The sequence below is a fragment of the Ovis aries genome, chromosome 11 (assembly GCF_016772045.2).
Source record: "Ovis aries strain OAR_USU_Benz2616 breed Rambouillet chromosome 11, ARS-UI_Ramb_v3.0, whole genome shotgun sequence".
In the NCBI taxonomy this organism is placed as follows: domain Eukaryota; kingdom Metazoa; phylum Chordata; class Mammalia; order Artiodactyla; family Bovidae; genus Ovis; species Ovis aries.
The window spans coordinates 20367331-20507610 of record NC_056064.1 but is presented as its reverse complement, the minus strand read 5'-3'; the positions used below and the strand labels follow the sequence as shown (position 1 = coordinate 20507610).

Sequence of the window (140280 nt, the reverse complement as noted above, 5' to 3'; positions counted from 1 at the left end):
AGAATCATGGCACGAAGTGCTGGAAGGGAGAGAGAAGTCAGAAGTGATCCTCTCATTTTTACAACAAAGCAGAAAAATATGTGCCAGAAAGAAAGAAACCCTTGCTTAAGACGACACATCACAGGTTGTAGTGGAGACGGGCACGTGGGTCTGCCAACTTCCATCCCAGGGCTCTGCCCTGGACCCGGCTTCCTCCGACACTTTTAATGAATAATGCATGGACACAAGTGGGAACGTTTCAGAATGTGTGCTCATGTCTTCACCGGTCTTCTTGTCTGTCCAGCTATGTGTTTACCTGCCTCCTGCGTTACTTCCCTTGGGTGGCCCCCCAGGCATTTAAAATGCAGATAGCCCAAACTGAGCTCACGACCTTCTTCCCAAGTCTTCTACTTCTCTTTTCTGTTTTCTCTCTCAACAAATGATGCCACTGTTTATTATTCTATTACTCAGAATAGAAACCTGGGTACCACTATTTTTTTCAGCTGCGCTGTGCAACTTGTCAGATCTCATTTCCTCAACCAGGAGTTGAACCTGGGCCCTCAGCAGTGAAAGCTTGGAATTTTAACCACTAGGTAGTTAGAATTCCTGTGGGTACACGCTTGACTCCTGCTTCTCCCTCACCCATCATCACCAAGGCCTGGCAGTCCTACCTCTTGCTCGCTTCATTTCATCCCCCTGAAGCTGCTGGGGACTTTTTCAGGGACCCTGCAGAGTCCTAACCACTGTCACTTCTCTCCACTCACTCTCCAGATCCCAGCAGTCTGAAGCATCAGTTGCTGTCTGGTTGTAAAATATGAACCTGTGAAAATATTTATTGAGGTTCTGTGCTAGGTGATAAGTGAATGATGATGAATAAGACAGGGATGGTCCATGAGATAAGCAGAGCAAGGATGATATGGACAAGCAAATGGGTAATTACAGTGGATCATGGTAAGTGTTATGATGGGGGAAGTGTGGAGTGAGATAAGAGCTTTGGGGAGAGGCAGCTACTGAGCTTGGTTTGTTGAATGAGTAAATGAGAGTAGATGAATAGTTCTAATCCTGTGAGATTTTACTATCTGCTCACCCTCCCCAACCCCCATGTCTTGTGAGCTGTATGTGCACTGCATTTTGTGAGTACGTCTGGTTTAAACAAGATAGAAGTTTCTTTGTTCTCTGACTTCAAGTCCAGACTTAGTGGTCTAGGGCTGGTGTGCTTTTAGAATAAGGATGCAAATTCTTTGACACTCCTCCCATTGAGAAGTACAGGTTTGTGACCCGTCTCCTCGACTCTGGGTGAGCTTGTGACTGCTTTAACCAATAGCATAAGCAGAAATGATGTCAAGTGATTTCCAAGGCTCAGTTGTAAAAGGCCATGGAGTGACTGTCTGGATCCTTGGAAGCCTTGCTCTTGGAGCCCTGAGCTGCCATGTAAGAAGTCCAGCTCTCCCGAGGTTATCACGCTGGTCACGCATGGGTGCTCCAAAAGATTGTACACAGGAAGCTTTCCCTAAAAGCGGCCCCTGCCAAGATGCTGGATGTGTGCGTGACGCTGACTTGGACATTCCAAGCCAACTCATGCACCAACTGAATACCGCCAGGTGACTTCAGTCAGTGGTACAAAACCACCTACCTGAGCTCTACCTGGAAGTTGCACTTGCATTTCCATGTACATCCATAGAGCATAGTCATATGGCCACCCTCTCTGAAAAGAATACCGGGAAATGAGGTCTTTAGTTTGGGTGGATATTGCCTAGCTATTAATAAAAAATTCTACCCACAGAGATGTTATGGGGAGGGGAGGTGGGAGGGGGTTCATTTTTGGGAACGCATGTAAGAATTAAAGATTTTAAAATTAAAAAAATAAAAAACTAAAAAAAAAAAATTCTATCACTGTAGAAGATAGTAAGTAAGTAAAGTCACTCAGTCGTGTCCGGCTCTTGGTGACCCCGAGGACTGCAGCCCACCAGGCTCCTCAGTCCATGGGATTCTCCAGGCAAGAATACTGGAGTGGGTTGCCATTTCCTTCTCTAGGGGATCTTCCCGACCCAGGGATCGAACCCGGGTCTCCCGCATTGGAGGCAGACGCTTTAACCTCTGAGCCACCAGGGAAGCAAGGAATCTCATATTAGGGGAAGATTAACAATCTCTGTCACTCTGTGTGTAAGTGTGTGTGTGTGTGTGTGTGTGTGTGTGTGTGTGTGTGTGTACATCCAGGCAGCAGCCGGACCTGGAATGTACAGATTTGGTTGAGGTTGACCCCTCACTTCCCAGGACCAGACTGCTCACACTTGCTTCATCTGACACCACTTTCCGGTACCCGTATTCCAGATTGATGAAGAGATTCTGAATTAGGGCAGTGATTTCCAGCATTCTGCAGAAAAGAGAGAAGACAGGCTGGTGGTGGGTGCAGCCTGGAATCCAGCAATGCTTCTGAGCCCGGCCTGGGACCCCAGTGCCAGGTGGGCCAAGGACCTACGGTCTGGTCTTTCGGTCCTTGGGAATAACCTCCCTCCTAGCCAACTTCCTGCTTCTGCAGGTGAACCAAGTTCTCATCAACATTCCATTACACCCTCGCCTGGGAAGGTGCCTGACTTGCTCGTATACAATATTTCTTGATGCTAGTGAGTGAGCAGCCTGAATGATACTGGCCAGCTAACTCCTGAGGCTTTATGGTGTATCTGGACAGTGGCCCAGTGGCTGCTGCACAATCTCTGGAGTCAGAAAACTGAGAGCCAGACTCCTCACCTACATGTTGTAAGATCTAGGGGCACAGCTTTCTGAGGGTCAATTTCCTCTTATGTAAAATGGGGATAATAAGAACTGTCTCATAGGATTTTTATGAGAATTCAATGGAATAATACAAATATGGCACTTATCATAGTGCACCTCAACATATATTAAGCCATTGTTATCATTAGTGTTATTCCTGCTACTGCTAGTACTAAGCCCTGCAAGGCTATATCTCTGCCTCTAAGAATTGGAAGAAGAATAGTAAGTTTTATAAGATTGTTGATGTAATTTTTTTTGAGATCTTACACATTTCCCCCCTTACTGTTGATGTTTTTAACAGCTCACCCACCACTGCCCACCTTTCAAGGAGCTGGGTTGTCTTGTGCTCCTTGGCTCAGAGGATGATGCCTCGGATATAAAGTTGCTGTTTGGCCTTGCTGGCTCAGACAGTATAGAATCTGCCTGCAACGCAGGGAACGCAGGTTCTATGCCAGGGTTGGGAAGATCCCCTGGAGAAGGAAGTGGCAACACACTCCAATATTCTTGCCTGGGAAGTCCCATGGACAGAGCAGCCTGGCGGGGTACAGTCCATGGGGTCACAAGAGTCAGACACGACTTAGGACTACACCACCACCACCACATACAGATATAAAGTTCACATCTATTTCCCATACTCTGCAGTAGAGGACAGAGTTATTCTTGCTATGATGTGTCAAGTACTACAGCTTTTAAAATATATTTTAAAATATTTATTTATTTGGCTGTACCAGGTCTTAGTTGTGGCACGTGAAGTCTTTTAGTTGCAGCATCTGGGATCTAGTTCCTTGGCCAGGGATCGAACCCACATCCCTGCACTGGCAGCATGGAGTCTTAGCCAGTGGAAACAAGGGAAGTCCCTCCAGTACTTTATAGTCATAAAGGGAATCTGTGGAGTTGGAGTCACCTAGATCTGGGTTGAATTCCAGATGAGTGATCCCAGCTAGGTTACTTAACCTCTCTGGTCTTCTGTCCACCTTGCTACAATGTACAGATACTAATGTCAACCCCACAGGATTGCAGAGAGGATGTGAGAGAGTCAAGGAATGTAAAGCTCCGGAGTCTGGCCCTGGGAAGGCATATAGTATTTGCTTTGCTTCTGTTACATAAATGAGGATCAGAGAGGTGGAGCGAATTGCCTCATGCCACACAGGAAGTGATAGAGCCTGATTTCAGAATCAGATGCTGGAGACCTCAGGACAGTCAGACGCACTGGGAAGTCTTTCTGAAGAAGAGGGCTTTCTCCCAGGGAGACGCTTCTAAACGTCATCCCCAAACTTCCCCAGGCCCCTCTACCAAGTAGGGAGAAAGGATTTTCACTAGTAAGAACTTCCGCTTTGGGAATGGAACAGCCCCAGCTTCTGACTCATTCCTGGTCTTGGCGGCCAAGCTCTCCTGGGGGCCAGGCTGTTTCCAAGCCAGGCCTCACCGATGCCTTGGCATGGGTAACTTGTCAGGGTGTCTGTACCTGGAAATTGCTCGGAGGGAACTTCCCAAAACTGGTAGGCCCTGGCCTCAGCTTGGTCCTGAACAGTGGAGGGTGGAGGTATACCTGTAGTTTCTGTTGTGATGAGTGTGTAGGAGTCTAAACACGAACAGTGCCCATTGTGTGTCTCAGCTTTTTTTTTTTTTTTTTTTAAATCTTCATTTTATTTATTTGTCTGAACTGGGTCTTAGTTGCAGTGCTTGGGCTTCTCTTGTTTCCGTTCAGGGCTCTAGAGTGTGTGGGCTCAGTAGTTGTGGTGCTTGGGCTTAGTTACCCTGTGGTACGTGGGATCTTTGTTCCCCCACCAGGGATTGAACCCATGTCCTCTGCACTGGAAATCACACTCTTAACGACTGGACCACCAGGGAGGTCCTGTCTCAGTTTTGGCTCCACCCTTTTCTGAGTTTCCCTCCTTCAGGACCCCCACATCTTGGGGATAAAGAGCCCATGTTCTACATGTTTTCAGTTCTGCAGCATCCCAGAGCAGGCAGCAGATTTATTTCAGCCTCCAGTTCTCAGCGACAACTACTCCCTCTCAGGGAGGAAAGTGGTGGGCCTGACTCTGGGGGTCTCCAGAATCCAGAGCCAACATAAAACGTATTTAGAATAGACTGAAAGATTACCTTGCTGCTGGGAAGGAGGAGAAGGAAGGCTCCAGAGAAGTCCTTGTCTATGGCTCAGGTTCAATGACATTTTTTAAAAACTGGGATCAGAGAGACATCTAGGTATTTCTTCCATACCTTATGGGCTCTAGATCGTGTTTGTCTCTTGTTTGGCAGGCTGCGTCATAGAAAGAGCACAAGCTTTGGAGGCAGCGGACCTAGACAAATCCTGGCTCTGCTACTCAGTTTTCTTATCTGTGAAGTGGGGATAATCACATCCATCTCAACTAGCTGTTGGGAAAACTTCAAATAGTGTACATGTGAATATCCTGGGATGAGGTAGGTGGTTTCTGCAAAGAAAGCAAATTCAGAGAAATTTTCTGTTGGCAAAGGGGCTCCGATGTTGCCCACCTGGGATCATGTGAAACAAGGAATTGGGAAGAAAATGAAAGAGCAAGTAACTACCTTCTTAACCAAGAAAATTTGGAGTAAAAATGGCAAAGAGATGCCAACAGGAGTGTGCTGGTAAATGTTTAAAAATTGGCTCCCTGGAAAGATGTGTACAAACTCATAAGTTATTAAAATGTTTTATTTGTATAAAGAACATGTAGCACACAATTTAGAAATAATAACAAAATATACCACACTCTTGTCAATTCCATTTAGCCAATTCATTCCCACAAAATGCTCTCATTGATTTCTGAGAGCCGCTTGTATCAGTAATCAACCTTAAGTTATACATGATAAATAGGTGTTTTTGTTTTTAATTTTCTTGCTGCAGTGCATGGCATGTGGGATCTTTGTTCCCCAACCAGGAATCTAACCCACTCCACTTGCATTGGAAGTGCTGAGTTTCAACCACTGAACCACCAGGGAAGTTCCAAATAGGTGTAGTTTTGACATGAATGTCGGTTGATATTTTTGTTTAAGACGTAAGATGAAAGGGCGACGATCATGATTTTTTTTTGTCTGAATTTGACTTGTTGGTTAACAACTGAGTAACTTCCTGCTGAATTGCATAGCAGTTTTCAAATACTGGAAGGCTAGTTCCTCACATTTTTGTGCTATTCACAATACAATGGCTATAGATGTGACGCACCAAGTTTTCTCTACATTGTTAATATTTCTCCACCAATACCTTACGCCTAGGGAATTTCCTGGTGGTCCAGTGGTTAGAGCTCAGTGATTTCACTCTTGGGGATCCACAGTTTGATCCCTAATCCAAGACTAAGATCTGCAAGCTGCATGCATGGCACAGCCAAAAAAAAAAAAAAAAAAAACAATTTAAGCCTAGACAATCAGCTACACAATGAACAAGCCCTGTTTTGTGGTGTTTGCCAATTTCCATGCTGTAACTACTCCTACTGTGGCCAATTTCGTACCCTCAACATGACAAAATTGAACACAGTGTTGGGAAGAGATGCAGTAATACACTAATATATAATATTGATACCATACAGGAGTAATAGGCATAAATAACCTCAAGAGCATAGATAATATGGTAGAATAATAGTTATAGTAAAAACTTGGAGGACTGATGCTGAACCTGAACCTCCAATGCTCTGACCACCTGATGAGGAGAGCCGACTCCTTGGAAAAGACCCTGATATTGGGAAAGAGTGAAGGCAGGAGGAGAAGGAGGCGACAGAAGATGAGATGGTTGGAGGGCATCACCAACTCAATGGACATGAGTTTGAGCAAACTCCGGGAGCCAGTGAAGGACAGGGAAGCCTGGTGTACTGCAGTCCAAAGGGTCGCAAAGAATTGGACATGACTGAGCAACTGAACAGCAATAGTAAAATAGTAAAAGTAGTAATTAGGAAGTTGAGTTTTGTTTTCACTTTAACTTACTTAATTGTAAGTTTATATAATTTAATTTAAAAACTGATTTTATTGAAGTATATTTGATTTGCAGTGTTGTGCCATGTAGTTTCTTAATATTTATTTATTTTTATTTATTTATTTGGCTGTGCCAGGTCTTAGTTGCTGCATGAGGGATTTTTAGTTGAGGCATGTGAATTTTTAGCTGCGGCACATGGGATCTATTTCCCTGACCAGGGATCAAACCCGGGGCCCCTGCATTGGGAGCAGGACGTCTTAGCCATGGGCCACCAGGGAGGTCCCCTAATTTAATTTTTTTACGATGAGTGTGCTCAACAGCTGACTCTAGAAATTTGACCATTGGCTCTTGTAAGCAGGCATAAACCAGCTCCGGCGCAGAAAATCAGATGGGTCTTGTAAGTGGGAGAAGCTGGGGGAGTATGTCTGAGGGAAGTTGGACAGAACCTCCTACCTTAAGATTCCCTGGTAACTCAGCTGGTAAAGAATCTGCCTGCAATACAGGAGACCCCAGTTCAATTCTTGGGTCAGGAAGATCCGTTGGAGAAGAGATAGGTTACCGAACCTACACCAGTATTCTTGGGCTTCCCTGGTGGCTCAGCTGGCAAAGAAACCACCTTCAGTGTGGGAGACCTGAGTTTGATCCCTGAGTTGGAAAAAGCCCCTGGGGAAGGCAGAGGCTTCCCACTCCAGTATTCTGGCCTGGAGAATTACATGGACTGTATAGTCCATGGGGTTGTGAAGAGTCGGACACGACCTAGTGACTTTCACTTTCACTTTTTTTCCTACCCTGAGCCAAAAACCGCTAACCAGGTCCCGCCAGCCATTGTCTAAGGTATGTAGTGTATCTAGATCACCCAACGTTTCAAAAGAAGCCAGAAATGTGGATTTTTATGTGATTCTCTTGACTTTAGAAAGATTGGCAACAAATCAAGACATTTTTGAAAACACAGTGCTAGCCAGTCAAAACACATTTATGTGCAGAATTCAGCCCATGGGTTTCCATTTGTGACCTCAGCATTCACTTGCGCCTTTCAGGCTGACCTATTGGGGAACCAGTGAGCCGGGCTGGGATGAGAGTGAGGTGAGGGAGGCAGTAGCCGTAGGCACAAAATTGAAGGAATGCCAACAACTCACTAATCAAGATAAAAACATATTTTCAAAAATTTAAACGAACGCAAAAAAAAATTTCATGTTGAACACAATAATGTTCTCTATTCAGACAGGATCAGTGACAGTATTGTGCCAGGCCACATTAGGGCCTGAGGCAAAAAGAAAAATCTGTACTACTGGTCTGGAACTAGAGGAGCTTGAGAACATTTCCAAGCACTGCCTCTCTCTGGTCCTGTACCCTAGGGTTTGGGAGAAGGGCAGGGATCCTCTAAGAAATGGCCTGGAAGTCTTCCCAGGCCTCGTTTCTTCTTATTAGCCCCTATGATCGTGGCTCCAAGGAAAGCCCAGAGAAGTCTGTCCAGCAGCCTCCCCAACCCCGGAAGGTCTGAGTTCAGAGGAGGCACTGGACCCACCAGAGGTGAGACAGAAAACCTGGGGACTCACCGCTCCTGATTGCAGGGTCCTTGCTGTGTGACCTTGGCCAGTTGATTGGAGATTCAGTTTTCTGTGGTGTGGGGTTTTGCTCTGCTCCCTGACTTCTAGCCAGTCACAGCATCTGTTTACCTCTTTTGCAGTTTTTCATTTTGGATCTTAGAATCTGCAGGTCAGCTCTATCATCTCCTGCTCCAAGCAAGAAAACAGTTTGCTTAGCCTAGACCAGCGGTTCTCAATTTTGTTCCCCAGAGGCTATTTGGCAATGAAGACTTAAAATATACATATTTATTTATTTGTTTGTATCAGGTCTTAGTTGCAGGATTCGAACTCTTAGTTGTGGTGTGTGGGATCTAGCTCCCTGACCAGGGATTGAACCCGGGCCCCTCACATTGGGAGCATGGAGTCTTAGTTACTGAACCACCAGGGATATCCCAGTGGGAATGCTTTTGATTGCCACGACTGGAGATGGCTGCTGCTGCTGCTGCTGCTGCTAAGTCATGTCAGTCTTGTCCGACTCCATGTGACCCCATAGATGGCAGCCCACCAGGCTCCCCCATCCCTGGGATTCTCCAGGGAAGAACACTGGAGTGGGTTGCCATTTCCTTCTCCAGTGCATGGAAGTGAAAAGTGAAAGTGAAGTTGCTCAGTCGTGCCTGACTCCTCGTGACCCCTGGACTGCAGCCCACCAGGCTCCTCCATCCATGGGATTCTCCAGGCAAGAGTACCAGACTGGGTTGCCATTGCCTTCAACTGGAGATGAAATCAGGTGCTATTGGGATCTAGTGAATAGAAGCCAGAGATGCTGCTGAACCTCCTTCAATGCAGAGGACAGTCCCCTATAAAGGAGAATGATCAGGTCCAAAATGTCAATGTGCTAAGGTTGAAGCTGGGGTTGAGAAACCCAGGCTGGGCACAGATAGATCTCTGCCCCGTTTTCAAAGTTCTCCTGAGAGATTGTGTTCTCATCCATTGCCTTGAAGCCCTGGTAACCAGAAACATCAACACTTGTTCACTCATTTTGAGGACTTGACTTTTTGAAAGTTAAGGAGAGGGACTTCCTTAATGGCCCAGAGGCTAAGACTCCATCCCCAAGGCAGGGGGCCGGGGTTTGAACTAGATCGTGCATGCTGCAGCTAGCAGTTTCCGTGTCAAGCCTAGAGGATCTGGAGGGCCGCAACTAAGATCTGGCATGATCAAATAAATAAATAAAAATAAATAAATATTTTTTTAAAGAAAGAAAGTGAAGAGGGATAGAAAGGTTCTAGGGACGGCTCCAGGATCCTGTTTAGGAGAAAAGGGGAGGGAAGGCAATGAAGTCAGTGGTGAAGGCTGGAGTCCTATCTAGCCCCTGAGTTTGCACAATAAGCCAAGCTGCTGGTCTATTTAGATTGTGCATTTGGGAGCCTGAAAGATGGGGTTGATGGTGATAACGGGTGTCGATGTTATGTTTAGTCGCTAAGTCACGTTGATTCTTTTGCAGTTCCGTGGACTGTAGCCCGCCAGGCTCCTCTGTCCATGGGATTTCCCAGGAATTAATACTGGGTTGAGTTGCAGTTTCCTTCTCCAGGGAAATCTTCCTGACGCAGGGATTGACCCTGCGTCTCCTGCATTGGCAAGCAGTTTCTTTACCACTGAGCCACCAGGGAAGCCAAGGGATGTCAATGCCCACCCCACAAACTATTCTTGGAAATATTTTAAGTAATTCTCAGGATGAGAAGCTATAGACATGTAAAGTCAGATAAGATTTTTACAATGCGAGGCCTTAAAGAGGGTCCAGGTGGCAAGAATTGGGGCTGTCACACCTATCTCTTCAAGATTGTGCCGTGGGGACTAAAGTTATATGTCACCCTGGAACCTGGAGGAAAAAATGCTTAAGCTGTGGATAGTCTGCTGTGGCCTCTTCGGAAAAACATGCCTGGTGCTATGTTCAGTTCAGTTGAGTCGCTCAGTCGTATCCGACTCTTTGCGACCCCATGAATCGCAGCACACCAGGCCTCCCTGTCCTTCATCATCTCCCTGTCCTTCATCATCTCAGACTCACGTCGATCGAGTCCGTGATGCCATCCAGCCATCTCATCCTCGGTCGTCCCCTTCTCCACCTGCTCCCAATCCCTCCCAGCATCAGAGTCTTTTCCAATGAGTCAACTCTTTGCATCAGGTGGCCAAAGTACTAGAGCTTTAGCTTTAGTATCATTCCTTCCGAAGAAAACCCAGGGTTGATCTCCTTCAGAATGGACTGGTTGGATCTCCTTGCAGTCCAAGGGACTCTCAAGAGTCTTCTCCAACACCACAGTTCAAAAGCATCAATTCTTCGGCGCTCAGCCTTCTTCACAGTCCAACTCTCACATCCATACATGACTACTTGAAAAACCATAGCCTTGACTAGCTGGACCTTTGTTGGCAAAGTAATGTCTCTGCTTTTCAATATGCTATCTAGGTTGTTCATAACTTTTCTTCCAAGGAGTAAGTGTCTTTTAATTTCATGGCTGCAGTCACCATCTACAGTGATTTTGGAACCCCAAAAAAATAAAGTCTGACACTGTTTCCACTGTTTCCCCATCTATTTCCCATGAAGTGATGGGACCGGATCCCATGATCTTCGTTTTCTGAATGTTGAGATTTAAGCCAACTTTTTCGCTCTCCTCTTTCACTTTCATCAAGAGGCTTTTTAGTTCCTCTTCACTTTCTGCCATAAGGGTGGTGTCATCTGCATATCTGAGGTTATTGACATTTCTCCTGGCAATCTTGATTCCAGCTTGTGCTTCTTCCAGCCCAGCGTTTCTCATGATGTACTCTGCATAGAAGTTAAATAAGCAGGGTGACAATATACAGCCTTGATGTACTCCTTTTCCTATTTGGAACCAGTCCGTTGTTCCATGTCCAGTTCTAACTGTTGCTTCCTGACCTGCATACAGATTTCTCAAGAGGCAGGTCATATGGTCTGGTATTCCCATCTCTTTCAGAATTTTCACAGTTTCTTGTGATCCACACAGTCAAAGGCTTTGGCATAGTCAATAAAGCAGAAATAGATGTTTTTCTGGAACTTTCTTGCTTTTTTGATGATCCAGCAGATATTGGCAATTTGATCTCTGGTTCCTCTGCCTTTTCTAAAACCAGCTTGAACATCAGGGAGTTCATGGTTTACGTATTGCTGAAGCCTGGCTTGGAGAATTTTGAGCATTACTTTACTAGCATGAGAGACGAGTGCAATTGTGCAGTAGTTTGAGCATTCTTTGGTATTGCCTTTCTTTGGAATTGGAGTGGAAACTGACCTTTTCCAGTCCTGTGGCCACTGCTGACTTTTCCAAATTTGCTGGCATATTGAGTGCAGCACTTTCACAGCATCATCTTTCAGGATTTGAAATAGCTCAACTGGAATGCCATCACCTCCACTAGCTTTGTTCGTAGTGATGCTTTCTAAGGCCCACTTGACTTCACATTCCAAGATGTCTGGCTCTAGATGAGTGATCACATCATCATGATTATCTGGGTCGTGAACATCTTTTTTGTACAGTTCTTCCATGTATTCTTGCCACCTCTTCTTAATATCTTCTGCTTCTGTTAGGTCCATACCATTTCTGTCCTTTATTGAGCCCATCTTTGCATGAAATGTTCCCTTGGTATCTCTAATTTTCTTGAAGAGATCCCTAGTCTTTCCCATTCTGTTGTTTTCCTCAATTTCTTTGCATTGATCACTGAAGAAGGCTTTCTTATCTCTTCTTGCTATTCTTTGGGACTCTGCATTCAGATGCTTTTATCTTTCCTTTCTCCTTTGCTTTTCGCCTCTCTTCTTTTCACAGCTATTTGTAGGGCCTCCCCAGACACCCATTTTGCTTTTTCGCATTTCTTTTCCATGGGGATGGTCTTGATCCCTGTCTCCTGTACAATGTCATGAACCTCATTCCGTAGTTCATCAGGCACTGTATCTATCAGATCTAGGCCCTTAAATCTATTTCTCACTTCTACTGTATAATCATAAGGGATTTGATTTAGGTCATACCTGAATAGTCTAGCGGTTTTCCCTATTTTCTTCAATTTGAGTCTGAATTTGGTAATAAGGAGTTCATGATCTGAGCCACAGTCAGCTACTGGTCTTGTTTTTATTGATTGTATAGAGCTTCTCCATCTTTGGCTGCAAAGAATATAATCAATCTGATTTCGGTGTTGACCATCTGGTGATGTCCATGTGTAGAGTCTTCTCTTGTGTTGTTGGAAGAGGGTGTTTGCTATGACCAGTGCATTTTCTTGGCAAAACTCTATTAGTCTTTGCCCTGCTTCATTCCACATTCCAAGGCCAAATTTGCCTGTTACTCCAGGTGTTTCTTGACTTCCTACTTTTGCATTCCAGTCCCCTATAATGAAAAGGACATCTTTTGGGGGTGTTAGTTCTAAAAGGTCTTGTAGTTCTTCATAAAACCGTTCAACTTCAGTTTCTTCAGCGTTACTGGTTGGGGCATAGACTTGGATAACTGTGATATTGAATGGTTTGCCTTGGAGACGAACAGAGATCATCTGTCATTTTTGAGATTGCATCCAAGTACTGCATTTCAGACTCTTGTTGACGGTGATGGCTACTCCATTTCTTCTGAGGGACTCCTGCCTGCAGTAGTAGATATAATGGTCATCTGAATTAAATTCACCCATTCCAGTCCATTTTAGTTCGCTGATTCCTAGAATGTCGACGTTCACTCTTGCCATCTCTTGTTTGACCACTTCCAATTTGCCTTGATTCATGGACCTGACATTCCAGGTTCTTATGCAATACTGCTCTTTACAGCATCGGATCTTGCTTCTATCACCAGTCACATCCACAGCTGGGTATTGTTTTTGCTTTGGCTCCATCCCTTCATTCTTTCTGGAGTTATTTCTCCACTGATCTCCAGCAGCATATTGGGCACCTACTGACCTGGGGAGTTCCTCTTTTGGTATCCTATCATTTTGCCTTTTCATACTGTTCATGGGGTTCTCAAGGCAAGAATACTGAAGTGGCTTGCCATTCCCTTCTCCAGTGGACCACATTCTGTCTGTAAGAGAAACCCAAGTAAGATGGTAGGTGTTGCAAGAGGGCGTCAGAGGGCAGACACACTGAAACCATACTCACAGAAAACTGGTGCCATGTAAGTCTGAAAAAAGAAAGTGCCCAGGACAGCTGGAAGTTTCAAAATCTCATCAGTCAGGAACATTTCTGCCGAAGCCCAATTGTAACATTTAAGCGTGCAGACTGTCTTGGTTAATTCACGGCTGTGTTGGAGAGAAACTTGGAGAGTTGCTGCGTCCATCCTTTCCTCCTCAGTGTCCTTTTCTCTGCCAGTTTTTTCTTCTTGTCCTTGTCAGGCAGCAAGTGGCGCGTCTGGGCGTCAGGCACAGATGGAACTGGGGCTCTCGCTGAGGGCCAGAAGTAGTTATGCAAATATCTGTCTGCTGGGGCTTTATATTCTCCCCTTTCCCTTCCTTTTCCTCCCCCTTACTTCAATTCCTTCCTTAAAGCTTGTGATTTCAGGGAGCCAGACTGGAGCTCCTGGGGTCTTCTCACTTCCTAGAGGCGCACTCCTGGTGGGAGAGAGAATTCTCCCCTAGTGCCTGGAGGCTGCAGCCCAGGACCCCAATCTGAGGTCACACAGGCCCTTGGCCATCTACCTCACCCACATGGTGCTGGGGGCCTTTACGGGGTTGGTCCTCCTGCTGGGGCAATCCCCTCTGTTTGGGTGGATGTTCCATGCTTGTTTCACGGCTGCTCCTACCCCGCCCTCTTGTACTAAAAAAGATGATCCTTCTGAATTGGGGGTGAGAATGGGCTGCTTCCTCCGGAACCTGGTGGAGCTGCAGTTCTTCCCCTGTGAGCAGAGTCTTTCCCTGCCAGCACCTCGTTGCGGCCTGCATCGGGTGCTCCCACTCCTGGGCTGGCCTGCTCATCCTCCCCTGCTCCCTTCTAACAAGACAGCCCTGGGTTCCAGGAGCCCTCCTGCGTGGAGGTATAGTAGCTGGCGAAGTGCAGACCCCAGCATGGCATGCTTCAGGCTCACTGGGCAAAAAACCCTGCACTGGCCATCGCTTCCCTGCCTGATCGTTGAAGTTGGGGAATGTGGCATGGGAGTGGGGAACCCTACTTCCTCCCGAAAGCGTTACCTCAACAGATGTAAGATAGCAAAGTGATTAAGAGCAAGGTTTCTGGATCCGGACTGCCTGATTTCAAATCCCAGCTCTGCCAGGTACCAGCTGGATAGCTTTGGACAAGTTGTTTAACCTCTCTGTGCCTCAGTTCTTTCACCTGAAAAATAAAAGGGGGAGATAAAAATGAACCCTATCTCCTAAGAAGACTGTGAAGATGAGTTTATAAATGTAAAGTACTTGTCAATAGTAGCTAATTGCAATAAACATTAGCCACTGTATTTTTTTTTCTTTTAATATTTATTTATTTAGCTGCACCAGGTCTTAGTTGCAGCTTGCAGGATCTCTGATTTTCACTGTGGCATGTGAGATCTAGTTCCTTGACCAGGGATTGAACCCGGGCCCCCTGTTTTGGGAGCTCGGAGTGTTAGCCACTGGACCAGCAGGGCAGCCCCTATCCATTGTGTTAAACTTAGCACTCTGGAGAGTTACTTTTGCCTTGCTGTCTCATGCACCCAGAACTACGAAATCAACTACTAATTCCTCCCTCACTTCTCCTATGGCTATTGTTAGCTGAGTCCCCACACAGATCCTCCTTCCCAATCTCTCCTATTCTGTCCCCCTCCTTCCAGTCCCCCCATCACCTCCCTGGCTCAGACCTGCCTTCACTGCCATTGCTGAACCTGCCGAGCACCTTCCTGCCTGAACAGTCCCCTCCCTCCCTTCCAACCAGCACTTGCCTCCTGGTCAGCGCTCCAGCTGAATTAACCACTTGAAGCTCCTCAACCTGGCATCCAGCATCTCCTATGAGTCAGCCCCAACCTCACTCGCTATCTACTCTTTCCCATTCCAGCCACGCGAGGGGCCGTGCCTGGACTTTCTTCCCACCCTTTGCTCCAGTCCCTCCTGGGGAGCTCTGCCCTGGTCAGCTTCAGGATGAACTAACTGGGTTCCAGCTCTGTTTTGCTACTCACTGGCTGTGTGATCTAGGATAAGCAGCTAGAGGTTTGGGGGCTCAGTTTCCATCTGTATAAAAAGAGACTGACAGGGACTTCCCCGGTGGCCCAGTGGTTAAGGCTTCACCTCCCAATGCAGGGGGTGTGGGTTCGATCCCTTGTCGAGGAGCTAAGATCCTACATGCCTCGTGGCTAAAAAAACAAAGCATAAAACAGAAACAATAGTGTAACAAATTCAATAAAGACTTTAAAAAGAGGTCCACATCAAAAAAAAAAAATCTTAAAAGAAAGAGAGACTAATAATACCCACTTCACAGAGCTGTTGTGAGGATTAAACAAGGTACTGTAAATAAAGTGCCAGGTGCACAATGCTCCTTAGCAAGTAGTGCTCTTACCATCTAAATCCTATTATAGGCTTGGATACTAGCCTCTGTCTGTGAAGCCTTCCTTGACTCCTCCTCTGCTCTGCTCCTCCTCTGAGCCTCCATGACGATTCCATTCGGCAATTAGTTACACACTGCTGTGACTCCCCTTGACTGTGGCCTTCAATGGTTATTTCCATCGATCCTGCTGTGTGACTTTGCGCGTATCTCTGATGTTTTTGCATCTCAGTCGCAGGAGGGGGAGAGGTGCCTCTTTCCACAGGAAAGAGGACACACAGTCCTGCTCTTAACAGTGCTCTGCATGAAATAGCGGCTTGATGCATCTATCCTGATTTATCCTGATATTGTTAGGCCAGAATTAGGAGTGGCCAAACAGGGCTTCGTCTGGAGCATGTCAGAAAACCACAGGAGATGGTATTCCTGTCTCCTTCCACAACTTGGGGCAATTTTTAACAATCATTTAACAGCTACGAAAGTTCTTTCCAAGGTCTAATTAGAGTGCTGCTTGCTGCAGTGGAAGCTATTCTCCTTGGGCCTCAGGCAGTTGGTGTCTAGGTCCTGAGTAGCAGTGAGCTAGGGCTTTGTGTTGTTGTTCAGTCACTCAGTTGTGTTCGACTCTTTGTGACCCCCATGGACTGCAGCATGCCAGGCTTCCCTGTCCTTCACTATCTTCTGGAGTTTGCTCAAACTCGTGTCCGTTGAGTTGATGATGCCATCCAACCATCTCATCCTCTGTTGCCCCCTTCTCCTCCTGCCTTCAATCTGTCCCAGCATCAGGGTCTTTTCCAACAAATCTGTTCTTTGCATCAGGTGGCCAAAGTATTGGAGCTTCAGCTTCAGCATCAGTCCTTCCAGTGAATATTCAGGGTTGATTTCCTTTTGGATTTACTGATTTGATCTCCTTGCTGACTAAGGGATTCTCAAGAGTCTTCTCCAGCACCAAAATTCAAAAGCATCAATTCTTCAGCACTCAGCCTTCTTCATGGTCCAACTCTCATACCGGCACATGACTGCTGGAAAAACCATAGCTTTGGCTAGGTGGACTTTTGTCAGCAAAGTGAGGTCTCTGATTTTTGGACCTCCACGAACAACAATGGAAGGCAAAGAGTGCCTTTGGGTTATGTTAGTAAGCTTGGACACTATTCCTTGGGCCACGGGTTAGCAAAGTGTAGTCCTTGGGCTCACATCTTTTTCTTTGGCTGCACTGGGTCTTCATTGCTGCGCTCAGGTTTTCTCTAGCTGTGCAAGCAGGGGCTGCTCTCTAGTTGTGGTGCACAGGCTTCCGATTGCAGTGGCTTCTCTTGTCAAGGAGCATGGGCTCTAGGGCAGGCAGACTTCAGTAGCTGCGCCTCACAGGCTCTAAAGTTTGGGCTCAGTAATTGTGGTACAAGGACTTAGTTGCCCAAGGTATGTGGAATTTTCCCAGACCAGGGATCGAACCAATGTCCCCTGCATTAGCAGAAGGATTCTTAACCATTGGACCACCAGGGAAGTCCCCACCATCTGTTTTTATAAATAAACTGTTTTGGGGACACAACCATGATCATTGGTTTCTATATTGTCTATGGCTGCTTTTGTGCTGCAGTCATAGACATGACTAGTTGAGACATGTGAAAAGCCTAAAATATTTACTATCAGACAATTTACAAACAAGTTTGCTGATCCCCGTACTAGGCCATCAGAAGCCTTTGAAGAATTCCAAGCCGGGGAGTGACATGATCGAGTTGGTATTTTAGGAACATCACTGGAAGATGTGTCAGAGGGGATGAGGAGGGAGCAGGTGGCTGCGAGATGATGAGGCCTGAACTGAGGCAGTGCAGTGGGGATGGATAAACAATGCAGGCTGGAGAGATGCTTGAGGAGAAGAACCAATAGGACATGGGGTCTGAGAAGGAGGGGATGGAGAGAGAGGGAGGAGGCAGGGAGAGTGGATTTCTGGCTTTACTGACTGAGGGTTAGAGTCATCAACCAAAAGGAAGAAGTCAGCGAGGAAGGCTTGCACACTTGGCTTTGGATACAGTTTACTTGGGGTATTTTCAAGAGATGGGGAAAGTACCGAGCCCTCTAGTGTTATGTCTGCCATGGAGATTTGCGAGTTATTCATGGCTTGGGAGGTATTTGGGGGTCCTGGGAATGAACAAGATCTCCTAAGGAGGGGGTGCAAGATCCAAAGAACAGAACACAAGGAAGAAATCCTAGGAAGCACCGACACTGAGAGGCAAACAGAAGTGTGTCCAGCAAAGAGATTCAGAAGAAGAGATTCTAGAGGCCAAGTTGAGAAGAAAAGGCAGGTCAAACAGGCAGTAGTGAGCAAGCCTGAGAGGCAGTCCCTAGATTAGCAACTGGTAGGTCATGGTTTGGGTGACTAACTTGTCCCGTTTTGCCTGGAACTTTCTGTTTTGACATTGAAAAATCCCATATCTCCAAGGAACCCTCAGTGTTGGCATTAACAGTTTGTTGCTCTACTACTGACATCACCAAGAATGATGTCAAGAAAAGTTTAGCTTGCAAAGTACCCCACCAGGACTTTCTTGGTGGTTCATGGTTAAGACTCCCCGCTCCCAATGTAGGTGGTCTGGGTTCGATCCCTGGTCAGGGAACTAGATCCCACATGCTGAAACTGAAAGGTCCTGCCTGCTACAATGAAGATCGACAATCTCACATGCTGCAGCTAACACCTGGTACAGCCAAATGAATACATTTTAAAAATATTTTAAAAAAGTAACTAACTTCCGGAGATATTTTCCCATTGAGCTGATAAACCTATATCCTAGTTGGATCCTCTTTGAGTCACTGCTAGCATGATAAAAACATGAAGCCCTCTCTTGGTACAGCACTTGACCATTACACAATTTTATTCCATCCTTACAACAACCCTGTGAGGTAGGAGTTCATAGCCCTAATTTTATTGGAATGGAAGCTGAGTGGTTAAGCTCTCATGGCAAAATGGGCTCAGTTTCAAGCCTCATAACTCCAGAAGCCCATGTCCTGGCTGCCTCCATGACTCTGCTTGTAGATGTCTATAATCTAGGACACTGGGCTGGAGGCTGGTGGGACTGTGGATCCCATGAAATTATTGGGAGCATGGAATGAACCCTATAACTATGTGCAGATCAGTACAGAAGGAGTAAGGCTGCAGGTTCAAACAAAAGTAGACATATAAACTGAGGCCATCAAAGTTGTTTAAGAGGGCCCATATTCTATGCAATAGCTGGGTTCTTTTTTTTTTTTTTTTTTTTTTTACTGCACTTGAGTGGCTTGTAGGGTCTTAGTTCGACCACCAGGGTTTGAACCCAGGCCCCAGTAGTGAAAGCTCCAAGGCCTAACCATTGGACTGCCCAGGGAACTCCCAATAGCTAGGCTCTTTTAAATATTGTTTTATTGTAGTAAAATATGCATAACATAGGGCTTTTGAAATCACTGCAGATGGTGATTGCCGCCATGAAATTAAAAGACGCTTACTCTTTGGAAGGTTATGACCAACCTAGATAGCATATTGAAAAGCAGAGACATTACTTTGCCAACAAAGGTCTGTCTAGTCAAGGCTATGGTTTTTCCAGTGGTCACATATGGATGCGAGAGTTGGAGTGTGAAGAAAGATGAGCGTCGAAGAATTGATGCTTTTGAACTGTGGTGTTGGAGAAGGCTCTTGAGAGTCCCTTGGACTGAAGATCCAACCAGTCCATTCTGAAGGAGATCAGCCCTGGGATTTCTTTGGAAGGAATGATGCTAAACCTGAAGCTCCAGTACTTTGGCCACCTCATGCGAAGAGTTGACTCATTGGAAAAGACTGTGATGCTGGAAGGGATTGGGGGAAGGAGGAGAAGGGGACGACAGAGGATGAGATGGCTGGATGGTGTCACCGACTTGATGAACGTGAATTTGAGTGAATTCCGGGAGATGGTGAAGGACAGGGAGGCCTGGTGTGCTGCCATTCATGGGGTCGCAAAGAGTCAGACACAACTGAGCGACTGAACTGAACTGAACTGAGGGCTTTTCTGATAGCTTACTTCATAAAGAATCCACCTGCAATATGGGAGACCTCGGTTCAGTCCCTGGTCTTGGGATGATTGGTCAGGGTTGGGATGATTGGTCAGGGTTGGGATGATCCCCTGGAAAAGGGAAAGGCTACCCACTCCAGTATTCTAGCCTAGAGGATTCCGTGGACTGTATAGTCCATGGGGTCATAAAGAGTTGGACTCGACTGAGCAACTTTCACTCACTCATGCATAACATAACATTTACTATTTTTACCATTAAGTGTATAATTCAGCATCATCAGTTACTTTCACAGTGTTGTACAACCAGCGCTGCTATTCATTTCCATTACTTTTTGATCATCCCCAACAGAAACTCTGTTCCCATTAAACAATGACTCCCCATTTCCTCCTCACCTAGACTCTGGTAACCTCTATTCTACTTTCTGCCTCTATTAATTTGCATATTCTAGGTACCTTATGTGAGTGGACTCATATAGCATTTGTACTTCTGTATATGGCTTCTTTTGTTTAGCATAATATCCTTAAGGCTCAATCATGTTGCAGCCTGTGTCAGAATTTTTCCTTCTTTTTTATGGCTGAGTGATATTCCATTGTATAAACGCCACATTTTGTTTATCCATACATCTGTTGAGGGATGAGCTTTTTTCATATTCTTATACTTCTAATAAAGTTAATCATATATTTCTAATGTTTTTAAGTGTCATTTGAGAGACAAGGATACTATATGCCTCCTAAAAAAAGAAGACCATGCCACCTATGAAGTATTTGTCCCCTCAAAATAAAACTCAAATCTGCTCAAGCCTTTAGATTTGCCAATATACAGGAATACAGAGGCCTGAGTATCATATTTCACTACCCTATGGGGATGCCATCAACAAAATCCAGACAGGAAAATCTGTAGGATAAATGACTTAGTTTCTTCTACAGATAAGTTGCAAAGGGAAAAAAATATAGAGATAGAAGAGATAAAAAAGATATAAAAGATACTTAACAGTCTTGTCCTGCGAATATGCTTGCTCCTCTAATTTTGTAATAATTTGGGCAGGCTAAACATGTGCTACACTGAGACCATGTTTGTGTCTCCAGTCCTAGTTCTTGCCTTAGGTCTGGTTTTATAAATGCTGGTAGTAAATCAAGCCTGACTTATATAATGCATCTTATGTGGGAAATGTCTGTGACTCTAGGTATCTGACCAAAGGTGAGAAATTACAGTATAACTAGTATAATAATGGCCTTTCCAGGTGGCTTAGTAGTAAAGAATCCGCCTGCCAATGCAGGAGACGCAGGAGATGTGGGTTTGATCCTTGGGTTGGAAGATCCCCTGGAGGAGGAAAGGGCAATCCATTTCAGTATTCTTGCCAAAATAATCCCATGGACAGAAAAGCCTGGTTGCAAAGAGTCAGACACGACTGAGCAACTGAGCATGCATGCAGCGTAACATTTGAAGATAACCATTGCTAATTTGATGATTACCTGTTGCTGTTAAATGAATTGGGCTTCCCTGATGGCTCAGACAGTAAAGAATCTGCCTGCAATGTGGGAGATCTGGGTTCAGTCCCTGGGTTGGGAAGATCCCCTAGAGGAGTGCATGGCAACCCGCTCCACTATTCTTGCCTGGAGAATCCCATGGTAAGAGGAGCCTGGCAGGCCCCAGCCCATGGGGTATCAAAGAGTCAGATACGATTGAGAGCGACTAACATTTTCACTTCTTCACTTTCATTAAGTGAATTATATTTTCTTTAAAAAGTCAGTTAACTGAAACATGTGAATCTTGATTCAAACAAGTAGTTTTTTTTTTTTTTAAAGTTATGGAGATAATTGGAAATTTGAACATTGACTATGATGATATTAGCAAATTATTAAATTTTAAGTTTGACAATAGTATGTGGTTTTGTTTTTTAAAAAGTCCTTATCTTTCAGACACATACACTAAAATGTTTTCAGATGAAGTGGTATGATACCTGGAATTTGTTTTAAGGTTATGGGAGGGAGTAGAGTTGAAATAAGATTTCCATGAGTTCATAACTATTGAAATTTTGTGATGGATAATCAGGGGTTTGTTGTCTTATTTTGTTTGCTTCTGTCTGTGTTTGAACTTTCTCAAAATAAAACTTTTTTTCCTTTTCTCTACACAGGCTCTTCGTTGCAGTGCACAGGCTTAGTTGTCCCAGGGAATGGGGGATCTTAGTTCCACAACAGGGACTGAACCCACATCCCCTGCATTGGAATGTGAGAGCACCAGGGAAGTCCTCCCAAATAAAACTTTAATGTCATTTCAGAGATACACTCCTTTATTTTGGGCTGACCTTCGGCAGGTGCTCTTTTCCAAGGATTTAGCTTCAAGTTCCCTAAAGAGCATTCTCCACCCACATTCCAAGTGTCTATGCAAAAGAATAAAGGATCTTATGCCAATAAATGCATTTTAAGGAACAGTATTCAATATGTGTTCTTGTCTTTGGAACGTCACTTGTTATCAGGCAGCTATGCAATGCTGTGGGCTTGAAAAAAATGGCTTGCCTAGGGATTTTCCTGGCGGTCCAGGGCTTAAAACTTCACCTTCCAGTGCAGAGGGTGCAGGTTCGATCCCTGGCTGGGGATCTAAGACCCCACAAGTCTCACGGCCAAAAAGCCAAAACAAAACAGAAGCAATATTGTAACAAATTCAGTAAAGACTTAGAAAAAAAATTGTCCACAATAAATATATATATATATATATATATATATGTATATAGTTTTTTAAAATGACTTTCCTACCTGCAGTCCTTTCTGGAGGGTCATGTTGTGGTAGCTTACTATGTGACAAGTATTACCTACATGCTCGACATTTGGCGTTTTTCCTAAGCCTCACAGTACCTCTATGACTTACACATTATTATCAGCCTCCATTTACAGATGGGAAGAGTCAGAGAGATTAACAAGGGCTGACATCTGTTAACCATTTACGATCTGTCAAGTACTGGGCTAATTGCTTTACATGAATTTGCTTGTTTTATCTTTACATGCTTATAAGGTAGGCACTGTTATTATCCCCATTTTATAGATGAGGCAATTGAGGCTTAGAGAGGCAAAGGAACTTGACAACAGCTGCTAGACCAAGTGTTCCACTCTGCCCTGGACACAGCCCAGCCGCGTGATTCAGAGCAAGTATTCCAGGCTCCGCTACTTAGCTGTGTGACCTTGGGTAAATTATTTCATCTTCCTCAGCCTGGTTTCTAATGTGCAAGATGGGGATAAGAACATCACCTCCCTGGTGGGATGGTGGGGTAGGGTGTGAGGGGGCGTGATGGGAGGGAGGCTTAAGAGGAAGGGAATATATGTATGCATACAGCGATTCATGTTGTTGTAGAGCAGAAACTAACAGCACTGTGAAGCAATTATACTCCAAAGAAAAAAATAATTTTAAAAAATATAAAAAAGAACATCACCTCTGTAACAGGGTGAGATTGAGCACTAAATGAGACAATTCTGGCCAAGGGGTTAGCATAATGTTGACCTACAGTGAGGGTTCAATTGTTGCAATCAATTTTTATTATCACCAGGCTTCTTGCTCAGGGCTCTTTTCCACTCAAGTCAGATTGCTTTGGGAGCTTAGGAATTTCCTGGAAAAACCAGCCTTTCTGTGGTCATCTGAGCTATTTTATGTGGACACTGCTGTGCCATTTTTCTATGAGGGGTGGATGGGGCTCCACTTTTACTTAGAGCCAGTACAGGGATTATTCTGACCTATGAGAAGTGAAAGATGAAAAACAAGTGAGCTTGAGGCACAGTCGTGTGTGTTGCCCTGGTGTTTCATTCTTGCCGGGTCTCTGAAATCAGTTCCTGGTTCAGGCTAGACGAGCTCTTAGGAACATCGTGTAATGCTCCAAGTGCCCTGATGTGGACACACATAAATAAAACAGATGTTAATATCTCTGTTTATTCACTGCCATGATATAGGGAAAAAACAGGGGCTCTGAGCCTTGAGGACCTCAATCTGAATCCCGATGCTGCCACTTGCCGGCTGTTTCCTTAGCTGAGAGTTGGGAAGGTTAGAACAATAAAGCTAAATGTTACAGAATGCTTCCTATATGCTGGGCCCTTTTTACTCACTAACTCGCTGAATTATTTTAAAAGTTGGTAAAGTATTTTCTAAAGCCATTTTATGTTTTATTTTTTTGGCTGTGCCACACAGCATGTAGGATCTTAGTTCCCCTACCAGGGATCAAACCTATGCTCCCTGCAGTGGAAGTGTGATGTCCTAGCCACTAGGCTGCCAGGGAATTCCCTTTAAAGCAATAGCAGAACTGAGCTCAAAGTACAGTGTTCCTATAATACCCTCTTCACCTCCCCACGCACAGCCTCCCCACTGTCAACACCCTGCACCAGCGTGGGACAGTTGTTACACCTGATAAACGTACACAGCACATCATCACTTAGTCTATAGTGACCTTAGGGTTCACTCGGTGTTGTACATTCTGTGGGTTTGGATAAATGTATCAGGTCATGCATCCATCATTGTAGTATCAAATAGAGTAGTTTCACTGCCCTAAAAATCCTCCGTGCCCTGCCTATTCATCCCTCCCTTATCACAACCCTGACAACACCTGATCTTTTTATTGTCTCCACAGTTTTACCACAGAGTTGGAATCATATAGCCTTGTCACATTGATTTCTCTTGCTTAATAATATGCATGTTCCACCATGTCTTTTCACGGCTTAATAGTTTATTTCTGAATAAGAATACATTGTCTGGATGTATCTCTGTTTAACCATTCAGCTACTGAAGGATATCTCAGTTGCTTGTTAAGTGTTGGCAATTATATATAAAGCTGTTGTAAACATCTGTGTGCAGGTGTCTGTGTGGATATGTTCTCAACCCCATTATGTAAAGAACAAGGAGGACAATTGCTGGGTCATATGGGAAGAGTGTGTTTAGCTTTATAAGAAACTGCCACACTGTCTTCCAAAGAAGCTGTACCATTTTGCATTCCCGTCAGCAATGAATGAGAGTTCCTGTTGCCCCACAACCCCTCTAGATTGGGCATTGTCTGTGTTCCAGTTATTGGCCTTTCTAACAGAGGTGTAATGGTATCTTGTTGTTTTAATTTGCAGTTCTCTATAACACGTGTACCTTGGACAGCAAGGAGATCAAACCAGACAATCCTAAAGGAAATCAGCCCTGAGTATTCATTGGAAGGACTGATGCTGAAGCTGAAGCTCCAACACTTCGGCCACCTGACGCGAAGAGCTGACTCACTGGAAAAGTGCTTGAGCTGTGAAAGATTGAGGGCAGGTGGAGAAGGGGGTGGCAGAGGATGAGGTAGTTAGATTCCATCACCGACTCAATGAACATGAATTTGAGCAAACTCCCAGAGATAGTGAAGGACAGGGAAGCCTAGTGTGCTGCAGTCCATGGGGTCACCAAGAATCAGACACGACTTAGCGAATGAACAACATGACATGTGATGAAGAACGTCTTTTCAAATGCTTATTTGCCATCTGTATATCTTCTTTGGTGAAGTGTATATTCAGGTTTGGGGTCCATTTTTAAATTGGATCATTTGTTTTCTTATTGAATTTTAAGAGTTCTTTGTATATTTTGGATAACAGTTCTTTATCAGATGTCTTTTGCAAGTATTTTCTCCCAGTCTGTGGTTTGGCTTCTCATTCTCGTGACATTGTCTTTTATGAAGCAGAGGTTTTTAATTTTAATTTTAATGAAGTCTAGCTTCTTATTCTTTCTTCTTCTCATCAATTCTTCATTTCATAAATTGTGCCTCTGATACTATATATGAAAAATCACCACCATATTCAAAATCAGCTAGGTTTCCTCCTGCGTTACTTTCTACAGCTTTGTGGATATGTTTAGGTCTATGACTCATTTTAATTTTTGTGAAGGATGTAAGGTATGTGTCTAGACTCTTGTTGTTGTTGTTGTGCCTGTGGAGGAAGTCGAATTGTTTCAGCACCATTTGTTGAGAAGACTAAATTCATTTGATTTTCAAACTAAACTTTGTGGTGGGTATTTTTAGCCCGTTTTTTTTTTTCAGATAAAAAAACAGGCACAGAGAGGTTTTGTAAGTCACTCAGAGTAATACAGGTAGGCATGACAGAGCTGAGATTTGATCCCAGGCAACCTGACTCTTGAGTCCATGCATTCAATCCCTATCACTAAAAATAATGTCTCCTTAATAGGTCTGTTGTGAGGAATAGAGATAGTGTTTAGCACATAGTACGTGCTCAGAAAGTAATCGTGATAGTCATTTTGCTACCTAGCTTCCCAGGTTTCACTGAAGCGTCGTGTCCTCAGAGCAGCTTTCTTTCATTCCTTAAGCCAAATGAGCCATCCATCACAGCATCATCTCATCATCCAAGGGATGACAGTGTGGTGAATCCGTGGGCATGCTAAGTCGCTTTAGTCATGTCTGAGTCTTTGCCACCCATGGACGGAGCCTGCCAGTCTCCTCTGTCCTTGGGATTCTCCAGGCAAGAATACTGAAGTGGGTTGCCATGCCCTCCTCCATGGGATCTTCCTGACCAAGGGATCGAACCCGCATCCCCTGCATTGACAGGCAGGTTCTTTACCATCAGGGCCACCTGGGAAGCCCGTGGTAATCCTACTGTGGTCAAAGTTCACCCCTCGCCCTCACCATGTGAGTTTCCTAGGGAGAGGGTCCAAATCTGATATCTCTGTGTCCCTCAGAGTGCCAGGTGCTGCCCTTGGCACTTGGCAGGGTCTCAGCAAAAGTGTGTTGAATTAAGTTTGGATTGCGTGCAATTCCTTTATTCAAGATTCACATTCTGGGTGTGGTCTATTCCTCAGGATCACCCAGCTAATACTCAGCTCTTAGCTCCTGAATCCCCTCGCTTAAACCTTCCCTGGTCTGTCAGGTTGAGCCACCTCTGCCTGGAGAAGTTCTGGGTTGGGCTGTTTATGGAGGCAGCTGCCCTTGTCTGCTACACCCTTCTTCCTGCACCACCCGGCTCAGTTTCTTCCACATTCTGGGGTACCTCCCTTCAGTATGGACACCACCTGTAGAAGCGCCCACCTCTCTCTCAGCTCAAGACATAAGCCCTTTCTTGGAAACCTGGTCTCTAAATGCCTCTGGCCTCTTTGGGAGAGTCTAACACTCCTTCTCAAAGGGTAGAGCAGCTCACCTGATATTGACTGGACATGAGGACCCAGGGGCAGACCTCATTCCTAAGAGCTTCTGAAGCTGTTAATTTTGGTATTGTTGGGCTCCTTTAGGGAGTGCGTGCCACTTATGGCTATCACCGGTGGGTCTTGGTTCACCCCTATAGACAGCTCCACCTGAAGCATGCCTCTCTCAAACCAGCCCACCAAGAATCTGGGGGGTACATCCTGCCAGTGCCCCCTTGGCAGCCCCTGCTTTGGACTGGGCCATAGGGCCCTCCAGCATCATCCTGCGTCTGCCTCTGCAGAGCTGCTCTGGGGAGATGTGACCCGCAAGACTCAACTGGACAGCACTGGCCCGGGGAAGGCACCCTCTTGGACACAGCCAGCAGAGTCCACTGGCGCCCGCCTAGGACAGGGCCTGTTTTATACCCTCAGCGTGACTCCAGTGCCCGCCCTGGGCGCGCCCAGCAGCCTCGGATGCAGGGTGTAGAGCAACCTCCAGGCAGGGCCTCTGGGACCCTCACAGAGGTCTCTAGGGCAGCGCCCGGTGCCCGCCTGGCCCGCTCTGGAGGCGCGCCCAGGTGCCGCCAGGAAGGCCGGCTGTTTATCCCCGGAGCCGCCAGCAGGGAGCTCCCTTTCGGTTCGGCTCGCGCTGCCGCGGGGGGCGGCGCTGCGCTGCGCCGCGCTGCGCTCCTGCCCGGACCGGGCCGGGGCCGCTGGATGCCGCGTCTCCGCTCCTGCTCTCTGCCGGGCGGGCTCCGGTGGCCGGTGAGTGCGGGGCGGCGGGGGCGACCGCTCGGTGACCGGCCGGGCCCGGGGTGGGGGTGGAGGGGCGGCGGGGCGGGCTCGGGCCGGGAAGGCGGGCGGGCGGCGGGGCCCGCCGGCTCCTCCTCCTCCTCTCCTGTCCCCTGGAAGCGGCGGCCCGGACTCCCGGCTCCGGTCCCTGGCCGCGCCGCGCAGCTCGGCGCCGGGGACGCGGGGCCGATCCGGAGCGGGGCGGGAGGGCGAGCTCCCGCCCCTTTGCCTGCTCGAGCGGCGCGGGGAGGCCGGACAGGGTGGCCTTCAGTTTGGGGGGGTTTGGGGCTGGGGGGAGCCCAGGTGGCCCCGAGCTGCTGGGTGCAGGCTGCAGGCTGGGGGTGTAAGGAGGATTCTTGAGGCCAGTCCCAGGCACCCCCCTCGACAGACCGATGGACCGAGGTTCGGAGGAAGAACCCTTTATCCCTCCCAGCGGCCTTCAACCCTTTCACTGCCAGGCCGACACTGGGCTCCTCTCAAAGGAGCAGCTGCCAGACAGCTGGCAAAACAATGGAGACCCTGCTTGCCTGGGCCCCCTCTCCTTGGGACAGAAGATGAGGGGGGCGGGTGAACCGTAGGCTGCGGGGATTAGGGCGTGCAGGCTGCCCCCTGTAACTGGCGGCTCACCTCGTCTCTCCCTGCCAAGGGGTGGGGTACGTGTGGGAAGGTCGGCCCGCATGCCCCAGGCCTCTGGGAGAGACTGACCCGACGCTCCGCCCTGCGAACCTGTCATGCCAGTTGCTTCACCAATGGGAAGGGGAGGTGGTAAGGTTCGCGATCCCCCCCTCTCTCCCCGCCGCACCGCCCTGCTGGGGGTGCTGTTGGTACCCAGCCTGGTAAAGAGTGGGTGCTGTTCCTGGCTGAGATAAGGCCTGCAGGGACAAGGCCTGCAGGGACACACTGCATATTGGGGCTTTGCTGGGGGTGGGGTGGAGTGGGGGGTGGGGGTGTCACCCTGCTGCAAGGCACATGTGTCCTGCTGATTAGTTGGAGAGGCTGCCAGTAGGGAGGGGGAGGATGGGGGAGGCTGCCAGCTGGGTTTTGAAGCAGTGCTCCTTTTGCCTGGTCACTTGGCCAATGGGGCATGTGTTTGGCAGTGTCCATGGTTTGTATTTGTGCAGGGAGGCATGGGAGGATGCTTCCTAGGAGGAGCTCTCCTGCCTAAGGTCTTCCTGCCCTTAGATGGTTCCCCCAAATTATGGAATTGCATTTGGTCCACTCTTCGCCGTGGCAATGATTTATGTGGGTTCATTTTGTCTTTTGGAGTGCCTGGTATGCTGGTGGCTGAGGAGGCCTAGTAAAACCCCCATATAAAGAGTTAAATGAGCTGAGCGTGTATGCTCTGCAGTCAGGCTGGTCAGGACAGAAGGTCGTCCAGGTGATTAAGAGCAAGATCACTATAGCAAGACATTGAATCTAGATGGTCAAGCTGCCTTTCCAGGTGCTTGCCAGGTCTGGAGCCCTTTTCTTGGGCAGGTTGGTATCCTGTTGTCATGGCAATGGGCTCCGCCTTGCCTCCTGTTCTCCACCCTCTTAGCTCAGAAGTTGCTTTCTATTTGGGGATATTGAAAGTTACTCTCCTGAAGTCTCTGGCTTCCGGACAGACCTCACTGGCTCTTTGTCAGTGGCCTGCCACCTCCCCAGCTTCCCCTCTGTCCTTTTGTGATGAAGACTTTCCAGGAAATATCCTCCTGGTTGCTGGACATGACTGGTTATATATAGCCTCGGGTGGAGGTGTGCTTGTCCATTTGGGGTTAGGAACATTGAAGCTGGGGCTCAATTCCAGGAAGATGGTGGGGAAAACTATTGTGTTGGGGGTTTAGGGGAATGAGAAGGGTCACAGGTGAGAGTGCAGGGTGGGTGAGGGAGGGGGGAATGTTGATGGTCACTTCCTGTGGGAGCTTTGAGCTTTGAACAATCGATGACCTGGCGCCTGGCAGCTCTGAATATCTGGTTTGTTTATAATATCTTGGCCTGGCTCAGGTGCCAGGGTGTGTGCCCGAGGGTTTCCTCTCATGCTCCAGGCTGTCCTCAGAAGCCTTCAGGTGGATATGCCCTTCCCGAATCCTGCCTGCTCCCTCAACCTCACTGCCTGGCAGTTGGGGCAGCCCCCTTCATTGGCTGAATTTGCGGCTGCTCATTGAGGGGTGTGTGTGTTTTCAGAAAGCTGAATCTGAAAACTCCAGTGTCCCCCCAGAGGCAGACACCTGAAGGTGGATGGGAGGGGCAGAACTGGGGCTTGAGTGAAAGGGAGAATCCACCCTGCTTGGGTGGAGCAGAGAGTTGTTGGGACTCAGGAAGGCTTGATCCAGGCTTGCTGTGTCACAGGTCTCCAGGGCAGCAGGGCTGTGCTGACTCTTTCTCAACCAGAGGTCAGTCCCCTGCCAGACCTCCCTCACCTGGAGTGAACACCACAGACTGGAGCCAGAGCATCCGAGTGAGCAGGGTCGTGTGGGTGGCCCCGGGGCCCAGGCCTTGTCCTAGGCCTCTCCTGGATGTGGCGGGTAAAGCCGAGGGGCTCTGGCCCCATGTAGTTTAAACATTTGAGGGACAGGAGGGCTGAACCCACCCTGTGCTATGATTAACAGGCTTCCCCGGGACTTGGGTTGGAGGCTTGATGGAGCTTTTAAGTTCTGCTTTGCATCAGGCCCTGGGGTTCTTTATGGTCTGCACTTCCCCGCCCACCCCCTTCACCATTTTTTGAGGCAGCCTAAATTAGAGGGTGAGGTGGTGCAGTGGTGGGAGCTGGATTGGGAAGGGTGGGGAGCAGACCTGAAAACCCCACCCCCCACCCCCACTTTCCTGTCTTTTCTCTTGAGGTAGGAATTGTGTGGCTTGTAAATTATACACATTCCCTTGACATTTCAAATAGTTTACAGTCAGGCAGCAGTTTAACTTGTGGACTGACGATTTTATAGGGCCCAGGGCCCTTTCTCTCAGCCGAGTACTTTAGAGTCACTCACAAGGAATTGTTTTTGTTATTCTCTAGTATTCAGAGATGTTGGATAACTGGGCTGTTGGTCAGGCAGCCAGTCAGCGGGAGAGCGGGATTCAAACCTGCCTTTTGTGGTTGAACGGAATACCTCTTCGGCAAAGGCCACGTCTGAAGTCTCAGGTCCCTGGAGATTTTGGAGTTGGACTAGCTGATGTCTAGAGAGAGGACGGGACTAGTTCAAGGTCACCCCGGAGGTGGGGTGTGGGGATGTCAGCTGAGGTTAGTGCCCTGCGGGCTGCGGCAGGCCCCACGTGGGGCCGAGGCGCACCAGGAAGAGCCGCGGGGGACCTGGCTGGGCTGCTGGCATCGCTCCTGCACTCGTTTCTCCCGGGACCTGCGGGATGGTTGCGTTCCAGGGGAGACGGTATCGCTGCGGAGGCGCCGCTGGGCCGCAGCTGCCCCGGACCGGGCCGCCTGGAGGTGCCAGGGCCGAGGTTCCCCGCGCGGTGTCGGGCTGGGCGGGGAGTGGGCGGGCGGGCCGGCTGATGTCATGTGAGAAGCGTGCAGACGGACTGAGCGAGCACACCTGGAGCCAGATAAGCTCCGTGTGACCCGGCCGTGAGTCACGGGGCGCAGCGGGGCTCGGCAGCACCGCCGGCAAGAGGCTCCGCGGCGGCGACAGGCGTCACCCTGCGCTGTCCCGGGGCCCGGCTAGGTGCCGGAGGAGCCCCCCACCCCGGGCCACTCGTGCGATTGCTCGGGCGGGCGGGTGAGCCGGGTCAGCTACCCATCAAGGCCTCGGGGCCTTAGGAAAACGGCCGCTCAGGGAGGTCAGAGGCCGGGCGAGAGAGGACGGCTCTCTTGGGAAAGTATTTCCTTTGTATTTATTTATGAGTGCGGTCGGGGGGTGAGAATGGGGGGACTGACCGTTTTAAGTATCCACCCACAGCAGCCAAGTCTGGGCGCCCTGTCTTGGGATTCTAACGTTATAGTTTCCATTTCCTGGGGTTTCTGGTTTGCCAGCTGCAGGGTGACCCATTTAAATCTGTCCCCGACTTAAAGCCACAAGACACCAATGAGATCTATTTTAACCAAGTCCCTCAAGTCACTTTTTTCAAAGCATGAGAAAGCAAGCTTTGAACTTGCCCTTGCAAACCCGTTTACAGCGGTAACGCTAAATGGATTGCTTACTACTTTGTCAAACCTTCCTTTTTTTCTCTTTTGAACTTTAAAATCACAAAAGTAACATGCTAAAAAAAGGTTCCATCTGTAGCAAGTCTACAAGTGTTAACCCTCTTTGCCACTACTCCACAGAGAAAATCACGGATATATTTGTGTAATGGATCTTTCCAGGCTATTTTTTTTAAAGCTTGTCATGAATATTTTATATATTATGTATTTATAGTTTAATACTTATATTTTATATAAATAGAATTTTATATAAATTTTCTTTCTGTGGGAAATAAAGGGCATGAAAAAGAAAAATTATACATAATCCCACTATCTAAAGGCCCTAGGCTTAATTGAACACATGCAGGCGTGCACACACACATACCCCTACCAGCTAAATATTCTCACTGTCAATAATTAAAACAATATAGACAAAACACAGAAGTCTCCTTTGATTTTTCCAAAATCTTTGTCTCTTTCCCAGAGTATACATTTTTCTATCCATGTGGAAATACTATACATAATACACATGTATATATATGTACACATAACATAGCTTAAAAGTTCTTAGTAAAAATTATATACTATCTGGCAGCTTTCTTTTTTCATTAAACAAGAGAGTATAGAATCTTTCCAGGTTAGTATACACAAATATACATCATTCTTTTAAATAACTGTCTAGTTCTATAATTATAGCTATTACCCTAGTGATGAATATTTAGAGTGACAGAATTTTGCGATTACAAACAATGCTGCAAAGATTAACCCCATTTATTGTGTGAATATATCTATAGATGTCCTATAAATGGAACTGCCCTGTCAAAGAATATATATCTTTAAATATTTTCATAGATACCACAAACCTGACCTTCTTATATCAATTTATATTTTCATCAACATGTATGAGACACCCTGCTTCTCATCCTCTGATTGATGTTATTAATCTTGGTACTTTTTACTAAATTGCTAAGTGAACACAGTATATCTCTGTTTTATTTCATACATCTGTGATTATTATTGAGGCTGAATACCTTTTCACGTTTGTTGGCCATTTATATTTCTGAAACTATAAATTGCTTGTCCTTATCTTGGCAATAGTTTTATGGGGCCTCTGGACTTGAGCCAGTGTGATCCAGCTTGGCCCTGTTCTTACTGGATTGCCTTCACTTCTTTAGGCTTTACTTTCCATACGCAAAGGTCCTGTCCAGCATTAAGATTGTTTGTCTAGGGATTTCCCTGGTTAAGACTCTGAGCTTCCAATGTAGGGGGCATAGGTTTGATCCTTGGTTGGAGAACTATGATCCTGTGTGCCTCACATCACCTGTAAAAAAAAAAAAAGATTCTATGTCTAGACTTACTCTGTCATACTGGTGCTGATAGTCATTTGTGTATTTCATCACCCTCTCTACCATCCCATTTAGATGGCAAGACTGTGCCCTGCTACTATTGGGTACCATTTTTGAGGGCTTAGTCTGGCCTAGGCATTTTATGAAAGGTATGTATATATGTACATCCACTGGATCATGGAAAAGCAAGAGAGTTCCAGGAAAACATCTATTTCTGCTTTATTGACTATGCCAAAGCCTTTGACTGTGTGGATCACAAGAAACTGTGGAAAATTCTGAAAGAGATGGGAATACCAGACCACCTGACCTGCCTCTTGAGAAACCTATATGCAGGTCAGGAAGCAACAGTTAGAACTGGACATGGAACAACGGACTGGTTCCAAATAGGAAAAGGAGTATGTCAAGGCTGTATATTGTCACCCTGCTTATTTAACTTCTATGCAGAGTACATCATGAGAAACGCTGGGCTGGAAGAAGCACAAGCTGGAATCAAGATTGCCAGGAGAAATGTCAATAACCTCAGATATGCAGATGACACCACCCTTACGGCAGAAAGTGAAGAGGAACTAAAAAGCCTCTTGATGAAAGTGAAAGAGGAGAGTGAAAAAGTTGGCTTAAATCTCAACATTCAGAAAACGAAGATCATGGCATCTGGTCCCATCACTTCATGGGAAATAGATGGGGAAACAGTAGAAACAGTGTCAGACTTTATTTTGGGGGGCTCCAAAATCACTGCAGATGGTGACTGCAGCCATGAAATTAAAAGACGCTTACTCCTTGGAAGAAAAGTTATGACCAACCTAGATAGCATATTGAAAAGCAGACATTACTTTGCCGACTAAGGCCCGTCTAATCAAGGCTATGGTTTTTCCAGTGGTCATGTACGGATGTGAGAGTTGGACTGCGAAGAAAGCTGAGCGCCGAAGAATTGATGCTTTTGAACTGTGGTGTTGGAGAAGACTCTTGAGAGTCCCTTGGACTGCAGGGAGATCCAACCAGTCCAATCTGAAGGAGATCAGCCCTGAGATTTCTTTGGAAGGAATGATGCTAAACCTGAAACTCCAGTACTTTGGCCACCTCATGCGAAGAGTTGACTCATTGGAAAAGACTCTGACGCTGGGAGGGATTAGGGGCAGGAGGAGAAGGGGACGACTGAGGATGAGATGGCTGGATGGCATCACTGACTCAATGGACGTGAGTCTGAGTGAACTCCGGGAGTTGGTGATGGACAGGGAGGCCTGGTGTGCTGCGATTCATGGGGTCGCAAAGAGTCGGACACGACTGAGCGACTGAACTGAGCTAAACTGATATATATGTATTTCATTTAATTCCCGTGGCTTAAATGGCAGGTACTATTATATCCATTTAAAAAAAAAATGACTTAAGTCATTGCCTTAAGTGACTTGCCCAATATTGCATTGATACTAACTCATATTTGTTCTCAGCTGTATTACCTGATAGCTGAAGCCTAAACTCCTTCATGAATTTTATTTATCTTTATATTCCCTGCATTTGGTAAGGTGCTTGATAAATATATATATTTCCCCAACATTTTATCACAAAGCTCTGCAAACATTTTTAAAAGTTAGAGTTTTACAGTACCTTCTAGATTCTACAATGAACACTGTGTGTGTGTGTGTGCTTAGTCATGCGTGACTCTTTGCAACCCCATGGACTGTAGCCCACCAGGCTCCTCTGTTCATGGGATTCTCCAGGCAGGAATACTGGAATGGGTTGCCATGCCTCCTCCAGGGGATCTTCCTGACCCAGGGAGTGAACCCGAGTTTCCTTTGTCTCCTGCATTGGCAGGTGGATTCTTTACCACCAAGCCACCTGGGAAGCTACAATGAACACTTTACTCTCCTGTTTACCACATCTTTATCCCTTGATACGACCCTAAGCCATCTTACTTTATTATTATTATTATTTTTTTTTTTGCCACACTGTGTGGCTTGTGGGATCGTAGTTCCCTGACCAGGAATTGAACCTGGGTCATTGCAGTAAAAGTGCTGAGTCCTAGCTACTGGATCACCAGGGAATTCCTCCATCTTACATTTTTGATGAATCTCAAAGTAAATAACAGACACTAAATATACCTTGCCCCCGAACGTTAGCATACGTATCATAAACTAGAGTTCAGTATTTTTTTATAATTCTTTTTGTCTTTTGAGTATTTCATCCAATGAAATGCACCAGTCTTTCTTGATAACTGTTACATCTGTTAGTTCAGTTCAGTCCCTCAGTCGTGTCCGACTCTTTGAGACCCCATGAACCACAGCATGCCAGGCCTCCCTGTCCATCACCAACTCCTGGAGTTCACCCAAACCCATGTCTATTGAGTCGGTGATGCCATCCAACCATCTCATCCTCTGTCGTCCCCTTCTCCTCCTGCCCTCAATCTTTCCCAGTATCGGGGTCTTTTCAAATGAGTCAGCTCTTCACATTAGGTGGCCAATGTATTGGAGTTTCAGCTTCAACATCAGTCCTGCCAATGAACACCCAGGACTGATCTCCTTTAGGATGGACTGGTTGGATCTCCTTGCAGTCCCAGGGACTCTCAAGAATCTTCTCCAACACCACAGTTCAAAAGCATCAATTCTTTGGCGCTCAGCTTTCTTCACAGCCCAAATCTCACATCCACACATGACCACTGGAAAAACCATAGCCTTGACTAGACGGACCTTTGTTGACAAAGTAATGTCTCTGCTTTTCAATATGCTGTCTAGGTTGGTCGTGACTTTCCTAACCCTAGTTCTTATCAAGATATGAAACATGAACATCACCCCCAAAAGTCCCCTCATGCCCTTTTTCAGGCAATTCCCATTCCCAACCGACCCCTGCTTCCCAGAGGTAACCACTGTTCTGATTTTTTTCCCCATAGGTTACTTTGACTATACCAGAAGTTCATATAAATAGTACCAAATAGTAGTTCAAGGCTTCTTTTACGGTCACTTAAGAGATGGAGAATCCCAGGGACAGAGGAGCCTGGTGGGCTGCCATCTATGGGGTCGCACAGGGTCGGACACAACTGTAGTGACTTAGCAGCAGCAGCAGCAAGAGATGTTTTTGAGATTCATCCTTGTTGTGTATATCTGTAGTTGTTTCCTTTTTATTGCTGAATAGTATTCCGTCATATGACCGTGTAAATTGAATTGATGCATATTCGTTTTTTAAGTTTCATTTATGTATGTATTTTTGACTGTGTGGGGTCTTTATTGGTGCGCTTGGGCTTCCCCTAGTTGTGGCAAGCAGGAACTACTCTCTGGTTGCGGGGCCCAGGCTTCTCATTGAGATGGCTTCTCTTGTTGTGGAGCACGGGCTTTAGGGGGCATGGCTTCAGTAGTCGTGGTACTTGGGCTCAGTAGTGGTGGCTCTTTGGCTCTGGAGCACGGGCTTAGTTGCTCCACGGCATGTGGGATCTTCCCAGATCAAAGATCAAACCGGTGTCTCCTCCACTGCCAGGTGGATTCTTTACCACCGGACCACCAGGGAAGCCCGATACATGCATATTTGAATTGAATGGTCCTTGTCTTCAAAATGCTTTATGTCTTAATGTGATAAAGCAGCTGAGTTGATTGAGTCAATGGTATTCTGCTTAGATTTAGGGGATAGTAGGGTCGACATGGGGAACTTTCCAGATGGTGCGGTGGTAAAGAACCTGCCTGCCAATGCAGGAGATGTGGGTTTGATCCCTAGGCTGGGAAGACTCCCTGAGGAGGAAATGGTAACCCACTCCAGTATTCTTGCCTGAGAAATCTCATGGATAGAGGAGCCTGGTGGGCTACAGTCTGTGGGGTCACAAACAGGCAGACATGGCTGAACGACTGAGCAAACACACACACACACACACACACACACACACACACACAGGGTCAAGATGATTCAGGCACATATCCTAATTTGCATACATACCTTTCCTCCACTTAAAATTAGGAAAGACCTCCTGGAGTAGGGTGACGGGTGAAAGGCAGAGAAGTGGATCAAAAATAGTTATCTTCACTGGAGGGCTTGAGAGATGAAGGGGAGGTAGGTAGAAACTGCAGCCTGAAAGGAGTCGTGAGGTAATGATATCACTGCTACTAGAGACTATGAACTTGAGGACAGGAGGTGTGCCAAAGTCCAAGGTCTATAGGAAGTTGACAGAACCCAGGTCTCTGGCGAACTAGGCTCTGAGACAGGAATCCGCTGCAGCTGTACTGCAGGTCTGACCCGGGAGGGGGACGCTGCCAGCAGCTCTAACCGTGGGGCACAGGAGAGAACCCAGGCCGCAGCCAGGCCTGGCAATTGGTGGGACAACAGTGAGGAGGGGGGATCTTGTGAGCTGTGCAGATAACAGTGGCAGGATAGGGGGTGATGAGGGAAGGGCTGAAATGGATCTAGTCTCCAGAGGCCCCAAGGACTGGGATGAGAGAAGGGTGACTTTGGCAGAAAGTTAATAAATAACCTGTGTCCACAGGAGACTTAGATATTTGGAATTTTAGAGCTAGAAGAGACCTAGATCATGTCGTCCAACCTTGAGCAAAGTGACAGGTTCAAGGTCCCCCAGTGATTTGTTGGCAGATCCAGGCCTAGATACCAGATCTAACATTTCCTGCCAGCACCACCCCCTGTGCTGCTGCTGTGACCGTCTGCGGTTTCTGCCAGCTGCAATGACAGTGAGGGACAAGCTTGTGCCGAGACAGCCCAAAGATTCTAGAATTCGCAGGGCTGTTTTCCGTTGATACCACTCAGATACTGAGCCCCCAGCTAAGAGCCAGGATTGGGTAAGGACTGCAGATTGAGAACTGGAGGCTATAAAAGGTGTCTTGGTGGGACAGCATTGGAGGCAGTTGGGTTCTCTGTGGTTGAACTGGGGCTCAGATACTGGTTTGTTCCCTTCAAGTCCCCAAGGTGGGTTTCTTTCCCCATTTCCCCCACAGGTCCCTCTGGAACCATCTTCTAAGCTAGCCTTTTCAGAATGTGCAGGTAGTGATGGATGAGAGGTAAGATGGGCAGTGATCAGCCAGAGATCCTTCATCCTAAGATATGGTAGGTCTGTCCACACCCCCATCAGCATTCAGGAGTAGAGAGAAAGACTCCCTCTGTTGAAATAGAGCCCTGAAGAGACAATACCTGATCCAGGCACTCTGCCACCCTGTATCAGTCCAGGCGCAGCTGCTGGCCAAGGCTGTTCCTGGATTTGGACTTCTTGGGCCCTTAGATTTCCTGGCTTCCCACTCCCAGGTACTATGCATGGAGCAGTAAGAACTAAACAATTCAAAGGGAACTTTGTTTTATCAGGTAGAAACTGAGGTCACAGTGGGAGAAGGGTACCTGCTAGTTCCACAGAGAGCTGATGGCCAGATTTCCCATCTCTTTGAATATGCCCTACAACACAAGAATTTTCTAGGCTTGTGCTGCCCAATCTGATAGCCACAAACCACACAGGGCTGTCAAATACAGTAAGTCCCTTACTTAAGAACCTTCACATTGTGAACTTTCAAAGATACAAATGTGTGTTCCAGCCCCTATATGCCAGCTGTTGGTTGTATTGTACTACTATACTTTTCAAGGTGCAGTACTGTAAGAGTAAACATGTTTTCTTTATTTTTTGTGTTTTTATCTATATATTATTTATGTGGAAAGTATTATAAACCTATTACAGTACAGTACTATATAGCCGATTGTGTTAGTTGGATACCTAGGCTAACTTTGTTGGACCTGTGAACAAATTGGACTTACAAACATGCTCTTGAAACAGAATTTGTTCATATGTAGGGGACTTACTGTACTTGAAATGTGGTTTGTCTGAATCGAGACATGCTCTAAATGCTAAACACACACTGGATTTTGAAGACTTAATATGGAAAAGAGAATGTAAAATATATCAATATTTTTATATAAATAACATGTTGAGATGACAATATTTTGGATATATTTACATTAAATAAAGTGTATTGTTAATTTTACCTTTTTTAAAAAAAATGTGGCTGCTAGAAAATTTACAACTCCATATATGACTTGAATTATATTTCTCATGGACAGTGCTGCTCTAGAAAAGATACGATGATCTCTTACGAGCCACATGGGTCAGGGCACTGGGTGGAGCAGAAACAATCAACCAGCACCCCAGGGCCCTTGGGCATTCCTGGCCCTTGAAGCCTTCCTAGGCACTGTACCTGGGTTGGGAATCCTTCTCAGTAGAATGGGGAACCCGGAAGGCCCTCTTGGTTGTGAGGATGGGGTACACTGGAAGGAGGGGCCTCTCCAGGGCTTGGCCAGAGCTCACTCCTGCAAAGAGTAAGCTTGTAGGTCTTGGGTCTAGAACTCAGAGCAGGAAGCTTTCACAGAGAGAGAAAAAATTACATTTAATTTCTAATTAGGTGGTATGGCCTACTTCTTGTTCCCTGCTGGGTAGAACAAGAAAACCTCTCTCAACTCCACCCCCACCAGGTTTTTCTCTGGTCCTGTCCTGAGTCGGGTGTGCTTGGGGATGGGAGGAGGTTGGTACCATAAACACTAGAGCTCTGGAGCTAGCTTTTTCTCTCCGGCTGCCACAACTTACTTCCCAAGGCTATATTTAGGTGTCGGTCTGGGGAAAAGGATGTGAGTTTTTCAGGATCCTGTTTATCCAGCAGACCCCACCCCACCCCCACCTTGCAGCTGTCTGTCCTCTGTTCAGTCTGGAACTTCCCCCTTACTTCCCTCCCTGCTTCACTGTGGGCGCCCAGGCCCTAGAAAGAAAACAACATTTGCCATTGAATCCTGCAGTTGCCACCTACTTGCTGTGTGACAACTAACATATACTTAATTTTCGAGCCCCATTTTCTCATTTGCAAAGTAGAGATAATGATACCTACCTTGCAGGGATGCTGTGAGGTTCAAATGAGATAGTGTAAAGGGCCTGGAATTATGCCTGATGAGTGGCAGTCATTAAATAAGTGTCGATTCTTTGAGATCTGTCCAGCAGTGGCTCAGGCTGCTGCTTCAGGGGTAGCAGGTTTAGGAACGAGCCCAGGAGCATGTGATGTCTGGTGCCTTAAGGGACAGTGGCTGTGGGAGGTCACTTGCCTTGTTCCTTTGTGTTTGAATCTTAAGTTAGGTCCTAGGTTGGCTTGATGGCATCCTTTTTAAAAAAATTTTTTTTTTAATTTATTGACTTATTCTTGGCTATGGTGGGCCTTCATTGCTGCCTGGGCTTTTATCTACTTGCGGTGAGTGGGGGCTTACTTTCTAGTTGTGGTGCTCAGGCTTCTCATTGGGGTGGCTTCTCTTGTTGGGGATCCAGGCTCTAGGGTGTGCCAGCTCTAGGGCCCCCGGGGTTCAGTAGCTGTGGCACATGGGCTCAGCAGTTGCAGCTGCCAGGGTCTACAGCACAGGCTCAATAGTTGTGGTGCATGGGCTAAGTTGCTCCACGTGGCATATGGGATCTTCCTGGACCAGGGACTGAACCTGTGTCTCCTACATTGGTATTACCACTGAGCCACCAGGGGAGCCCCATAGCATCCTCTTAACTGGGAGGTTAGAGCTCCCAGATGCCACCGCTGTGTACACCTAAGTGTGGGTCTATCAGGGATTACAGAAAATGATAGACTTTGAAGTCTGGGCTTTTACAAACTTGTCTCGTTTCCTTATTTGTAAAATGGGAATAATGATAGACCTCTCCATGGCATCACCTACTCAATGGATATGAGTTGGAACAAACTCAGAGAGATAGTGAAAGACATGGAAGCCTGGTGTGCTGCAGTCCATGGGGGTCGCAAAGAGTTGGATACAACCAGCTTCTGAATAACAACAAGAACACCCATAGCAGTGTTATGAGGGTCACCTCGAGACCGTATTGGGTGACACAGAGCCCCTGGCACGTAGCTGGCACTCGGTGAGGGACAGTTGTGCTCATTGGTTGGCCATGTGTGGGCTCTGCTGGAATAACCTCTCTCTCTCTTTCTCTCTGCAGCGGCAAGGGCGGGGCACAAAGGCCCTGTACTAAGCACGTGTAATCCTCTGGGGGTGCCACCCCTGGAAACAGCGCCCCCACCATGTTTAACCTCATGAAGAAAGACAAGGACAAAGATGGCGGGCGGAAGGAGAAGAAGGAAAAGAAGGAGAAGAAGGAGCGGATGTCGGCGGCGGAGCTGCGGAGCCTGGAAGAGATGAGCCTGCGTCGCGGCTTCTTCAACCTGAACCGCTCCTCCAAGCGCGACTCCAGGACGCGCCTGGAGATCTCCAACCCCATCCCCATCAAGGTGGCCAGTGGCTCGGACCTGCACCTGACAGACATCGACTCGGACAGCAACAGGGGCAGCGTCGTCCTGGACTCGGGCCACCTGAGCACAGCCAGCTCCAGCGACGACCTCAAGGGCGAGGAAGGCGGCGGGCGGGGTTCGGTGCTGCAGCGGGCGGCCAAGTTCGGCTCCCTGGCCAAGCAGAACTCGCAGATGATCGCCAAGCGCTTCTCCTTCTCCCAGCGCAGCCGGGACGAGAGCACGTCAGAAACCTCCACCCCCTCGGAGCATTCTGCCGCCCCCTCTCCGCAGGTGGAGGTGAGGACCCTGGAGGGACAGCTGACGCAGCATCCCGGCCCGGGTATCCCTCGATCAGGACCTCGGTCCCGAGCCCCGGAGCTGGTGACCAAAAGGTTTCCCGCTGACCTGCGTTTGCCCCCGGTCCTGCCCCCACCACCCCCTGCCCTTCGGGAACTGGAACTGCTGCGAAGGCCCACCGGGGACTTTGGCTTCTCCCTGCGGCGCACCACCATGCTGGATCGGGGGCCCGAAGGCCAGGTCTACCGGCGGGTGGTTCACTTTGCGGAGCCTGGCGCGGGCACCAAGGACCTGGCCCTGGGGCTGGTGCCCGGTGACCGTCTGGTGGAGATCAATGGACTCAAGGTGGAGAACAAGTCCAGGGATGAGATTGTGGAGATGATCCGGCAGTCTGGGGACAGCGTGCGGCTCAAGGTGCAGCCTATCCCAGAGCTCAGCGAGCTCAGCCAGAGCTGGCTGCGGAGCGTGGAGGGACTCCGCAGGGAGCCAGCCCATGTAAGTGTTTGCCTGTGCGGCCAGGGGTGAGCGGGGACTGGGTATGCTGGCCTCTCTGGCGTTTGTACCTGGGAGGATGGTGAGGGTACCCAATAGCTATCATCAGAGCCTAGCAAGTGCAAGGGGTGATGTGGTCCACTCCTTGGGCTCCAGGACAACTTATCTGGCCTGTGGGGAGAAGTGACCCCAGCAGATGTGATACACCATAATACGGACTGTATGATACCTGCATGGGCTGTATGTCCTGAGCCCTAAATTGAGGCATTGAGAAAGCTAACATGTGCCACTTCCAGCTATGAGAGACACTCTGGACTACTACTAGTCCAGACTGGTATGTGGACTAAAATATAGGATTTCCATTTTTTATGTATTGGAGGTGAAAAAAAGATAAATTATTTTAAATCAGGTCTCACATGGGACGTCTGTAATGTGTGGCTGCTTTAGTAGTAGCTCTTGGGGAGGTGACTGCAGGCCTTCTTTTACCCCTGAGCAACTGAGGAGCTGAACACCAGGTAAGGTTGCAGAGATAAGCAGGGGCCAGATCATGGAGGACCTTGTAAATAATGGTAGGAGTTTAGATTTTAGTCCAGTGAAATGGTACCATTATAGGATTTTCAGCAGGGGAGTGACTGGATCTGATTTATAAAGATCACTTGGGCTCCAACAGTCTTTATTATCTCCTGGAAGAAGAAAAAGCACAGCCCTGGAAAGGCAACAGGGATCTAGCCTACAGAGATAGTATGACCTGACTGTCCCTGAGATCTCAACTCGTATCCAGCCCACACAAAACAGCCATGGAAGGGGTGACATAGGAGCAGAAGACACTGAGATTAGATGTGTGAGCAGGTCTCTAGGGGAATGGATATCTCTAACCCCAGGGGACTCTTGATAGGGTGGCTACATATCAGTTTGGAATGTTCTGCCTAGAGACAATCCATGAGGGATAAAATGGCTCTAGCCCTTCCTTTCTCCTGCCTGTGGGTTTTAGGATTGTCTGGATCTAGTCCCTGCAGCCTGACCACTGCATAGCCTGGCCGGGACCTTTCAGCACTAAGTGACCGGCCAGATGTGTCCAAGTCAAAAGTGGGAGGAAATGCTAAGGAAGCAGGCAGAGTCCCCATCCTAGTTTTCTCCCAGGGAGGGGAAGTGGACAATCGGTTGGCTAGTCAGTCTGGCAGCATCTCGGGCCTGGAGGGCCTGGGAGCAGCAGGGTTAGGCTCTGGCAGGAAGCACTGGAGTCAGGTCCCCGACCTTCCTCTACCCTGGGGCTGGTGGGGTCAGGACACTCTGCTAGTCAGGAAAGGATCGTGAGTGGGAGGGAGCCTGTCATGGAATCCAGGGGAGGACTGGAACTCATTTATTCCTGAAACACCCATCAAGCACCTACTATGTGTTAGCCATCAGACTAGACTGAACTCAGGGAACCTCAGCCTAGAAGGAGTAGTCTTTATTTCAGAGCCAGAGATCATACCATGATCATACCACGGGTCTCTTTGCTTTCTACCAGGGTGATATTGCTTTTAACAGATGGAATTTTCTTCCTCTTTAAGAATGAATCCCCTCTGGGAGATTGTTGCCAGCTCCCTGCTGAACCACAGCACAGGTCTCTGAGGGGCCCTCGGCCTGGCATCCCAGATGCTGTTCAGTTTTGTCCTTATAGCACACAGATCGTCCGGGCATCTCACATTTCCCAGCCCCTCTCCCGTCCCAGCTAGCTGCTGCTGCCTCCTCCCTGGGGAATTCGATGGCTCAGCTGTCGAGGCCCTGGTGGATCCTGCAGTACAGCAGGTACCCCTGAAAGGCTGGGTTGCTCTCGCCTCTGTGGGGCAAACCCAGCTGATGCCCAGAGAATGTCTCCCTCCACCTGGGGGATCAGGCATGGGAGGCAGTAGAAAGCCCCATCGTCAGGAGTCCCCTAGAGCCCTCTGACAGGTTCAGAGTAGCCCCTGCATCTTTTCCTACCTGGGTAGGTAGCGGGGGCTTGGGCCACAGCAGAGAGGAGCAGAGTGAGCCTGGCATTCCAGTGTCCTGGGACGGCCCCCCGGGGCTGGTGGAGGAGTGTTGCAGCCTCTTCTGGGACTCTTGTCCTTTATCTCCTCCTCTTCCTCCCACTCCTACTCCTGCTCCTTTTCTTGGCAGCGATTCTAATCCCAGTTCCATGCCAAGAAAAGAGTCTTCCCGCTTCCTCCAGGCTCCTGGGCGGGGATCCCTGACAACTCCAGCCCCACAGGGACAGCTCCTGGTGGTCACCCTGCCCATCAGGCCATCCATCAACTGTGTCCACACGTCGCCTGTCCCCAGGGAGCTCTGAGGGAGCTGGCTAGCCATCTGTTCCCTCTCGGCACACAGATGGGGGCCATGGGGCCTTTTCTCCACAACCTCTTCAGAGGGCCCCAGGGAGACACAGCTCCGTGGGTTTCCTTCTCACACAGTGTGTGCCCAGAATGCTCGGTTCATACCTCCTTTGTGTGTCCCTGTGGCTGCTCGACAGGGTTCTACTGGGAGCAGGGGTGAGCTCTGGCAGGAGGATAGACTTGGGACCTCATAGGAATCACTTAGCTGGCCCAGGAGGAGCAGCTCTTCTGTCTTTTCTTCCACTCACCTGCCTATGAAATAAACAATTCTTGAGCACTTCCTGTGTGCTCGGTCCTGGGGTCCAGCACTGAATAGCACATAACCCCGGCCCCAAGGAGCTCACAGTCTGGTGGGAGAGATGCTCAAGCAGCAAAGACAGTGCCATTTGAGAAGCTCAATGACAGAGGCCAGGACATGGTCCTGGGGAGCACAGAAGAGGGACTTCTAGCACAGCCTTGGGAAGGAATGAGGGAGAACCAATATCTGGGAGGGAGATGAGTGTAGGGGAGACAAGAGGAGGAAGAGGAAGAGGACGGCCGTAAGACACATGGTGAGGTCTGGAGACTGGAGAGAACGACACAGCTGGGGCATAAGACGGGGGGATTGTGTGGGGACAGTATTGAGAGAAGCAGCAGGAGAGGGTCACCGAGGCCCTTGTGAGTCATCTAGGGAATGCGAACTTTAACCTAAAGGCAGTGAAGCGATTTAATTAGGGAGTGATGGGAACAGGTTTTTGAAAAACCTCTCTGGCTGCTTATGGAGAATGCTTTCAGCTCTAGCAAGGATAGCTGTGCGGAGACTAGTGAGGGAGCTGTAGTGTCTCAGTAAGATGGACGGAGGCCTGAGTTCGGGTAGAAGCAGTGCAGATGAAGAGACGTGTCCGACAGGAGCAACTGAAGTAGGCTCTGTTGTCTTTTTTGTTTATTTTTATTTTAATTAAAAAAAAATTATAGTTGATATACAATGTTGTGTTAGTTTTTGGTGTTCAGCATAGTGATTCAGTTATGCGTGTGTGTGTGTGTATATATATATATATTTTTCAGATTCTTTTCCACTATAGTTCATTACAAGATACTGAATATCGTTCCTTATGCTATACAGTAGGACCTTGTTGCTTATGTATTTTATTTGTATTTGTATTTGTTAATCCCAAGCTCCTAATCCATCTGTTCCACTTCCCGCTTTCTCCTTTGGTAATCATAAGTTTGTTTTCTCTGTCTGTGAGTCTGTTTCTCTTCTGTAAATAAGTTTATTTATATCAAATTTTTAGACTCCACATTTAAGTGATATCCTAGGATATTTGTCTTTCTCTGACTTACTTCCCTTAGTATGATAGTGAAGTGAAGTCGCTCAGTCATGTCCGACTCTTTGCAACCCCGTGGACTGTAGCCCACCAGGCTCCTCTGTCCACAGGATTCTCCAGGCAAAAATACTGGAGTGGGGTGCCATTTGATAATCTCTATGTTTATCCATGTTGCTGTAAATGGCATTATTTCATTCTTTTTTATAGCTGAGTAGTATTCCATTATGTGTGTGTATGTATGTGTGTATAAATATAAATATAAATATATATATATATATATATATATCACATTTTCTTTATCAGTTCACCTGTCCATGGACATTTAGGTTGCTTCCTTGTCTTGGCTATTTAAATAGTGCTCTTGTGAACTTAGGGGTGCCCTCTAGTCTTGTTGATTTGCTGGTGTGGGAGAAGGAAGAGAGGAGGGGTCAAGTGTGATGCCAGAGTTAGGGGAAGAGGCTAAGTCCTTTCTTCAGCTCCTCAGGGAAAATGTTTTAGGACGTCTGTTTGGGGATCAGTTACTCAAGTTTTCTAAAGGCAAAGAGATCCTTGAGTTGCTGAAACTGGAGGAGGTGTTGGTAATGATGAAGATCTTAAAACCCTAGTTGGTTCAGAATTCCTTCCTCCAGGTCAAGGAGTCTGTGTGGGCAAGTCAATACTCTTTAAGAAGGGGCAGAAGCCTGTTAGGGACTAGGACCTGAGGGAGGGGAGAGCCTTTCTGTTTATATTCTCATTGGGCCTTCATAGGGGACAAATATGGTTTCTGAGAAATGGAGGGTGTTTCTGCTGAGCTCAGAAGAGCCCACTTGGCTAAACCCTGGCCAATGCGTTTGTCCCCCTGCCACCAAGAGCCAGAGGAGCTGGCCTGCATGGGAGCCGTACCTAGAAAGCACCGCTCCCCTGAGCTTTCCAGGATGTGGTAGGAGGGGAGGGGTGGGTGCTTAAAGGAAGGTGTATCACTCCCTCCCATCCAAGGCTGGTTTCCTGAACCCTCTCAAGCTGTATGGCATTTGCCTGAGGTCTATAGTCCAGTCTCTTCTGTTGGAACTTGGGGTTTGTACTCAAAGGCTGTAGGGCTGTAAGTTTCCTAAAGAGGTCATTGTGTCCATCTAAAACCACCTCCACACTCAGGAGAATCAGGAGGATAGCATTTATAGTGTAAACAGCATGGACTTTGTAGCCAGAAAGACCTGTGTTTGTGTTTTCCTAAAGTTACCAAGCTTTTGTGAGCTTTAGTTGACTTACTCCTTTAAGCTTTTTAAAAAAATTTGCTTGGCTGTGCTGGGTCGTAGTTGCAGCATGCAGGATCTAGACCCCTGATCAGTTGCGGCATGTGGGATCTGGTTCCCTGACCAGGGATGGAACCTGGGCCCCCTGTATTGGCAGGTGGAATCGTAACCACCCGACTGCAGGGAAGTCCGTCCCTTAAACATGTAATGAATCTGCTTAGGGACTAGCACTATACCAGGCATAGGGAGATTAAATAAATAAAATGTGATCTTTCCTTGCGGAAGCATGAAGTGAAGTGAAGTGAAATCGCTCAGTCGTGTCCGTACAGACCTAAGTAAAGACATGCAACTGGGTACCATAACTGCTATCACAGGTCTGAACGGCTATGCAGTGGGGTGAGGAGGAGGAAGCGGCCAGTCCTGCCACAGGAGAAGGGGTGGCAATTAGGAGAGGCCTCCCAGGCAAAGTGAGCCATGACCGCTCTAAACGGGCTCTATTCTTTCCTCCCAGAATTTGAGAACACTAACTCAGAGAAGTATTCACGCCCAACTAACTACAGTTTTCCCTGAGAAGGAGAATAAGACTGGTGCTAAAGGGAGGCTTGTTTATTCTGCACACCATGCTCTGTGGGCCTTTATTGAAGATAAACATGTTTGTGTATTAGATGATGTCACTTATTAGACTTTAGCAGTAGTAAACGCTCAGGGAAATTAGTTCCTTTCCCTCTGCCCGGTCTCTAATACCATCCATGGAAGGCAATTTTACACCCTCTGTGTTAATGAGGAGCTTCCCTAGTAGCTCAGCTGATAAAGAATCTGCCTGCAATGCAGGAGACCCCAGTTCAATTCCTGGGTTGGGAAGTTCCCCTGGAGAAGGGAGAGGGCTACCCACTCCAGTATTCATGGGCTTCCCTGGTGGCTCAGACAGTAAGGAATCTGCCTGCAGTGTGAGAGACCTCGGTTCGATGCCTGGGTTGGGAAGATGCCCTGGAGGAGGACATGGCAACCCACTCCAGTATTCTTGCCTAGAGAATCCCCATGGACAGAGGAGCCTGGCGGGCTGCAGTCCATGGGGTCTCAAAGAGTTGGACACAACTGAGCCCGCACACACATGCTTCCTGTGTTAATCAACCCATTCTAGTACTCTTCCATTCTTGCCCCTGGTAAGGTTTTCGTTCCAATAGGACTCCTAACACTTTTGTCCAAACTCTTTCTCTGAAGCTCTGTTCTTAAGACAGCCCACTGGTGGGAGAGGTGGGACATTGGGTGCTCTCTTGCTTTTTCCGCATTTTAGAGCCAAGCTTCTCAGACCTGCAGGCGTGGTCCTCAGTGGCCTTGCAGGGGACTGGCCAGGCAGGGTTGTCTGCATTTGGGAGAAGGCTATAATGGAGGCCCTGGGAAGAAATGGTGTGAGCCTCTTCTTCCTGGTCCCCAGGATCCCTGGGTGCTGTCACGAGTGGGGCCTAAAAGATTCCAAGGGGAGACTTGAAACTGCTGCTTCCTGGTCTTTCAGGCTGGCTTTTGGGCAACAGGCTTTCCCAGGGGATTCTGCTGCTGGTAGGGTGGTGGGGTACTGCCTGAGTTCAGTGTTCTAGAATGCCCTATTCCTACTGCTACTCCAGGACATTTTCACTTCATTTTATGCCAAAGTTCCTGGCATCAGAGTCTCACCATGGGAGAGCCTGGTTTGGGGGCTCAGGGTAGAACCCAAACTATATCCTTTTGGATATATGAAAGGCAGGTGGATGGGTTCAAGGACGTATGACCTGGTGAGCGAAAGGTCTTTAGGAGCATTTTGAGGGGAGTGTCTGTCCTGGATTAGTGGGGTGCCTGGGACCAGCAGAATAGTGTGGTGAACTGGGTCACTTCCATTCTGCTAGGTCTCCCTTCTGTCTTCAGAGGTCCAGTCTGCCTTTTCCCCGGGGAGATGCTAGACAAACGACAGCCCGAGAGTGCGCTGGCCACCCAGCCCGTGGGTGGTGGGCACAGTGCCCGGGCCGCACTGGCCTGGGTGTGGGTACATGTCATGGTCACTGGTTGTTTTCGCAGGCACAGCTTGGAGCCCTGATGCAGGGGCTGGGCCTTGATGGAGGTAGGCTGTTCCAGCCCCTTCCCGCCCTGACCAGCACCCCTCCGGCCCACCCTGATCCCCCAGACCACCTTGGCCTCCTCTCCCTTCTGATCTCTTTTATTTATATTGAAATGGTTCTGGAAAATACCAGATATGCAAACACCCAGACGGGGGGGAGGTGGGTGAGGAGTGGGGTGAAGACGGGGGTGTGTGTGTGGCGGGTGGGAACACAAGTATTTTAAAAATGCTGCAAATCTCTACAGCATTTCCCAGAAACCACAAGCACGCGTTCTGCCTGCCAGCAGGGCTCCCGCTGCCCCCCTACCCTGAGCTGCTGGATTCTCCTCACTGGAGCCTGGGGTGGGGAACAGTGTTGTGGGGGTGGGGATTGGTGACCCGTTGGGGTGGGGGCTCCCCTGCTGCCTGGGCAGGTTGCCTGGTGCCTCCTTTGTCCGTCTGGGCAGCGGGTATGAATGTGCCCCAGGCCTCTGCAGCACCCTGGGCACCCACCATGCCAGACAGGCACTGCCAAGGAGTGGAGTCATCATGGTCCCCCACCCCTTGCTATGCCATTTGGGGGGCCCCCAGCCAGCCCTCGAGTCCCATGTGGTGTTTGGCAGCAGCTTCTGTTCTGTTAAATACAGGGGACAGTGTTAGCAAAGCTTATTTTTTCGGTCATTGGCTCTAGTTGGGTTGGGAAACTATTTCCTTAGACCTGGGTCACTGCTCTGGCTCCCTTCACCTCCTGCCATATGTTCCTCAGAATCAGGGCATGGCGTTCTGCCCCTGCCTGGCTCACCCGGCCACTCTGCACAAACTCTGTGGCAGGAAAGAATGTTGGGGGTTCACCTGGCCTTCTGTGTGGTACCCAGTACAGTGTGTAGCTCACACAGGCTCCCTAGGTGGTATTTAATTGATCTGGTAAAGATTCAGTCTGAATAGAGATGCTTTGAGGGAAGGGCAGGAAAAATAGTAGCGAGATTGAAGATCATGGTTAGTGTTCACCCCGCTTCTATTAGAGGCTGTTCTAGATGTCTCCCACATATGAACTCAGTACATTTTCCCAGCAACCCTTTGAAGTAGGTACTATAATGATCTTTGTTTTGCAGATGAGGAAATTGGATTACAGAGAGGGTTCAGGTTAGGTAAGTTGCCTACGGTTTCGTGGCTACTAAGTCCCTGGTCAGGATTTGAACTCAGGGTACACCTCCTGGCCCTTCACTCTGCATAGGAGAGCTGTGTATCCACATTCGTACGTATGTGTTAGCTGCTCAGTCACATCTGACTCTCTGCGACCCTATGGACTGTATGCAGCCTGCCAGGCTCCTCTGTCCATGGAATTCTCCAGGCAAGAATACTGGAGTGGGTAGCCATTCCCTTCTCCAGGGGATCTTCCCAACCCAGGGATTAAATCCCAGGTCTCCTGCATTGCAGGCAGATTCTTTACTGTCTGAGCCACCAGGGAAGCCCTGTGTGTTCATATATCCATGTATACATCCATACATCTACATAAGGTAGAGGAAGGCAGTCTCTGGGTATCCTTATGCATCCACTGCCCAGCCCAGGCCTGGGCCTTCTGGTTCCTGCTCCCAGGTCCCTAGAAGCCTCTTCTCCAGAAGGAAAGGGGGCGCCAGAGGGGTGACTGGCCACTCACGCTGTGTGGATGCTACAGAAGGATGTAACTATTGCTCTCAGCCTCTCTGGAGGATCCACCTGAGGAAGTGAGCCCAAGCGGCAGCAGGCAGGATTCAATCTTTTTTTTTTTTTTCCTGATGTGGACCATTTTAAAAGTCTTTATTGAGTTTGCTACAATATTGCTTCTGTCTTATGTTTTGGTTTTTGGGTGCTGATGCCTGTGGGATCTTAGCTTCCCAACCAGCGATCGCACCCGTGCCCCCTGCATTGGAAGGTAAAGTCTTAACCACTGGACCACTGGGGAAGTCCCGGGATTTACCCTTGTGGGAGCTGGGAGAGGTCCTGGAAAGGGGCCTGAGGAAAGCCATGGGAAGAGAAGCGTCTTGGCAGCCTTCAGGTTCGGTCCCCTGGGGTGGGGGAGGGGTGTTCATATACTCCTTATACATCTTCCCCTGCTAGATGCCGGCAGCCAGGCCCATTGCCCCCTCACCTTTTTGGCTCTCACTGACATGCTGGTACTGACCTCTGTAGCCCTTAGGGTAGCAAGATCCCAGAATGTCGCCTCTGACCAGGAGCAGGTCCTCTTTTTATGCAGGAGTGAGCATGTTGTTTTCTAGTGTGCCCTGTGGGACAAAGGCAAGGACCGCAGCCCGGCACAGTGCTTGGCAGGTGGTGGGCGTGCAACTCAGCGTCCCCACTGGCTTCTGCTGTCCAGTCCCTGCTGTTTCTTTTGTCTGTAATGCTTTTTCCCGTCCACCCCTGTATATTCATACATACACACGGGCCCGGTTTGACCATCATTTCCCGAGGGAAACCTTCCCTGGTCCTCTCTCAGACCACAGCAGCTCTATACAGCGCCCCCCCCCCCCCCCACAGCCTTTATCAGGATTGTAATGAATTCGTTCTCTTCTCATTTCTGCCCTGCTGGAGCGCTTGAGAAGGGCAGATATTTTGTTGAAGGAAAGAAGATGGTTCTCAAGTCAGAAACTGGTTCCCTTGTTCAGCTCAGTCTCTCCGCTGGCCGTCCTCGGTGACTTGGCTGCAGTGTGTTAACGACTCTTGGTTCTGTGCTCGGATGCCTAGCGTCCCTCACAGGAGTGGAGACGAAATAGGACTAGGCAGCCAGGAGTGGGAGCCTGGGACGGGGCTCTGGGAGGAGGGCCACTGGGACAGCCTGCCCAAGGAGGCACCGAGCGCTGGTGAGAAGCAGATTTGGGGTCACATGGGGTTACACAGTGTCCTGCCCAGGGGACCTGGGAGGAATGTGCCTGTCTTAGTGGCTGCAGGTCTCTGATGGGGTGGAGCGTGGCCCGGCCAGGGCACAGGGCACCCTCTTCCCTTCTGCTTTCCCTGGGCTGCATTTCCCTGGAATGTTGGCAGGCTGGGAATGTTCACAGCAAGGATTTTTCCCAGTCAGGGCGACAGATTCCAGCTGGAGCCTGGGGACATCTCCCCCGTGGGCAGGGGCTACCGGAGAGACGGGTGGGGCAGAGGCAGAGGTGGGACAGCCCCAACTGCTCTGCTCTTGGGGCCCGGACTCGGTTCCCATCCTCTCTGGGAGATGCAAGGGGGGCCCAGCGAGGGGGCAGCCGGGCTCCTGGAGAAGCAGTGGGAGGCCTTGGGGACCAGAGACCTTGCCTCAGCAAGGCAAGAACGTGGCTGGTCCTATCCTCCAAGCCCTCACTTCCTCCAGTCGGTGCATGCATCAGGAAGGGTGCCACCTCAAATTCCATTCTCAGGTGGGGCTGCATCTGCTCAGACCCAGGTTCTTCGGCCTCTAGGGACCAGCAGCCTTGGTGCAAGGTAGCATTGCTGAGCTTGTCACCTGTATCTCTCTGCCACCTCACAGGGGCCCCATAGCCACCTCCAGGGGCCCCATAGCCACCTCCAGGGTCTGGTTCTTTCTTAGTGACCTTTCCAGCCCCTCTGCCCTCTGATCTCAGTTCTGCTGGCTCCTCCCTCCCGCTCCCATTTCTGCAAGGAGCTGACTCACTTCCTTCCTTCCCCACCAGCTTCTCTCACTGGCAGGCCCTAGGGCAAGCGGGTACCCACAGGGAGGGGGGTCTCTCACAGGGCACTTCCTGGGCTCCCTTCTCTGTCAGCAGGACTATGAGGCTGCCCCTGGCTCTGGGCAGAGCAGGGCTGGAGGCAAGGTGGACCGGGGATGGGCTTGGCTCCGGGCTGTAGGGAAGACTGGGTACCAGCGTCTGGAGCCCTGGGACAGTCAGAGTGGGACATTGGGAAACCTTGAGGAGCACCTGAGGCCCTGGCGGGGGTTGGTTCTGGGGAGAAGAAAGGCTGATGACATCATCCCTGGGATCAAGAAGCCTGTGCTTTCTCTAGAACAGAAGACATCTGCGAAAAGATAGATCTCAGCCCAGAGTGGCGCGGGCCGGAGGCCAAGCAGTGACAGCACTCGTCAGGCAGCACGAGATGGTCACGGCTCTCTGTGACACCCGGTTTCACGCCCAGCCCCATCCCATCAGAAGTGTCTGGAGAGTCCCGAGGAGCCTTCCAGGGACAAGGCGATGGGAGGGGTCTGATACAATGTCCTCGTTAGTTCCTCCTGCGGTGGCTGCGTCCTCCCCTCCCCGCCGCCAGCTCCCTCCTCTGTGTGCTGGTTTGATTGTGGAGCTGCCTGCAGAGGCACCGGCTTTGGGGCAGTGAGAGATTTCCTCTCCAGGTGGGCTGGCATCTTCTCTCTCCCCTGGAGCCTGTGTGCCTGGCACCGCGGGCACGGGGGACCCAGCCTGCACTGGGCCTGCCGCAGCCTTGCCTCCTCTGCAGGCGGCCTAGGTTACCTAAAGGACATGGGCACAGAGTGAGGTCAAGTCCCCACTCACTTGGCGGTGCGTCAAGATCAATAGAGGCGGGAGGCAAACTGGATGCCCTGCCTGAAGAGCCTGGGGGGGCGGGGGTGGCTGTGGGCTGTCTTCCTGGAATCCAGTGGCCAGCAAACATCCTTATTCCCCTTCGTGCTTGGCCTTGCCTGGCAGAGCCCCCATTTTCTCTGGCAGTCTCCAGTGAGCCTGATTCTGGCTTCAGTATTTCTGGACAGTGACAGAGGTTCTTATCTAGGTGAGGTTGGGGGTGGCAGGCAGGAATGAGGCTAGGTTTGGAGAAGGTGAGGGGTACTAGCCTGAACACCTCGCTTAGGAAAATGCCCTCACCCTGCATTGTGGGAGGTGAACCACGCTGCCCAGGCCCATGGATGCCTGCCCGCATGCCTCTCAGGCAGGCATCTGTGTGCCTGGGCAGGGCGGTTCCCCTCCCTGCACCCATCATTTCTTGGCCCTGACTTGGGGAGAAGAATCAGGTTCTGTGACGGGACACCTGGCTTGGAAATGGCTTGTACACACACACACACTCACAGCAGAATTTAGTCTGGGTTGTCCTTTTTACCCAGACCCTTCCAAAGCATTTTTGCCATGAGTCCTTCTAACCAGACGTCACCTTCTCTGTGCAAAGGCAGGCTGGCCTCAAACCAGAGGACTTGGTTTCTGGGGCAGAAGAAGGCAGAGTTTTCCTGTTTTTTACTCAGGGCCCTAGGTTCCCCACCCAACCCCTGTGTCTTCCTTAGACCACTGGTCTTGAGGTTTCTCTCTGTGCCTCTGAAGGAGAAGCCTCTGCTATAAAGAGTCTCCCCTCCTCCCTCCCCACCCCTTCTCTTCAAAATCCCCAAACTGTAGCTCTTACTGTTCTGTAGGAACAGATGCTTGGCAGATCTGAAGTTGGTTGGGAGGGCTGGTTTTGGCTGCAAGAACTGCTTTCAGCTCATTTGGGGGAGGGCAGCGTGGGCAGAAGGGCCCACAAATCGAGAGTTGTATGTGATTGTGTGTGTTGTTAACACATTGGTACTGGGCACAGTATGGACTCTGGAGCTGACTGCCTGGCTTTGAATCCTGGCCCTGCTGCTTACTAGGTGCATGTGCCCAGTCATGTCTGACTCTTCACGACCTCACGAATCATAGCCCAGGCTCCTCTATCCATGGGATTTCCTAGGCAAGAGTACTAGAGTGGGTTGCCATTTCCTTCTCCAGGGAATCTTCCCAACCCAGGGATTGAATCTGCATCTCCTACGCTGCAGCCGGATTTTTACTGGTGACCCTGGGCAAATTAATTTCTCTGTGCCTCATTTCCCTCATCTGTAAAATAAGAATAATAGTACTCTCCTCACAAGGCTGTTTTGAGGATGAATGAATCAATACAAGTCACTCAGAACTGTGTCACGTCATTATCATCTGTCTCTGATGGCTGAGAAGCTCTTGATACCTGGGAGCTCGATGGGCCATCTGCCCACAGGAATGCCACAGCCTGTTAACAGCTCAGCTTGGCTCATGGCAGGTGGGGGGAGGGGTTTACTCTTCTCGGGATGATGCTTTTGCCCCTGAGGCCTTCCAGGTGGTGGTTGTTCAGTTGCTCAGTCGTGTCCAACTCTTTGCAACCCCATGGACCATAGCATGCCTGCCTTCCCTGTCCTTTACCATCCCCCAGAGCTTGCTCAAACTCATGTCCATTGAGTGGGTGAGGCCATCCAACCATCTCATCCTCTGTCATCCCTTTCTCCTCCTGCCCTCAGTCTTTCCCAGCATCAGGGTCTTTTCCAAAGAGTCAGCTCTTCCAGGCGGAGATAGGGAAATGAGGTCCAGGTGGGACCCCACGTTTACTCGCGGCCACAGAGTAGCCCCAGAGTGGGATTGCCTTGCCCTGAGCATCCACTGTCATCTGCAGTTTGCAGCCAGCTTTCGAAGGTCTGCTCCGTTCCCTGTGACTTCCTCCAGTCAAATTCTTGGCTGATACCAGTACCTTTCAAAGGCCAGGCTTCTTTCTACCTATTTGTTTTCCAGTTGAACAAACTATACTTTTTTGTGGTCTCTTTACAGATCAATGTATTTCTTTACACCTGCCTTGCCTCTGACAGCCCATGTGGATTAGGGCTAACAGGAATTGAGGCATATGAGACTTCTCAGGTGGTCCAATGGTGAAGGCTATGTGCTTCCTTCACCACTGGACAAGGGGCCCCAGGTTCGATCCCTCGTCAGGGAACTAGATCCCACATGCCATAACTAAAGATCCTGCATGCCACAGTGTGGCAATGAAGATATCATGTGCCCCAACTAAGACCTGGTACAGCCAAATAAATACATATTAAAAAAAAAAAAAGTATTGTGGCACAGAATGGAGAGGCAGCCCTGACCAGCCAGTTCCTGGGTCTGCTCTCTGCTCCTTCCTTCACACATAGGAGTTTGCCCACGCACTCGCACCTTGAATTTTCTAGCTACTGTTGCAAAGCTTTTCAAGTGAAGTGCCTGTGATAGAATGTGGTAGCAGTTGGATCCATGCCTTGCTGCCTGTTCCTCCCGAGGGAGCTTGTTGGAGCCTCTCTAGCGTGATGAGCGTGCCCCAGAGTCCTCCTCCCACCCCTCCTCTTTAGCTTTATCCAGATGACATTGCAGGGAAGTGTCCAGCCATGGTCCCCACTACTCCAGGGCAGACCTCCTGGCTTTCTGCTCAGTATAAGACTTCATTGCCGTATTTGCCCTCAAGAGTTCAGGGTTCTGCTGGCAATTCTCCTTCTGGGAGCGCTAACATCAGATGAGTCCAGCAGCCGGTGATGTGGGGAAGCCCTCAGGCCACGGCATTCCGGATGTCTTACCCATGCATGGTCTAGAGAGTCTGCAGAAACAAGGAGCAATTGTGTGGCACTGAGGGGCTTTCTCCCAGGCCTGGGATGCCTTGGGGTGGGGGCTGGCTTCCACTCAGCCTTGCCTTTTCAGCCCCTTGGCTTCTGCGCCCAGGCTGGGGGTTCAATTGCGGCTACCATCCCTTCCCCCACTTCCCTTTGAAGCCTGGAGGCCAAGGCAAAGCACATGGGGACAGGAGTTTAAGCTGACTCTGGGTCAGGGGTGGGAGAGAACAGCAGGGGGTCAGGGACAATGCCTGAAGGAGTCTTTGTCAGGGACGACAAAGACTTTGTCAAGGACAAGCTGAACAGGGATCCTCTGGACCAGACCTTCCCAGTAGAAAGTTCTGCAGAGTGATAGCTGTTCTGTCATCTTTGCTTTCCAGCTTGGTAGCTGTTAGCCACACGTAGTTATTGCCTACTTGAAATGTGGTCGGTGTGACTAAGAACTGAATTTTAAACTTTATTTGATTTTTAATTTAATCAGGAGCATTCCTTTGTTTCAGTTTAAATAGCCACACTTAATTAATGGCTACCATGTTGAATAGGGCAGCTCTAGATAGCTCATTCGGGAAGAGATGATGGAGTGGTCTGGAAGCTTGTCTCCTCTTGCAGCATCCCTGGTGAGTCTGGCAGGGGGGAACATGTTTTCCCTTCCTCCCAGGAAGGAAGGCTTGTCCTCTTGGGCAATTTCTACACTTCACCAGCTCAGGAATCCTGCTGCCCCAGGGCCAACAGGTCCTGGCCGTGTGCCACCGCAACTGTGGTAGTGCTTCCCCAGCTCACCAAGCACGTTTTCTGCCCAGCCTGGTAACACACAGGCACTCACATGCCCCAGTGGATTTGGCCAGGGCTCTTAACATGGAGGTGTGGGTTGGTAGGAAAAGTAGAAGCTTTTGCATCTTCCTTCCTGCTTCTATGGAGTTTGGATCTGTGCTTTATTTTTACTTCAAAGGATTCTAGAAACAGGCCCAACAGAGGTCCCCAAAGGTGAACACACAGATCCTCAAACATTTATTGAATGTCCAGTGTTTGAAAGACACTGAGGTTTAGCTGAAAGAACGGCTCTAACTTTGAGAATAAATAGCACAGGCTTCCAGCTCACACCCCAGGAGACCTCACTGATATTTTATTTAAACTGGTGTGTCTGACTCTTAAACTGGGTTTCCTTTTTTTTCTCCTGTGGACATAGAGAAGAGTTGTCTATTATATGAAAAAGAGAAGAACAGTTCTTCATTATGCCTATCGGCTCCGGTCTCTCAGAGGGGGCAGGGATGGGAATATTGTGTCATTCATTTACTAGTGCCCCAAGTCTTGGTGGAATTTGGGGCAGGAGAGTGGAGGATGTTGGGAAATCATCCTCAAGGCTGGCCCTTGGCTTTGGACCTTGTGGGAGCTTGGCAAGCAGAGCCAGTTTGGAAATCCCCAGGGGCCGTGAGGAAATCCCCAGCAGCTGAGAGTCCTCAGGGAGCAGCAGGCCAAATGGAGCCACCAGTCAGGTGGTCCCTGCCGGCAGCCAGAACCTGACTTCAGGGAAATGGACTCCTGCTCTTGTCAGAGAGGACAAGCCCAGACTTCCCCGCCTGGGCTCTGTGCCCATGAGATGGTATGGGGTCCACAGGCTCTGAGCAAACCTTTGGGTATGCAGATACAGGGACTTGGGGAGCTCTAAGCCTTAGTGGGATTCCCTGGTGGCTCAGACGGTAAAGAGTCTGCCCATGTTGCAGGAGACCCAAGTTCGATCCCTGGGTCGGGAAGATCCCATGGAGAAGGAAATGGCCACCCACTCAGTATTCTTGCCTGGAAAAAATCCCATGGACAGAGGAGCCTGGGGGCTACAGTCCATGGGGTCGCAAAGAGTTGGGACACAACGGAGCGACTTCACAAGCCTCAGTGACCACCTCTGGGACAAGCCCACTGACCCTTCTGGATTGCTTGTCCCAGAACTATCCCCACTACACAGGCTCAAGGCGTCCTTGGAGTCTTCTGTTTATTTATGAAGTCATCCATTCATCCGTTTTATTCCATCAGTAAGCGTTTGAATGCCTACTATACATGAGGACTGCTTTGGGCTGTGGGAATGGAGCAGTGATGAGCACAAAGTCTGCGCGGAGCTCGTCCTAGCCTCTTCTCGAAGTACCCATGGGGTGAAGGCAGAGGCCATCTTGACATTTCAGCCTCCTCTCCTGGGGGCGCCTCTTGGGGGCGGAGCCGGGAAGGCGACCCCGAGGAGGTGATATCCCACTGCCTGGGCCCTGGCGGACCCTTGTGAGGGAGGCGACCGCCCTCTGCCGGGCGTTAGCAGCAACACAGGGCGGATGCACCGCGGGATTCCAGGCGCATGTGCCGACCTGGCCCCTCCCTCCCGATCCCGCCCTAGCGCTGGCGGCGAGCGGGCGGGGCCAGGAAGCGTAGGCCTCAGGGGTTGGGGGCGGGGCCAAGGCTGGCTGGGCCCCTAGCCACCTCCTAGGCAGGATTATCTGCCCAGCCTTGGGTGTGCACCCTGGGTCTCAGCAGGTTTCTTCTAGCCCTCCTCCCCTCCCAGAAGGTTTCCTCTAGCCCTCCTCCCCATCCCTAGGCTTCTTCAAGAAAGTCTGTTGGGGTCCACTGGTTATTGATGCCCAACAATTTAAGAAAAAACACCTTAAGTATCTCAAAGGGTACCAGTCACTACTAACACCTTTACACTGTTTTTTCATAGGCGAGAAGACTTTTGTTATACACACACACAGGTGATAAAGGATAATCCTTCCCAGCAGAGGAAAGTCACAAGTACTGAGAAAACCTTGAATTGATCACCCTGGAGAATGCATTTGTCTGGTGATGAGGCGTCTCCTACCCATAAATGCATAAATGCTCCAGCCCCTCCCCAGCCATCAGAGCTGAGTGCTGGAAACAGGACTTGCCCCAGCTTCCCTAAATAAAGAGTTCTATTGCATGCTTCTCTCATAGCTCAGTTGGTAAAGAATCTGCCTGCAATACAGGAGGCCCTGGTTCAATTCCTGGGTCGAGAAGATCCCCTGAGAAGGGATAGGCTACCCACTCCAGGATTCTTGGGCTTCCCTGGTGGCTCAGCTGATCAAGAATCCGCCTGCAATGCGGTCGACCTGGGTTCGATCCCTGGGTTGGAAAGATCCTCTGGAGAAGGGAAAGGCTACCCACTCCAGTATTATGGCCTAGAGAATTCCATGGACTATACAGTCCATGGGGTCACAAAGAGTCGGACAGGACTGAGCGACTTTCACTTTCACTTTCACATTGCAAGCTAGGTCGCTTCAGTCATGTTCCACTCTTTGCGATCCTATGGACTGTAGCCCACGAGGCTCCTCTGTCCATGGCATTCTCCAGGCAAGAATACTGGAGTGGGTTGCCATACCCTCCTCCAGGGGATCTTCCTGACCCAGGGATCCAAACCCACCTCTTTTACATCTCTTGCATTGGCGGTGGGTTCTTTACCACTAGTGCCGGGGGGGGGGGGGGGGGGGGGGGGGCAGGCCAAGAGTCCTATTAGTGACATTTTATACATTGCAAATTAGTAATAATACAATGGATGCTACACAGTTAGAATCCATTTATGGAGACAGTACTTATAGCCTTTTTCTTTTTTTGAGTTCTGATTAAAGGGTAATAACAAAGACAAATGGGGTCAGAGCAGTATTCTTTCATTAATATGTTAACTAGAACCTCAGTCTCAATGTTTTACAAACTATCTCCCTCTAAACCAGCCTCAAGAAATTCACAGTCTCGTGGTTAGGGGATGAAACAAACAAAAAACCAAAAAACCCCAAACAAGCATTGTGCTTCCCCACAGTGTTCACCTTGAGGTATTACATATCAATACTAGTTTCACAAGTAAACCACTTACTCCTCAGAACCTCCTGCCTAGCTTGCTCTAGCTCTGCTCAGCCGCTTTGCCTGGCCCAGTGCCCAAAACAGAGCCAAGGACCATTCACTCATCCAATGCTACCAACGTGGGAGAGCAGGGTAGTTGAAATTGTTACTCTATCTAAATATTCCTTTGAATATTAAAAGAATATTCCTCATTCTTTTATCCGCAGCTAATTGCACATGTAGGCTTCCCTGGTGGCTCACTGGTAAGGAATCCACCTGCCAGTGCAGGAGATACAGGTTCAATCTCCAGTCTGGGAAGATCCCCTGGAGAAGGAAATGGCAACCCACTCCAGTATTCTTGCCTGGGAAATCCCACGGACAGAGGATCCTAGCGGGCTATAGTCCATAAGGTTGCAAAAGAGTTAAAAACGACTTAGCAACTAAACAAGCTGCACAAGTACCTTTCAGATCAGTTGGTTAAATCCAGTGGGTATTTACTGAACACCTAGTGTGTGCCTAGTTCTAGAGGGGGGGATGGTCTCTAAAGGAAGTAGGAAATGTTCTTGTTCTCCAGGGAGAGAAGAAGGCTTAAACATATCACACAAATGTATTACCATCAAAACATCAGTTTGGTCATGGCGTATATTCACTCATTAAAATTCAATAAATTCAAATACAGCTCACTATCCCCCCACTCCCACCACGCACACACACAACCAGTGCGAAAGTAGAGCTTTCCTATGAAACCTTTTGGAAGATGAAATGGTGTAAAGTGAAGAAGCAATTACCTAAGGGCACATTTTGCTAATGGATGCATTACAAAATCATAAGGCACAGATACAGATTCAGTTCAAAGCTATGGTGATTTGATGCTGAGAGGCTGAGTGTGGTTCCTGGAGAAGGAGCTTGGCAGGGTTGCCCAGGGTGTGTGCTGCCTCTAAAACGCTTGCTGCCAAACAAATGCTGGATGCAGGTTTTGCTTTTCTAGCATTTTTTTTTTTTCCGTAAAAGCAAACCACCTCTTCAGATTTCTTTTGCTTGTCGGAAGCAGGTACTAATGTAGGTCTTCTGTAAAGCTAAGTGGCATAAAGCAAACTTTGAAAAAGCAGAGGACACCTGTATGTGGTTGTGTAGGAAACTATATTACTTGTAGTCTGAAACTGTAACCATTGTATTTTGTCTACTTCACTGTGTACATTATGCTTTCAGATATAAGGATGGTTTATACAAAAGCATGTGTAATCTATTTTGTGAGCAAGTTAAGGGATTTTTAAGAGTAATTTTGGCTATATTCTATTTTTGTCTTACATGTTGACTTTAGCAACTCTAACCCCCCATGGTGTGTGACTCCCATGTATGTGATGGAGCACCGTGCTAAGTATATTCAAGAATCACCATGCATGAGCGGTGATATGAATATTTATGTATAGACAGTGAACGCTGTAGTTTTTAGTGATAATCACTATCAACCATTTGTTAGGCCTAATGCTAGGTGCTTTCCACATATTACTTTTAAAAATTCTCACAGCAACCCAAGAAGATGAGTATACTATAAGGCAAAAAAGTGGAAAGTTTAAGAAGTAACTTCCCCTTAGGTCAGACTGCAAAAAAAAAAAAAAGAGGCTGAGATTCGGTCTTTGCATTACCACACCACTCAGGCCTTGGGTTTTGGAATGGCTTCATGAAGGAGGTGGGACTCGAAATGGACTTGGAGAAATGGGGAGGGTTGGGAAGGTAGAGAGGCTGGTGGAGAGGCTTTCAGAAGTAGAGGCTCTGAGGCTGATGAGGGCCTGAGGTCTTGTCTGAGAGAGTGAGAGCCTGGCGTGCTGGGGAGATGGTGAGGGTGAGAGAAAGGTGAGGGTGAAGTCCTGAGGAGGAGCCAGATTCTGTCCGTCCTTGGAGGCACTTGAGGCACCCGGCGTGGTCTGGATAGCTGTGGGAGTGACTGCATGGCCCCCCAGAGCCGTAGGGCAGGTGTAAGGGCCAGGCCCCGGAACAGCACTGAGCGTTGGGCCGCAGAGGGACCAGCCATGGTTATGTGTGAAGCTGAGCGGGTTGCCAGGGCCCCAGCTTCCCCCTCTGAATGAAGAGGTCGTCCTTCTCATGAAGGGAAGTGAAACTGCTCTGAGAGGGTCCCCGTCAGTAACACTAAGCATTTCAGAGACAGAGTAGACAGGACCTAGTCATGAGCAGAACCTCAGAGTGGACGGGCCTGTGGTTACCAGAAGTCAGAACAAGACTGTGCAGATAAAGTGACCCTCAGTCACCCAGAAGCTTCCAGGACACTGCTGAGTGGGAGGGGCGCCCCGAAGGTTCTCACGCAGCTGCAATAGAGAAATCCCAGTCTGTGTGTGAAAACCCAGGCTTCACTCCCAGCAGAGGCTGCGGGCTCGCTGACATCCCACTGGTTCTGTTCTGGCCTCTTCTGTCAGGCTTGGTTATCAGGTTTTACAGCCTTTGGCAGAAACAGCTTGTCAGAAGGAGGTGAGACTGCTGGAGACAGGCACGCTGACAGGCAGAGTGACAGCAGGGGGAGGGGACAAATGAACCGAACGAGCAGCAGGTACACAGACACAAAGGGCGTCAGAAGCCACGGGGGTAGAGCGAGCCTTCACGGCTGCGGTGCCGACACGGGCCTGGTGCCCTCGGAGAGTGGTTCAGGGCATTGATGAGGCAGAAGCCAGGCTGTAAGTCAGGAGGTCAGAGTTTAAGGTGCTTGAGATGAGTTCTGTGCCTCAGACAGTAAAGAATCTGCCTCCAATGCAGGAGACCCGGGTACCATCCCTGGAGAAGGGAAGATCCCCTGGAGAAGGGAATGACAACCCACTCCAGTATTCCTGCCTGGAGAATCCCATGGACAGAGGAGACTGGTGGGCTACAGTCCATAGGGCCGCAAAGGGTTGGACACGACTGAGAGACTAACACTTTCCCTTTCAGAGTATTTTAACTTAAGAAATTTACAGAGTCTATAAAAAGTCTGTTATTTTTATGATTTTAAGTAGTCACAGAATTGAGAAAACTACTTAAAATAGAAAATATTTTGTCCCTTAAAAGGGGTAGACTTCAGTTACCTGGAAATTTTGCTTGTGATGTCCCTTTTCTCCCCCTAATGATCACAGATAGGTAATAATTGTTAAAACTTATTGAAAACGTATGGGCTTTGCAAGTCCCACTTCATTTAATCCCTGCAATAACCCTATGTGGTAGGCACTGTTTTTCTCCCCATTTTACAGGTGAAGAAATGGAAGCACAGAGTTAAGTCGTGTAGTTTACTGCATGGAGGAGCCAAGATTGAACCAGGCAGTCTGACTCTGGAGGTCTCACTGACTTAAGTACAATACACTGTGAATAATTCCTTTAAAGCAGTGATCCTCAGAATCATCTGGAGGGCTGGTAAAACCATAGATGCTGGGTCCCCTATCCAGAGTTTCTGATTCAGTAGGTCTGGGGTGCAACTCTAAAATTTACATTTCTAACACGTTCCTAGGTGATGTTGATCCTGCCGGGCTGGGGACCACATTTTGAAAACCAAAGCCATTTCACCAACTGAGGTTTCACCAATCTCATACTAACAGCGTCAGTGCAGCCTAATCCTCGCTTCGCAGATGACAGAAACTTAAGTCATCTGCCCATGGTCGCACAGCTAAATCATTCAGTCCTTCGTTCACTGACTGTCTCACTGATTTAACAAACAGGCACCTCTGCCCTAGGCCTTATGCTGACCCTCCAATCAAGCAACTCTCAGCTGTGGCTGCATGTAGGAATCACCTGGGGAGCTTTTAAAAATCCCAGTGTCCAGGCTGCCCTCCCAGACCAATCAAATCAGAAACTGGGAGGAAGTGGTGGGATCCAGGCATTGGTATCTTTAAAGTCCCACAGGGGTTTTCAGTGTGCTGCAGAGGTTGGCATCATTGTGTCAAGAAAGCCCTGGAGATGCAGAGACCTGTGACACAGTGCATGCCTCTGAGGGGCCAGATCACCTTCCCAGGAAAACACACCCTTCCCTGGGAGGTAGTTGTTCAGTCACTCAGTCTTGTCTGACTCTGCGACCCCATGGACTGTAGCCCGCCAGGCTCCTCTGTCCATGGCATTTCCCAGGCAAGAATACTGGAGTAAGTTGCCATTTCCTTCTCCAAGGGACCTTCCTGACCCGGGGACCAAACCAGGATCTCCTGCATTGGCAGGCGGGTTCTTTACCACTGAGCCACCTGGGAAGCCCCCTCCCTAGAAAGCAGTGCTTGAGTGCTAAGGCGCTTCAGTCATGTCCGGCTCTTTTTGACCCTACCGACTGTGGTCTGCCAGGTTCCTCCGTCCATGGAATTCTCCAGCCAAGAATACTGGAACAGGTGGCCTTGCCTCCTCCAGGGGATCTTTCCGACCCAGGGATCGAACTCACGTCTCTGATGTCTCCTGTATTAGCAGGCAGGTTCTTTACCACTAGCACCACCTGGGGAGCCCAGTCCTGATGGCTGGTACAGTGAGTGGCAGGTAGGAGGTGGAGCTAGGCTTTGGTCTTCTTGGGCAGTGCTTAGCAGCCTTTTCCCTGGGCTCACTGGAGCAGCCAGGATGATAGGCCTGGGGTCTCCAGAACCCCTGCTGGGCCCTGGTTAGGTGACAGTTCTGCTCAGGCTTCTTAGCACCCCCACCCTCACCCCACCGCTGCTCTTCCCGGAGAGGAAGAGGGAGGCGACAACTGTTTCCTTTATTCTGCAGAGCTGACAGTGTCTGAGACAGCTTCAGAAGAGCTGTCTCTTGGCTCCTTCCTACCTGCTCCCAGCCCCCATTTCGGTCTCATGGGTGTCCCCAGCCCTGGTCTGGGCACCCTGGGATACTAACTCCACAGGCTTCTCTTCATGCGGAGCACTGGCCTCGCTGCAGCGCTTGCTCATCAGCCAGACACCCACAATTTCCTCTGCTTGCAGGCCCACCCACCCCGCCCCACCAGCCCCACCCTCCTCAGTTGCTGGCAGTGTGGGAGAGAGGGACGTCTACACAGAGCGTGCAGTCAATTCCATGCATGTCCCCGGTGTATTTATAACAGGGAGGCAGCCACAGTGGGCCTCAGACTGATCGTGTGGGTCTCTGCTCCTACAGGACTTTACAGGATGGCCGTACAGCTGCTGTTTGGGCACAGCGTGCAGCGGGTCCTGTGTGTGTCTGTTGCTGCTGTTGTATCGGAGGTGACGTTAGTGGTTGTCTTGGCCTCTGCCGCAGTCATTAGTTGGCTGGGGTGAGCCTATGATTGCGTGTTCTCAAGAACACTGTGCTGTGATCGAGTGTTCATGCGTGCTGGTGTGTGTGTGTCTGTGTGTGTGTGTACGTATGCTCATCTTGATCCTAGCCTGTGGGGCTGGGGGGCTGCAGGTCTCAAATTCCTCTGCTATTTTTAGGGGCCATATCAGCTCAGCTGTCGGGAGCCCGGGTGTGTGTCAGTCGGAAAGTCTCCCCCTCCCTGTCCCTTGCCCCTATCCCTCCAACACCTCCGGCCCCCCACCCCCACCCCACGTCCTTCCCCTCAGAGCCTCCTCCTCCTCCAGGCACGCTGTATCCCCCCGCTGCCTCCTAGCATACCTGGTTCCCGCAGTCCTCCCGGCCAGGCCACTCAATCTCTCACTCTCTCCGACTGGCTCTGGCCAGGGTTGGGCAGCTCTGGCCGGGAGGGGCCTGGGGAGAGGGAGGCGAACAGGGGCGGGGCCACTGCCAGTGCTATTTTGAGCCGCTAACGGGAGCAGCATCGGAGAGGAGACTCCTTGCTCTGGGCTGCTCCGGGCCAGGCCATGCGGGTGAGTGTCCCTCTGATCCCCCACCCCGGAAATGCCCCAGACTCCTCACGTTGTCTCCTCATTTAGGAAAGGAGGGGCCTTTTTGTTGTTTCCCTCGATGTGGCTGAAGTAGGTGGGGAGGGAGGGCTCAGGCTCCTCTCTTGGCCTCTTGGTGAGGAGGGAATCCTTCATCCCCACAGCCTCTGCCTCTCATGACTTCGGGAGTTTGGGAGGGGACACCATCCTCTAAACCTCAGGGTCCGGGGACTGTATCAGTCACCCCACCTGCCCGGGACACGCCTTCCCCACAAACTGTGAGTGCCCCAGGCCTTCATTCCTGGGAATGCTATTACCTTCCAAAGCCCAGAACCCCAGCATCTCCCAGGCCTTTGGAAGTCCTGTCCCTGGTTTGCGTTGCCAGCAAAGCCCTCCACCTACCCCCCCCCACCCCTCTTTCCTCCTGGTGAACAAGAGAGAGGGGCTTGAGAGGGCTGGTTTGGGGACTTGTCAGGGCTCCCCGCTCGGAGCCCCCGAAGGTGGGCTCAGCGTCGCCTCCTCCATTTCTGTGAATTGGACACTCATATGGGGCACAGAGGGCATCTCAGGGATGCCCTGACTCTCTACAGGTCTCTTTTTTAGCAGAGATTACTTCAGAAGAGTAAGTTCCTTAAAAAAGCAAGTGAGGAGAGACAGAGCTGCCTCCAGTGTGTTCTTCTCCCCCACGCCGCTCCTCCCAGCCACCAAGGATAAGGTTTTCAGTTGTGTCAGCAGTTGGCTGAGTCTAGGAGCTGGCCTGGCGGAGGTGGATCAGGAGCCTGAGATATGCCTGAGAGCATTTGTGTCCCCCTGTGCCCAGAGCCTGCCCCGCCCCAGCCTCAAAACTGGCACCAGTGTCAAGGTGTGTGGGCGGGCTGGGGGTGGGGCCTGAGAGACTTCACACCCTGGGAGTGGGTGCTTCCTGCTTAACACCCCACCCCACCCCTGCCCACCTTGGGCATCCAGGTCTCTGGCACCAGGTCACAGATTTGGGGCCATGCACGATGATGGCCAAGCAGTTGCTAAAGTGCCCTGCAGACAGGCAGTGAGGATCCCCAGAGAAGGGGGGCCGGCCCCCAGCAGGTCTGGCCGTTGGAAGAGGAAGCCTGGGCCTTCTGCAACTGCGGTGCTGACAGGAAGCCATCCCAGCGCACCTGCTTCCTCCAGGCTGGCCCAGCCGGCGGTGGCCTCTCACTTGGTGGCTTTCTGTTCCGCTCTGGGCCAGAGGAGGGCTCTTGCTGGAGGCTGGACCGAAGGCACCGGACTGTCCCTGCCAAACTCTTCTCCCCTTTCTCCTCTGGCAGCCTGGCCTTGAGGGCATTCCTGGCAGAGCGCCCCCCCCCCCCGCCCCCATTCCTCCCAGGTGGCTCAGTATAAAGCTTATTGCAGTCACGGGCAGGTAGAGGGGTAAGGCCATCTCTGGAAAACCCCTGCTTTCTACCCAAACTGTTGCTCTGGCAGGAGGTGTCATGGGAGGTCAGTGACGCAGGTGAACCAAGGAGGGGAGGGGGCAGGGCTACCTTCTGTCCCCTGACATGAGCCTCCGGGGTTCCTGCTGGAGGGCAGACCTGGGTGTGCGTCCCAGTCGGCCACTTGCTCCCATGAGACCTTTGTTGTTGTTCAGTCGCTAAGTCGTGTCTGACTCTGCAAACCCATGAGACCTTGGACAGGTCAGTTCCTTTTGCTCATCTGTAAAGTAGGAATCATACTAGTATCTGCTTCAGAGGGATGTTGTGAGGATTAATTGAGATAATGCATGTCAAGGGTTTAACACAGTACCTGGCACTTAGTACATGCTCTTATTGAGCTAACTGTTCTTACTGGTATTTCTTCCTTATACCGCTGCCCTCCTCTCCCATCCTTAGATAAGTTGGTGCTAGGTTAGGACTAGCAGGGAGAGGGTCACCTGGGAGATACCCTCTGCATTCCAGTGGTAGAGGGGAGAGCTGCCAGGCTCCTTGGTCACAAATGGCGGATCTTCTCTTCCTTTAGGCGCTCACTCTTGGGGTGTCCACTGTCCTTGGGCGCTCACAGTGGGTGGATGTCTTGCATGGACATTTGGGCCTCAATGTATTTGCCCAGGCTGAGCACTCCATGCCTAGAGGGTGCCTCATGGGTGGAATGATTCTCCTAGGGGCGTTTGTGTACCCGTTCCCTCCTGCAAGGGACCCAGAGGATGATAAGTAAAGAGCGGATGGTCCTGCTCGTGATGCAGAGGGTGAGACCCAGCCTGCCCCAGCCCCCTAACTCAACCCCAGCCTTTGAAGCCTTCAGGGCAGAGGGTAGATGGGTCTCTCCATACATTTCTTGGATTTCTCCTCCTTGAGAACAAATGTTTTTGGCTGTTATCTCCTCTGCTTTTTCTTTTTTATGGACTGTTTTACCATCTTTATAATAGAAATAAATAGTAAGTAACAAATACATAACACGATAAATACCAAGTGTTTCTATTGTGTCTAATTTGCACAATTTACAAGATTGTTATGATCACTGTTTGCTTACTATTTAGGTTCTAGTGTTTTTGATTGATGTTATTTTAGGAGGAGTTTTCCATATGGCTACATTGTCCACATATTTGTTAGTTTAAATCGCAACATAACAATGGATTGTACTAATTTAGCAGTTTACCTGACCCCCTCCCATTCTTAGGGAGTTAATTATTTCCAGTTTAGGGCTGTTATAGATGGTGCATCTTTGCATAGGTTTGTGTGTGGGGGGGGGGGAGGGGGGTGGTTTCTCCTAAGTCAGCTTATACATTCTGGAAGATGGGATGGCTACTGTGGGCTCTGCAAAGAGCTACTAAGCAATTTCAGAGTGTTCTGCCCTCCCCTCATCCCCATGGTTTACTATCTACTTATTGTTGCTAAAGTTAGAGATTATACCTCCCTTGTTTTTCCCCACATCCCTGGGAATTGGGATGGACAAGCTTTATTCTTGATAATTTACAGCCGACAGAAGAGACTAGATGGCAATAAGAGGTTTGTACAGAGGACCCCCACTGCAGGACCGTCAGGCAACAAACATCTATTAAGTGCCCACAGTACGATGGGTAAAAACAGAGTCCTGCCCATGAGGGAATCAGTCTGGAGAGTGATCTAGGCAGCACAAGCGGCTCCCAAGATCCATCCTGGCTGTGAATCGCAGTGCTCCCACCTGCCAGCTGCGGGGCCCTCAGTGCGGGACTTGCCTTCTTCATTTCCTTACCCAGATAGTGGGTTGTTGTGAGGATTAGGTGAGGAGGGAGTGTGAAGCACCTATCACTGTGCTGAGCACCACAGTGAGGATTTGGTGAGCCTTGGTTTCTCTTCCCTTCTGGAAGAGAAGAGGACAGGAGTGCCAGAAGGCAGGAGGTGGCCAGAGCCTTAGAGAGTGGTGGGCTTGTGGTCCCTTCGCAAGTCCAGAAACTCAGTTTGGGCACATTGAATGCTGGTAAGCTCCGCCCTTTCAATCTCTGCTTTGGCTGGACGCAGGCCTCCTGAAGCTCAATGCTGACACAGATCTTAACCAGAGTTGGCCACTAAGGATGACTCAGCCCCCCAACCCTGCCTGACACAGCAGAAAAGATGGGCCTCCAAGGGAGCCGCACAGGCTTGCAGCCGGAGCCACTGGGGTTGAAACCCCAGCTCCACCACTTACCAGCTTTATGACTTCATCTCTCAGTCTTCTTCCTCGTCAGTAAAACGGGAATAATAATGGTTCTCCTATCCTAAGGCTATAAGATTTATATACAAAAATACACATAAAACACCTTTACAGGGCCCTTCTCATTGTAGGTGCTCCATGTTCAGTAATGAATGTTGTTGGAAATGTCTGAACTCACCAGAGAGAGGACAGGTCAGAGGAGAGAGGACAGGTCAGAGAAGAGAGGCTGTTGCTCCCAGGCACCCTCGCTCCACAGAACCATCAGGTCTCAGTTCTGCTAGAGTAGCAGAGAGAGATGTAGGTGACTGTAGCGGAGATGCTCCCACCATCTTTGGGACTGCATTCCTTACCTGTTCTCTGTGGGACAAAGACAGGTATTTCTTGATTCTAATTTTAGTTAAAATCTAGTGATAAGGAAGAGAGGAAAAGATCTGGGCACTTGAGCACAGAAGCCACAGAAAGAATTCCTCCAGGGAAGAGCCTACGTCTGTGGTCAGAAGGATGCTCCTGAGGAGCAGCTGACGAGGAGGCTGACGGGCTCCTCTCTGCACACACAGGAGAGCTGGAGCAAGGCATCAGAGGATGAGTCAGTGAATTAAACAAGCCAACTTACAGTCTAGAATATAAGCTGACAGTAGAGTAGAAGCTTCCGTGGTGGCTCAGTGGTCAAGAATCTGCCTGCCCATTCAGGAGATGAGAGTTTGAGCCCTGGAAGATCCCCTGGAGAGGGAAATGGCAACCCACTCCAGTATTCTTACCTGGAGAATCCCATGGACAGAGGAGCCTGGTGGGCTACAGCCCATGGGGTCGCATAGGAATTGGACATAGCTTAGCCACTAAACAGCAACAAATAGGATAGAAACATCAGCAAAGCAAATTAAAAATAATTCACTGAAAACAAAATATTCTCTCTCTCTCTCTCTTTTTTTTTTGCTATGAATCCACGATAAGTAAGAATAAGAGTGATGGGCTTCCCTGGTGGCTCAGTGGTAAAGAATCTGCCTGCAGTGTAGGAGATGCAGGTTCAGCCCTGAGTTGGGAAGATCCCCCAGAGAAGGAAGTGGCAACCCACTCCAGTATTCTTGCCTGGGAAGTCCCATGGACAGAGGAGCCTGGCGGGCTACAGTCCATGGGGTTGCAAAGAGTCAAACATGACTTAGTGACTCAACAACAACAAGAATAAGAATGAACCAGTTTAAACTCCGCTGACTTGAACAGATTCTTGAGATGACACCTCTCCCTGGGCTGAGGCAGATTCCACCTGTTGAGTTTCGAGAGGACCCGCTCTGGTTTCTAACCCCCGGAAGGGGCAGCTGTGTTGTTCCCCAGGCCTCCTACCCTTGGAAGGTGCTGGTGAGTTGGAGATAAAAGGCAAAGCCACAGGAGTCCTAGTCCTTCCTTAATCTCCTCCTGGTTCCCAGGCCTGCAGGTTCACTGAATTAAGAGCTTGCATGAAAATCCCATAGACTGAGGAGCCTGGCGGGTTACAATCCATGAGTTATCATTGCAAAGAGCTGGACACGACTGAGCGTGCATGCACGTGCCTGTCCGCACCCCAACTCCTAGGGCACCAGACCTAGAAAAGACTTTAGCCACTGTCTGGACCAGCCCATCCCCTGATTCCACGGAGAGGCCAGAGAGGTGAAGCGGCTTCTTCAAGGACACACAGCTGCCCAGGGCAGGAAGGTCGAGGTCCTGTACCTCACTTTGTCTTCTCTGTCCTCTAATCTTTTACTCCTTATTCCTTCTCTGACCTTTGGAGCTTCGTAACCCTTCCCCCTCCACTCCATTCTTCCCTTTCCCTGTGGCCCACAGTCTTTGTCCCGGCAGGTCCTGGTCTTTAGGAAGACGCCGAGCCCCTGAGAGAGCCTGCCCCCGTTTCTTCTCTGACCCAGGGTGTGGGCTGCTTTCGGCACCATGGCCTTTTCATCAAGGTTTGCCTTCTGGGAGCAAAAGGAAAGTTACACTTCAAAATCTTTGTGCTTTTTCCCTCTGTGCTTGGCATGGCGTGTGCAGGCAGGAGACTGGCTGGTGGGAGAGGGAGCTTTGGGACCTGGCAATGGACTGGGGCATGTGTATTGGGGGGTTGGGTAGAAGGACCAGGGGCACTGTGAACTCCCTCTTCTTGCCTGGATGGGCTCTTCTGCTGGGTCATGCTCCTCCCCGAGCTCCACCTCTGGTAAGCTGAGCTGCCTTTTGTCCCACGGGTGCCCCTCCAAGTTAACCCCTCATGCCCTCTGCACCCTGCGGCTGCTCTGACTCACCCCCTGGTACTTGAGCTGCTGTGAAGGGACCACTGGGAATGGCTTTGGCTCTGAGGCCTCAGAACTGGGTCTCCCCAAGTCTGGGGTCTGTGATGGGGAGGGTGAGAAGGAGCCAGGAGTGGAGAGCCAGGCCAATTGACTGCCTGGGGCCAGAGGGTGATTCTGGCTGCAGACCTGCGCGTGCCTTTGTGCTGTGCACAGTCCCCAGCTGGGCAATGACCTCCAGCAGACAGAACCCTCTGGTGGGGGAGGGGCAGTGAGTCAGCCTCAGGCTAAATCCAGACCTGAGCTCAGAGCTGGGTCTGGTGTCACAGCCATCTCAGGGGGCTGCCATGCCTCACCACTTGGGAAAGACCCCTGGGGCCCTAAGCTTGAGCCACCCAGAAGGAGGACAGACTTGGAGCTGGCGAAGGACACTGAGTGGACTTGGAGTCTGGGCTATCACTGGGCCCGAGCTAACAGCACTGCGTGCCGTAATGAGTGTGTCTGGGTGGTGTGTGAACACTCGCTGACCCTCTAACCTGTGTGCCCGGGAACTAATGCACGGTGTGATGGGGGATGGGCGGCGTGGGCCTTTGCGGGGGTGTCAGATGCAGACCTAGACTCTCCTTCCTTTCCTCTCCGCCAGCCCCTGTCTGCCTGTTCTCTGCTCCAGTCCCAAATTTCTAAAGTCGTGGAGTCCCCTCTGATGAATAATGGCCTTTTCCCCTCTGTCCATGGCAGTGTGAACTCACTTTGAAGCTTGAGCCCACTGAAAATAGCTCTATGGGCTATTAGCTTTAAAACTGCAGCAGCCATCACGCTGGTCAGTGCCCCCAGGCATTGCTAATTAGAGCTCAAAATCAGCCATGGACCCTGGCTACACAAGGAGAGTCCCCATGGGTGGATAATTAAAATGATTCTGGATGCGTTTCTAAGGATCTTTTCCTTTAGGAATCAAGGACTGCTTCCCATGCTCCTGTCTCTGGTGAAGACCTGTCCTTTTCCTCTAGTCCTAAGTGACTGGGGGAAAAAGAGAAATGAAAGCCACTGGGACTGCCTGAGCTTTTGAAGGGAGGGATGCTAGTGAGCGGGAGAGGAGAAGCCTCACCCAGACCAGAGGCCTGGCCCTCTGGGTCTGTTCTGAGCCAGGCTCTGAGCTGAAAGAACCATCAGAGCAGCCATAGTGTCTGTTCTTTTCCCAGATACGTTACGGTCACTGCCGTCTGCCCCTGACTCTGCTCCTCCTCTCTAACTCAGGCCAGCCAGCTTCCAGGCCAGGCACAGACCCCAGAGCCCAGGCATCTTTCCTCCTTTCCCCTCTTCCACCCCTCCCAACCTTGGGGTTGCCTCCCTCAACTGTATGGTTGGCAGAGTTCTGTGGGTCTGATGTTGGGAAGATATCTGGTCTCCTACATTCCTGCCTCTGCCCAGCTTCCTGTCTCCAGCCAGAGCTCGGCTGGCTGCTGGGGAAGGCATGCAGACTCTGTGCTGGGGAAATCATACTGACCTGGAAGCCAGCCTCATTGGGCCGCCTATTCACTCCACACTGAGCTCTGCAGGCCCCATACACAGGGGTCCTTCCCCCACCTCAGTCCCAGGGTCAGGGGGCTCTTGTTCAGACCACCTCCTGTTTGAGCTGGGAATGGCTCTTGTAGTTCAGCCTGAGTTGAACTCGTTGGACGCTTCCTATAAGCAAGGCCATGATGTCACTCTCATGGGTGGACCTCTGTAAGCAGCCCACGTGGGCCACATGGCTGGTCACTGAGGGCAAAGGATCCGTGGCTCTAACCCCCCGCAGAGATGCTTCATCCTTGAAGTTGTCCCTGGACAATCTTGGCCCCAGGGTAGGATAACTGTTGCCCAGGTCCAGAGCCCCAGGACTCCTAAGCACTCAGGAGCTCTGCCTCTAGGAGGGAGCGACAGCTTGGATATTTACTTCCTGTGCTTTCACTGCCGGGTCTCCCCACTCAGACCTCTGACTTGCCTGTGACTTCTTCTGTCTGCTCCCTCAGGTTAAAGAGGAGGACAAAGCTCTCCCGAAGCCTGGCCCTCCTGCCAAAGAGGAAGGGGCTGTAAGTGGTTCTCCCAGACCCGTGTGTGTGTGTGTGTGTGTGTGTGTGTGTGTAAGTGAGTAAGTGCGTGAGGTGTGTGTGTGTGTGTGTGTAAGTGAGTGAGTGAATGAGTTGTGTGTGTGTGTGTGTGAGAAAGAGAGAGGAAGTGAGTGAGTGAGTGAGTGAGTGAGTTGTGTGTCCAGGCAGGCTGTGTCTGGGAGGCAGTTCCGTGGAGCCGGCAGGCCTGCTAGCATGCCCCTTCTCGTGTGGGGTGGCTAGAGGGAAGGCCACTAAAGTGATGGGAAGAACAGCAAATGTGATGCCAACCTGGGGTGTGTGAAGGAGATGGCAGTGCCAGGCATTTTGGGGACCTCTCCCTAACTCCCCTCTCCTTCATTCCTTCCTATTGTCCTGGTTTCCCGAACTCTCTGGGGCTGGAGAGGCACGGGTGGGATCTCTCTTAGATGGGTGAGCGTCACATGAGAGCTCAGCTGTTGGGATTCCGCGTCCTGCTCTGATGGCACAAGACAAGGTGGGGAGGGACCTCACTGCAGCTGCTGCCGTCTCTTCCCAAGACCCCGTCAGCTGCTCGGTGCGGGCAACCCGGAGGCAGGCGCCAGCCACCCGGTGCCGTAACCCCCACCAGTCATTCTGCCTTGGGACAGAGGCAGATAAAGGGACAGTGACCCTGAATAAAGCTGGACACTTTTAAGGCAAGAGGGGAGAGAGTTGTACAGCAGCCGGGTCCAGAGATGTGCAGTTAGGCGAAGGCTGCTGTTGGCCCAGCGGGCAGGAGGGCCCAGAGCTCTGGGACTGCTGGGTCATGGAACAGATCCAAACTTCATTACCCCAGAAGGTGCCTGCCCTCCCCCCGCCCCCCTTCCTTGGGTGGAGATTTGATTAGCCAGGAGTTAACGGCTTCTACCTGATCTGTAAGCAGTCCTGCAAGGCCAGGGTGATTTCAAAGGGATGTTTGAGATCTGTGAGGGAGGGGCCTTAGAGCATGCCAGCTCTGGAGGGAGAATTAGATGTAAAGAGCTTAAAAGACTGCCTGGCACATAATAAGCTCCGTATGATGTTAGCAGTTACTAGCATCATCACTGTGATCATCAGCTTCAGTTAGAGGGTATGGGAGGAAAGCCAGAAGGGAGTGGAGCGTGGGACGTGGGACCCAGCAGTAGGGGTCACATCAGCTCTGCAGGGCCCTATATGCCACTGAACACTCAACCCAAGAGCTTGAGGAGGCCCCTTTATGGCCTCCCTTCCCCTTCCCCACCCCTGCAGCAAGGCCACCCCTGCCGCTGAGGCTTGGGCTGAGGTCACTTGGCTCAGCTCTGCTCAGGACATGGGTCTCAGTCCACACACGGCAGCCAGAGGTCTGTCCACATCTCTGAGCGCCTTCCTGTATATCAGCAGAGTGTCTGCCAGCCCCTCTCAGAGCCTGGTACCCAGGAACAGCCTAGAACCAAGGTTTGGGAGAACAAGGACTCAAGCACATCTCATGAATGGCAGGGGCTTACCTGACCAGCAAGGGGCCCCCAGATTGACCTGGCTACCCCAGGCAGGGTGGCCGTCTTTGCAGGAGGCTGCCCTGCCATACTAGCCAGCCTGGTCTGCCCTGCCCAGTGGCAACCCCTGGGGACCACAAACTGTCCCCACCAGGCAGAATGTCACAGCGTCTCCGGGGGACTCCTGGGTGCCCAGAAGTGGGCTGAGCCAGGGCCCCAGCTCTGAGCAGAGCGGAGCTGTGGTTGCTTGAGTGCTTCACCCTTTGAGTGCCGCAGCTGCCCCCTCTTCCTCCTGTTATTCCGCACGCACACTCTGGGTGTCAGGAGGTCTCCAGCCCTTGAGAGGTTTGCACAAGGAAAACGGCAGGGAGAGTGGCAGAAAGCAGGCTGGGGTGGAAGCTTCCTGGGCCAGCACTGGTTTTCCGCAGCCCTGGAGAGCTCGGGTGAGGAGTGGATGGTGGCCACAGACCAGAGGAGTCAGGAGGGAAAAGGCTTGGCATGTCTGAGGGCTAAGAATTCCTTCCTGGCTGTGGTTTTCACTGGGATGGGCAGGCTCCGGCGCTGACTGCTGAGAAAGCCAGGTCATAGGAGGACCACAGAGGCAGGAAGGCCCAGAGGTGGGCACAAGACTTAATGGTGGGAATGGGTGTTTGGCCTCACTGTGCTGCCTATCTGCTGTGTTTGGTCTGTGAGGGAGGGGGCTTCCCTGGATCCGAGCTTGATTGCTGTCCTGATATAAGCCCGTATTGCTGGGGTGCCTCCTGGGCCTTTGGAAATCCCGTGCCGGCTTCTCAAAGCTCAGCCTGGAGCTGGACAGCAGGTGGCCTACCTGTGCTCTGTGGGAGAGAGAAGCCAAACTCTTCAGTGCAATTGTTCTCTCTGAAGGATAGAACGGGGGCTTCCTGGGGCGGCCTCTTGGAGCTTGTGTTGTCTGTTGAATGAATGGAAGGTCTCCATGACCAGGTGTGAGGGCACGCCTCTTACTTCCAAATTCCTCTGGGTAGGGTGGGCAGGGACACAGGGCCTGCTGCTAATGTCTTCCTGTATTTGTGTGACTGTAGCCAGAGGGCAGCTCAAAGGGCAGCAGTGGCCCATCTAAGAGTCCTCAGCCTTCCACCAGCCCTGTGCCCTCCGAGCCTCCCCAGAGAGCCAAGAGCCCCGCTTCCACCCCAGCCATGAACGGCCCGGCGGCTACCTCAGCGGATGGCCCCAGCGAGGAGGCCCAGGGCCTGTCCCGGAAGAGGGTGGCGAACGCAGTGAGGAAGGTGGTGAGCAGGGTGCTTCCTGGTGAGGAGCCTGGGAGCGCCAAGGAGCCTCCGGGCAGAGGGGTCCGATCCCCTGAGCACCCGGCTCGAGGCAAAAAAGGAGAAAAGGCAGCCCCTGGCCCCAAGCCGCCACCCCCACCTGCCCCTCCTCCTCCACCTAAGCCCGAAGCGAAGAAGGAGGTGCCCAAGGACGAGCTCTCTGTGGGCCTGCGGAGCCTGATGTCCCGGGGCCGGGGCAAGGACCACAAGCCGCGGGGCAGGCAGTCTCCTGGGAAGGCGGAGAAGCCCTCCTCCAGCCAGGAGCCAGGCTCCTCGGGGAAACCAGGCTCCCCGGCCCCACCGGAAGAGCTGGCGGACCCAGGCTCCGCTGGCCCGAACCTCAAGTCGAACCTCACTGGATTGCAGCCGAACAAGTCAGCAGTCCCTGATGCGCAGCAGGAGGTACCCGAGTGTGTCACTAACCGCCCGGTCCCCTCACTGTCCTCGACGGAGGGCTGGCAGTCAGCTTCCCCAGGCTCTTTTGCACAAGCCCCGCATGACTGCAAAGAAGCTGGGCCCGGGCCACGTGCCGATGGCAGGGCTGCATGGCTTTCCTTTATCGAACGCCAGAACCCAGGGGCCCTGTTGACTGCATGGAGCTGCTCTTTTCTCGCTCTTGCGTGGGAGGCGGGGCCTGGCCCTGAGCCCCACACCGTGTCAGCAGGAGGCACCACATCCCAAGCTGCCCGTCAGAGTCTTAGCAGATACTGCGAGGGTAGAAAGAATTTCTGAGGTCAGGTGGCCTGTGCTCACACCTTGCCGCCAGCCCCTCACTCCTGCGGGCCCTCAGCATCTCGGAGCCTTCCGCTGTCGCTTGGGGTTCATATCGGTCTACCGTCTCTCCTCTGAAGCCCTTGGGACCACAAGTATTTTGGAAATGAGTGATTTTTGTATTTGGGAGTGTCTAACGATGTACATAATGAGCAGCAACCCGTGACCAAGCACATTCTTTCCACGAGAAAACGATGACCCAGCTCAGTGGTAAAGAACCCACCTGCCAGGGCAGGAGAAACAGGTTCGATCCCTTAGTTGGTTCGATCCCTTCCCTGGAGAAGGAAATGGCAACCCACTCCAATATGCTGGCCTGGGAAATCCCATGGACAGAGGAGCCTGGCAGGCCACAGTCCACAGGGGTCGCAGAGAGTCAGCCACGACTGAGCACGCAGTGGTGCTGATAACAGTGCTGTTGATGCCATCCCTGCCGTCACGGTTTCCTCAGGCCTGGGCAGCTGTCCCCTCCTGTCCCCTCTGGCAGCAGGACTCTTGAGGAACGCTAGGCCTGAGTGGCAAAGGAGCACAGTGGGCCCCCCTTTGGATCTGGGGTTCCCATCTGTCCACAGTGTCCTCTGGGTGGGACAGGAAGCTGAGAGGCACAGTGGAGGGCTGAGGACGATCCATCCAGCCCCTTTCCCTGGAAGGTGATGCCTGCTTGGCTGGTCTTTGGGTTGGGGAGCATTTCTCCTCAAGCTTTGCCATTTTGTGAACCCTTCTGGGGCCTCATGGGGTTGCATAGGGGAGTGGGGTACGTGCCAAGTTTCACTACTGCTTTTCTGTGCTCCTTCTGGCTGGAAGGGGACAGCTGGGGACGTGGGGGCAGGGTACTTCCTAAAGGCCTGTCCTGTCCCCCAGGCCATAGAGGCCTACCTCTGACTGCTACTTGCTAGGATTCCTAAGGTCCCAGACCCGCCTTGCTCCCCATTCCATTCTTCCTGGGCTTTGAAGAACTGAGAGGGGAGCAGCCGCAGCGCCCCCATCCCGCCTGGCCCACTCTGCCTCAGGGAAGTGCCGACCTGGCACACAGGAGTTGGCAGGGGCATTTTGGCTGGATGGGCTGGTCGTGAGTTGAACCACTAGCCCCTAAGGAGACCCTCCAAGGAGCCAGAGAGGGTCATATGCCTGGTCCTGGGCCGGCTGCCCTCCCTCTGGCTCTCTGGCCCCCTGCCTCTCTCTGGGGTGGAGTTGAGGCTGAGATGGGCCCTGACCTGAAGTTCAGCCATGTGTTTCCTGGGCCTGGGGTGGGGGCCAGAGGATGCATGGGAGAACGGGCCATCTAGGAGCTGAAAGGGTTAAGGTGGTGGAGAGAATTAACCCTAGAGCTCCCAGGCACCTTTTTTATTCTCGTGGGTGTGTGCTAAGTTGCTTTAGTAATGTCCAACTCTTTGTGACCCCAGGGACTGTAGCCCACCAGGCTCCTCTGTCCATGGGATTCTCCAGGCAAGAATACTGGAGTGGGTTGCCACACCCTCCTCCAGGGGATCTTCCCAACCCAGGCATCAAACCTCTGTCTCCTACGACTCCTGCATTGCAGGCAGATTCTTCACCTTTGAGACAGCAAGGAAGCCCTTTTATTCTCATTTGATAGCTTAAAAGCTTAAAGTGGTGCTTTGCTTGCCTCACTGACCTTATTCCACTTACCCATGGGGGTCCCAGTGGCTTCCTGAGCTAGAAGCTTGGTGTGCTGTGCCCCTAACCTTCCCCGGGGCCAGGACTAATGGTGGTTTGACCTTTAGGCTGGAGCTGCCCCCGAGGTCTGGCTGAGCCCTGCAGAGGAGGCCCACCGGCGGCTCGAGAGGATCTTCACAGCTCCAGTAATGCTGCCTCTCACCTGTGGTTTTGAGTCTCTGGTCTCTTTGTGGGGGCTGCCAGCCAGACTGTGTGTGTCCAACCATGGAAGGGGGTCCCCCTGGTGGCCTGGAGGCCCGCACGTGGGCTTCCCATGTGAAGAAATGAGAGAAGGGCAGGGCGGGGGTCTGAGCACAGTGAGGTCTGTTCCTCCAGGGAACCCATGGGAGGGGCCCCTCTTGGCTGGAGATCCGTCCCGCTCCTCTGGCCCCAGTCTCTTGCCCCAGAGAGCCTGTCTCGGTGCCAGGACCTAGTGGGTGTGAGGCAGGGAGCAGTCACTCTCCTTTTTCGATCAAGCCCTGATTCTCCAGACCCAAGTGGGGCTCTGAACTCCTTGCCCATTTCTCACAGGCAAGATCCAAGGCCAGGCGGCCTCCCCTTCGTTTCTAGAAAGGCCCTGGAGTAACCAGACTGAGATGGGGAGGTGGAGGCTGGCCGCAGGCTCTGGACACAGTCTGTGGTCCTTGGGCAGCTGGCAGGTGCACCTGGATAGGTGCAGCCTCTGCGTGCCGTGGGGCAGGAATGCCGTGGGGCGGGAGTGTGGCGGGGGTGCCGTGGGGCGGGAATGCCGTGGGGCGGGAGTGCGGCGGGGGTGCCGTGGGACTTTGAAGAAGGGATCCTAGACATGGGGCTGCTGGTGGTCTTGTTTGATGAGCTACGCAGAGGTGACAGCTCTGAAAGACCGCCCTTGGCGTGGGGAGTGGCACCCTCGGGTGGGTGTTTGGAGGCGAGGGACAGCCCATGCTGGCGTCTCGTGGCTACAGGGGAGCTAGGCTGGGCAGTTCCCAGGAGATCGGGCCACAGGCTCCCAGGGGCCTCGGGCCCTGTGGTGGTGAGGTGGCCTGGCCTAACAACACAGAAGAGGAGGCTGTTGGAGTGTAGACTAGATGGCCAGCCCAGGAGAGACTGTGGCCAGAGGCAGGGAGGCTGCCACCTGCCACAGGAAACGACTTATCAGAGCATCTGCACTAAGGAGTCTGATGGTGACAAGTGTCTCTTCGCCACCCAGGGCCTCTCCTTACCTGGTCTGGCCTCTCCTTACCTGGGTGCAATGCGCCTGCCCCGGCCAGCCCCCTCACCTCCTGGGGATGCGTCCCTCTTCCCCCCTACTTGGCCCGGGGTGCTTGCTGAAGGGGACACGTGGACAGCCTGCTTGTCTTCACCCCTCTTCTCTCTCTCTCTTTCTCCTTTGCCTGCCGCTGGTAGCTGGACCCTGGGGCCGCCTCTCCTGCCCACAGCCAGGTAGGGCACTCCTGCCCCCCTCAGGAGCCCTCCGGTGACCACCCGCTACCCCCAGCCTGTACCTGGGCTGGCGTCTGTGCTCGGGCCTCGTGCTGGAGTGTAAGGCCTCTTTCCCCTTCTGGCTCCCAGCTGGTATCTGGGGGGACCCCCCGGGGGAGGCGATGCCGGGAGCTGGGCATGGGGCCGCCGCTCTGTGTCCAGCCCCGGAGGAGTGTCTAGGCCTCTGTGGCGCGAGGTTCTCAGCCACTGAAGCCCGAGGGCCTGGCCAGAGTGTCGGTTCCTAGCTGTTTCAGTCCCTGCGGCCTCTGGGTGTGTGTCTTCGCTCAGTCGTGTCCGACTCTGTGTGACCCTGTGGATTGTAGCCCTCCAAGCTCCTCTGTCCATGGGATTCTCCAGGCAAGAATACTGGAGTGGGTTGCCATGCCTTCCTCCGGGGCATCTTCCCGACCCAGGGATCAAACCCGAGTCTCCTGTGGCTCCAGCTCTGGGTGGAGAAAGCTTTCCTGAATCTCTACCTGGCGCCCCCCACCACCTCCGCCCCCCTGGCCTCCGCCCCCACCCCCCACCGCCGGCCTCTAGAGCCTGAAAAAGCACCTCCTCTGTCTCCCCCTGCTGGCCAGTGTGGGAACCTCTCTTCGGGTTAGCTTTAAAGGAGTTAGTTGAGTTAGTTAGAGCCCCTTATCCTTTGATGTCATTAGTCACCAAACATCTGACTCCTACAACGTGCCCATTCAAGACAAAGGTTTCCCCTATCTCATGATTTCTCTTTAAGTAATTTTGTTTTATAAAGCCAATCTTTTTCAAATATAAATATCTAGCCTTTTTAAAAGATGTCTTATTTAAACGGTGGCAGCCCCATGAAGGTGATCCTCCTGTTTGAGGGGTAATTTCACCCGTCCACAATGTGCAGAGTCTAGAGACCACTGTGTTAGCCATCCTTCTGACTCTATAGCCCTGGAGGGATGAAGCGAGGGAGAGGGAGTGATCTGAAGCTGGAATCCACCCTGGGAGTAGGACACAGATCTTTTTCTTTCAGCTCTAAGAAATGTAATAGAGAACACACTTATTGTTTTTATCTGTTCTTGTCCTTTGTGACCCCTCACCTAGAGGATCAGTGTTACAGAGCAGTGTCTATACGTTGGCCCCAGGCCTTGTGAGGATGGGGGACTCTAAGGGACTAATAATACCTCTGAGCTGGGGACCCCCAGAAAGCTGGGAGTTAGGGCTAGTTTGAGGACTGCTCATGCCCTGGGGGGTGGTGACCATTTCCCCACAAGGCCACTGGATGAACCCACAAGACAAAAGGACCCTGATGGGCCTTGAGGGCTGAGCCCCTCTCCCATTTGCCCAGCTCCCCCAGGCACCATTTCTGCCCAGCTCAAGTCATCTTAGGGGGTGCCAGGTTTGGCAGCCCCACATTATGACAGTGCCCATAAATGCTTCTTTCTGACTGGTGACCACCTGGGCCTCCAGGTGCTCCCCACCCCTTTATACCCATGTCCATGCCCATTCGTGTGGAATGCATGTTTCTTCCTGCATTTGACAGAGCAGTGCTGCCCCGCCCCTGCCTCATGTCCCCGGCCATGCCGCTTCATGCCCTTGTATGGCCTCAGCACGTCCATATGGTTCTGGGCCCCTTCAGGGAGGTGTGGAGGGGGCACAGTAGGCCGGCATGTGCATCTGAACACAGCCCCTGCCAGGAGAGCATCCTCTGGAGGGAAGGTCAGGGACGAGGCTAGGACTCCAGACCTTCCCATCAGTTTGCACTGAGTCCCCAGGGGGACATTCTCAGATTTGAGGACATGCCTTTTCCCCGCTTGGTGAAGAAGGGACTGTCAGGTGGATGATGGAGAAGCTGGGCCTGTGAGGTCACAGCAGCTGCAGCCCAGGGTGAGGGCTGGGGCCGCAGAATACGGACAGTCCAGGCTTCGCGGGGAGGGGACAGGAGGGCGGCTGGTGATTTGCTCTCCTGGGATCTGCTGTCTCTTGGGCACATCCACCATGTGTCCCTGTCTTTCTTCTCTGACATCTCTGATGTCTCTCGTCCCCCTCGCCCAGTGGCTCATCCGGAAGCCCCTCCTGTCACGCATCTCCCCTCCCGCTGTCCCTGCATGCTTTCCAGAACAGGCTCCGACTCTCTGTCCTTCCCCTCCCTCCAGCAGGTGAAGACAGAAGAGCAGATTGCAGCCGAGGAAGCCTGGTATGAGACAGAGAAGGTGTGGCTTGTCCATAAGGATGGCTTCTCGCTGGGTGAGTCTGGGGAGGCCCAGGGGGCAGGTGCCTGGGCCCCTCTGGTTTCAGGACTAGGCGGCTGGTGGGCCTCTGGGTCTGGCAGGGCTGGGTGGTGCATGGGGAGAAGGCGGGGCCGTGAAAGCCCCAGAGAGGACTGCTGTGGCTTCCCAGGCCCATGTCTGTCTGTCTGTCTGTCTCTGCTCTGCAGCCACTCAGCTCAAATCCAAGGAGCTCAGCCTGCCCGAGGGGAAGGTGCGAGTGAAGCTGGACCACGATGGGGCCATCCTGGACGTGGATGAGGAGGACGTGGAGAAGGTTTGTGGGAGGCTGGTGGAGGGCACCAGAGGGGCGCCCTGCCGGGCTGGGCAGGCTGTCTGCTGGCATGGCCAACCAGATCTGCTTCTTCTTCGGTGCCCACCTGTCTGTCCCATCCTGCAGGCCAATGCTCCCTCCTGCGACCGTCTGGAGGATCTGGCCTCGTTGGTGTACCTCAACGAGTCTAGCGTCCTGCACACTCTGCGCCAGCGCTACGGTGCCAGCCTGCTGCACACATACGCCGGCCCCAGCCTGCTGGTCCTCAGTCCCCGAGGGGCCCCGGCCGTGTACTCGGAGAAGGTGCGGCCCCACAGACCCACCACCCTCTACCTCCCCGCGTCGCCCACCTTCCCCGGCCCTGCCTCTTCCACTTGGCATCCCACAGGGCTCTTGTCCACACTCACAGTGACCTTGGGGACAGGAGTCACTTCAAGGGATGGGGACAGAAGCCGCACCACCACCACCACCTCGCATAGAGGCCAGGACTTGACTAGTATCTGCACTTCCATGTATGACCTTAGCCTCCGAACTTTCTGGCTCCTCTGGAGTGAAAAGCCCAGAAAGGTGTGGGTCTCGGGGGTGAGGGCTGTCCACATGGGGCCAGCTAAGAGCTCCCACCCCTTCTTTCCATCCCTCTCACACCCCAGGTGATGCACATGTTCAAGGGGTGTCGGCGGGAGGACATGGCCCCGCACATCTACGCAGTAGCCCAGACCGCCTACAGGGCGATGCTTATGAGCCGTCAGGACCAGTCCATCATCCTCCTGGGCAGCAGTGGCAGTGGCAAGACCACCAGCTGCCAGCATCTGGTGCAATATTTGGCCACCATTGCAGGCACCAGCGGGAACAAGGTGTTCTCTGGTGAGGCAGAGGCAACCGGGGAAACAGAATGGACTGGAGGGGGCGGGGAAGGACCGGAGAGGGGGTGGAGCTGGATAGGGGGCGGGGCTGGAGAGGGGGTGGAGCTGGATAGGGGCGGGGTAGGGCCGGAGAGGGGTGGAGCTGGATAGGGGGCGGGGCTGGAGAGGGGTTGGGGATGGAGGCCCTGCCAAGACACCAGCTCTTTTCCCCCCTGGGCCTCTCTGTGTCCTCAAAACCTCTCTGTCCCCAGCAGTTCTGGTGTGAGTAACTGAGCCTTTGGGTACTAGGGGAGCAGCTACGGGCTGGGCCTCCTATTCTGCCTGGGCCTCTGGAGCCTGTGGCTGGGGGCGAGCAGCGCCTGGCCCTCCTGACAGCCCCGGGGCCTGTTTTCTGCAGTGGACAAGTGGCAGGCTCTGTCCACCCTCCTGGAGGCCTTTGGGAATAGCCCCACCGTCATGAACGGCAACGCCACCCGCTTCTCCCAGATCCTCTCCCTGGACTTTGACCAGGCTGGCCAGGTGGCCTCCGCCTCTGTTCAGGTGAGGGGCATGCAGGGTGGTAAGAGACTGGCTGCCTGGTTTCCATGTCTAGAAAGCAGACTCTCTCCTGCGCCTCATTTTCCTGAGATTCTGCCCCAACGAAATGGACCCCAGCCCCAGCAGGGCTGTCCTGCTTTGCCCAGAGCCTCCACATTCTGCCCACCCGCTGTGCCTCCTGCCCTGGGTGGGGCATGGCTTGGCTTCCTGCCTATCCTGGGGTGGCCCACACCTTAGCTGCTCAGGGCCTTCTCTCAGCCTGATTGACCCATACAGGACTGGCCTGTCAGTAAAGTAAGGCCCACCCTCTGAGGCTGGTTCCCTTCCGTGCTTGTGAAATAGCTCATCCCGAGTGCCTGGTTCCCCTGGCGGCTGGGTTGGGTGGCAGGGCATGTGATCTTCCCCAGCTCTGGGGTCTGACACGCTTGCCTATGAGGTGATCTGACCTCTGGTTGAGCTCCTGGAGAATAAGATGCAGCTGCTCGTTGCCACGGGCCTGGTTGGGGAAGCCTGACCTGGGCCTGCCCTCCAGCCCACATACCCTCTATGCTGTGCTGCAGACCATGCTTCTGGAAAAGCTGCGTGTGGCCCGACGTCCAGCCGGTGAGGCCACATTCAACATCTTCTACTACCTGCTGGCCTGTGGGGATGGCACCCTCAGGTGAGTGGGACAGAGGGCACTGGGAGGATGCTTTGGGCTCCCACCCACTGCCAGCTCCTGGGCTTTGCCCCCGATTGTATCCCATGCCAGTTGTTTATTTCATGGCTGCTATGTGTTAGGCTCTGAGCTAGGCCCTGGAGGTGATGAGCTGAATGAGCCATAGGCCTTGCCCAGCAGGAGCTCCCTGGCCTTGGACCCCCGGCCCCTGGCTATAGGTGAGGGGCACCATTGACACTTCAGCATTCCCAGGGCCTGGCTAGGATCTCTGCTCCCCATGACACCAGATCTGGAGAGGAAAGCACCCCAGGGTGCGGGTGGTCAGGGACTTGCTTGCAGTCCCATGGCTAGTGTGGGGCTGAGCTGGTGTTAGAGCCCACACAGGGGCCAAAGCCTAAGCCTTTTTTCCATTGCCCTCCACGCTGGCCCCCTTGCCTTGATGCTGGGTCCTCTGCCAGGCTCTTCCCTTTAGACCTTCAGGCTTGCTGTCTGTGTTCACTGAAAAAAGGATAAATGATAAGGCTGAGCAAGCAGCCCAGGGTGCTAGCCTCGCATCCGGGGCAGTTAGGAAAGGTGCCTGACGGGAGGGCATGGTGGAGAGACAGAACTGAGTCTGGAGGCAGAGTCTCTGCCTCCACCCTGGTGGGGAGATGGACTTGGTGTGGGGACCCAGCCCTGCACTGACGCCTCGTGTGTACCCCTAGGACAGAGCTCCACTTGAACCACTTGGCAGAGAACAATGTGTTTGGGATTGTGCCACTGGCCAAGGTGAGGGGCCTATGGCGAGGGTCGGGGGGTGCGGTGGTTGGCAGCCCGGGGCCTCGGAGTAGGAGAAGCTTCGGGTGGCCTGGAGTACCCCAGGGGAATAGCAAGAACCCGGCTCAGGCTGGGTGGCAGTACCCCAGCCTGGGCTGCCCTGAGGGCCTGGCAGCATGAGGATGGCTGAAGGGACACCCCATCTGAGATCCTCTGCCCATGTACCCATCCAACCCTGCAGCCTGAGGAGAAGCAGAAGGCGGCTCAGCAGTTCAGTAAGCTCCAGTCGGCCATGAAGGTGCTGGGCGTCTCCCCGGACGAACAGAAAGCCTGCTGGCTCATCCTGGCTGCCATCTACCACCTGGGGGCTGCAGGCGCCACCAAAGGTAACCCACCATGGAGCCCAGCGGGCTGGCTGGTCACCCGGGAGAGTGGGTGGGCACCCGGCCTGCCCCCAGTTCATCTTCGCCCTGCACATACTTGCCTGTTATCAGACACCTCTCTCTGGCTTGTCCCTTCTCCCAGTCCCCCTCATCAGAACAGAAGCCTCTAAACACCCAGAGGAGCGTCTCTGCCAGTGATGGCCAGAGGCCTGAGGTGGCAGTGGCCGGAAGTGCTGTGAACAGCAGGGGGCTTGGGAGTTTGGGGGCCCAGGGGAAAGACTAGGGCACGAACTCAGAGTAGCATGCCCCACCCCCCAGAATAACTCTCCTTCTGTTCCCTTCCTGACAGAGGCCCCCGAGGAGCAAGCGGGTAACTGACCTTGACCCCGACCAGGGGTGTAGGGGCCACTGTGCCCTGTCTTGGTGCTTGCCCTGGGCTCTCTCTGGGGACTGGGCTTTTTCTATCAGAGCAGAGGGCACTGGCCTGGGAGAAGCTCCAGGTTTGAGGGTAGAGAGGGTGCCTGTGGTCAGCGGGAGTTCTCAGAGCCCCAGGAACAGCTGCTTCTACGTGTTTTGTGTACAGATCCTGGAACCTCTCAGGATGCCCTCCCTGGGGCATAGATGGGGAAGGGTGTTTTGCTTCCTGGGGCTTCCCAAGGCCAGTTTCCCCTCAATCTTCCCTAGTCTTCACTGGTTTGGTATTTAAGTGCCTCTTCCTCTTGCATGTCAGGGTGGAGACCACTAGGGGGCAGCAGGCGCTATGGTTATTAAGGGCCTCTTCCTCTTGCATGTCAGGGTGGCGGCCACTAGGGGGCAGCAGGCGCCGTGGTATCGAATGGGCTGCAGCTTCAGCATTAGTGCTAGTGCTTGGGGTCTCACGAATGGCTGGAGCTTGGTTGTGGCTTGGTCTGCCTTGCTCCGAGATGATATGGATGGGCCGGCGCTCTGAGCGGCTCTTCACCCCTTTCTCCTCCGGTGTAGAGAAAGGGCTGCTGCTTCTGAATGGCACCTGGGGCACTGGCTTCATTTTCCTCTGGGATATGAAGGGCCCCAGGCTGTCAGCAGGAGTGAGGAAGCACTGGTGGGTGGGAGGGAGGGTGGATGCAGGAAAGAGCAGGCATCGTAAGGTAGGTACCTTATGATCCCAGCAGGTGGCATCCCTGGCAAAGAGGAAGCTGGCTCAGAGTTAAAGCTGTCTCCACACTTATGGATGGGCGGGTGGATGGCCGTATGGTTGTGTGTTGAGGACGTTCTTTCCCTCTGAGGAGGTGACATCCCAGGTTTCCTGTAGCCCTACTCAGTGCTGACTGCATGTGGAGAGCTCTGAGTGCGTCAGCACATGGACCTTGTTGAGCAGCGTCTGTTAGCTCTTCAGAGTTTCCAGGATTTGCTAGGGGTGTGTGTGTGTATGTGCAGGTGTGTGTATGTGTGGTAGAAAGTATTTGTGGGTCTCTTTCTGTGTGTGTCACTGTGATTATATCCATACAAATACTATGAGGCTGTGAATGTGTGCACGTGTGTGTGTGTGTGTTTGTGTTTCTGAGTTTCTGAATGGGGGCTGTGTTCTCTGTCTGGCTCATCTTCACAAACCCCCACCCCCCACAGGCCCTTCCCTGGGCCTGGCAGGCTCAGCTGATGACTGTTTGCTAACACGCTGTTTTTCTTTGCATGCTGCATGCTGGGTCCTTTGCCTTACAGAAGCTGCCGAAGGTAAAACCTTGTTTCTTGTTAGCGTTCCCTAATTGCCGCGATTAGACATGTGTTGGCTGAGGCGCGTCGTCCCAGTCCCCTGCGGCTCTTTCTTGCCTCCCCACTGTTGGGCCACAGTGGATATTTGAGATCTCCCCTGGTGGATGCCTGGGGCGAAGGGGAAGGGTCCTAGTGTGTCCACGGAGTGGGGGGGCGGGCGCCAGTACTCTTCTGATACCCCCACCACCACCAGGCACAGGCTGGTCTTGTGCTTTTCCCAGGTAGGCCACCTGGAGCCAAGTCCTCTAAAGGGGCTTTCCCAGCTGTTGGGGAGCCCTCTGGTGGCTGCAGCATGGAGTTACCTCCTCTTTTTGGATCTGCTCATTCTCTCCAAGGGGCTTCCCTGGTGGCTCAGACAGTAAAGAATCTGCCAGCAATGCAGGAGGCTGGGGTTCAATCCCTAGGTGGGGAAGATCCCCCTGGAGAAGGAAATGGCAACCCACTCCAGTTTTCTTGCCTGGAGACTTCTACGGACAGAGGAGCCTGGAGGGGAGGGAGTCCATGGGGTCACAAAGAGTCGGAAATGCCACCCCTAAGAGACACAGGCAGCACTAGCAGCTGCTGGTTGTCCCTGTTATGCCTGAAGCCCTTGCTGATGTCGTCAGGGCTGAGTTTCTTCCTTCTAGAGGGTGCCTGTTCCCTATCGCTACGGGCGAGGGAGCCGAAGGGTACAGTGGTCATCAAGCAGCCTGAGGAAGGAGACCCAAGATGCTAGATTCTTTTTTCTACTTCACAGCTGGACGCAGGCAGTTTGCTCGCCACGAGTGGGCCCAGAAGGCTGCGTACCTGCTGGGCTGCAGCCTGGAAGAGCTCTCCTCAGCCATCTTCAAGCACCACCACCAGGGTGGCACCCTGCAGCGCTCCACATCCTTCCGCCAGGGCCCCGAGGAGAGCAGCCTGGGTGACGGCACAGGTACCCGAGTCCCGTGTGGTCGGAGGCCGCTTCCAGGGTGCACTGCCATCTCCGGGTGGGCAGACTGTTGGGCGAACAGATGCTTCACCCTGCCTGGGCCTGGGTGGGGTGGGTAGGGAGCATGCCCAGGTATGGAGTCCCAGGGAGCAGGAGATAGAGCTGACTTTCTTGCCCACAGGCCCCAAACTGAGTGCACTGGAATGCTTGGAGGGCATGGCATCTGGCCTCTACGGCGAGCTCTTCACGCTTCTCATCTCCCTGGTGAATAGGTGGGTGCCAGGCACTCTCGGCTTCCTGGCCTGACAGAAGTAGGGTTGATGCCTTTTGTCTGTGGGGTCGCTGAGGCAGAGCCAGCCTCCACCAGCAGCTGAGTTCTCCCCTCGGGTCCTGGGCTCCTGGGCAGGGATGGGAATCGGGCTTAGGGCAGGGTGGGCTGCCTGGCCACCGGGGCACCGCCCTGGGGGGCTCTGACCCAGCTCTCCCCGAGCAGGGCTCTCAAGTCCAGCCAGCACTCGCTCTGCTCCGTGATGATTGTGGACACCCCAGGCTTCCAGAACCCTGAGCAGGGTGGGTCGGCCCGTGGGGCCTCCTTTGAGGAGCTGTGCCACAACTATGCCCAGGACCGGCTACAGAGGCTCTTCCATGAGCGGACCTTCATTCAGGAGTTGGAAAGATACAAGGAGGTAGCGCTTGACCTTGCCCCTGCCGCCTAGCGCCCCCCAGGCTCACCTGGCCCTGGCACACTTGGGGGTCGGGGGGCATCTGTGGGTGCAGCAGATTCCCCGCCGGCTGCTCCCTGCCCAGCTCTTCACTCTGACGCTTCTGTCCCGTGCTGTCTGAGCAGGAGGCATTTCCTGCCGAGGCTGCATCCTTTCTTGGTGGAGTTTGCTCTCCAAGAAGCCAAAGATGCTTGCAGGGTCCCTCCCTGGGGGCCCCTCTCTGCCCGCCTTCAAGGCCACCTGCCTTGGCCCATCTCCGGGCAGTTCCTGCCTCCATGTGTGTCTGGCCTGGCCTCCCCTGTCTCCTGATGTGTGAGGATGATGACTAATTATTAAGCCCTCCCCACCACCTCCATAAAAGGGTATCCCAGATGGGATCTGAGAATCCTACCTGACGTGGAGCTGAGTTGAATGAGCTGGGGAGTTTGGGGGGGTGATATTTATCTTGGATGAGAGAAGATTCAGGAGGAAAATGATAGTTGTTCTTCAAGTGTTTCGAGGATGAGTATATGAAATCGAGAGTGGGCCAACTCCAGGTGGCCAGATCAGCGGGTGTGAGTAACAGGAATGTGTATGAGACTTAATCTCACTGTGAAGGAGGTGAGAAGAAGTTAACTGCCCAGAGACACAGTGCGGGGCCTTGAGAGGTGGTGAGCGTCCGTCAGGCAGGCTGCTGGAGCGTGCCTCCCGCTCTGATGGGACGTTGGACTTGCTCACCCCAGTGTCTCCCACCTGGCCTGCTCATAGGGCCGCTCATGGCCCCGTGCTCACTATCACCCCACCTTCCTTTCTAGGAGAACATCGAGCTGGCGTTTGACGACTTGGAGCCGGCCACAGATGACTCTGTGGCCGCCGTGGACCAGGCCTCCCATCAGTCCCTGGTAGGAGTTCCAGGGAGGGCCTGGGCTGGCCTTTATTACCCTTCCCATTCTTCTCCCTCGGCAGAGTCCTCCCCTTGTGAGCTGCTGCCTGCCAGTCGGAGGGGGCACTGTGGGCAGGTGGGGGATGGGGGCGTGCAGCAGTCAGGCCCGGATACCAAGCACTTTGCAGTTGTGTGCCTGCCCTCAGCTGTCAGCCGGTCTGGCCAGGGAAGGGACAGTGTGGCCTTTGGCCCTGGTGCCGTAGGGAGCTTCGCCCCTGGGTGTCTGAGCTCAGGCCCTGTCCCAGCTGTGCTTCAGGTATGTCTGTCAGGAGCCCTTGTACCACTTCCTCGTGGGTGAGGGCCTGGCTGGACCCAGAGGACACAGTCATCCCCTCCCCTTGTCCCCGAGTACAGGAACAAGCAGGGCAAGGAGGTGGCATTCTGCAGAGCAGGGCAAGGAGGTGGCATTCTGGCTGAATACGGATACAGTATACAGATATAAAACCAAGGGGCTATGTGGGTGTGAGCCCTCGCCCCTCATTCTGGGGATGGGCCTTGTCACCCGCTGGGCAAGCATCTTGGGCACCTTGCTGCCTGGGGGACTCGCTGGCCTGATGGACACTTGGCGTTTGGCAGTCGTCTTCAGTTAGGGAAGTTTCATAAGGTGCTTGATTGAAGAACCGGCAATTTTGCCAGGTTGCTGATCTCCGTCCTCTGCTTGGATCCCACCTCCTTGCCCCCCTCTCTGTGGGAAGGCTCTGACCCAGGGGTAGTGCCCCGAAAGAACGAGTATTCATCCTCCTGGGAGAAGTGCTTAACGTGCCCAAGTCCCCCACCTCCCAGGGGAAGTTGGCTTTTCTTCCTGATACCTGGGCCCCCACCAAGGCCTCCCTCTAGAGTCTTTGCCCTTCCCAGGAGGTGGGCCAGTTGGCCCAGGGGACTTACGTGCAGCAGTGGGTCAGGTGGTGTGTTTGGATAGCACTTGGCGGTCCCTTCCTTCCTCTGACCTCCCTCACCTGATGGGCCTTGGCATCAGCAGCTGCACCTCCGGGCAAAGGAGCCCCTTGGTGCCCCGCCTGCCACTCGCCCCTCCAGTGGCTGCCTGCTCATTCCTGCCACACAGCTCCAGCTACTCTGTTGCCCACCTTCTGCTTCCTCCTAGCAGCACAGACCTCCTGGGCAGCTGGGGTCAAAGAAGGCACTTCTCTTACTTCTCTTGTCCCCAGTCCCTAGAGGCCAGCCAGAGTCCTTCCTGCCCAAGGAAGACCTGGGAACTGCATAGAAAAGGGACCCTCACACCTAGTTATTTGGTCTGTATGGGGAATTAGAAACAGAATTCAGTATTTCCACATTCTCTTGAAAAACTGGGGAATTTACCAACACTCTCAGGCCCACATTCTTCTAGGATGGCAGGTGGCTGCTGCTGAGTGCAGGCTGGTAGATGTGGGTACCTGCTCCCTGGTCACCCCAGCCCTGCCCATTTTAGCTGCCACATGCATTAAGTCAACCGTCTTAGGCTTTCGGCACTCAAGTTTATGACCCTGCAGTGACCCCACCCGCAGAGCTCCAGGCCCTGTGTTCTCCCCTCCTGGGGGGACCAGGGGTCACTCCACAACCGTCTCTTACCTCTTACTGACAGCCTTCTTTGGGCCAAGCTCTGTACTCAGAGCCTTACAGATCTGCCCTTTAAATGTGCCTGGAAGGTGATACCCAGAGAGTGCAGGCAACATGGGGCTCGCTCAAGCCCCCCTGACCTCCAGGTGCTGCAGGTGGAGGACAGCCTCTGGACGTGGGCCTGGCGTTCATAAGAAGCCTCAGTCTTTCGGGACTTTGGACACAGGTCCTGGGAATCATGCCGTGCTATGGGCTTCTCTCTCTGGCCCCTCTTTCTGCTTGCTGCCCACCTGCTCCTCAGGATGGCAGCCGTGAGTGGCAGGAGCTGGAGTGTGTGTATGTGTATCTCTGTAGCATGTTCAGAGTGTGTGGTTGGGAACCAGCGGTCCTGGCCGCCCCTCCCCCCGCCCTGCCCCCCGCCACAGCTCCGTGTGCCCCCATGGGATTTCTTTCTGTCTCCACAGGTCCGCTCGCTGGCCCGCACAGACGAGGCGAGGGGCCTGCTGTGGTTGCTGGAAGAGGAGGCTCTGGTGCCAGGGGCCACGGAGGACACCCTCCTGGAGCGCCTCTTTTCCTACTACGGCCCGCAGGAAGGTGACAAAAAAGGTGGGTATGCCTGGAGGGCAGTGCCCCACTACCTCTCCTGAGAACCTGGTTATGTATATATGGGTTCAGCTGGCCTTGCCTGGGGTGGGGCTCACTGAGTCTGTGGGCTTTGGGGCCTGGGCACTGATGATCTGAACCTTGCTTCCTCCCCACCCCCAAACCAGGCCAAAGCCCCCTCCTGCGCAGCAGCAAATCGCACCATTTCCTCCTGGGCCACAGCCACGGCACCAACTGGGTGGAGTACAACACAGCCGGCTGGCTGAGCTACACCAAGCAGAACCCAGCCGCCCAGAACGCCCCTCGGCTCCTACAGGACTCCCAGAAGTAAGAGCGCCACTCACTCTACCGGCCCTGGTTCTCTTCTTACTGTTTGAGGGTTTCCTCTGCAGTGTCTCTGTTGGGTGAGGGAGGGGAGGTCTCCCCCACAGGGTCCCCCACACACACCCAGATAACCTGGACCCTTGGCCACGGTCATGTGGGGGTGGTGGGGCATCCTAGGAGCTGCATGAAGGGACAGCCGGCCTCTACAGGCTCCATGAATGAGACCTTTCCCCTCCTTGGCCTTCCCTCCCCCGGCAGAAAAATGATCAGCAACCTGTTTCTGGGCCGGGCGGGCGGCGCCACGGTGCTCTCAGGCTCCATTGCAGGCCTGGAGGGCGGCTCGCAGCTGGCGCTGCGCAGGGCCACCAGCATGCGGAAGACCTTCACCACGGGGATGGCAGCGGTCAAGAAGAAGTCCCTGTGCATCCAGATCAAGCTGCAGGTGGTGAGTGTGCCCACAGGGGTGCCAGGGCACTTCCAGAACGCTGGCAGGGGGCCGGGGGCCTCCTGGGCTCACCGAGGTCACCCGTGCCCACTCAACACCCCACTGGCCTTGGTCGCAGCTTGCGGGGGTGGGGTGGGGGGCACAGCCCTTCCTCAGTGTTGCTGCCTGTGAGTGGTCTCCGGGGCCTGGTAGGGGCAGGATTGTCCAGGCTCAGCAGTGTCCTGGCCGAGGGAGGGGAGGAGGGCCACCTGCCATCCTGCCCAGAGTGGAGATGCTGGTGCCCGGTCCCGCCTCCTGGCTCGGGCTGTCAGCTCCCACTGAGGGCCGATCCTTCCGCTTCGGCAGGACGCCCTCATTGACACCGTGAAGAAGTCCAAACTGCATTTCGTCCACTGCTTCCTGCCGGTGGCGGAGGGCTGGGCCGGGGAGCCCCGCTCCGCAGCCTCCCGCAGAGTCAGCAGCAGCAGCGAGCTGGACCTGCCCCCGGGAGAGCACTGCGAGGCCGGCGGCCTCCTGCCGCTGGACGTGCCACTGCTGCGGGCCCAGCTCCGGGGCTCCCGCCTGCTCGACGCCATGCGCATGTACCGCCAAGGTGGGGCCCTCTGTCCCAGAGCTGCCCCCGCCCCTCCCCACCGCTCTAACAGGAACCCCCCCCCCCCCCCCCCCCGCCCCGGGGTCTGGAGGGGAGCTGCTCCCCTCCCGTCTCCCAGTGGCCCTGGACCTCGCTCATCTCTGTCACCGCCTCCTCTGGGGTCTCTCCTTGCATCTCTCCAGCCGGGTCTTTTCCTTTTGCTCTTTCTCTCCATCCTGCTGATCTTCGTTCTCTTCCACAGTCCAGCCCTCTTCATCCGCGCCCCTGCGCACCCAACATGCCCTGTCCCCACTGCTCTCTTCTTCCCCTCTCCTGTTCTGGGCAGGTCAGCTCTGCCCACAGCTGACCCAGTGTCCTACTGGAGCAGCTGCCTGTAAGAAGGGGCCAGCCCCCCAGTGAGAAATGAGGTGCTAACTCTCTCTGAAGAACTTGAAATTCCCAAGAAAGGTCAGATAGACCCTTTCTATGGAGGAATCTAGAAGAGGGGGCCAGAGAGGATGATAATAATAGTAGTTAACATCCTTTTATAGTATACCAGATGCTGTTCTAAAGCTACCACACAGATTAACTCATTTAATCCTCACAACAACCTCATGAGATGTAGGTACTAGTATCATCCCCAGATGAGGGGACTGAGGCTCAGAGAGGGTAAGTAGCTTCCCCAAAGTCACGCAGCTCATGAGTGGCAGAGCAGATCTGATCTAAGCAGACCAGCTTCCATGTAGTGTTTCATTTGCCCGAGATGTTATGAGTTGCCAGGTTTCTGCCCTCATCTCCCTTAGCTGGAGGAGTAGGCAGGCTCCCACCCACCAACAACCAGGTCCCCATGAGGCACCCCCAGGGGCACCGTCACTTTTTCTTAGCAGCCAGAGCCAGGAAACGGGCTCCCTGCCCTGCTGAAAATAAATCATCGATCTGTCCCCACGTCTTGATATGGAGTTGGTGTTTATTATTTCAAAACCAGATTGTTACCGCTCTGAACCAAAATCAATGTGCTTTACTCAAACAAGCAGGTCGATGCGGCCAGCGGTGGCAGGCCCCCCTCCCCTCCCCCAGCTCCCAGCCCCCATCGATAGCACTGATGATTAATTAAGATGCCAGGCGTCCGGACCTGCTATCCTGGCCCATCAATTTAATTGCAATTCAGATACAATCAATAGCTCACTTTGTCTTGGCCCCTCAGCGGCCCCCGCCTCCTGTTTCAATTATCAGGCACATGCATCAGCCCTTCTCCCAGCTGGAGGGTTTCCCAGAGCGGCTCTGGCTGCCGTGGCAGAGCGAGCCCCCGACGGGCTGCTGGGAGCCCCGGTTTGGAATCCAGGGCTGCTCTCAGCTGCTCCTTGGGAGCTTGAGCAAGCCTGTCCCTCCACCTCGCGGGCCTCAGTTTCCAGCTCTGGAGGATGAGGTCTTTCTGGCTCTAAGGCTTCTTTTTTGGTTTGAGAGTCTGTAGGAGTAGGTCTCTTGGTCCTCTGCTATGGGCTCTGGTGTCCTCGGGGTGACTTGGGGTAACCTCTCACTGGCCTCCATCCTGACCTTGCTCCAGCCTCAAGCCCAGGCGGTAGAGGATCTCTGTTAGAGGTGACACTCTTTGGGGAAAGGGAATCTACAAGGCTTTTTGGTCACCGGGCCTAGGGCCCACGGTCAGGATGGGGGCAGGAAGGGTGCCCTTTCTGATACCTGCCACAGGGAACCGAGGAAAGGAAAGGAACATTTTACTGAACATTCAACAAGTGAGCCAAGCTTGTTTCTCCGTGTTTTCTCCTGTAAGCACTGTGACTGCGGGATAAGTGGGAGGGCTCCCCATTTAAAGATGAGGAAACTGAGGCTCAGAGAGGTTGAGTGACTCAGCCAAGGTCACATGATATGAGGAGCCAGGGCAGGATTCCAGCCCCAGGCACTTGCACTTTTCCTCTCTGCTACTCCCTGATGCCCTCTTTTTTATGAAGTCCTCAAGACATCATTCCCTGGGAGCAGACGAGGCTGATGGGCCTGGGCTCCTCTCTCTCTAGGTTACCCTGACCACATGGTGTTTTCCGAGTTCCGCCGCCGCTTTGACGTCCTGGCCCCACACCTGACCAAGAAACATGGGCGTAACTACATCGTAGTGGACGAAAGGCGGGTAGGTCTGGGCCCCTACGGCCCCACCAGACACTCCTCCCCCTGCTCAGACCCCTCTGAGCCAGCTGCCATCCCTTGCCTAGAGAGAGCTTGGCTGGCCCTTGCTCAGGTGGCTGGTTTGGGCCGCCTAGGGCCGGGATGGGCACTTAGCAGCAGGCTTGGGGGTGGAGGGAAGGCAGCCCGGGCCATGGACTGCAGAAATCACAGAAGAGCCACCTGCTCTCAAGGCCCGAGGTGAGGGTGTCCGCTATCTGCTGAGCCAGACAGTCACCCAAGAGCCTCCCAGGGGACTGATTAGAACTAGTGTTTTGGATGCCCCACCGGTAGCGCCTGGGCCCCTCGGCCTTGACCTCTATGTCAGGGACCAGTCCCTCCAGCAGGAAGCTGCCCAGGGGTGAGGCAGGCATCCCTCCCAGGAGAAAGGTTGACGTGGCAGCACCTCCCTGGTGCAGGGTGAGCCTCGGGCTCCCTGGGCGGGCCCTTGTTGGCCAGGTCAGTGACTTCCTGCCACACAAAGGGATGTCTTCCTGCCATTCTTGGCTGTCACTCTGACCCCTAGAGGCAGCTCCTCGGAGAGGCGAAGGGCTCCTTGAGCAGGGGAACTCTCCTGCGCTGTGCCTTGGCCTCAGGCACAGCCTGACTCGGAAGGCATCTCAGGCCTTAGGATGGCTTTCCTACAAGGGAGCCTGCTATGCCAGATGGGGCAGGACCCCCTCACCTCCCATTGCCCCCCGAGTCACAGACCCACATTGATGGAGCCTCAGAGACCCTCTCTCCACCCCGTCCATCCAGGACCTGCCAGTGTCCAGGGTGACCTCGGTGTGGATGTCAATGACCCAAGCCACGCCCCCTTCTCTCTGACCCTTGACCTCCATTCCCACCTCCCCTCAGGATACACCCAGCATCTCATCATCTCTGGAAGTGCTCCGCTTCTGAAATCTCTGACCACAGCCTCCTGTCTGTGCAGCTCATCCCCTCTCTTCCTCTCAGGACACCCGCTCTGTGACTCCATCGAGACTTCTCATTTCTGGACCCCACTCCATTTCCTCTGCTCTGTCCATTCCTTTCCTCTTCCTCTCAGTCTGGACGCTATGGTCCAGTTGGTTTTCCTCACCCTCAGCTCCTCAGTCCCATAGCACCTGCCCTGCCCAACCCCTCCCTGAAGGGCCACCTTTGGGCGTTAAGCCCTCCTTGGATTGGAGCTCCCAAAGGGCTGTGGGAGAAAATGGGGACTGAAATTCCTATAGGTCCGTGATCTCCAGTTTTCCCCGCGCTCCGTCCTTACCTGGTTTCTGTTCCGAGCGCCTCTGCTATCCCATTCTCTGTCTTTTCGCTCAAATCCTCTCCTGCTGCATCTTCCCAGCACTTGACCTTGCCTCCGAACCCTAATACGAATCAGGGTTCCAACCTCCCCTGGCCCCTGCGCACTCCTCTCCAGGTGTCCCCTCCTCCCCCACCCTCCTGTCTGGGTGCGGGAGGGGCACCTCTCACCCAGCCCCTCCTTCCTGTGCTGCGGAACCCATTCCCTCTGGTCTCTGGAGAGCTGCTCCATCAGGACGAAGTCCTCGCTGTCTCCTGTCCCTTCCACCGCTCCTTCTCCACCACCTCTTTTCTCTCAGTGGAGAAGTAGTCCACAGATGTTACGTTCAGAAGGGAACTTCCATCAGCCCTCCCTGTGCCCTGGGCCATCAACATTTACTTCCCTCCTGCCATTCATCCTTCCCCCCACCACTGTTCCCACCCCAAGGACACCTGGAACTGGCTTGTCCTCCCAAGCCCTCCATGTTGCCAGAGCTCACGGGCACTTTTCGGTGCTTCTCGCCAACATGCGACCATCGACAGCCCTGTTCTTTTTGAATCATTTTCTGCTCGGTTCCTTCGCTGCCGCTCCTGGTTTTGCCCTTGTCTCCCTCTTCTCTTTCTCAGTCTCTCTGAGCGTCCCTTCATCCACGTGCCCCTGAAGTAAAGGTCCCTTTCTTCTTTAAGACTCTGTCCTTGACCGTATCTATTTTCTATGCTACACCCTCTTCCTAGGCAACCTCATTCACACCCATCACTTCAATTACTGCATATATATTGATGACTCCCAGATCAATACCTCTGGCCCAGGCTTCTCTCCCGCTCCAGACATGCGTTTCTGTCTAGCTGCTTTCTAACTCTTCTACCTGGATGCCTCATCACACCCCAAACACAGCATGCTCAAACCAAACTGATTATGTGTTTGTGCTCCATCACAAAGTCGTGTCTGACTCTGCAACCTTATGGGCTGTAGCCCACCAGGCTCCTCTGTCTCTGGAATTCTCCAGGCAAGTGGGTTGCCATTCCCTTCTCCAGGGGATTTTCTCAACCCAGGGATCGAACCGGGGTCTCCTGCATTGCAGGCAGATTCTCTACCACTGAGCCACCAAGGAGGCCCTGAGAAATGGAGAATGGAATTAATTATTTACTCTGCGAGTCAAAAACCTCCATGTGTCCCTAGCTTCCTCTCTCTCATCTACCCTCTCCCCGACATTGAACAAGGCTCCATCTTTTTTTGTTTTCTTTCGGCCATGCCCTGTGGCATGTGAGATCTTAGTTCCGGGACCCAGGATTGAATCCTGCATTGGAAGTGTGGAGTCTTAACCACCGGACCACCAGGGAGGTCTCTAAGCTCCATCTTCTTAACGTCTCTTGCATCTCCCCCTCTTCTTCTCCCTTTGGGTCGGGCTCTAGTCTTCTCTCCTATGGATTCCTGCCTAAGGGGTCCATGCATCCTCCGCTCTTTGGCCGGTGGGATTTCTGTAAAGAGCAAACCTGACCACCCCCCTCCCAGGGAGAGAAACTTCAGGGGCTCAGAGCGCACAGGCTCATGTCCTTTAGCCCCTGCCCACCCCTCCACCTGCCCCTTAACTGCTGCCCACCCCTCTCCATTTATTCTGAACCACCTGGAGTTTCCTCAGTGCTTCCTGTTGTCTTATGCTTCCAGGCCTTCACGCCTGCTTGTCCCTCTGCCTGAAATGCCCTCTCCCCTACTTTGTCTTGCTAATCCTTACTTGTAGCTAAAGACAGCGCAAGCAACACCTCCTCCGGGTGCCTTCCACGGCCCCCTTCTCTGGCTTAGATGCCTCCTCCTCTGTGCATTCCACCAGTTTTCGTGTCTGGCTCCCCAACGAGAGAGCTTTGTTCCTCTTGCAGTCATCTTTATATCCCCAGAATCCAACACAGAGCCTGGTGCTGCAGAAGCCACCGAAAGTGCTTGTTGAATACATCAGGGGCTGAACGGAGGATGAGAAGGGCTGAGTGACTGGGTGAAGCCCCGCGTGGAGGCGGGGAGTCTCCTGGGGGCTTCCTGACAGAGGCTTCTCCTTGCAGGCAGTAGAGGAGCTGCTAGAGTCCTTGGACCTGGAGAAGAGCAGCTGCTGCATGGGCCTGAGCCGGGTGAGTTGACCCTGCAGGAAGGCAGCTGGGCCCACGCTCTGATCACCCTTATCCGGATGGCTGGTCCTCCCCTCCTGCCCTCCCTGCTCAGTCCAACTTCTGGAGTCTCCTGGGGCCCCTGCTGGGTCTTGTCCCCCAGCCCCCTCACCCGAGGTGCTCTGGGGCTGCACTTCCTCTCAAGCGGGCTTCCCTGGTGACTGAGATGATAAAGAATACACCTGTAATTCAGGAGACCCAGGGCTGATCCCTGGTTTGGGAAGATCCCCTGGAGAAGGGAATGGCAACTCACTCCAGTATTCTTGCCTGGAGAATCCCATGGACAGAGGAGCCTGGGGGGCTACAGGCCATGGGGTTGCAAAGAGCCAGACATCGCTGACTGACTGACAGTATTGCTACAGCTACTTCTTTTCAAGCTGCCCCCTTCAGGGCTGGGGGCCAGGAAGTTAGATGCTCAGCTGCAGCAAATTTGACTCTGCTTCCCTCTCAATAATTGGCTTGGTCAGGGCCAGAACACCACTGTGATGTCAGGAGGGAGTGGGTCGGAAGGTGGTCCTGAGTCGGCCTGAGTCCTGGTGTGGGGAATGGGGAAGACTGAAGGGAGAGCTGGGAGAGGCGGAAAGAGTGTCTTCGTTGCTGAGCTGTCCAGGGCTGCAGAGAGGAAGCAGGGCTCTGTGAGGCTGTGCCACTGCTGCCTGCCCACAGGCCGGGTTTCTCACCTGATTGGAACGTACATAAAAGGCAGGCGTGCCCGGCCCTGAGTGCCAGTCTGCCGCATCACTCCACCCCAGAGGGCCAGCTGAGCGTCCCTCCCTCGGGGCCGGGAGCCTGCATGTCCCCCTACTGAGACTGGGAGGCTGACAGGCAGCATCCACGGACGTGCTCCAAGGGCCGAGGTGGGCAGAGAGCAGTGGGGAGCCCCTGGGAGGGTTCTGGGCTGTCCATCGGTCCGCAGAGAGGGAGGGAACTCGTGGGGAGAGTGAGGTGGAATGGGTGGAATGGGATGCTTGCAGAAAAGGCTCGCGCTCTGCTCCTCAGCTCTGTTCTCCCTGCTCTGCGTTCTGAGTCATGGTTTTGATTCCTACCGCCCCCTCCCTCCCTCCCTCTTTCCCTGGGAATCCCTTTCCTGTCCTCCTGTCTTTGGCTCTGCTGTCCCTGGTTTTTCCTTTTTCTTTGGGCCCCAGCAGTCCCTGCTAGTCTGTGCTCCTTGGTTTCGGGCTCTGCTATTTTCTTCTTTCCTGGTTCTCTCTGCCTCCTGTGGTCCCGCCCTCTTCCCTGTCGTCTCTCGGGTTTTGGTCTCTGCTGTGTCTGGCTCCTTCCTCTCCTCCTCCCCACTTCTAAGTTCTTCTTCCCTGGGAAGCCTGAAGTCAGATTTTTTTCACCGCAGCCTCTTGGTCTTTCTCTAGGTGGGGTCCCGTCCCTATGGCAGGCTGAGCTGCTGGCTAGCCTTGGGGGGATGGCATCGTCTTGAAGGCATGTCTTGGGTAGAAGAGGGCCTGTCCAGGCTCGTCCTCTTCCCAGCTGCCGTCTCTGTCTCTCGGCATCATCCCAGGCGCCTGCTGAAGCTGGCGATCCCTAGGGCCCATTCACCCTCAGAGCAGGATTAGGGGCAAAGTCAGATGTTTGCTGACATCTCGTTTGAAAGAGAAATTTCCAGGTTTCTAGGCTGCGGTTGGGCTTCCCTAGTGGCTCAGCGGTGAAGGATGCCCCTGCAGTGCAGGAGCCACAGGAGATACGGGTTTGATCCCTGGGTCAGGAAGATCCCCTGGAGGAGGGCATGGCAACCCACTCCAGTGTTCTTGCCTAGAGAATCCCATGGACAGAGGAGCCTGGTGGGCTACAGTCCATGGGGTCGCAAAGAGTTGGACACAACTGAGCGACTTAGCATGCACGCACACAGGCTGTGGTGGTGAGTGAGGATTCACTGTGTGATTGCCACATTGTTCCAGAGGAAAGGGGGTCTCCATCTGATCCCACAGGTGGCTGGGAGTGGAGCTCAGGCAAGGAAGTTTGGGGGTCTAAGAGCCTCCCTCACTTTGTTTGTAAAATATGTATGGGTGGGTATGTGTGGGGGAAGAGTTGGCCCTGAGATTTCACCTAATACCCCAAAAGACTCAACTGCACAAATGGACAGCTGTTAAGAGAGGCTCACTACTCTGGACTCTGCACTACCCTTTCTTGTCTCCGTGTGTCTCTGGGCCATTCTCCATCCCCCTCCCTGGCACCTCGCTGCTTCTGCCTAGTCAAACAGCTGTGCGCTGACCACTAGCATGTTGGCCCCCTCCCTCCAGGGACCTGGGTCTTCCCCACCCGCTGTGGAATCTCAGGCTCCTGCGCTGCGGGACATGGAAGCTCAGGGAGGGCCGAGACCCATGGGAGATGCCCAGCGCTCAGCCCCATGTGTTGTGTAGGACTGAGCTGGCTTTCTCCCAGGACAGCCCCACGGGACTCAGTTCCTGCCAGGAGGCAAAACGTTCCCAGCAGAAAGTGCGGCCGTCTCCCCACTCCTTCCTTGGAGGGAAGCCTGGGGACGCCATACCTATTGGTGCTGTTTCCTATGGAGTTCACGTCTTCTCTGCACCCCTCAAAAGTGAATATTCTGTCTTCTGGGCATGACGGTGGCGGCCTATACTTCCACGGCCTTTGCCCTCTCTGAGGATACCAGAGTCCTGTTTTTTTCCACCTGACCATTTCCCCCTCTTCTTTGTCTCTTAGCACAGAGAATTTTACCCAGGCCCAGCTCAGGGCAGAAGAGTGAGAGGAAAGGCCAGGTGTGGGGCACCCAGCTGGTTCCTCTCACATCTGCCCTCCCGCCCCCAAACCTGTATGACAGGTCCCTTGCCTGGGCCAACCCCCGCCCACCCCACCGGTTTTTTCACGAGGTGAAACCTGGGTATGGGGTGTTGGCACATCAAAGAGGAGACGGTCAGGAATGAAACCAAGTGGGGAGGGTGCAGAGAAGGGGCCCCCTCCCCACCCTCTCCCTTCTCTGCACGCCGCTGCCTGGTATTTCCTTCTTTTACATGCATGCCGTCTCCTGATCCCAGGTGGCTGGAACCTGTGGTGGGGCCTGTGGTAGCCGTGATGGCTGTGGGCACAGGGGCATGGGTGGCTCTGGGGATGAAGCCACCAGAGGTATTGCGGGGCATCCACGGCATGTCCTTCTTGTCCCAGATGACTTCCCTCTAGCTTCCATCTCCTTCGTCTCTTTCCCACATTACTCCTCCCTCCCAGGCCTCCCCAGGCGCCAGCCCTCCTCCCCTTTAGATACCAGGGTTTTAGGCTCTCCCCAGGCCAAGGGCCATGCCCTGGGCCTGCTGGTTTTCTTGCCAGCTGCTCGTTCCTCCGCCGGGCTGCCCCCTGCCTCTCTCCTTCCCCTCCTTCACCTGGCCCGTGTCCCCACAGGTGTTCTTCCGGGCGGGCACATTGGCACGGTTGGAGGAGCAGCGAGATGAACAAACCAGCAGGAACCTAACCCTGTTCCAAGCGGCCTGCAGGGGCTACCTGGCCCGGCAGCATTTCAAGAAGAAGAAGGTGCTGCTCTAGGGACAGCCTGGTCCCCTTCCCCAGCCTATCCGGGCAGAGCTGAGCCCCGGGGGTCGGGGTGGGACTGAGAGGGACATTCCCGTGGGGCAGGAGGCTGGGCGTGGGGCTGAGTTATCTTTATCTGGGGGACAAGAGGTAGGACCTCCCAGGGGCACCCTGGGCCAGGGCAGGGGATGGACAGCACCCCCCTGCCAGCCAGCGTGCTCGTGTGCCTGGTGATGAGACCATGTGGGCTGGTCCGAGGCTGGGTGGTGGGGAGCAGGGCCCAGACAAAGGTGGGCTAGGGATCGCAGGCTGCTCCATGAAGATTAAGGAGCTGTGTCAGCGACTCCTTTTCTTATTAGCAAGTCCATAAAACAGCCAGCACCACCGCCTCTTGTGTTTCAGCAAGATTAGGTTTTATAGCACATCTAGGCCGGCGTGCTGGAAATAATCAGGCAGCAAATAAAGCAGACGAAATTATTCCTAATGATGGCAGATCGGTTAGTGCCCAGTGCGGTGCTCCAGGGGCGCGCTGTCTGCCGCCCACTCTCTGAGGGTCGGAGGGAGGCTGGGGGCAAGGGGTGGTTCAGGGAGTGTTTGACTCGGAGTGGGTCTGGTGGCCAGAGGGGCAGCCCCAGAGGCTGGGGCTGGTGGCGGGGACCATCCTGGCTGGACTTGGGGCCGACAGCCTGCTGTGCGCCACCCCCACCCCAACTTAGATCCAGGACCTAGCCATTCGCTGCGTGCAGAAGAACATCAAGAAGAACAAAGGGGTGAAGGACTGGCCCTGGTGGAAGCTCTTCACCACCGTGAGACCCCTCATCGAGGTCCAGCTGTCAGAAGAGCAGATCCGGAATAAAGACGTACGGAACAGCCTGGGGAGGGGAGGGCTGAACTTCACCCACATGGGCCGGAGTTTTGCCAACTTGTCTTGGCCTCCCAGTGCTCCTTTGTTCGGTCCACAGAGCTGATGTCCTTGAACCATGCCCAGCAAACAGAAGGCATCCCTCTAGGGTGCTGGCTGAGCCCCCGGGTATCCTCTTAGGATAAAACCTCAGGCATCTGCAGCCCATGGGGAAGGGTCTAGGGAAGGAGCCCCAGGCAGGCGGTGGCTTCCAGTTCCCTCATGTCGCGGCCTGAGCTTCACCAGCTTGGTTCACCCCAGGGGTGCAGATCCTGCCCCAGCATCTCCCAGGGGTTCTGCCTTACTTTGCCCTCCTTCCTGTGCCCTAGGAGGAGATCCAGCAGCTGAAGAGCAAGCTCGAGAAAGTGGAGAAGGAGAGGAACGAGCTGCGGCTCAGCAGTGACCGGCTGGAGACCCGGGTGAGTGAGTGATTCCCAGCACCAGACAGACTGACCCCCCTCTGCAGGGTGCCCGTCCCAGGAGGCCTCCCTGCCATTCCCCCACCACTGTTCAGCTGAGTGAGGCAGTTGGTTCAATGGGTGGTGACTCCCTCCCCCATCAGATCTCAGAGCTGACATCGGAGCTGACGGATGAACGTAACACAGGAGAGTCCGCCTCCCAGCTGCTGGACGCAGAGACCGCGGAGAGGCTCCGGGCTGAGAAGGAGATGAAGGAGCTGCAGGTGAGGGCAGGGCCGAGCTAGTGGCTGCCACACACGCTAGCGCCCGTCTGCTCCCCCTAAGACAGGTGGCATCTTGGCCACCAGCCCAGCAGCCCAACAGCCCTGGGTAAGCTTGTGACCGTGGTCTATGGGGTTCAGGGGCGCGGGCGTTACTGAGTGAGGGGGTGGGGCAGCACAGCACATAACCACCTCTCTGCAGACCCAGCACGATGCACTGAAGAAGAAAATGGAGGTGATGGAGATGGAGGTGATGGAGGCCCGTCTCATCCGGGCAGCTGAGATCAACGGGGAACTGGCTGATGGTGACACAGGTCAGTCAGAGGCCGGAGGACCTGGCCGTGGCCTGAGTGGCGAGTTCTGAGGCCCCACCCTGGGCAACCACACCCCTCATCTCCTGTCTGCAGAGCTGTTATAAGGCTACGTGAGATGAATTGATGAGAAAGTAGAGGTACCAGTAAGCACAGGGTATTATCATGGAACTTGGTAACAATGGCAACCCACTCCAGTATTCTTGCCTGGAGAATCCCATGGACAGAAGAGCCTGGCAGGCCACAGTCCATGGGGTCGCATGAGTCGGACATGACTTAGCGACTAAACCACCGCAGCAACCATGATAATGACCATGTTTGAGGACCATGATCTGGCGGTCCTTGGGAGAAGACAGCACGCGTGGCCGCATCTCTCTCTCTAGGCTTCTCCCGGCTAGTGGCTCCTCCTGCCTTGGAAGGAAGTCACTGATCCAGGGACCTTTCTGAGTCCCTCTGGCTGACTCTGCCCGCTCCCCAAGCCTTCACCCACCTCCACGCCTTCTCGAGGACTCTCAGCATCTCATTCATCCCGTCTGCCCCCACCCCACAGGCGGCGAGTGGCGTCTGAAGTATGAGCGAGCCGTGCGGGAGGTGGACTTCACCAAGAAACGGCTCCAGCAGGAGTTTGAGGACAAGCTGGAGGTGGAGCAGCAGAGCAAGAGGCAGCTGGAGAGGCGGGTGAGGCTTGTGCCGGGGAGGGGCGGGGAGGCACTGGGCGCCGCGTGCTGGCGTGGGGAATGGCCGGTGAGCCAGGCAGGCCCTGGGAGAACAGGGAGGGTTTGGCGCTGCATGTGAGGGACAACCAAGAGCAGACTACTGTCAGAGTGTCTTAGATTCCCGACGAGCCTGACTTCATCCTTGGACCCCAGACTGCCCTCTCCTTCACCTACCACCCTCTCCTCACCTCCCCCACCAGCACCTCCAGGCCTCTTGAGGGCTGCTGACCCTGCACCCCCATCTCGTCCTGCTAGCTCGGGGACCTGCAGGCAGATAGTGATGAGAGCCAGCGGACACTGCAGCAGCTCAAGAAGAAGTGCCAGCGGCTGACGGCCGAGCTGCAGGACACCAAGCTGCACCTGGAGGGCCAGCAGGTCCGCAACCACGAGCTGGAGAAGAAGCAGAGGAGGTGGGTGGGTCCCCTGGCTTGGATGCAGTGGACCTCTTTGAGCAGTTCCCTGCCTCCTTCTAGGGAGGAGAGATGAGAGGGCCTGAATTTGGCTGGGGCTTCATCTGCCTGGTCCCTTGCCCTGGAATCAGAGTCAGGGTCTGACTTCTGACCTCCGAGGCACATGTAGACCACAGCGTTCCTGACGGCCTGCTCAGGGCTCTGCTCTCAGATGTTGCCTCCCTCACCCCCCACTGTGTGCTGTTACCCTGCCTGGGCTCTGGAAGGATGGGTGTCAGCCAGCCCCCATGCAGGAACCACTCCACGGTGGTCCTGCCCCTTGCATCCCCCAACACCCGGCTCCCCATTCTCGTGCCCCACCCCCACCCCCGCCCCTGTTGCCTCAGCTACACAAACACAGACTCCTGGCTAATGTCATTCAACTACCTGCCACTTCCATCTCATTATGATAATGCCCCGAAGTGGCAGGGTTGCGGGGGACAGCCCTCGTTGGAGAAAAGCCAATCTAAATTAATTTCCCGGGCCAGAATGGGAATGGGACGCCTTTATTAGGAACAGGGAGGAACCGCCACATCCTGGGAACAGCAGGAAGCTCCAGGGAATGGGGTGGGCACCTGGTTCCCCTCTGCAGAGGATGGATTCTCAGCAGAGGCACCGGTTGCTTTTGTGAAGGGACAGCCCCATGGCCCTGGGGGTGAGGAGGGCACGGCTGGGTCCCTCCAGTGACCCAGGGTTACCCTCAGCCTCCTGGGCTCATTGCCAAGTGAGAGGCACTAGGAAAGCCCTATATTCCTCCCTTTTGGTGCTCTGACTCTCTGCTCCCCTGGTTCTTATCTGTACCCCCACCCTCCCTTTTACCTAGAGGCAGGCACCCTTAGAGGCCCCCCTCGGAGCACCCCATGACAGTGCTAGCTCGACCTAGTTACTATCTTGCTGCACTCCCCGCTGGGTAACTTATTAAGTTTCAGTGGGCCTGGAGTTTTCTTACTTTTTTTTTCCCCTTGACGTGAGGTTGGGATGGGAGTGAGCTTGTCAGTTTTCGACAAGGACAGGAACCCGATTAGCTATTCCAGGAAGGTGTTAAGAGGAATTTCAGCAATTTGCTACTTGTTTGGAGTCACTGGGCAGGAGATAGAAGGCTGGGAAGTGGAGGAACAAAGGAGGAGCCCCCCACCCCGGCTGTGGCCTGCGTTCCCGTTGAAGCATGCTGCCAACTGGGCACAGGCGGATGGGGTCTCCAGCCTGGGGTGGGGTGTCCTGGGGTGATGGGGTGCTGCTGGGACAGGTAGGCCTGGGTAGAAGCTGGGGCCCAGAGGTGGCCCATCTAGAGCTGTAGAAAGTGAATGAGATGAGGCAGGATGTTCATTTCCACCCCTTCTGACACCCCTTCTGCCTTCACCCTAGTCCGTCTTCCTATCCTTTGATCTGTTGAAAGAGAAAAGGCTGAGACTTAACGCCAGAGGAGAGTCTGTCCACTTCTTCCCTGGAAGCAGTCTGTGGGTCCCTCTTAGGCCCTCTTGATGAAATGCTCCCCCACCGCTCAAGCCCAGACCAGGTTGCTCAGCAGGGTTCTGGTGGCCTGACCTTAACCCCTCTGCGCTGGCCCCAAGCTCAGGCTGCATGAGTCCTCCCGTCTTGCACCCTGTCTGGGTCTGTGGCACCACTTCCTGGCAGCCTCCGGGTGCTGGAGGCCCGGACTCTTCCTTCATCTGATGGAGCCGCCATGGCCACGCTCCCTGGCAGGTTCGACAGCGAGCTCTCACAGGCGCACGAGGAGGCCCAGCGAGAGAAGCTGCAGCGGGAGAAACTACAGCGGGAGAAGGACATGCTCCTCGCCGAGGCCTTCAGCCTGAAGCAGCAGATGGAGGTGCGAGGAGCTGCCTGCCGTCTGTACCTCCCCCACCCGAGGCTCGAGCTCGCCCAGGACCAGCCTCATCTTCTCTTTCCCTCCAGGAAAAAGACATGGACATCGCGGGATTCACCCAGAAGGTTGTGTCACTGGAGGCCGAGCTCCAGGACATTTCTTCCCAAGAGTCCAAGGATGAAGCCTCTCTGGCCAAGGTCAAGAAACAGCTCCGAGACCTGGAGGCCAAGGTCAAGGATCAGGAGGAAGAGCTGGACGAGCAGGCAGGGACCATCCAGATGCTGGAGCAGGTGCTGAGGGCTGGGCCAAGGGAGGCAGCACCGTCCTCTCTGCAGCCCTGGGGTGTGCGGCAGAGGAGGACGAGATCCTGAATCCAATCGGTCATCCTTTCTCTTATTCACAAAGTACTAAGGGGGCACCTGATCTGTGCCAGCCACAGTGTGAAGATAATTAAGCTTTTTCACGGCACTTTCCATGAGAACAGATCTTAATTGAGCTCCACTGGTGAGGGGCTCAGGAGGCAGGGCAGCTGGAAGGCCTTGAGCCCGTCCAGCCTGCCACTGAGCCACCGTGTCAGTTCAGGCAGCTAGAGCCCTGAGGCCAAGTGGAAAAGCGGCAGGATTGCCCCTGCGCCCAGCAGCCTTCCCTGGGCCTGTGCCAGGACTCTAGTAAAGGAGTTCAGTTTCTCTGGAGAAGCCAGCTGCCACCAGAGCAAGGTGGCAGCACAGGGAACTGCTGGCAGAGATGTTCCCTGCTCCAGAGCCTGGGGATAGCGGCTGATCGGGGTGTGGTGGGGAGGGGTCGGGGTGCTGCTGGGGAAGAAACCCAGCCCTTACTCCCACCCACCTCCAGGCCAAGCTGCGACTTGAGATGGAGATGGAGCGGATGAGGCAGACCCATTCCAAGGAGATGGAGAATAGGGATGAGGAGGTGGAGGAGGCCCGGCAGTCATGTCAGAAGAAGGTAAACCAGTTGGCTCTGACCCGTCCAGTAGAAACGCTGGTTCCCTCATCACTGCTTTATAGTAAGAACTTTTTCAGATATAAACTATTATATATAGGATGGATAAACACTAAGGTCTTACCCTGTAGCACAGGGAGCTATATTCAATATCCTATGATAAACCATAATAGATAAGAACATTTTTTAAAAAGAAAGTCTTTATGTGCATAACGAAATCACTTTGCTGTACAGCAGAGATTGGCACAACACTGCAGACTGACTATATTTCAATTAGAAAACAAATCTAAAGTAAGGGCGTTTCTGTTTTCTTTGCGACCCCATGGACTGCAGCACGCCAGGCTTCCCGGTCCCTCACTATATTCCATTGCTATTCAGGGCTGGGAAGCTCTGCTTGGGATCCTGGCGTTGGCCAGAATGTGTGCTGCCCTGAGGGTTCATAGAGAGGCCCAGGCCCTTGGGGAGCTAACACCCCCTGCTTTCTGTGCCAAACTGCAAGCGCAAAGGCTCTGGAACAAGAGCTCCCACCTGGCCCTGCGCCGCTGCTCGTGGCCTGCCGTCCCTCCCCTTCCTCCAAGGCTGCTCTGAAACCCTGGGAACTTTGAGTTCAGGGTCTGCTCCTCCAGGTCATCCATCCTCAGCCCCTGCCGCACTATTCTCCCAGGGGTGCGGCGGGGAGGGGTCCAGCAGGGAAGGGGCTGGCTGGTACCTGACTCTGAAGGAACCCATGGGCCCCTATTTGCAGTTAAAGCAAATGGAAGTACAGCTTGAGGAAGAGTACGAGGACAAGCAGAAGGTGCTGCGGGAGAAGCGGGAGCTGGAGGGCAAGCTGGCCACACTCAGTGACCAGGTGAGCAGAGACCGCTGGCTGTGGTGGGGAGAGCCAGGAACAGGAGGGCGCTGGCTCTGTAGGGCCTTGCCATCACCTGCAGGAGGGTGATCACCACCCAGGGCACACTGGGCTTTCTCACCTCGGCTGGTGTGATCCCAGCCCTCATCTCTGAGAATGAGGGCAGGGCAAGGAGGGGGCTCGGGGAAGACAAGCAGAGGCCCCATGGCGGAGCCCAGAGCCCTAGCTCCTGGCGTCCACCCAGGTGAACCAGCGGGACTTTGAGTCAGAGAAGCGGCTCCGGAAAGACCTGAAGCGCACCAAGGCCCTGCTGGCAGACGCCCAGATCATGCTGGATCACCTGAAGAACAACGCACCCAGCAAGAGGGAGATCGCCCAGCTGAAGAACCAGGTATCGGCAGACAGGACGTCATCATTTCCCTCTCCCTCTTGCCCCTGCCAGTGGTTCTTGAGTCCTTGGGAAGGAAGGTGACAGGGAAGCGGGGAAAAGCTGGACTCCTGAGGGTCAGCGTGTGCTGTACACATGATGGTCAAGCCCAGAGTGGTGTGGACGGCCCCACACCTGCCACCCTGTCATGGGTGGAGAAGTAGTGCACTCAAAACGCATCACAGCCCCGGGGTCTGAAGTGAACAGAGGAGAAGGAGGAGAGCGCCGGGTTCCCTCTCCCCCGGGAGCCCCCTGCACAGCCCTCCTGTCCCTGGGGAGTGGCTGACGTCCCTCCCTGGGGCGGGGGTGGGGTTGGCTCTGTGTTCAGTTGGAGGAGTCAGAGTTCACTTGTGCAGCGGCCGTGAAAGCGCGGAAAGCAATGGAGGTGGAGATCGAAGACCTGCACTTGCAGATCGATGACATCGCCAAGGCCAAGACAGCGGTAAGGACACGGGGTGTGCAGAGCCGGGCTTGGTAAGGACACGGGGTGTGCAGAGCCGGACTCGGGCGGCTGCGGGACGATGGAGCCGTGACAGTGGCTTCTTTTATGCCAAACAAGGCCCCTTCCCCAGCCCAGGACTTTCTGCAGGGAGAGTAGGCCTCCACTCCTGTGCCTCTCCCCACTTAGAGGCCTGGGAGGGGGTGGCGAGATGGAGGAGGAAGCCAGCAAGGGCCCATCTCCCTGTTTAACCACCTGCCTGTGGGAACTTGGCCACAGGCCCCACACCATAAATAAAGCAGCTAATGTGGCTGAGGGATGTAAACAGGTACCTAGAGATTAGCAGAAGCACCGATAAGAGGACGGGATGACTCCGTTTCCCTCCCCTGCCCCCGGCCAGCCCCACTGACAAGCCCAAGCGGCAGCTAATTAGAGCGCTTATTTAATGCCTCCCGTTTAATTCCCCACCTCTCCCACGGCCCATCCATCGACCGAAAGCTCATTACTGGGATGCGGCCACTGGTATACCTCCTTGGGCAGGGAACGGGGCAGGGGAGGAGGCTGGGCTTGGCTCTGGGTTCCCTGGCCCCCCAGCTAGTCCCCCAGCTGCAGAGAGATGCCAGTCTCCTGGGCTTGATTTATCCCTGTGACATTTGTGCTCCTCAGCAGTTTTCAGGTGAGTAATTCAAATTCCTTAATTGTGTTAAAAAAGGCTGTTATAAAATTACCATTTTATTTAAATCCAAGTTAATAAATTTCTTGGCGGAGGCATCCCCAGCTCCCCGCAGCCCGGTAACAAGATGGATGGGGGCAGAGAAGGAGCCAATGCAGTCATTTTGGTTTGGAATTACTGGCTAATAGATTCATTCATTTCCTGAAGCTGCTGTTGGCTGTCTCTTCTCCTCCCCACAGGAGTGGACTGGCCGTGGGGACTGGATGGTCAGGGAGCAGGCATTCCCGGGGGAGAACAACAGTCCAGGCCAGGAGAGCTTCACAGATTTGAGGGGTCCTTCCCTGGGGCCTGGAGAGGGCAGAGTGCGCAGAGGTTAAGGCCTAGCCGCTAGTGCTAGACGATGGATCATTTGGTTCTGGGTAGACTTTTTCTGCCTTCTCATTAGCTTCCTAAGAGCTGTGGGGAAGCAGCTGTCATTTAGCCCAGGGTCTGCCTGAGCTGGGCTTCACAGGTGGCACTATTTGTAAAGAACCTGCCTGCTAATCCTGGAGATATGAGAGACATGGGTTCCATCCCTAGGTTGGGAAGATCCCCTGGAGGAGGGCATGGCTCTAGTATTCTTGCCTGGAGAATCCCATGGACAGAGGAGCCTGGTGGACTACAGTCCATAGACTTGCAAAGACTTGGACATGACTGAAGTGACTTAGCGCACGCACACACATACACACACGCTGCCTAAGCTGCAGAGACAGTCCTTCCACTCAGCTCCCAGGCCCAGAGCAGGGCAGGACAGGCAGCTCCCTGAGCACCACTGGTCCTGGCACCCCCTCCAGCAGGTCGGCCTGGCCACATCATTAGCTCTTCCCACTGGTGGTGGCCAAGGGAGGTTCAGTCTTCCCACCCAGAGCCATTAGTCACGCCAGGCCTGATGCTCTTGGTCTGTCTTTGCCTCTGTCCAGCTGGAGGAGCAGCTGAGCCGCCTTCAGCGTGAGAAAAATGAGATCCAGAACCGGCTGGAGGAGGATCAGGAGGATATGAATGAGCTGATGAAGAAGCACAAGGCGGCCGTGGCTCAGGTACCCTGCCTGGGAGTGCCCCGCCACACCCCGCACGGGCACCGTCCCCTGGTCCTCCTTGTAGACCCCTGTCATGGTACCTGCGTGCCCTGGGCCTCCAAGTGGGGCAGAGCGGGCTGGAATTTGGTGCTCATGGGAAATCCTGCTTCGGCACTCTCTCCTTTCCCAGGCCTCCCGGGACCTGGCTCAGATGAATGATCTCCAAGCTCAGCTAGAAGAAGCCAACAAAGAGAAGCAAGAGCTGCAGGAGAAGGTGGGGACCAGTTTTTCCCTTGGTAAAGAGAGGGGGCCAGGGTTCCTGTTTGTGGGGATGAGCTCCCAAGCTCACAGATTCACACGCGCTTCTCTCTGCCATCAGTCAGCGTCAGTGACTGCAAAGGCCTAGGCTTGGAGCCATGTCACCATAGCAGATGTTTTTGGCTTCAACTGCCTCATTATGCATTTCTGTTCCCTCTCTGGTCCTTAGTTCTCTCCTTTTTCTCCAAAGGGCAAAATCTTTGCCACCACGGGGTCAGGTCGGGGGTGCCCCTGTCTCAGGGACCCATCCTTCCAGCTCCCTGTCCAGCCTTCTGGTCACCATGGTGATCTTGCAGGGAAGGGGGTATAGAACCTGCCCCTTCCCTTTCCAGGCTCAGTTCTTTCTTCCTTTCCTGCCCCCGCCCCCCAGCTACAAGCCCTCCAGAGCCAAGTGGAGTTCCTGGAGCAGTCCATGGTGGACAAGTCCTTGGTGAGCAGGCAGGAAGCTAAGATCCGGGAGCTGGAGACACGCCTGGAGTTTGAAAGGACCCAAGTAAAGCGGCTGGAGGTGGGCACACACTTCCCCCATCTCTTCTGCAGTAGGGAAGGGGCGAGTGGCCCCGGCTGGAGCCACGCATGCTCAGCAGGGCCGGGGAGGCCTGAGGCTGCTCCTCCGAGGCCCCTGCCAAGCTGCCAGGCCAGCTGACAGGGCGGGTGCCTTCTCCCCCACCCACCCGGCCTGCTCTCTGGGCACCGCGGAGCCTGCCTGCTTTACATTCTGTTTCCGTGCATGCTTTCTGCCAGGGGACCACAGCAGCTTAGCTTTTCGTCTTCATATTTTCCTCCACCGTGTGCTCCCCCCCGTCGGTTCCCTCTCTGCTCTCTGGCAGGGTCATAAATATGCAGCGGATAGCGCCACTTCTTCAAGGGCTGGAGTCTGTCCTCTCATCTCACCGCTTGCTCTTTCTCTTTCTCTTTCCCTTTCTCATTCCCCTTTTCCATCAATTTTCCCCACGCCTGCTGTCTCTGCTTTTCTCCTTCCCTCTTCACTTCCCTCCATTTTTGCCCCATTTTCTTCCCTCTCCCTCTGAGTCTGTTTTCTCCCCCCATCTCATTCCCTTCCTCACTTCCCTGAGCTATTTCTTCCTTTCTCCCCATCCCCTTTGTCCTCTCTCTCTACTTTTCATTCTCTTCCCTCTAACCCTTCTCCTTTTTCTGTTCACCCCCGTCTTCTCTTTCCATCCCTCCTTCCTCCTAACCATAATCTCCATCCTCCACATTTAATCCTTTCGGTTCCACTCTCCTGAAGCCTGCATGCTCCAGCGCCTTTCTTTCCAACAGAGCAGGTAGGAAGAAAGAGGCCAGCAATGATCTCTCGAGTGTGCAGACATCATCTGAGCGCTGACTGGTCTCCATGAGAAGTGTGCACATGGTGTGGGTGCTGAGCATCCCTGCCTCTTTCCCCCTTACTCCTGAGTCAGTGGAGCAGGAAAGAGGATGGGGATGGAACCAGGTGACCATGGGGCTGGCAGCGGGCATCGGAGGGCATTAGTACCCTTGACCTAGAAGAAAATGTGGCTGAACCTCCTAAGACAAGGTCACAGTTCTCCAGAGAGCTAGGGAGAATTAGAGGAGGCTTAGTAATAGTCCGGGCTCTGCCTTGGTAATATTTTGGTCCACAGTGTACACACAGAAAGGGTTAAGTAGGTTGCCTCAGGCCCCAAAGCTATTACAGGGCAGAGGAGGCCGGTGGGCTGGTGGATATGGAACAGACCGCAGCACTTGCCTCCTTTTCTCAAGGGTCCCAGTCCCTTTCCTCAGCTCTCTCATTTTGCCTTCAGCTCAGACAGGCAGTATTATGGTTTAGATGCACAGAATGTTAAACACCTATGGCCCTTAGAGATGTAGCCTAGCACTCTTATTATTTTCAAGACATAGAGGCTAGGGGTTGAGAGCAGAGCCCCCACGGCCAGTCCAAGATTAGGACCAGAGGCAGGGTGCTTCCCTCACATTGCCCCCATCTCCAGTTCATTTTCTGCTCAGCGTCCTATGGCCTGGGAGGGGAAATGTGTTCAAGTTTCTGGGGAAAGAGAGATTCATCAGGTTTAGAGGGATGGCTTTGTGTTTGGCATGTGATGACTGTTTAGTCTCCTCCTAATCCAGAATTCTCAGTAAAGTCATTTGCCTCTGAGCACAGGCTCTCGCTTTTAGAGCTTCTGGGTTTAGGGTCTCTGGGGGAAGCCCTGCTGCCTGGGGAGGCCCCACACATGGCGTCAGTATGGACTCGAGACAGAGCCCTTTTCCAACCTAGGTGATGGTGGTGATAATGACGTAGCACCTTTCATCTTCCAGAGTGCTGTTAGATAGCTTACCTTATTCGAGCCTTAAAAGCCCCCTGGGGAATAGATGTTATTCTCCCCCTTTTATAGAAAGGCAACGGGAGCCACCCCCTGGGGTTTAAGTGCTTGCCCACCTGAGTCCGGAGCTCTGCCACACCCTGCTCTCTGCCCTGCTGATGGATCTCTCTTCCCACCTCCCTGTCCAGAGCCTGGCCAGCCGGCTCAAGGACAATATGGAGAAGCTGACTGAGGAACGGGATCAGCGCGCGGCGGCTGAGAACAGGGAGAAGGAGCAAAACAAGAGGCTGCAGCGGCAGCTCCGGGACACCAAGGAGGAGATGGGTGAGCTCGCCAGGAAGGAGGCCGAGGCGAGCCGCAAGAAGCATGAACTGGTAATGCCCCCCACCCACAAGGCTGCAGGTTGGCAGCCCTCTGAGAGGCTACTAAACACACACCTCCCCACCCTGGGCTTGTGGAGGTAGGCTGCAAAGATGGTTTAGAGAACTGGAGGGATGAGAACGTGCCAAGAGGATAGACAGTCCACCAAGCCTGAGGGCAGGCCAGGGGCTAAGGAGGGTGGCACCAGCTCTGCCTCAGGCGAGGCCGGGCCCCCACAGCCCAGCCACACCAGGGCAGAGAAAGCTCTGCAGGTTCTCTGCAGCACCCACAGAGCTGCTGCTGGCCTGGAGAGATGTGAAGCTGGCCTTTTTGGGGGCAGCTGGATGAGACGCCAGCCCTCCTGTGGACTGGACTGCCCCCTCTCCCTTCTAGGAGATGGATCTGGAGAGTCTGGAAGCTGCTAACCAGAGCCTGCAGGCTGATCTGAAACTAGCGTTCAAGCGCATCGGGGACCTGCAGGCCGCCATTGAGGACGAGATGGAGAGTGATGAGAACGAGGACCTCATCAACAGGTGAGGGGCCTCTGTGGCAACTGTGGCCGGCTCGGAGGCCCTCTTGACCACCTCCAGACCAGGTAGAACAACTGCAACCTGGGTCTCCCCGCCACTGAGCCGCCTGCCCACCCTCCCCTTACTGCCAGACCCCAGCACGGACCTCCATCCGACGGCAGCTGAGGGCTGGACAGGTGGTGCCCACATGAGAAGCCTTCCCCACGTCCTCCCCATACCCCTCCCCAGGCTTCCCAGGACCTGGCTCTCCAGCTCTGCCTGTTCAAGATGAGTTATTCCCCCGTTTAGCTACATTTCTGATGGCGCCTGCCCCACTCTGGGGAGAGCAGAGATTTAAGGGCCATGGTGCCTTGTTACAGTACCAGAGATTTTCTCTCATAAAACCCACCCGGGGAAAGGTTTAGGAGAGAGATTTGTGGCCTTAGGCTGAGGAGGCAGTCAAGAGGCAGGCAGACCAGCGGTAGAGGTGAGTCAGGCCTTGGAGAAGCTCCTAAGGCTGCCCTGGGAAGACCCCGCTTGCCCTGGGATTTGCCCCCATCCCACGTGAAGGCTGGGACTCCATCCTGCTCCTGGGCTGTCCAGGGAGCCTGCTCCTTTGGGGCAGGGAAATGGTACCCTAGGCAACCTCCCTCTGAGTACAGCACTGTCCTACCTCCTGGTCTTAGCCAGCCAGAGCCTTGTCTTGCCGAAGAAGGAGAGGGTCCTCCGCTGAAGGGTCCGCCCTGGTTTGCCCGTTGACTTTTCTGGGTTCTTTAGGCCCCCTTGCCCACCCTTTTCTTTCTGTTTCCAGTTTGCAGGACATGGTGACAAAGTATCAGAAAAGAAAGAATAAACCGTGAGGACTGGAGCGCACGCGCTCTCTGCCTCTCCTCGCGTGGTGTCTAACCACCCCTAACCCCGGGCTCCCGCTGCGCTGCACGTGGCATGTGGACACACAGTGACCTCCACTCCTCCAGCTAGTCTCTCACGCTAACCGGGCTACTCTGTCCTGGGGGAGGCAGGGCAGCAGAGGGCAGGCCATGAGGGTGCTCCACCTGGGAGGCTTCTCCGCCTGGGAGGCTCCTGGCCCCCACATCCTTGGTCGGCAGGATGGGGGCTCCATCAGAAAGGAGAGCTGTGTCTCAGCAGGTGGTCCCCACGGTCTGCCTTCCTGGGTTTCGGCCTCGCCTCCCTCAGAAACCAAGGGGCCACTTTCCGGCCTCTTTCTCTTGCGGGGGAAGATCTGGGTTGGATTTCTCCCCATCCGTGGGCTCCTTTGGAGCCTGACCTGCCTGAAAGTGTGTGTGTTTCATTTTGAAAGGTCCGCCCCACTACTTTTGGCAGATGGGGTAGAAGGAGAGGGGCATCTAACAGTTACTTATTGGGAGAAAGCAAGCAACCGTGGATGATGGCGGGGCAGGCTCTGTGTGGCAGGGGGAGGGTACACAGCCAGCTGTTAACTGTACCCGCCGTGGGCTCTTCGGGCAGGAGGCCTCAGGCATTGGTGCCGGAGCTGTCAGTCAGGTGGGGGGAGCCCAGTAGCCCCACCCCCTCTCCGTTTCCTTCTTTCTGGGTGGGAGCCGAACAGTAGGTGCAGACGCTTGCGCCTTCAGGAGGACTAGATGGAAGTGATCCTCCGTCAGATTCAACAGGGCTGGTCTTCGGAGGTTGTTATTCCAGGGTGGCCTTGGGTTTCCACCCCTCCCCTCTCTCTTGCTGGCAGACCTCCTCCTCTGGCCAGGATGGGCTGGCGGCAGAGCAAAGGACTCCGTGAGAGCTAATGATAAATGTAATAGTGTGTAACAGTGATAGAGGGCCGCTGGAGCCCGGTTGTCACACACAATTAATATCCCCAGCCGTTCTGTCTCCGTTTGTTTGTTCCCCCGCGATTCAGCTCCCAGTTAACTAATAGCACATGAGCCTGGACATAAATTGTAGTTGACGCGAAGTTTAATTCCGACCATTTAAAATTTCAACTGCCCCCTGAGCTGGCCTGGCCCTGGAGTTTGTTTACGGGCCTGATTATTTAAGGAAAAGAAGCCAAACATCCTCTGTAGGCTTGAAACTAAAGAGAAGGCAAGGGCAGGCAGGCCAGCTTCTCAACTCATTCGCTGCTCTGAATGTAAGGAGGCAAATTCGTATTCTGGGCCCGTAACTGTCTGTCCCCTGTGTGTTCCAGCCCTGCCATCCTCGGGCTGTTGGAGCTTCGAGGCCTGATAAAATGCACATTTCAGTTCGCGTTCTAAACTCCTGCAGACATCCGCGTGCACACACACCAGTGTGCACTCATGCAGGCACACGGGCGGCTGCAGTCCTAGCCCGGTTCCTGCTAATGGTAGAGGGGTGGTGTGGGTCTTTCCCTCGGCAGCTCTGTGCCCAAGCTCCAAGTTATTGAGCGCGCGTGCTAAGGCGGGCGAAAAATAATGTTTCGATTTACTTAGAGATACAGTTGTTATTGCTATAACCTTAATGAAAGCAGTAAACAGCACAGTATTAAGGGAGATTTATACAGAAACACTTTTAACATGTAGACATAGATTTTGCGATGCATACAGCACCTCCTTTCTAAAGGCAATCAATATGGTTATGAACGGCGGTGATAAATTACAGGCTCTGAAGCTGGAGAAGGAGGTTTTTTGCACGGGTGTATAAATCAGGAGGTATTGGCGTTCCATGGGGCCCGTGCACCACAGTAAATCTGCCGGGCTCGGACGGGCACAGGGCTTGCATTAACGGTTTCGGGGTTGTCTACTAAACTCCTGTTTACCCGGGGCATCAGCCAGCCTCGTCTTTGTTATAATTCTGTATTTGACAGAAGCCCATAAAATACGCCTCTTTATTCCCCTCCCCACGAGTCCTGCTGTCTCACAGTCCCCAGAACAGTGTCTGGTGGTGTGGTTTCTTCTCTGTGCGTGTGTGTGTGTGTGTGTACATGCCTGTGTGACTATTTATTCAAGAACATAATTCAGGAACGGGGCTGCTCCTGTTGACACAGATGAAAGGAAATTTATATCAAGGAGAAATCCTAGCATATCCATAGCAGGGAACATGGTGAGCAGACATTTTGCAGAATTCTAGAAGCATTCTCACTCAGAAGCTGTCTCCAAGCCCTTGCTGCTTTGCGAAGAAATCTCCATGATTTCAGCATCAGAATTTGACTCCTGTGGGCTATCGAGAGGGCTTAGGTCAGCTTGGCCAGTAAAAGCCTTTGGGGAGCAAGAGCCACAGGCTTCCTGAGGGAGGAAGAGGAGCTAGGAGAGACAGAGCCTTTGCCGGGGACTCCTGGGCACCCCCCACCCCAATCTCCTGGTGCAGCTTGAATCTTGGAGCTGTGACCAGCCCCTCGGAAAATGCTGCTGCCCTGCCCTGTCCTTTCTCTGTTTCTTAAAGGCCAAGGGGAGCTTCAGGATGGATCTGGGGTACGGTCTGTAGTGCCCAGGTTGGCATTGCCATAAGCCCAGGAGACTCCAAGTTCAAGTTCACTTAAGTCATAATAAAGCCCTTCTCTTCTCCGTCCCATCGCCACCAACCCCTCTCTCGCAGTGAAGTCATGGAAAGTGGGAGTAGCCATAGCCACATTTGGGGGAACAGGCAGACAAGAACAGCAGAACAGGCCTCAGGGAGGAGGTGAAGGGCCCCTGACTCCACTTTTTAACCAAGAGCCATTTAGCTATAACTGATGAACAGACGGTCTCCCTGTCGTTCTCAGTCGGCTGAACAGCAGTTTGTCCCAGAAAGTGGGGTGGAGGTGCCTCCATGCTCCCCAGGGTCTTCTTGGTGGCTGTCACACAGTGTGGCCTGCTGAGCGGGGCAGGGGCCTTGTGAAAGATGTGCTCTGGTCTAACCTCTCTTGTTCTCCCTGACTCACTGATGCGCATGCTGCCCTGCATCCCACCCCCCGCTGAGACAAACCTGCTGCCACTTAGTGCTCCCTCCTGGACCGCGGGTCATCACCTCTTCCCGGCCTTGCCTACCTTTCTGCTCTTCATCCCACAGCGAAGGGGACTCAGACGTGGACTCGGAGCTGGAGGACCGGGTCGACGGTGTCAAGTCATGGCTGTCTAAAAACAAGGGGCCTTCCAAGGCAGCTTCTGACGATGGCAGCTTGAAGAGTTCCAGGTAAGCACGTGGCCTTCGCTGGGAGCAAAGGCCACCTCGTGCCCCAGGGAAGGATGAGCAGTGCCTTGATCCCAAAGGGTGTGCCTCACACCACCTGCGTCTCTTTCTTGCCTGGAGGGGCCTAGGCACAGAGGATATGCACAGGAGGCCAGGTTTTTTCTTCAGGGTCTGCGTCACCATTATTTTGCCTAAGGAATGTTTTTCTTTTTTCTTTTTTTTTTTTTTTTAGTTTTTTAGGAATGTTTTTCTTTACCAGGCTCAGGGCTTTGGTTTGGTGTAGGTTTAACTTCATCCTCACTCATTCATTCAACAAATGTTGATCGAACTTCCTGATGGTTTGTGTTCTTGGAATCAAGACTGAAATAGGGCACAGGGGGACTCCGGATCCCACAACCCTGGACAGGGCCAGCTTTAGAGCTCTGAGGTCTTGGTAGGAATAGTAGCAGAAGAGGCCTCGGTTCCCCTTGACTCCCCATCACAGCTACAGACACACTTCATTCTCTGCCTGTTCTCTTCTTCCTCTGGTCTTTTCACTTGGCCTCCACTATGCTTTCTGCTAACACCCATCCTCTGCAGAAACTGGCTCCCCTGTTGTCCAGGCCAGTCACAGTCTTCTGATGGCACAGGCAGCTACCCCAGAAATCTGGGACTCCGATCTTGGCCAGCATGGGTCCCCTGCCACCACTTCTCTGCTGACTTCCCCCTCCAGACTCAGAGCCATCCTCATCCCCCAGGACACACTGTTCCAGCCCCTCTGAGAGACAGCTGGTGTGCTGAGTAGAAAGAGTAATCCCTCTCTTCCCTCAAGGGCTTCCCAGGTGACTCAGTGGTAAAGAATCCACCTTCCAATGCAGGAGATGCAGGTTTGATCCCTGGGTTGGGAAGATCCCCTGGAGAAGGAATTGGCAACCCACTCCAGTATTGTTAACTGGGAAATCCCATGGACAGAGGAGCCTGGCGGGCTACAGTCCAGGGGGTGGCAGAGAGTCCGGGGACACAACTTAGCAACTAAGCCACAACCACATTCCTTCTCTAATGCCCCTGAGGCCCCTTGCCAAGCCCAGCCCCTCACCACAAGCCCCCAGCCGGCCCCCCTCTAATTGGTTTAATGTATTCGGCCAAACAACATTTTGTTATTGCAGAAAATGCCTCCTTCCCCGCCCCACTGCCGTTCACCGCAGCGTGGCACCAGGCTCCAGGTAGTTGACAATGAAATAAATTGAACTAAACGTTTTAGAGGGGGAAAAGTGATGAAATAGAACAATAGTCTAATTTACATGACATTCTCCGTGAAGCTATTTTCACTGACGCAAATTATTTTGCTTCATTTCCTCCGACGTGCTCAGTGCCACTTTGCCAGAGCCGCTGCCGAGCTCTCCTCCTTCCTCCTCCTCCTCCTCCCTCCCCCGTGCCTTTATTCTCTGGGTTTAATGCCTGTGTCTCTCTCTCTCATTCTCTCTCTCTCTGCTGCCCCCAATCTATCCATGCCAGAACCGCCCTCAGCACCGCGGGGAAGGAGGGCAAGGGGGTGGAGGAGAGGCCGACCTCGGTGCTCAGCTCGCTGAGCTACCGAAAGCGGCTCACCCTGAAGGACTCCATCGGGGGCACCGGGGACGAGGATTCGCTCTTCACCACCCTGAGCGAGCGGCCGGCCTCCCCGGAGAGGCCGCCCCGGAAGGCCCGCGGGGGCCCCAAGGAGGAGCCGGGCTCGGCCAGAAAGTCTGAGGAGCCAGACGAGGGCGGCTCGGTCCTCTCCGGCGGCGTCGGGGGCCGCACAAGCCGGCTGGAGAAGCGCTGGGGCTCAGACTTGGACCGGGCCTCGGCCGTCTCAGCGCCGGTCAGCCGGGCCTCCTCGGCCACCCGGCGCGGCTCCGGCGGCGAGGACGGGGTGCGCTCCTCCTTGAGCTTCTCGCTGTCAGGCTCCCCCAGTTCCCGCCGCAGCGCCTCCCGGCTCGACAGCCTATCGATGACCCTGAGCCCTTCCTTGGGCCGGGCCTCGCTCCTCGGCCGGGAGAGCCCTGATTCCCGCCTGTCCCTGGGCCGGAGCTGCCTGGACGACTGGGACGATGGAGCCAGCGTGGCCTTGAGCGAGGCGCACTCGCAGTACAGCCACCCGTCGTCTCTGGCCCGCAGTCTGTCGGTGCCACCGCGGCCTCGCGCCTCCGCCTCCTCCACCCCGGAGGAGCCTCTGGGCTCCGGCGCCCGCCCGGTCAGCCGCCGCTCCTACCTGGACCCAGACCTGGAGGCCGCCATCAACGAGGTCCTGAGCTACAAACCCGCCCCGTTCCACCGGAGCAGCCTGGAGCCGGACTCCGAGGAGGATGACCGGAAGAGCATCCAGAGCACCCGCAGCACCCAGCTGGACCCGCCGGAGCGAGCCACCAGCATTCGCCGCTCCGCCTCGGCCGCAGACGTGTCTCGGTCCCGCGGCAGCCGCAAGAGCCGGAGCAAGAGGAGGAGTAGCTCCAGCTCCAGCTCCAGCTCCAGCTCCGAAGATTCCTCGGAGCACAGGCAGAGGAAGAAGGGGCGCTCTCGGAAGAGCAAGAAGAAGTCCAAATCGAGAAGGAAGAGAACGGAGTCCTCCTCCTCCTCCTCTTCCAGCGGCTCTACCATCTCAGGCCACAGCCGCTCGAGCGTGAAGAAGGGCCCAGCTGCGGAGGACGAGGAGGCCGGGCAGGGGCGCCGGCAGTCCCGGAAGGAGGAGAAGAAGCGCAAGAAGGAGGTGGACAGCCTGATGATGCGGTACCTGTACCGGCCCGAGAGCGACTAGTGCAGTAGGTGGTACTCGGCACGGAGTGCAGAGCATGGCGTGTGCCACTCGGTGTGAACTAACGTGCTCCCAGCCCACCCGCCACCACTTGGGCCCCTCCTGCATTCCTCTCCAGCGAGCCTGGCCTCGCAGAGCCTCCTGGCTCCCTCAGAGAGCGGAGGCTGGCTGAGCTGGTCGGTCGTTCTGAGCCCAATGACGAACTCGCTGGTGACGTGAAGTCACAACTCCCACTTAGCAAGCCCTTACCCTGGGCCAGGGACCACCCCCCTAAGATACTTGCCATATTTTATTCACTTAATCCTCACACTAACACCAAAACAAAGATCCGATCACCAGCCCATTTTCTAGGAAAAGAAGGTGAGGTTCAGGCGGGTTAAGTCATTTGCCAAGGTTACAGAGCTGGAAAGTGATGTTGCCAGGATCTGAATGAAGACTCTTCAACTCACCCTTAACCACTCCTCTGTATGACCCAAGGCAGACCACATGAGCGTAATATTTACTGTATGGGCCTAGCAGCATACGTGCAGAGCTTTTGCCCACAGCCCTGAGAGGCTGGGCCTGGGAAAGGGCTGGAACTGACCCCCAGGTGTGAGTTGATGCGTCAGTGGCCATCAGCAATTAAGGGGCCTTTTGCTCAGCTCTTCCTCTGCCCTGCAATGTCATCTTCTCCTCTGGCATAGATCTCGAGGCTCAGAGTGCAAGGTTTACAGCACCCACAGCACCACACCCTGCAGCAGACCTGGAGATGCCTGACTCTCTCCCCACCCCTCCCACCCAAAGCCCACACATGGGCGTCACCTCGTCTTAGCTCATCTTGTAAAGTTTTAATGAATAGAAATTAGCAGCTGTTGAGTGACAGCCCCCTCCTGGCTCTCCTGCCTCTCCCAGCCTTCTCCCTGTGGGAAGGAAGATCAAACTGTTAGACCCTTTATGCCCACACCCCCACCTCGGAAAAAAGGCAAAAACTGACTCACTGGAATACCATTGTTGCCACTCTCCCTGGTGGGTGGTGACATTTGGATCACCCTGGTTATATGAAGCTGTTTTTGGCATGGTACCCTCCCAGGGCAAGCTTGCTGCTTCCCAGGAGGTATGACCCTAGAGCGCAGCCCCCCTGGGGCATGAGCAGTGTTTCCTTGATGCATGAACTAATACGTGTTGCATGCTTGTGGGCCTCTTATGCAGTGGAGCTGCTGAGCAAGGACACTGACTTGGGCTGGTTTCTACCAAAAGGGACCAGTTTCGTTTTAAGGAACGGAGCCTGTGAAAGCGAATGTTACTTGCAGCTGCTTGGAGATGGTGATGGGATGGGTTTGGGGAGACAGCATGGGGGAGGTGGAACCTGAACCCAGACCAGGCTCGTGGCCAACTCAGATTCTGTGGGCCCTGAGTTGGTCCAGAACCAAGCCCTTGGACTTAGACCTGCTCTGTGGCTTCCCGCCTGTGCCAGATGGTTGCAGGATGCTCTGGGAGGAGCAGGAAGCATCTCAGTTGTTCTAGGGAGCTGTTGTCAGCACCGCAGTGAGAAAAGGCAGGGGTCATGATATTGTGACCATCGCAGCTTTCCACTCAACCGCCCTGCTGAATGCCCTACTGCCCCAGCGCAGGAAGTCAGCTGATGGGCTGTGACAGGAGGTTTGGGAAGCAGAGGGGCCCAGGCCCTTCTGAGCACTGCACTAATACCTGAAGAGGGAGACAGGGGCCTAGCCAGGCCATCCTACACTGCCCAGCAGCTGGTGGACTGCAGACCCCAGTGACTCAGTCCGTCGTCACCATTGACCCAGCAAGGACAAAAACACATACAACCTATTTCTTCCTTCAGCCGCCAGCACAGCCCTTTTTGTCCACCAGGAACACAGGAGTAGTCCTGAAACCCTACACATCACCGCCTCCAACAAGGGTTGGATTCACTGCGGGGAGAGTGGGCACCAAGCCAGAAGCTAACCAACCAATACAGAGCTGGCAAGAGAAGGGCTGGGGGAGAGAGGACCTAGTTGGACTCAGGGGGAACTGGCTTTGGGCAAATAAACTGTGAAGAGTTGGGGCAGGGGCTGAGCGGCTTAGCTTCCCACCGGGTGATGGGGACCTTTGAGAATTCTGAACAGGAAAGCATCACAGCAAAGGGTAGGGGAGGGGACTGCCACCCTGGGCTCGCCCAGCGGGAATTAGCTTGTGCACCAAATCATTTGTGACAGCATGGAGCAGGAAACACTGGCTTGTGGGACGGAAAGCGTTTGAAACCATTTGGTTAAAATGTTCAAATTGCAGCCCTGACTCTTGCCCTGGGGAAGGGGGCTAGCTACCTGCTGTTGGTCACAGCTGTGGCTGCAGAAGCCACAAAGGAAACTGGCTAAGGAGGATCCAAGGTGGGAGCAGGGGAGAGAGGGGCCTGGCATGTACCCCTCCCGGCTGCCTCTGCCACTGCTCCCAGCATCTGGATGGAATGGTGTTGAAACCCAGCTGTCATTCATCCAGGTGTCTGCCTGGCAGGCACAGGAATATGGAAGTGGGGGCTGCAGCTCCACTCTGAGGAGACATGTGAGGAAGGAAGGGAGCACCCCACTTTCGTCTGGGTCCCAGCCCTGGCATCTACCTCACCCCCTCCTTTGCCCTTAAGATAACCCTACTGTCTTTCCACAAAGCCAGTTCCTTCCTTTGCCCAACAGCAGACCTTAGCATTGGGTTCCCAGAAGTTCTGTCTAAAAAAAAAAAAAAAGAAAGAAAATAAAATCAGGCTCCCACTAATTCAGAATTCAAACAATCCAAAAGCTAAAACGACCCCACTTTTTCCTATGTTGCACAGTCCTCGTTGAGCTTTATAATTTTGTCCCTGAGACACCCCAGAGTCCTTAAGTGCCTGTGGCCCATCCAAGTAAGACTCGTTTATGTTCAGTCTAGTTTGTATTAAATGTATTTTGTGCTATTCTGATTCCTTTAAAAATGGTAATTCATTCATGAGACATACGATAACTATTAACCAGGCTGCCCCATTCCTGAACTGTTTTGCATAATTGAACATGTATTCTGTCAGGCTCTTCCTTCTCCCCAGGGCCAGGGAGAGAGAGAAACCAACCTATACACCCCACTGGGCTCTCACCCAGGCCAGTGGGGAGAATGCAGGTTTCGTCTCGTTTTCTCTTCAGGTCACGGGTCTGGTGACAAGGTGGAGTCCTCAAGAGGCTCGAGGCCTAAGGTCCCAGTTTCAGATTTACATACTGGCTGTGTGACCTTGGCAAGCTGCTTGTCTCTTTGAACCAGCTTCCTCATGACATTTTATGTGGCGAAGAAGAAGCATATCCAGCCTGTCTGGGACAGTGTCTCACATACAGGAAATACCCAGCGATCAAATCCTTACCTCACCACAGTTGGAAAAGCTGAGAATGTGGTTCTTTCTTGGAGAACGCCTTTTCCTCCTGTTTAGTTTAGAGATACAAGATCTCTGAAAGGTTTAGTAAACAAGGGCCTTCCTCAGATCCCTAAATCAGAATGGTAGGCATTGAAATCACAGGATTCCTGTTTATCCTAGCAGAAGCTCTCTAGGATCTGGAAGCAGGGGCCCACTGAGGCAGGGCACTGGCAGGGGTGGAGCCACCCTGGACTGCCTTTTCTCCAGCAGTGCTGAAATTACAGTTCAGAAGCGAAGGTGGGAGGGGCAGGGGAAGAGTGCTCTAAGGCTTTGGAAAAGATGAAAAAGAGAAGGTGACTAGAAGTGGAAGTGAGATCCCATCCATGCTGGACACCATGAGTCTGCTCCATCCAGGGAGAAATGCTTCTTCATACCTTGGTCGGGGAGAGAGTGCAAGGCTCCCGGTGGCCTGATGAAAACTATGGGGTTGAATTGTGGTACCAAGACAGGGATGACTTTGCCACCCGCAAACAGAGGTCTTGCCAGCTTCTACATCCTCAGTTTCCATTCCTTGTGGGTAGATGGTTATGATCCGGGAGTATTCAACGGGGAAAGCCTCTTCTTAGAAGGAATCTTTTGGGGAGCAACCTTTACTAAGACAGGTTGTAGTCCTGTAATCACCAGATCGCCAGTCTCCAAGTCAATGCAATCCATGCACTGCCTGTAGCAGAATCTTCCAGAGAGGGAGTTGAAAATGCAGAATTCCTGGGTTTCAGCCAAGAGCTAGCAAATGAGAACTTCTTGGGGAAAGAACACGGGATCCGCAGCCAATTGTTACGCACATTCAAGTTCGAGACCCACTGCTCTTCAGTATCGCTTTCTTCGGAGTTGTAGAAAGTTCTCAGAATCAAAGAGATGTCCTTCCTCTTACTACTCTGAGTATCTTCTGGGGAAACCGGGGAATATCACTTCTATTTCTCAATTTGTGGCTTTGGGGAATGCTGTGACAAGGTTGTGGGGGGGCCTCCTTTGGACCAGAGGAGGTGCTGAAGGTAAAAGCGCCCTTCCTCTGATCTCATTTCTCTCTCCCTGCAGCCCCACCAGCTACTGGAAGTCCCTTGCCCCTGACCGTTCAGACGATGAGCATGACCTTCTCGATGGCACCTCCAGGCCCCGATACTCCCACAACTATCTGAGTGACAGTGACACAGAGGCCAAGCAGACAGAGACCAACGCATAGCCCAGGGGAGTGGTGTGGACCCCTCCCACCCACCGCCTCCTGCTGCCACGGCCGCCTCTCTCGTGGGGCACAGGTCTCCCCCATCCGACTGTGGATCTGCACGGGAGACTCCTGACCCTCTTCGGTCTGGGGGCTTCCCAGGCTGTGGGTATCTGACATCTCCACGTGGAAGTGCGGAGGGAAGAGCAGTTCTGAAAAGAGAACTTTCTGCTCCTGCCTTGGGCCACCGTGGGTGGCAGGCAGCTTGGCACCACACGGAGCCAGCAGGTTGACCTCCATGTCAGCGCCCCGCTCAGGGACGGTGGACAGATTGCCTACTGGGACATTCTCGGGTTGCTGGGTCCATGGGATGGAGTCTGGGGCAGGAAACAGCAATTCCTTCCCCCTTGGCTTGGGGCGAGGGCTTTCTCTTCTCAGTGCCTGCTGTCTATTTACTTTTTTTAATTTAAATACCCAACCTCTCCATCACAGCTGTATCCCTGAGAGTGGGAAGGGGGGCTGCCGCCGCAGCTGGCCCGCCTCCCCACACCGGGAACGACTAGAGGAATCCCAGCTTCATCTTTATTCTTCAGAGAGCAGGCCTTTCTCTGTGCAGCTGGAGAGACTGGTGAGCAGAGTTGGGTCCAGCTTCTTAAGAGTCCGAGTGGGGAGGGACTCTCAGGTGCTTCTGGGTTCAAGCTGAGCAAGCCTACACAGACAGGGGTGTGGACGTACCAGCAGGAACTTCCAGCCCCCACCCCTCTTCGTCTCATCCCTGTGTTATGTGCAATGACCTATTTAAGAGTAAACCCGCTCCACCTACGCCAATTCGGGGCTTATCCAAGCACTGCCTCCCTCCCCCTCAGTCCAAGTTGCCTGGATCACAAGCTCAACTTGAGAGGGAAGGCCTTGGGTGGAGGGCTTGCGACTGGAAAAACTGAAGATGGAAGCTTTGGTCAGTACTAACGTGTATTAGACGCAAGTCCTCACCCTGAGACCTGAGCCTGAGTCATTTTTCTTCTTCTGATCGCCCTGCCCACACACACTTATCCCAGACATGACAACATGGGGACTGACAGTCCCAGCTCCCCGCGCCCCCCCCCACCCCCCGCCACAAAGATCATCCCACCAACACCTCCAGACATGGGGGCCCAAGGGCAGTGCCTGGTGCTGCTCCCATCTGCTGTCCCCCTCTTCTCTCCTGCAATTGGTTTGTACTCATTGGGCTGTGCGCTCCTCCCCATTTACCTGATGTATGGAAATAAACGTCCTTTTTCTCCTGGCACTGCCAGTTTTCCTTCCTGTTCCTTCAGGCTCAGTAAAGTCCAGGGTCGGCACATGGGAGCAGAGCGATGCTGCTGCTGAGGACCTGGGGGAGTCACCCTGGCCTCTGACCCGCTGCCATGTCAGACCAGTGCCACTTAGAGAGCTTTGGCAGGTCATCTGGAGCAGGCAGAGGCAGTGGGTGAGAGAACCAGTCAAGAAAGACATAAACCTCCCTTCTGTTTTAAAAACCCGAGGATTGTAATTCAGGTTAGCAGAGCTGTCCAGGTCTTGTCCTACCCTGGCCTCCACTTGGGAATGTTGAGGTTACTCTGATTGTTAAATCTTGCCAATTACAGAAATCCTATCTTCCTTTTTAAGGATGCAAACGTTTATTAGATTTTTTTGTGTGTGTGATTATCACTATTAGTATTTTATTTTTTTATTTTAAATTTTTACTTTATTTTACTTTACAATACTGCGTTTATTAGATTTTTTAAAACACTTTTTTATTTTTGGCTGTGCTGGGTCTTCATTGCTGTGCTCGAGCTTTCTCTAGTTGTGGTGAGTGGTGGCTAGCTACTTTCCAGTTGGGGTGCTCAGGCTTCTCATTGCAGTGGCTTCTATTGTTTCACAGCATGGGTTCTAGAGCACACAGGCTTAGTTCCCCCACAGCATGTGGAATCTTTCCAGACCAGGGATCGAACTGTGTCCCCTGCATTGGCAGGCAGATTCTTAGCCACTGGATTACCAGGGGAAGTCCCAAAGATGACTTTCTGATCAATACTCGGCAGAAGCCTCTCTGACCTCCCATCCCAGGGGCCAGAGGGCAGCTTGAATAGGCTGGGTGTGCTGGCTTCTCTACCCTGCTCAATCCCTGCCTGCATGTCCCAATCCACACTTGGTCCCTTCCCTGACAGCTGAGAGACAGCTCATGCAAAAGGGCAAGAAACAAATGACCCTCCTCCTTCTCTACTTCTTGTAATATGACCAGTTATAATCCCTGCATGCATATTTACAGCTGGTCAATCAGGCTCCCCTGGTTTGGACAAGTAGGCAAGAAAAGATATCAGGCCTACTGCTGATGTCAGGCATCTAGAAATGGGCAAGAAAGGGAAAGGGTAGGGGGAGTCATCCCCAAAATAAACGGGAGTGAAGTGTAATGTGGCTCTATCTTGAATGAAAGAAACTGCCCTGAAGGTTGAATACAGAAGGCAGTAGAAGTGAAGTTACAGCGTTGTTTTTTAACTGTTGACTCTTCATGTTCAGTTCTGTCATTCACATCTTTTACTCCTGCTTTCAGCTAGCTTGGTGCATTTTTTTCTTCCAAGGAACTAGTGTGACAAAAGTTGCTGCTACCTACAGGCAAGATCCCAACTCTGCTCACCTACACTGACTTGGGCCTCTGATTAATTATTGAGAGAAAGTCCCAGCATCAACCTCTGATAGCCTGGCCTGGGGCAGAGGGATCTGTTCAAGTCAGAAAATATGTATTATTCATCTGCTCATTCATTCAACAGTCAAATATTTCATGACTGCCTGGCTGTCGTCTGGACACTGTTCTAAATGCTGGGGCAGGATGAGGTCCTGCCTGCATGAAGTGGATATTCTAAAAGAGGAGTTAGACACAGAAAATATGTACCACACCTGCTAATATGTACAAGCTTTGGGTGAGTATGATAAAGCGACTGCCCACAATGCGGGAGACCCGGGTTCGATCCCTGGGGAAGGGAAGATCCCTTGGAGAAGGAAATGGCAGCCCACTTCAGTACTCTTGCCTGGAAAATCCTATGGACAGAGGAACCTGGTAGACTACAGTCCATGGGATCGCAAAGAGTCGGACTTCACTTTCCTTTTCCTTTTAGGTGAGTAGAGAGGAGTAAAACATAGTGTTTGTCCTCCAGGGGCTCATGGATTAGGGCTAGGGCAGACCCCTTTGGAAATAATTACATGAGACATAAAAGGACAAAGAAGTTGCTTTGGGCATGTTATAAGAGGAGACACTGTCACTGAGAGAGGAGGGTCAGGAACTGGGAAGGCTTCTAAAAGGAGCTGGTATTTTGAGCTGGCACTTGAATAAAGGACTGTGCTTCCCAGGTGGCACTAGTGGTAAAGAACCTGCCCACCAATGCAGGGGTTGTAAAAGATGCAGATTCGATCCCTGGGTCAGGAAGATCCCCTGGAGGAGGGCACAGCACCCCACTCCAGTATTCTTGCCTGGGGAATCCCATGGACACAGGAGCCTGGCAGGCTACAGTCCACAGGGTCGCAAAGAGTTGGACACAACTAAAGCAACTTGGCTCGCATGCACTCACGCACTTCTACAGATAGATATTACTGTACAGGTGTCCTGGGAAGAAAGAACTTAAGCAAAGGCCCTGAGGCAGGGAATGCTAACTGGTGATGGGGAGCTCCGCAGGGTGTCCAGGGAAGCTGGACATCACCTCACATGACCAACACTTCTCCAAGATGCAGCGAAGCATCTTGGCCAGTGTGCTGGGCTCCAGACTGGGAAGGGGGCAGTTCCCTCTGCACCAAACTCCCTAGGGGAGCCCCAGGAACTGCAAGGCCATCAAAGCCCATCTGAGCTCTCTAAGCTCCTGCCCCCACCTGTACACTCAAGGTCGCCTTGGTCCCTAAGATGTAAGTGATTCCCACAAAACAGACAGCAAATCTGTCCCTGTGCCAGGCTCGAAGCCGCCTCGCTAGATCCTCCCAATCTCAGACCCCTGGGACCGCTCTGACTCCTGGATAAGAGGCATGGGGGCGCCCAAAGCCCTGTGAGGCTCCCCATGGTGCCCAGTCTGTGCCCAGAGACAACAGCAGCACGTGGTGATTCCCCAACCACCTCCTTTTGTCCTGTGTCCTCTTGGCAGACATCCCTGTTGTCCTTCCCCCAGGCCCCGCCCCCATGCCTGGTGGCACAGACACTTAGCGATTTGCTCCTTAATTGTCCCCCAGCTAGGCTGCGCAGATGCCGCTCTTTAATCTCTCCTGATAAATGAATCGCGCCGCTCCTTTAATCATATGTTCATACCCAAGCCAATTTGAATCAATTTGGCAGGGAGTATGTTGCAAGAGATGCCATGACTGCTGCTTCCTCCCCCCTCCCCCCCGCAGGGCCCTGGAGCCTGCGTCTGCTGTCCTCCCCCTCAGCAAGGAGCCCAAGAGGCTCATCAGGGGAAGGACCTCCTACCTGAGTGATGGGGACTTTTCAAAGTCAATCATTCCTTCCTGTCCTCCAAGCAGGCCCACATGGGACAGAAGGAAGATGGATTCCCAAAGGCCTCAGAAGTAGGAGAGACAGGACGAGTCCACAGCTTTCTCTGGTCACTGAACAAAGCGCCCCATTATCACCCCTGGGAGAAAGTGCTGCCTTAAATCTAACCTTTATGCTTTCCGTTCCACTTTCATTTCCTCTGAGCTGGTTCTCAGGGAAGTTGTAACATTTCATCACCTCTTATATAGCAACCTATTGCAGACCAGCCTATGATAATTTGTCATTGCCTGCTCCTGCCACTGGCTGCCACCCCAATGCCTTTCATCTTTCCCCAGGAACTCTTTTCTACGTCCTCCAGGCTGATGGGCAGTCCAGGACATGCTTGGTAATATACAAAGTTCTGCTGCATTTGGGGTTACTGCTTTTCTTTACCTACAGAGTGGTGTTCACAGACCCTCATGAAAACAAAACCAGTGCTAAACTGAACGCTTCTGCCACCAGCACTGAGACCTTGGAGAAAGGCCTTGACCTCTTGAACCTCAGTTTCTCCATCTGTAAAACAAGGTGGAATAACTGGCAAGAAGCTTTTGGCTCCTAGGTTGGTACAGAACCCCTCAATGCTGCCAACAGAACCTCACTCCCACCTCTTCATCACCTGCAGTGTGGGGCCCGAGGAACCAACGGGTAGCTCTAGTGGGGCCTCAAGACCCGCGGGCTGGGGACAGATGTCTTCCCCCAGCGCGAGGGCTGTCTGGGCTTGGTTCCGTTCAGCAGCCCAGATGCGCCTCCGCGTCCTCTTCATTTCTTTTCCTTTCTAATGGCGGGTTCTGCGCGTCCAGGCTGGCGCCCTCCAGGTTCACGGCGAACCTGGGAATATTAGTATATACAAATTTTATTTGTATTACCCCGGCCTCAGGAGCCTGAGACCTCTGGCTCTGCCCCCGTCTGGAGGTTCCCCCGCCCCTTTTCCGAAAGCCACGCCCTTTAAGGGGCCAATGACAGGACCGAGCCAGTCAGCGATGCTCTTGAAGGGTTCCAGAAGCCTAAGGACCGGTTCCCTCGCTCAGCAACCCGATAATACTGTTTTCCGCCCTTTTAAGGGCTTCTGGAAATCCTCGGCGGGAACTGAGGCTGATGTAGCCCAGCCTCACCTGTCAGGAGTGTTGCTGAGGATGAGGAGGGCTCAACCAATATAACCATCGTGAGCACTATGTCCCCAGTAGTTAAGCACTTCATAATCGCCCTTAACCTTTGTCACAGCTCCGTAAAGTGTCCTTCCCCTGAAGAAACAGGCTCAGGGAGGGTGACGTCTGTCCTAGCAGGGACCTAAGCTTGGCTCCAGCAACTGGCCAGGCATCCCGAGCTACTCTGGCTTTGTCAGAGGATAAAGGGAGAAGCGAGAAAACCAAGAACTGCTGTCACGATCCTCCTCTCAAGTAGCTGTGTGCCTGGTATTCACCAAGGCCTGCCCTTAGGAAGGAAGCACTTTCTGACAATTTGGGGAGGTGGGGGTGGGGAAATGTCAACCTCACATTTGTGTTGCTCCTTACAATTCTCAGAGCATCCCCCATGTGTGATCACATTTGTGCTTCAAGAACACGGTGCCAACGATGTTCCACATGGCCTGGAATGCATATTTGAATCTCTAGGCACCTCAATCTAATTTCATTACAGTACAATGGAACAATCCAGACCATTCTCTGGGGTTCCATCTGGGAGGAGTGATTTTCAGAGCAATAGCCATTTTGGAGTTAACAAGGATGCTAGGTTTATTTAGAAGGAATTTTACAGAGAAATCGAGCCTTCTGTAGCATAAGCGCCAGTGATGGGTCATATACATGACGGAGATTCCAAAAAGGATGTGTGCTTCGCAATTGAAGTCAGTGACATAAATCTCCCAGAGGAATACTTAAATGTGCATATAGAATTTGCTTTAGATATCAAAAGCCAGCTATGACAGCTTTACGGAAAAAAAACCGCAAAAAAGATATTAAGTTTTGACATTACCCAGGCAAATTATATTTGAGGTGGTTTAAGAGTCAAAGAGTTTCCACATTTTAATAAATTTTTATATGTTTTATGCCACATCTATATGATCTAACTGGATTAGAAAAAGAAGCAAATGGATTTGGGGAAGAGAGGACACTAGGGAATTTGAAAGTGGAAAAAAAAAAAAAAAATCCTGGTATGGGAACACAGCCAGTAGCTTTAGAAATATTACCTCTTTGAAAGACAGGTCAACAACTGATAACCAGGCAAATATAAAACTGTATGTGATGAAATAAGCCTCGTGACTCATATTTAATCCTGGGAACTGGCATCAGTTGCAGGTTGGCATCCTTGCTTAAGGGCTGCTTCTGGCCCCCGCCGTCCTCTGGAGAGCAGGGGGATTGACCCTAGTGAATGGCAGTGCCCTGGAAGGTTGTGCGCTAGAAGCACGGGGCCATGGTCTGCCTTTGCACACCCAGCTGCTCGTCTGTGGAGGCTGGTCCTTCCAGTGGACCATATACTCAGCCATTGGGCAGGATTTTATAGCAGAAAAGGAGCTCCTGCTCCCTCAAACTGGCAAAATAAGCCTAGAAAACCAACTGAGTAGTGAGGCACTCTGAAGCTCTGTGAATGGGTTTCTAAGGGAACATGTCCACATGACAAAAGTACATGTGAAAACACAGATAAATATTAGATGAGACTTCTGAAAACTAGAAATAGCTTTATTTGGGCACGTGGGATTCTAGATGAAGTCTCTGTGCTTGAAATAAAAGTTTTCATACAATTTCTCTTTTAAGTCAGTACAGATGTGTATGTGTCAGAAACCAAAGAAGGCCCCCAATTAGTCATATTAGTGTGACTCTAAGAGGAATGTCTTTCCCAGCACTGCAGAGATAGAAATAGTAGCCGTGGAGGGTAAACCATGTGGCAAAGCTGCTTAGAAACTGCTTAGCTCCCTTGCTCAGGGAAAGCCATTCTTAAAGCAGCAGGCATCTCTTGGCATGGCTGCGAGTGGAAGCTGGAAGAGGAACAGATTGGAGGGTGGAACTTGAACAGGGTATTTAAGGAAGAGGAGCAGCGGGGGAGGGGTGAGAAGAGCCTCCAGACATAGCCTCCCATGCTGCCTGAAGCCCTGCAGGTGACAGGTTTAGACAAGGAGACACGTGTTGATGCAGGGACCAGTGATGGAGTGGGGTGAGAAGCCAAGAATCAAAAAGGTCATTTAGGATATTTGTGTCTCAGTTACATATTAAAAAAAAAAAAAATCTGTAAGGGTGGACATGACTCAATGGCCAGACTGTGCCCGGTTAATGGATTTCTGCTTCTCATACCTGACTCCATCGAAGAAGGTTTAGCCCCTAAGGAAAAAGTATTTTCGCTATTTCAGAGTCAAGTGATAGGTGAGTTCTCTGAGAAAAACGAGAAGGTATTGGTTTTAGAAGGGGAGGACTAGGGGGTTGAGACCTCACAGAAGGTCTGGGAGGAGTAAGTCTCCTGGGGCTCGGAGGTGATCTTCGTCTCCCTCCCTGCCCCCGCTCCTTGCTCCCCAGTAGAAATCAGCTACAAATCTCAGCTTGTTGGGAACAGATGGCCTTGGCTGACGAATAAGCCACCGCAGGCTGCTCCACCTGTTCTCGGGCTGGAATAATCAGCTCGAGACAAACATCGGCGCTGAAATAACTCATGGCAGCGGGTGATGCGCAGGCACAGATTCCAAAAATCTCTTAAATAGACCCCCTCCAACTCTCTCCCTTCCCCAGCCCCTAGAGGCCATCAGGGGAAGGTAATGGAGCGGAGAAGAGAGAGAGAGCCTCAAGCTGAGAGCGATGGTGGAGCTGGTGGTTCTGCCGGTGGAGGGGGGCGGGGCGAGGGCGGGGCAGGGTAGAGAACGGGGCGGGCATGGGCGGGGAGTGGGCGGGGCGAGGGCAGGACGGGGTCGGGGCTAGGGCAGGGCAGGGCAGGGCAGGGCGGGGCAGGGGCCAGGGAAATACCTTGCTCCAAGCCAAGGTAAGTTATTTCCCAAGAGCATATGGAGAACGTGGAATGGTTGGTCCCTCTCAGGGACAAGTGTGAGGAGAGCCAACCTGTCGGGGAAAGTAGAAAACTGAGAATCTGGGTTTCTTGTGAATGTGTTCGTTGAAGAAGTGATATGCAAATGAGATCAAGCTACCCACGAATCTCTCAGCAGCTCAGACAGTTCCGCTGGCAGCCGCTTGGGGATGGCTGCCCAGGGTCCCGTACTTCTGCGCACTGGTGTTCAGCCTCCCCTGTGTTCAGCCTCCCCTCACGTCCTTGATGAAGTCTGCTGGGCTAATGTTCCCTGACAGAGGCAGATGAGCCCGTCGGGGGAGTGACAGCGCTGGGAAGCAATGGTGACGGCTGGTGTGGGGCGGGGAGGGCGGCGGGGTTGCTGGCTGAAACTGGGGTCTGGCTCCTGTGGAGTCAGTCAAGAGAGGGCAAGGATTGAGAGAGAAGAGTTGGATTGATGGCTTGCTCTGTGTGCCTCAGACACCCTTTGGTCCAACCTCCTGGCCTGATGCTCAGAGTTTAGAGGGACTCCGAGTCTCCAGAAGCTGTGCTGGCCTGGAGGAAAAGCCAGAGCTCTTGGACACCCCAGTGCATCTCTAACTGCCAGCTATGGTTCCCCCCAAGTGGTCCCTGTGACTCTGCCTGAAGAATAGGACTATGGAGAACACAGCTCTTACCTGTCATTTAGGGTCCCACAAACATAGTCTCCTTTAAAGCTGGTCATGCCACTGAGGTGTCATGGTGGCCCCCATCCTGCTGAGTGCCTGACTCTGTGGTTCTCACCTTGCTGTATGTTAGAAACACTCACGGAACTGTTTTTGTTTTGTATACAAACAGTGAAAAACATAGTATAATGAGCTTTATCTATCAAACGGCTTCAACAGTTTTCAACAAGGAATGAATCTTGCTTCATCTACACCCTTGGATTATTTTAAAGCAGACCCCAGATATATCATATGTTTCCCTAGTGGCTCAGATGGTAAAGAATCTGCTTGCAATGCAGGAGTCTCGGGTTCAATCCCTGGGTTGGGAAGATCCCCTGGAGAAGGGCTACCCACTCCAGTATTCTTGCCTGGAGAATTCCATGGACAGAGGAACCTAGAGGGCTACAGGCCATGAGATAGAAAAGAATCAGACATTACTGAACGACTAACACTTTCACTTTTCAGATATATCACTTTGTGACTGAGCACACATGCACACACACACACATACACCCATGGAAGATATTTGTTTAGTGTCTCTCCCTTAGAGAAAAAGAACATGACTCCTTAAAATGTAACTACAATACTCTTTTCACACCATTAAAAAGTTATCAGTAATTCCTTAGTACCAAATATCCAAGCAATGTTTACATTTTCCTGATTGTACATATTACTAATTATATTAGTTTTATATATTATTTATATGTATAATTAATTTATATACAATTATATGTGTATATATACAAAGTTGTTGCTCAGTCACTCAGTTGTGTCTATCTGCGACCACATGAACTGCAGCACACCAGCCTTCCCTGTCTTTCACTATCTCCCAGAGTTTGCTCAAACTCATGTCCATTGAGTCAGTGATGCCATCCAACCATCTCCTCCTCTGTCACCCTCTTCTCCTCCTGCCCTCAGTCTTTCCCATCACTAGGGTCTTTTCCAATGAGTCAGTTCTAAGCATCAGGTGGTGAAATTATTGAAGTTTCAGCTTCAGCATCAGTCCTTCCAATGAATATTCAGGGTTGATTTCCTTTAGGATTGACTGGTTTGATCTCCTTGCTGTCCAAGGGACTCTCAAGAGTCTTCTCCAGCACCACAGTTCAAAAGCATCAATTCTTCAGCACTCAGCCTTCTTTATGGTCCAAATCTCACATTCATATGTGACTACTGGAAAAATCAGGATTCAAACAACATTGAAGAGCTTTTTAAGAACTACTCCTGTGCCCAGGGCCTTCTCTCTTGGGGATTCTGATTTAACTGGCCTTGGGTGGGGCCCAAACATCATATTTTTTAAAGCTCTCTTGATGGTTTTAATGGGCAGCCAGGGTTGAGAAATGCTTTACCTTTCCCCCTACCAGTTTCCTGCCAATTCCTTCTCATCCAGGCTGTTAAATACTTCTCCCACCTCCAGCCAATAGACCAGAGCAGTTGGCATTCACATGCCTACCCTGGAGGTGTGTCTTTTCCAGGCTCCTCTTTCCAGGTGGGCTCCAACTCTCAATGGACATGAGAATTCCTTTTCTCTACTGATTCACGTACCATGTAGGCCTGTTCCTACCACTTTCTCTCCTAATATGCCTGGTGTCTGTTCTTGCCTTGCAAGCATAGCAGATTTTTTGTGTGTGTGAAAATAGCAAAATTCCTGCCTCAGGAAAAAGTGAGAACTTCCCTAGGGGCAGTTCTCATTTGGCTGCTCAAGTGGCTCTGTGCTGCATTGGAGCTGAGAGAGAAGCCTGCTGGGGGCTTGGCAGCAGATGTAAGGGAAACTGGGGACTGAGTGGGACTTGAACCCAGCACTTTTGGGGGAGTCTAAGAAACCTTTCTCTCCTGAAGATGTTGGCCCCAGGAGCATCTTAGAGAATTATGCCCACATCGATATTCATAGCCGTCTTCCTGCCTCTGCTCACCCACCCTGCCCCTCCACTCTGCCCCGCCTTTCAGATTTCTTCCTCCCTCCTGTGTCCCCCTGCTCCATGCCTCACTGACTGTTGGTGAAACAAACCTAGTCTAAAATAATGAGCAATCAACTACCCTGATGCTTGGGGCAGGCTGGGCAGGGGCAGGGGGGAAGGGGTAGGGAGCTGAATCATTTATAAAGCCTAATAAAGATGCAGATGAACACGCTGACTTGGAGCCCCAGAGCTGGGCTTATTCATTATTCAAAGTTATGTAAATGCCACTGGGTCCTGCATGTTAGAATCCTGCCCCTTGTCCCCGCTGCTTCTTCCTGCCTGACAGATCCAGCCCGCCTTCTGCCTCCCCTCTCCCCTCAGGAGCTTACATTCATTTGCCCTGCCCAGAATCTCATTTCAGACTCTACCTGCTTTCTGGCCACAAGTCTTCCTGAGGCTTGTTGGGAGGTCCTGGCCTTCAAGCAAGATTGTGTATGTGCTCAGTCACTCAGTCATGTCTGACTCTTTGGGACTCCATGGATGATGGCCTGTCAGGCGTCTCTGTCCATAAAATTTTCCAGGCAAGAATACTGGAGTGCGTTGCCATTTCCTGCTCCAGGGGATCTTCCCAACCCAGGGATCGAACCCATGTCTCCTAAGTCTCCTGCATTGGCAGATGGGTTCTTCACCACTGAGCCCCCTGGGAAGCCCATCAGGTAAGACTATACAGGCCGAAATAGATGGACTTCTTATTTCTAAAGATTTCCAAGGAAAGAAAACCCTAACAGTGCTTGTATACATGTTTTAATATCTCACAAATCTGTTTACTTAGTGATTGGGTGGATTTCCTGAGGTCTAGCCTAAATCCCTCTTACTGCAAGCAAGAGGAAGCCCATCATTGAAATAGAATATCCAATAACCAAATTCTCTTTACTCACTCTTTTAGAAAAAAAGAAATTATTTAACTGTGCCGGGTCTTAGTTGGTACCCATGGGATCTTCAATCTTTGTTGTGATATGCAAAGTCTTAGTTTCGGCATGTTGGATCTAGTTCTCTGACCAGGGATTGAACCTGGGCCCCCTGCATTATGAGAACAGAGTCTTAACCACTGGACCACCAGGGAAGTCTTTTAATCACTCTTTTGAGAAGTAAAATGCAAGCGTCAAGTCACTGCAGCCTACTGTCCCTGTATTAGCTCATCCTTGTTGCCTCCTCTTATCTTTCTATTTTTGTTTGTTGTCTAGTTGAGGCGCCCTGCACAGGGTGCTACTGGTGGTAGGGTGATGCTGGAGTTTGTATTCAAGTGGCTTCTTTTGTGTGAGTTCTCAGTATTTGATACTCCCTAGGGTTAGTTCTCTGGTAGTCTAGGGTCTTGGAGTCAGTGCTCCCACTCCAAAGGCTCAGGGCTGATCTCGAGTTTTGCATGGTTCTGTATATTCTTTTTCACTCTTCAGGTACTCCTGTCTGCTCTCAGCTGGTGTTCTGCATGCACTTCTGTGTCTTAAGGTGTATTCCTGATGTATCCGTGGAGAGAGAAGCACTCCATGTCCACCTACTCCTCCGCCATCTTGTTCTCCTGCTTACCTTTCTAAGCAGGTGAACCTCAGTCCGAATTAGAATCACACTCCTTAAGACCTTAAACCTGTCGTGGTTTAAAACCCAACCAAACTCCAATTAGGTTTTCACTTGTATCAACTACACCACATACCTTCTCTTTTCCGCACTGGCACTATTAATTTGTACCGCACAGTTAGTCGCCTAG

The 140280-nt window shown here is 52.7% G+C and overlaps 1 protein-coding gene, 1 long non-coding RNA gene and 2 other non-coding genes across 12 annotated transcripts; 2 read left to right on the top strand and 2 right to left on the bottom strand.

The window, feature by feature from the left end:
- The first annotated feature begins 20672 nt into the window (after window positions 1-20672).
- On the top strand, window positions 20673-20804 carry LOC114117048 (small nucleolar RNA SNORA72). Its single transcript, XR_003590843.1, has one exon. It is a non-coding gene; the product is annotated as a small nucleolar RNA SNORA72 (small nucleolar RNA).
- A 6666-nt stretch (window positions 20805-27470) lies between these two features.
- On the top strand, window positions 27471-128704 carry MYO18A (myosin XVIIIA). 9 transcript variants are annotated; one of them, XM_060395295.1, is made up of 44 exons: window positions 27471-27556; window positions 40971-42051; window positions 80536-80670; window positions 82734-82821; window positions 83012-83118; window positions 83242-83418; window positions 83766-83979; window positions 84376-84518; window positions 85076-85176; window positions 85878-85941; window positions 86171-86315; window positions 86662-86682; window positions 88011-88022; window positions 88798-88974; window positions 89153-89243; window positions 89465-89657; window positions 90488-90574; window positions 92634-92775; window positions 92940-93099; window positions 93355-93541; window positions 93887-94133; window positions 96143-96252; window positions 99603-99668; window positions 103071-103199; window positions 103913-104056; window positions 104427-104516; window positions 104660-104779; window positions 104979-105090; window positions 105638-105765; window positions 106059-106213; window positions 107957-108080; window positions 108167-108367; window positions 108930-109040; window positions 109783-109887; window positions 110132-110278; window positions 110643-110756; window positions 112386-112502; window positions 112672-112755; window positions 113170-113307; window positions 115285-115470; window positions 115850-115989; window positions 116777-116821; window positions 119962-120084; window positions 127296-128704. In XM_060395295.1, exons 2-44 carry the CDS (start codon window positions 41053-41055, stop codon window positions 127438-127440), a joined length of 6324 nt encoding a protein of 2107 aa, XP_060251278.1. In that variant the 5' UTR covers window positions 27471-27556; window positions 40971-41052; the 3' UTR covers window positions 127441-128704. The 9 variants fall into 9 exon arrangements, with proteins under 9 accessions (XP_060251278.1, XP_027830989.2, XP_027831005.2 ...); XM_027975188.3 differs by lacking the exon at window positions 127296-128704 and adding an exon at window positions 121576-122858 and having other exon boundaries at window positions 80536-80571; window positions 82731-82821; XM_027975204.2 differs by lacking the exon at window positions 116777-116821 and having other exon boundaries at window positions 80536-80571.
- On the bottom strand, window positions 58301-65789 carry LOC114116895 (uncharacterized). Its single transcript, XR_003590732.3, has 2 exons — window positions 65730-65789; window positions 58301-62843 (listed from the first exon to the last, which is right to left on the bottom strand). It is a non-coding gene; the product is annotated as an uncharacterized LOC114116895 (long non-coding RNA).
- Window positions 128705-139568: 10864 nt separating the features above from the next.
- TRNAM-CAU (transfer RNA methionine (anticodon CAU)) lies at window positions 139569-139641 on the bottom strand. The gene has a single exon. It is a non-coding gene; the product is annotated as a tRNA-Met (tRNA).
- Window positions 139642-140280: the final 639 nt, after the last annotated feature.

Coding starts and splice junctions, on each gene's coding strand:
- MYO18A (XM_060395293.1), top strand. CDS start 41,053: ATGTTTAACCTCATGAAGAAAGACAAGGACAAAGATGGCGGGCGGAAG. Junction 108,368..108,929: donor CCATCCAGATGCTGGAGCAG/GTGCTGAGGGCT, acceptor ACCCACCTCCAG/GCCAAGCTGCGACTTGAGAT. Junction 113,308..115,284: donor CCCAAGTAAAGCGGCTGGAG/GTGGGCACACAC, acceptor CTCCCTGTCCAG/AGCCTGGCCAGCCGGCTCAA.